We start from the raw sequence: 144179 nt of genomic DNA, 5'->3' as shown, positions 1-144179 counted from the left end.
GTAAGGAAATTGAAGCAGTCATCAAAAATCTCCCAAGAAACAAAAGCCCAGGAACAGATGGCTTCCCAGGGGAATTCTACCAAACATTTAAAGAGGAATTAATACCTGTTCTCCTGAAACTGTTCCAAAAAATAGAAATGGAAGGAAAACTTCCAAACTCATTTTATGAGGACACAATTACCTTGATCCGCAAACCAAAGACCCCATCAAAAAGGAGAATACAGACCAATATCCTTGATGAACATGGATACAAAAATTGTCACCAAAATACTAGCCAATAGGATCCAACAGCACATTAAAAGGGTTATTCACCATGACCAAGTGGGATTTATCCGTGGGCTGCAAGGTTGATTCAACATCTGCGAATCAATAAATGTGATACAATACATTAACAAAAGAAAGAACAAGAATCATATGATCCTCTGAATAGATGCAGAAAAAGCATTTGACAAAGTACAGCATCCTTTCTTGATCAAAATTCTTCAGAGTATAGGGATAGAGGGTACATACCTCAATATCATAAAAGCCATCTATGTAAAACCTACAGCGAATATCATTCTCAATGGGGAAAAGCTGAGAGCTTTTCCCCTAAGGTCAGGAATGCCGCAGGGATGTCCACTATCACCACTGCTATTCAACATAGTATTAGAAGTCCTAGCACAGCTATCAGACATCCAAATCGGCAGAGAGGAAGTCAAACTCTCACTCTTTGCAGATGATATGATACTGTATGTGGAAAACCCAAAAGACTCCACCCCAAAACTGTTACAACTCATACAGGAATTCAGTAAAGTGGCAGGATATAAAATCAGTACACAGAAATCAGTGGCATTCCTATACACCAATAATAAGAGAGAAGAGAGACAAATCAAGGAGTCGATCCCATTTCCAACTGCACCCAAAACCATAAGATACCTAGGAATAAATTTAACCAAAGAGGCAAAGGACCTGTACTCAGAAAACTATAAAATACTCATGAAAGAAATTGAAGAAGACACAAAGAAATGGAAAAACGTTCCTGCTCATGGATTGGAAGAATAAATATTGTGAAGATGTCAATGCTACCTAGAGCAATCTACACATTCAATGCAATCCCCATCAAAATACCATCCACTTTTTTCAAAGAAATGGAACAAATAATCCTAAAATTTGTATGGAACCAGAAGAGACCCTGAATAGCCACAGGAATATTGAAAAAGAAAAGCAAAGCTGGCGGCATCACAATTCCGGACTTCCAGCTCTATTACAAAGCTGTCATCATCAAGACGGTATGGTACTGGCACAAAAACAGACACATAGGTCAATGGAACAGAATAGAGAGCCCAGAAATGGACCCTCAGCTCCATGGTCAACTCATCTTTGACAAAGCAGGAAAGAATATCCAATGGAAAAAAGACAGTCTCTTCAACAAATGATGTAGGGAAAATTGGACAGCCACATGCAGAAGAATGAAACTGGACCATTTCCTTACACCACACACAAAAATAGACTCCAAATGGTTGAAAGACCTAAACGGGAGACAGGAGTCCATCCAAATCCTAAAGGAGAACACAGGTAGCAACCTCTTCGAACTCAGCCGCAGCAACTTCTTCCTAGAAACATCACCAAAAGCAAGGGAAGCAAGGGCAAAAATGAACTCTTGAGATTTCATCAAGATAAAAAGCTTTTGCACAGCCAAAGAAACAGTCCACAAAACCAAAAGACAACTGACAGAATGGGAGAAAATATTTGCAAATGACATATCAGATAAAGGGCTAGTATCCAAAATCTATAAAGAACTTATCAAACTCAACACCCAAAGAACAAATAATCCAATCAAGAAAATGGCAAAAGACATGAACATTTTTCCAAAGAAGACATCCAAATGGCCAACAGGCACATGAAAAAGTGCTCAACATCGCTCGGCATCAGGGAAATCCAAATCAAAACCTCAATTTGATACCACCTCACACCAGTCAGAATGGCTAAAATTAACAAGTCAGGAAACGACAGATGTTGGCGGGGATGTGGAGAAAGGGGAACCCTCCTACACTTTTGGTGGGAATGCAAGCTGGTGCGACCACTCTGGAAAACAGTATGGAGGTTCCTCAAACAGTTGAAAATAGAGGTACCGTAAGACCCAGCAATTGCACTATTGGGTATTTACCACAAAGTTACAAATGTAGGTATCCGAAAGGGTACGTGCACCCCAATGTTTATAGCAGCAATGTCCACAATAGCCAAACTGTGGAAAGAGCCAAGATGTCCATCGACAGATGAATGGATAAAGAGGTGGTATATATACACAATGGAATATTATGCAGCCATCAAAAGGAATGAGATCTTGCCATTTGGAATTACGTGGATGGAACTGGAGGGTGTTATGCTGAGTGAAATAAGTCAATCAGAGAAAGACATGTATCATATGACCTCACTGATATGAGAAATTCCTAATCTCAGGAATCAAACTGAGTGTTGCTGGAGTGGTGGGGGTTTGAGGGATGGGGTGGCTGGTTAATAGACACTGGGGAGGGTATGTGCTATGGTGAGCGCTGTGAATTGTGCAAGACTGGTGAATCACAGATCTGTGCTTCTGAGACAATTCAATACATGTTAAAAAAAAAAAAGAAGAAGAAGTTAGCAGGAGGGGAAGAATGAAGGGGAGTAAGTCGGAGGGGGAGACGAACCATGAGAGACGATGGACTCTGAAAAACAAACTGAGGGTTCTAGAGGGGAGGTGGGTGGGGGGTTGGGTTAGCCTGGTGATGGGTATTAAAGAGGGCACTTTCTGGCTGGAGCACTGGGTGTTACGCACAAACAATGAATCATGGAACACTATATCACAAACTAATGATGTAATGGATGGTGATTAACATAACAATAAAAAATTTTTTAAAAATACAGATAATATTTAAAACCATCATATTGGGTGTTATGGCCTTGGGAGTTAGTGTTGACAGAGAAGAAAAGAGAGGTAGGGACAGAACCCCAGTGATCTCCAGTGGAAAGTTGAGAAGATTCAGTGAAGGGAGCTGCTAGAAGCAGCAAAGGGGAGTAGGAGAACTGAGAGTGTAGTTTCCAGAAGTCAAGTGAAGAAAATATTTCTAGGAGAGATTCATTCATGGCATCATTGCTGCTGAGAGGTTAGTTAGGATAAAGACTGAGAGTTTATCATTGCATTTAACATCTACAGAAGTCATGGGTAATCTTGAGAAGAGCTGGTTTTAGAGTAGATTCAAGTGAGAACAGAAAAAGAGAAAGGGGACACAAGAGTGAATACAAGAAATCTCTTTCAAGAAATTTTGATCTATAGGGAAGCGGAGAAATCAGGTGATAGTTGGAGGTTATTTTACAGAAGGGGGTTATTTTTCAGAAGATATTACAGTATGCCTATGTGTTTATGGGAATGATCTGGTTGAGCTGAAAAAATGTGACTTAAGAAAGAAAGAGAGGCTAATTGCTGAAGTAGATTTTTAAGGAGGACAGAGAAAAAAATGATCTGGAAGTGTCAACTAGGAGAAAAGACCTCTTTACCTCTAGGTCCAGTGACAGAAGAGGTCTGGGAGACAAACCAGCAAACACGTGAGAGTATATATTCCCTAAATTTGTTATTCCTATTATTTTTTCAACAGATACTTATTAGAATGCCAACTATATTCAGATCACTAAATGAGGACTTTTTTTTTTTAAGATTTTATTTACTTATTTATTTTAGAGAGAGAGGGAACGTGAAAGCACAAAAGCGGGTGGAGGGGCAGAGGAAGAGGGAGAATCTCAAGCCGACTCTGTACCGGCTGCACACGGGGCTAGATCTCATAACGCTGAGATCACTATCTGAGCCAAAACCAGGAGTCTGCCACTTAACTGACTGAGCCACCCAGGCACCCCATAAATGAGGACTTCTTAAATAAAGACTCTAGCATTATTTGATCCTGCCATTTTCATAGGTTTCATTCCTATCTATTGGCACCCAGCATGTTTGAGAGGAAGATGGGCATTCATATCCCTGTGTTCTAGCCAATTTCCAGCTCATAAAACCATACTGTGCTTTCCTACAGATGTTCCTGCTATTTCAGTTGAAAAGCTATTCTCTGCTTCCTCTCTATGGTGTTTGGCAGAAAGAACAGTACCTGCATGTTTGCAGAGTGGGAGACTCTAATCAAGTGGTGTTTTATATTGTCTCCTAACAGTGACACAGTCTCTTCAAAGTATTTTCAGAGTCTGCAGAGGAAAAGTACCCAACAAATATCAGAGTTGCTAGGAACTTAATCATTTACCCTAAGCAGCAGATCACTCAAATATAATTGGCCAGAGATTTTATTTTAATATTTTTTCTTGTCACGTGTCACACCCCTGTACCCTATGTGTTCTCACTCCCAGGCTTACAAATTGTGTTTTCTTGAATTTGTTCTCATTTTCAATTCACACAATCAATGATTCTTCTTTGATGAGAGTCTTTCACTCTGATAGTTCAATTCATCCACATGCTTATAATGAGCAAGATCTCGGGTCCTAGGGGGAAAGGGAATGAAAAGATGAATGAATTCTGGTCCCTGCCAGCCATTAGCCTGCTGTGAAGAAGAAAGTTTGGTTCACACTGCCTCCCTAATCCTTTGGCCAGGAAAGAACAGAATATTGTTTTAAGCCTCATCACATTAGCAATCCCCTGGGGTGGTGCCTGGAAATAGGAATTATTAGTAGGAACCTCCAGTGCTTCTTGTGTACAGTAAGACATCCTAATAACACACATATATTTCTGATCTGGATCTTTCCTTTAGTAAGTGCTAAGGGATCCTACTTCCCCAAATTTCTTCCTGCCTCAATGTTTTCAGCTCATGTTACTACTTCGCAGAAGTTCTATTTCTCTTCTGTTTAAGGTAAAATCTACAGATTTTTAAGAATACAAAGTGTTCTAAAATCTGCCTGCAATCTATCTTCTGACTCTGTATTTTGGGGGTCAGCTTTTTCATGGAAACAAAAAAAAAAACAGAGCTTGTGGAGTTAGAGACCTCATTCCAAATCACAGTTAATAAATCTGGGTGAAAAAGTCTGGGTGGTATATAGTATGGTAGAGTAACATGAGTTCAAAGCAATGGTTGAGCAAACTTCAATATCCTCATCTTGAAGTGGGACAACTATAGGCTATCTCAGAAAATGTGAAGATAATTAAGATAATGTAAGTCTTTATTCCAGCCCCTGGCACTTAGTAAGTCTTAAAAAAATAATAATAGCTATCATTGCCATGTCATTCTACTAATTCTACTTCTCTCTGCTCCAGACAGATGGACTGCTAATGACCCAGAGGTTTTTGCTCATTCTCATCTTAACAAGTGTAAATGGGCTCTCTTCCCACCGTCTATCAAAATCAACTGCTCTTTGTAAGCAGAGCTCAAATGCCCTTCCTTGGAGGCCTTCCCAGACCATCCCATGGCCAAAGGTGATCACTGTTCCCTGTTCTTTATACACAGCTCTTTCTTTCCTACTTGTCAATTATCATATATTTGTATGCACTGAAATTGCTGTTATGAAAACATGGTATGCCTTCTTTTCCTTCAAATTATTTACATAACGTGCAATTGTTTTCTCTTTATGTATATTCTTTTTTTTTAAGGTTCATTTATTTATTTGAGAGAGAGAGAGCATGCATGTGAGCAGGGGGAGCGGCAAAGGGAGAGAGAGAATCCTCAAACGGACTTTCCACTGAGTGTGGAGCCTGATGCGGGGCTCAATGTGGGGCTCAATCCCAGGACCCCGAGATCATGACTTGAGCCAAAATCAAGAGTCAGATGCTCACCCTCAACTGACTGAGTCAGCCAGGCACCGCCTTTGTGTATATTCTTAAAGCTCCACACCATCACCGTCTTCCAGACTTTTACCCCATAGAAGTAGAGATCATCATTTCTAGTGTTCACCACTGTATGACCCTTGAGCTGACTGAGTGCTAGTTACATAATTATGTCAAGCACTCAATAAATATTTGATAAATAAATTTTGGATCTTAAGGCAGGAATCGTGTCTTACATTTTGTATCTCTTACAAAACTACCACAGAGTAAAGCATGTGACAGGCAAGGTTGCTTCCCCTGATGAATGCACATCCAGTGTGGAAAAAAATATCAAAGGAAAAAAATCTGCAGTTAATAAGATAATTGTTTTATAGAGGCACTGCATTCATTCCAGGGCTGCTACCACCAAATACCACAATTGAGTCACTTAAACAAGAGGAATTTATTATCTCACAGTTCTGAAGGCTAGAAGTCCAAGATCAAGGTGTTGGTAGGGTTGGTTCCTTCCAAGGGCAGCGGGAAAAAGATCTGTTTCATGGCCCTACTCTAACTTACACTGTTTGCTGGCAATCATTGGTGTTGCTTGGCACATAGAAGCATCATGTGAATCCCTGCCTTGTTTCCACAAAGCCTTCTCCCTCTATGAATGTTTACGTCCAAATTTTCCTTTTGCATAAGGACACTGATCATGTTGCAATATTGCATTAGGGCCTACTCTAATAGCCTCATTTTAAGATGATTTCCTCTGCAAAGGTCCAATCTCCAAATAAGATCATATTCTGAAGTATTGGGGGTTAGGACTTCAACATGTCAATTTTGGGGTAAATATTTAAGATATAACAGGCACATATAAACTTGACTGGAGCAGAGAAATAACTCATTTCTAGACTTAGTTCACAAAAAGCTCTTAGGTGGCTTACAAAAGATTTACAAGGTACAACAGAATAAAAAATAAACAAGGATATAGGAAAGATGTGTTAAATTAGCATGTTTCCCTAACATATTATGGCACATAAAATGGTTAACCAATAATAATTCTAAACTGTTTCAATCAAAGGAAGATAATAAATGTTGTTATGTATGAAGTGCTCAGCCATCCACATTTCTGTCCAATGAGAGGAAGTTTTTCCTTTGGGATATCCATGAATAGACTTTTCCTGTGAAGAGAACTACATTTTTAATGGTGCAGGCAGATCAATACACTGGGAGAAACAGAGATAGAGAGGAAAAATAAAGGTACGCTGCACGGTGAATGCTGAAATTTATGACTGTACATATGTATATGGTTAATTTCAGTACCAAGAAATATCCGAATTCAGAAGGATATGGTACAAGAACAGAATGTGAAGATATTTGGAAAGGAATTGGCAAAATTTAGGTCAAGCAACAAAGAATTCAACCAAACTAGAATAAAGATGATTCTCAAGCCAGTATAAGTTAAGGGCTTACTAAACTGGTATTAAATATTTATACCTGACCAGTGCCCCAGGGTAAACACTCCACATTGAGCACCATGTGTGTCCCAAAGGGAGCTATGCAGTACCTGGCTCTGATAGAACCCCGTCATTTATCATTGGTAATATATAGCCCATTATGAAAGTTAAATTAATGGTATAAAAAAGTACATAGCTTTTATTCTTTTATTTAGAAGAAACGAATTCTTAATTAGTCTTTTCAAAAATCTTTGTGTTGTCAAGTCCTGAGATAGAGAACTCCTCCATATTTGGGGCTGTGATAACTTCGCCTTACTCTTGCTGACAAAATCCACTACCCAGAATGTACAAACTCATAGTAATAATGATAATAATAATAATAAAGATATTCTACCTATTGAAATAGCACAATACCTATTGAGATAGCGCAAACATCTATGCCACTTGCTTACTAATCCAAATTATTTTCCTGTGTGCATTTTTTTTAAAGATTTATTTATTTATTTGAGAGGGAGAGAGCATAAGCATGAGTAGAGAGAGGGGCAGAGAGAGATAAACTTCAAGCAGACTCCTGGCTGGGTACAAATGCTGAGCACCGAGGCTAAAGCAAGACTAAATGGAGGGCTCAATCTCATGACCCTGAGATCACGACCTAAGCTGAAACCAAGAGCTGAATCCTCAACTGACTGAGCCACCCAGGCGCCCCTCCTGTGTGCAGTTTTAACTGAATAATAGAATTTATCTGGGATGACAAAGACCAAAAATGGGCTTTTCCATCTTTATAAAAATCAGTAGTGAAAATGGGAAAGGGAAAGGAATGTTTATTAATTCCCCAAAGGGAAATAAAAAAGAAACTTAAAAATGAAAAAGTTACTTTGCCCTTTTAAGACTCTTGGATTCACCCCGCTCAGGGAGTAGAGCAAGATGGCGGAGGGGTAGGAGACCTGGATTTCATCTGGTCTCAGGAATTCAGCTGAATAGGGATCAAACCATCCTGAACACCTACGAACTCAACAGGAGACCGAAGAAAAGAGTAGCAACAACTCTGAACAGAGAAGCGACCACTTACTGGAAGGTAGGACGTGCGGAGAAGTGAATCCGAGGCGGTATTCCGGAGGATAGACGGCGGGGGAGGGTGCTTCCGTCGGCCGCTTCTGGCAAGTGATAGAGCCGCAGAGCACAAAATCGGACCTTTTAGAACTCAGCTCCGCTGAGGGACGTTGCTAAGCGGGGGGTGGAATGCTTGTGGGACAGTGTGGTCTAAGGACCCTCGGGGTCACAGAAAGACCGGGGGTGCCTGAGTGCAGCAGAGCTCCCAGGTATTGGAGGAGGGAAGCCGGCTGCAGAGACAGAGCCAAGGCATGGGCTCTCAGCTTGGGGTCGCCATAAACTGTGATCCGCGGCCCAGTCGGGCCACTGCCCCTCCAACAGGGACCCAACAAGTGGCAGATCTGGGGAGACTCCCCAGTCTCCCCCGGAAGGAGCAGCGCGGGAGGGCACCACAGGGATCTGCTGGGTTTGGAGACACCACACGGGGTCAGGTGCCAGAGATAGAAACGCTGGGTCACAGGCCGGGTGAGCACGCAGTGCGGCCGGAGACCAGGGAGATGGGAGTGACTGCTTTTCTCTGGGGGCGCACTGAGGAGCGGGGGCTCGAGTTCTCAGCTCCTCCAAGTGGAGATTGGGAGGCCACCATTTTCACCCTGATCCTCCAAAGCTGTACCAGAGATTGCAGGGAAAAAAAGCTCCTGAGAGGAAACCCTAGCAGCTTGCTTAGCCCAGACTGACAAGGATGGGGCAATTCCACTTCCGGCAAAGACATTTGGGAACCACCGCAACAGGCCCCTCCCCCAGAAGATCAGCACAAACAGCCAGCAAGCCAAGACCAAGTTTACCAATCAAGGAGAACAGGAGAAATCCAGCACTAGGGGAATACTACACATAGAATTCATGGCTTTTTTTTACCATGATTCATTAGTTTTTCAAAGGTAATTTTTTTAACTGTTTTTTTTTTTTAATTTTTCTTTTTCCCTTTTTCAACCAACATCCTATCAATCCCTTTTTTAAAAAAAACATTTTTTATTTTTCATTTTTAGAGTCATATTTTATCCCTTCATAGTAGTTACCCTTATTTTTGGCATATATATATATATAAGTTGTTCTCTCTTTAAAATTTTGAGATACAGTTTCTTCTAAAAGATCAAAATATACCCTAAATCACTAGTGTATGGCTTTGTTCTAGTCTCCTGCCTGATCACATTCTCTCACTTTTTTTTCTTTTTCTTTCTTTCTTTCTTTTTCTTCCAATCTTTTCTTTTTTCAAACAACTTCTTATCATATCAATTCCTTTTATAAAATCTTTTATCATATTCATCTTTACAGTCATCTTCCATCCCTTCATTGTATCAACCCTTATTTTGTACATATATAAGTCTTTCTTCCTTTAAAATTGTAGGAGGCACTGTTTTCTAACAGACCAAAGTACGCCCAAAATCTAGTGTGTGGCACTGATCTATGCACTAGCCTGATCATATTTGATTATATTCAGTTTTTTTCGTATTGTTCTGTTTTTGTATTTATCTTTTTATTTTTCTTTTTTATTTTTCTTTTCTTTCCTTTCTCTCTTTTTTCTTTCTTTCCCTTTCTTTTCCCCTGGTTTCAGGTCTTTTCTGATTTGTATAGAGTATATTTCCTGGGGACGTTGTTAACCTGTTAGCATTTTGTTCTCTCATTCATTTATTCTCCGCTGGACAAAATGACAAGACGAAAAAATCACCTCAGCAAAAAGAACAAGAGGTAGTACCATCAGCCAGGGACTTACTCAATACAGACATTAGTACGATATCGGACCTAGAGTTCAGAATCATGACTTTAAAGATACTAGCTGGGCTTGAAAAAAGCGTGGATGTTATTAGAGACACCCTTTCTGGAGAAATAAAAGAACTAAAATCTAACCAAATTGAAATAAAAAAGGCTATTCATGAGGTGCAATAAAAAATGGGGGCACTAACTGTTAGGATATGAGGCAGAAGAGAGAATCAGCGATATAGAAGACCAAATGATGGAAAATAAAGAGGCTGAGAAAAAGAGAGAGAAAGAACTACAGGATCACGAGGGCCGAATTCGAGAGATAAGTGGTACAATAAGACGAAACAATATTAGAATAATTGGGATCCCAGAAGAAGAAAGAGAGAGAGGGGCAGAAGGTATAGTGGAGCAAATAATAGCAGAGAACTTCCCTATGTGAAGAAGGAAACAGGCATCAAAATCCAGGAGGCACAGAGAACCCCTCTCAAAATCAATAAAAATAGGTCAACAACCTGACATCTAATAGTAAAACTTACGAGTCTCAGAGACAAAGAGAAAATCCTGAAAGCAGCTCGGAAGAAGAGATATGTAACTACAATGGTAGAAACATTAGTTTGGCAACAGACCTATCCACAGAGACGTCGCAGTCCAGAAAGGACAGGCATGATACCTTCAGAGCACTAAACGAGAAAAATATGCAGCCAAGAATACTATATCCAGCTAGCTGTCATTGAAAATAGAAGCAGAGATAAAAAGCTTCCAGAACAAACAAAAACTATAGGAATTTGCAAACACGAAACCAGCCCTCCAAGAAATATTGAAAGGGGTCCTCTAAGCAAAGAGAGAGCCTAAAAGCAGCATAGATCAGAAAGGAATACAGACAATATACAATAACAGTCACCTTACAGGCAATACAATGGCACTAAATTCATACCATTCAATAATTACCCTGAATGTAAATGGGCTAAATGCCCCAATCAAAAGACACAGGCTATCAGATTGGATTAAAAAACAAGAGATGCTGTCTGCAAGAGACTCATTTTAGACCCAAAGACACTCCCAGATTGAAAGTGAGGGGGTGGAAAACCATTTACCATGCTAATGGACACCAAAAGAAAGCTGGGGTGTCAATTCTTATATCAGACAAATTAGATTTTATAACAAATACTGTAATAAGAGATGAGGAAGGACACTATACACTACTTAAAGGCACTATCCAAAAAGAAGATCTAACAATTGTAAATATCTATGCCCCTAACAAGGGAAGCAGCCAATTATATAAGGCAATTAATCACAAAAGCAAAGAAAGACATAGACAACAATACAATAATAGTGGGGGAATTTAACACCCCCCTGACTGAAATAGACAGATCGTCTATGAAAAAGATCAACAAGGAAATAAAGACTTTAAAGGAAACACTGGATCAAATGGACTTCACAGACATATTCAGAACATTCCATCCCAAAGCAACGGAATACACATTATTCTCTATTGTCCATGGAACATTCTCCAGAATTGAACACATCCTAGGTCACAAATCAGGTCTCAAAAGGTACCAAAAGATTGGGATTATTCCCTGCATATTTTCAGACCACAATGCTTTGAAACTAGAACTCAATCACGAGAGGAAAGTCGGAAAGATCTCAAATGCATGGAGGCTAAAGAGCATCCTACTAAAGAATGAATGGGTCAACCAGGAAATTAAAGAAGAATTAAAAAAATTCATGGAAACCAATGAAAATGAAAACACAAGTGTTCAAAATCTTTGGGATACAGCAAAGGCAGTCCTGAGAGGAAAGAATATAGCAATAGAAGCCTTTCTCAAGAAACAAGAAAGGTCTCAAATACACAACCTAACCCTACACCTAAAGGAGCTGGAGAAAGAACAGCAAATAAAGCCTAAACCCAGCAGAGGAAGTGAAATAAAAAAGATCAGAGCAGAAATCAATGAACTAGAAACCAAAAGAACAGTAGAACAGATCAATGAAACTAGGAGCTGGTTCTTTGAAAGAATTAACAAGATTGATGAACCCCTGGCCAGAATATCAAAAAGAAAAGAGAAATGACCCAAATCAACAAAATCATGAATGAAAGAGGAGAGATCACAACCAACACCAAAGAAATACAAACAATTATAAGAACATATTATGAGCAAATCTATGCCAGCAAATTTGATAACCTGGAAGAAATGGGTGCATTCCTAGAGATGTATCAACTACCAAAACTGAAACAAGAAGAAATAGAAAACCTGAACATTCCTACAACCACTAAGGAAATTGAAGGAGTCATCAAAAATCTCCCAGCAAACAAAAGCCCAGGGCCAGATGGCTTCCCAGGGGAATTCTATGAGACATTTAAAGAATTAATACCTAGTCTCCTGAAACTGTTCCAAAAAATAGAAATGGAAGGAAAACTTCCAAACTCATTTTATGAGGCCACCATTACCTTGATCCCCAAACCAGACAAAGATCCCATCACAAAGGAGAATTACAGACCAATATCCTTGATGAACATGCATGCAAAAATTCTCACCAAAACACTAGCCAATAGGATCCCACAGTACATTAAAAGGGTTATTCACCATGACCAAGTGGGATTTATCCCTGGGATGCAAGGTTGGTTCAACATCCGCAAATCAATCAATGTGATACAATACATTAACAAAAGAAAGAAGAAGAATCATATGATCCTCTCAATAGATGCACAAAAAGCATTTGATAAAGTACAGCATCCTTTCTTGATCAAAACTCTTCAGAGTATAAGGATAGAGGGTACATACCTCAATATCATTAAAGCCATCTATGAAAAACCTACAGTGAATATTATTCTCAATGGGGAAAACCTGAGAGCTTTTTCCCCTAAGGTCAGGAACGCGGCAGGGATGTCCACTATCAAAACTGCTATTCAACCTATTATTAGAAGTCCTAGCCACAGCAATCAAACAAAAAGAAATCAAAGGCATCCAAATCGGCAAAGAGGAAGTCAAACTCTCACTCTTTGCAGATGATATGATACTGTATGTGGAAAACCCAAAAGACTCCACCCCAAAAGTGCTAGAACTCATACAGGAATTCCTTAAAATGACAGGATACAAAATCAATGGACAGAAATCAGTGGCATTCCTATACACCAACAACAAGACAGAAGAGAGACACATCAAGGAGTCAATCCCGTTTACAGTTGCACCCAAAACCATAAGATACCTAGGAATAAATTTAACCACAGAGGCAAAAGATCTGTACTCAGAAAAGTATAAAATACTCATGAAAGAAATTGAAGAAGACACAAAGAAATGGAAAAACTTTCCATACTCATGGATTGGAAGAATAAATATTGTGAAGATGTCAATGCTACCTAGAGCAATCTACACATTCAATGCAATCCCCATCAAAATACCCTCCACTTTTTTCAAAGAAATGGAACAAATAATCCTAAAATTTGTATGGAACCAGAAGAGACACTGAATAGCCAGAGGAATATTGAAAAAGAAAAGCAAAGCTGGCGGCATCACAATTCCGGACTTCTAGCTCTATTACAAAGCTGTCATCATCAAGACAGTACGGTACTGGCACAAAAACAGACACATAGGTCAATGGAACAGAATAGAGAGCCCAGAAATGGACCCTCAGCTCCATGGTCAACTCATCTTTGACAAAGCAGGAAAGAATATCCAATGGAAAAAAGACAGTCTCTTCAACAAATGATGTAGGGAAAATTGGACAGCCACATGCAGAAGAATGAAACTGGACCATTTCCTTACACCACACACAAAAATAGACTCCAAATGGTTGAAAGACCTAAATGGGAGACAGGAGTCCATCAAAATCCTAAAGGAGAACACAGGTAGCAACCTCTTGGAACTCAGCCACAGCAACTTCTTCCTACAAACATCGCCAAAGGCAAGGGAAGCAAGGACAAAAATGAACTCTTGGGATTTCATCAAGATAAAAAGCTTTTGCACAGCCAAAGAAACAGTCCACAAAACCAAAAGACAATGGACAGAATGGGAGAAAATATTTGCAAATGACATATCAGATAAAGGCCTGGTATCCAAAATCTATAAAGAACTTATCAAACTCAACACCCAAAGAACAAATAATCCAATCAAGGAATGGCCAGAAGACATGAACAGACATTTTTCCAAAGAAGACATCCAAATGGCCAACAGACACATGAAAAAGTGCTCAACATCGCTTGGCATCAGGGAAATCCAAATCAAAACCTCAATGAGATACCAACTCACACCAGTCAGAATGGCTAAAATTAACAAGTCACGAAACGACAGATGTTGGCGGGGATGTGGAGAAAGGGGAACCCTCCTACACTGTTGGTGGGAATGCAAGCTGGTACAACCACTCTGGAAAACATATGGAGGTTCCTCAAGCAGTTGAAAATAGAGCTACCATACAATCCAGCAATTGCACTACTGGGTATTTACCACAAAGATACAAATGTAGGTATCCGAATGGGTACGTGCACCCCAAAGTTTATAGCAGCAATGTCCACAATAGCCAAACTGTGGAAAGAGCCAAGATGTCCATTGACAGATGAATGGATAAAATGATGTTGTATATATACACAATGGAATATTATGCAGCCATCAAAAGGAATGAGATCTTGCCATTTGGAATGACGTGGATGGAACTGGAGGGTGTTATGCTGAGTGAAATAAGTCAATCAGAGAAAGACATGTATCATATGACATCACTGATATGAGAAATTCTTAATCTCAGGAAACAAACTGAGTGTTGATGGAGTGGTGGGGTGTGGGAGGGATGGGGTGGCTTGGTGATAGATATTGGGGAGGATATGTGGTATGGTGAGCGCTGTGAATTGTGCAAGACTGTTGAATCACAGATCTGTACTTCTGAAACAAATAATGCAACATATGTTATGAAAAAAGAAAAAGAAAAGATAGCGGGAGGGGAAGAATGAAGGGGAGTATGTCGCAGGGGGAGATGAACCATGAGAGACGATGGACTCTGAAAAACAAACTGAGGGTTCTAGAGGGGAGGAGGGTGAGCGGATGGGTTAGCCTGGTGATGGGTATTAAAGAGGGCACATTCTGTGTGGAGCACTGGGTGTTATGCATAAACAATGAATCATGGAACACTACATCAAAAACTAATGATGTAATGTATGGTGATTAACATAACAATAAAAAATTAAAAAAAAGACTCTTGGATTCACCCTTGGGCGGTGGGGAAGAATCTTGGATTCACATCCTAATAAAGTTATGTTTACCCTCCTCTCTACTTCCCATTTTACCCTCTTATTATGCATATGTTGCCCTGAAGCTTCAGAATGAATGGTCTAACTCAGGTCTATTTCATATCTATAATAGTAAATATTCTGTTCTTGCAATGCCCAGGCTGTGAGTACGGCCTTATTTTTATTTATTTATTTATTTATTTATTTATTTATTTATTTATTTATTTATTTATTTATTCATTTTGGTGGGCTCCATGCCCAGTGTGGAGCCAATATGGGGCTTGAACTGACTACTCTGAGTTCGAGAACTGAGCTGAGATCAAGACCCGGATGCTTAATTGACTGACCGGCCCAGTTACCCCTCTGGATATGTCTTTTTAGTGCAGACATCCAGCTTCTTAGCCTTGACAAAAAATAATAATAAAATAATAAATGCAGACTTCTCTTCTATTGAGCTACTTGGCTTGGCTATAAAAATTGCAACATCTGTTTAAAATACTCTCTACTTATACCTAAGCACAAAGCACATTTATGATTGCATGTACACCATGGATATTTTATTTGTATTTTATTCTGTAACCAAACTAAATTGTGTCATATTATTTCCATGTAAACATTTATCACAATCTCAGACATATAGCAAATAAGAAATACCAGTTATCACATTGTTAAATCTTTTAAATGTATAAAATCACGATTCTTGATTTCTGACTTAGAGTTCTTTCCATTAAACAGCAAAATCCACTGGAATAATATATGAATAATTTATGCTCATGAGAAGAAAATAAATTCCAAATATCCAGGTAGAAACACAAATGGAATTAGGCAGCTTTCCCAAGAAACAGGAAGGAGAGTAGGTACGAGAGATGAGAATGAGCATTCTAAACAGAAGCTAAACTACAAAAGGATATCTTGGCAATCCAGGGCAGGAATGCCTTTTCTTCTGGAATCTGAAACCACATTACAAATCTCTCTTTGTCCTTGTCTGAGGATAAAAGTTTATTTTGCAGGGCAACTCCCAGTTTCCACTTCATATCAAATTTCTTCTTACTGGACTTTCCAAAGAGGATCCTCCCCCACTATGTTGCCTCCTTAGGAATAAGCTGTTCCTCTATGTATTTAGGTCTGAGATCTGGAAACATTCCTTGTCCTGTCTGTTCAGCTAGGATAGAGCTGGAGTTCTTCTATCTAATTTGTATAAAAGAGAAAAATTTTAAAAACTAGAACAAAAAGACATATAGAAAGAAATTCTATTCCAAATGTGTTTTGACTGGTTGACATAATTCTTCAGTCTTTCTGGAAAATAACACCTTGAAACCCTCACTCTCAGGTCTCGGTCACCCTTCTCCCATAATTCTCTGCTCTCCTTTGACTTACCTGCTATGGGGGGAGGAGCTGAAACAGAAGAACAGATCAAACTCCTCACCCGAAAGGGCAAGAAACAATGAAATGAATTGTCAAACGTACATCAGTGTACATCATCGTATGATCATGTCAGAATCACAGGAGAAGAAGCAGATCTTGAGGAACAGCATATTTTCCTTCCACTTCTGAAGGGTAAAGAGGTCTTTCCCACAAGGCTGGCCTAGCTAGCAACCTTATACCACACAAAGAACTTATTTGCGTATTATTGGCCAGTAGCTCAAAAAAAAAAAAAATATTTAAGTTCAGCTCTTGGCAGAAGAAAAGGTGGACACTCAATGGAAGTTTCTTAACCAAGTTAGAGTACTTATTAGAAAAGTACACAATCATAAAATAGACATTTCTGAAGACAATAACACAATATTCTAATGTAAGAGGGCATCGAGGATCCCAATATAAAAAGTGTGAAATAGCTCACAACCTTCTCTAAGCCCTCAAATGGTTGGTTAACAAATTCCTACTCCAACAACAAGTCTTTATAAACTTAAATAAATGACTTGCACTAGAACATATCTTTGGCAAGAGCCCCTTTCTTTATACCCACTGAACTTGGAGGAATCCAAAATCCCAAACTGATAAATGAGTAGTGTTAAGTTAATTAAACCAGGAGGCCATTAGACTGATGTGGTTCTAATGTCATAGCAGCTTTTGTAAGCAAACCCAAATCCAAGCCTCAAGGTTAAGAAATCAAAATCCTAAGGACAGGGGCACCTGGGTGGCTCAGTCTGTTAAGCATCTGCCTTCTGCTCAGATCATGATCTTAGGGTCCTGGCATCGAGCCTTGGGATCAAGTCCAGTGTGTCCTGAGTGCCCCATGGAGGGCTCCCTGCTCAGCAGGGAGTCTGCTTCTTCTTCTGTCCCTCCCAGCCACTCGTGCAAATGCGTTCTCTCTCTCTCTCTCTCAAATGAATAAATAAAATCTTTTAAAAAAATGCTAAGGACAACAAATCACAATTAGCCAACTGGTCTTCAAGCTATAGTCAATCAGTAATTACCTCACTTTCCTTCTGCTTTTTCTCTGTAAAAAGCCTCTCACCATGCTCCTCTCAGTGGAACATTCCTAACCACTTCCAGTTTGATGCTGCCTGATTTGAATTGATTTTTCTTAAGCAAACTCATAAAATTTTAATCTGCCTCAGTTTATCTTTTAATAGTTGTGGTGTCATAAGAGGAAACCAAAGGAAACATTCCCTCGCACCCCCGAGTGGCCCTCAGGAGCAAATGAGCAACAAAGGACCCTGCTGAGCCTCTTTTTCTTTTATTATGTTATGTTAATCACCATACCTTACATCATTAGTTTTTGATGTAGTGTTCCATGATTCATTGTTTGCATATAACACCCAGGGCTCCATGCAAAATGTGCCCTTTTTAATACCCATCACCAGGCTATCCCATCCCCCCATCTCCCTCCCCTTTAGAACCCTCAGTTTCTTTTTCAGAGTCCATAGTCTCTCATGGTTAGTCTTCCTGTCTGATTTCCGCCCTTCATTCCTCCCCTCTTGCTATCTTCTTTTTCTTTTTTTTTTTTTAACATAGAATGTATTACTAGCTTCAGAGGTACAGATCTGTGATTCACAATCTTGCACACATCACAGCGCTCACCATACCACATACCCTCCCCAATGTCTATTACCCAGCCACCCCATCCCTCCCAACTCCCACCACTCCAGGAACTCCACTTTGTTTCCTGAGATTAAGAATTCCTCATATCAGTGAGGTCATATGATATATGTCTTTCTCTGATTGACTTATTTCGCTCAGCAAAATACCCTCCAGTTCCATCCACGTCATTGCAAATGGCAAGATCTCATTCCTTTTGATGGCTGCATTATATTCCATTGTATATATATATATCACCTCTTCTTTATCCATTCATCTGTCGATGGACATCTTGGCTCTTTCCACAGTTTGGCTATTGTGGACATTGCTGCTATAAACATTGGGGTGCACGTACCCCTTCGGATCCCTACCTTTATATCTTTGGGGTAAATACCCAGTAGTGCAATTGCTGGGTCATATGGTAGCTCTATTTTATACATCTTGAAGAACCTCCATACTGTTTTCCAGAGTGGCTGCACCAGCTTGCATTCCCACCAACAGTGTTGGACGGTTCCCCTTTCTCCGAATCCCCGCCAACATCTGTCATTTCCTGACTTGTTAATTTTAGCCATTCTGACTGGTGTGAGGTGGTATCAAATTGAGGTTTTGATTTGGATTTCCCTGATGCCGAGCGATGTTGAGCACTTTTTCATGTGTCTGTTGGCCATTTGGATGTCTTATTTGGAAAAATGTCTGTTTGTGTCTTTTGCCCATTTCTTGATTGGATCATTTGTTCTTTGGGTGTTGAGTTTCAGGAGTTCTTTACAGATTTTGGATACTAGCCCTTTATCTGATATGTCATTTGCAAATATCTCCCATTCTGTCTGTTGTCTTTGGGTTTTGTTGACTCTTTCCTTTGGTGTGCAAAAGCTTTTTATCTTGATGAGGTCCCAATAGTTCATTTTTGCCCTTGCTTCCCTTGCCTTTGGTGATGTTTCTAGGAAGAAGTTGCTGCGGCTAAGGTCGAAGAGGTTGCTGCCTGTGTTCTCCTTTAGGATTTTGATGGACTCCTGTCTCCCATTTAGGTCTTTCAACCATTTGGAGTCTATTTTTGTGTGTGGTGTAAGGAAATGGTCCAGTTTTATTCTTCTGCATGTGGCTGTCCAATTTTCCCTACATCATTTGTTGAAGAGACTGTCTTTTTTCTATTGGACATTCTTTCCTGCTTTGTCAAAGATGAGTTGACCATAAAGTTGAGGGTCCATTTCTGGGCTCTCAATTCTGTTGCATTGATCTATGTGTCTATTTTTGTGCCAGTACCATACTGTCTTGATGATGACAGCTTTGTAATAGAGCTGGAAGTCTGGAATTGTGATGCCACCAGCTTTGCTTTTCTGTTTCAACATTCCTCTGGCTATTCGGGGTCTTTTCTGGTTCCATACAAATTTTAGGATTGTTTGTTCCATTTCTTTGAAAAAAAAGGATGGTATTTTGATGGGGATTGCATTGAATGTGTAGACTGCTCTAGGTAGCATTGACATCTTCACAATATTTGTTCCTCCAATCCATGAGCATGGAACATTTTTCCATTTCTTTGTGTCTTCTTCAGTTTCTTTCATGAGTATTTTATAGTTTTCTGAGTACAGATTCTTTGCCTCTTTGGTTAGATTTATTCCTAGGTATCTTATGGTTTCGGTGCAGCTGTAAATGGGATCGACTCCTTAATTTCTCTTTCTTCTGTCTTGTTGTTGGTGTATAGGAATGCCACTGATTTCTGTGCATTGATTTTATATCCTGCCACTTTACTGAATTCCTGTATGAATTCTGGCAGTATTGGGGTGGAGCCTTTGGGGTTTTCCACATAAAGTATCATATCATTTGCAACAAGTGAGAGTTTGACTTCTTCTTTTCCAATTTGGATGCCTTTTATTTCTTTTTCTTCTCTGATTGCTGTGGCTAGGACTTCTAATACTATGTTGAATAGCAGTGTTGATAGTGGACATCCCTGCCGTGTTCCTGACCTTAGGGGGAGAGCTCTCAGTTTTTCCCCATTGAGAATGATATTAGCTGAGGGTTTTTCATAGATGGCTTTTATGATATTGAGGTATGTACCCTCTATGTCTATACTCTGAACAGTTTTGATCAAGAAAGGATGCTGTACTTTGTCAAATGCTTTTTCTGCATCTATTGAGAGGATTGTATGATTTTTTTTCTTTCTTTTATTAATGTATTGTATCACATTGATTGATTTGCAGATGTTGAACCAAACTTGCAGCCCAGGGATAAATCCCACTTGGTCGTGGTGAATAATCCTTTTAATGTACTGTTGGATCCTAATTGGCTAGTATTTTGGTGAGAATTTTTGTATCTATGTTCATCAAGGATATTGGTCTGTAATTCTCCTTTTGATGGGGTTTTTGTCTGGTTTGGGGATCAAGGTAATGGTGGCCTCATAAAACGAGTTTGGAAGTTTTCCTTCCATTTCTGTTTTTTGGAACAGTTTCAGGAGACTAGGTATTAATTCTTCTTTAAATGTTTGGTAGAATTCCCCTGGGAAGCCATCTGGCCCTGGGCTTTTGTCTGTTGGGTGATTTTTGATGACTCCTTCATTTCCTTAGTGGTTATAGGTCTGTTCAGGTTTTCTATTTCTTCCTGTTTCAGTTTTGGTAGTTGATACATCTCTAGGAATGCATCTATTTTTCAGTCTCTGCAATCGGCTTCCCTGCTCTGATACCTGGGAGCTCTGCCTCACTCAGGCACCCCCAGTTTTTCCGTGACCCTGAGGGTCCTGAGACCACACTCTCCCGTGAGGGTTCCACCCCCTGTTTAGCCACTGGAGCAACTCCCTCAGCGGAGCAGACTTCTAAAAGTTCCGATTTTGTGCTCTGCTGCTCTATCACTTGCCAGTGGGGGCTGATGGAGTCCCCTTCCCCCGCCATCTCTCCTCCCAAATATCGCCTCCGATTCACTTCTCTGCACGTCCTACCTTCCAGAAAGTGGTCGCTTTTCTGTTCAGAGAGTTGTTGCTATTCTTTTCTTCTATCTCCTGTTGAGTTTGTAGGTATTCAGAATGGTTTGATCCCTATCCAGCTGAATTCCTGGGACCAGACAAAATCCAGGTGTCCTATACCTCCACCATCTTGCTCCGCCCCCAACTCCATTTCTGTTACTATCTCTGCTCCTCTCTGTACACTTGCTTCCTTCTACTTTCTAGTTAATCCCACCTTCTCTGTATTGTATCTGTGTGGTAGGCAGAAGCTTATTTGCCACCTAGGTAACACTTCCAGCCACTTCAAACTGCAATTCAACACCTCAGCAAAAAAAAGACTTTCTTCAAAGCTGAATCAAGTGTCTATTCTTCATTTAATTAAATGTGCCCAGGGGCACGAGGTTTTCAAAGTCGATGTCCACTACAAGAATGGATTTGTGTAAGGATTTGGAAAAATGTTCAGATCTCGATGAAGAATTTAAACTTTATTTTGTAAGGGGAAAAATAAAGGCGAAGATTTTCAAACAGAAGATTGAGATGATGGTATTTATTTTTTAGGAGACACTGGTGGTTGGTAGTTGGGTAGGAGTAGAAGAGATAACAGGAACCAGGTCTACTTATTTTATGACTGTGTCTGCTCCACCTGGCAGAGTTCCTAGCACATAGGAGACACTAAATAAATATTTCATAAATGAATAGATAAAGAATGACTTAAGATTTCATCTTGAACAGCAATGGAGAATGACGTCATTTACTCAGGGCAGACGTGGAAGTCTAGCAGGAGTTGGGAGTGGTGTTAGGACGTGGTATTATCGTTAAATTTATGTCAACATGACTGTGCTAATGGACACCCAGATAGCCGGTAAACATTATTTCTTCTTTTTTTAAAAAGATTTTATTTATTTATTTGGGAGAGAGAGAATGAAAGATAGCACAAGAGGGAAGAGGGTCAGAGGGAGAAGCAGACTCCCTGCTGAGCAGGGAGCCCAATGCAGGACTCGATCCTGGGACTCCAGGATCATGATGTGAGCCGAAGGCAGTTACTTAACCAACTGAGCCACCCAGGCGCCCAGTAAATATTATTTCTGAGTGTGTCTGTGAGGGTGTCTCTGGAAGAGATTAGCGTTTCATTCAGTAGGCTGAGTAAAAACGATCTTCCCTCACCAATGTGATTGGGGCCCTAAGAGAACAAAAAGATCTGAAAAAGGTAAATTCTTTTTCTTTCTTCTTGAACAGGGAGTACACCTTTTCCTGCCCTCTGACTTCAGGGCAACTGATTCTTGGGGCTTCAGGCTTAGGGACTTAACCCAGAGCTATCCCTCCCCACTCAACACCCCTTCTCAGGACTTTGGACTTGGACTGAATCATACCACTGGCTTTCCTGGGTCTCTAGCTTGCAGACAGCAGATTAAGGGACTTTCTCAGCCTCCATAAGTTTCTGAGCCAATTCCTATAATAAATCTTCTCTTATATATAGTTATGTGTATCCTATTCGTTCTGCTTCTCTGTTGAACCTCAACTAATACAGCTGGGTAGTAGACCAACTTCTCTTTGATCATGTGAACTTTGAGTGGCCTAATAGACTTCTAGGTAGAGATCTCAATTCAGCAATTAGATATTTAATTCTGGATCTCAGGGATGTGAAACCTAGGCTGGCAATAAACATGAAAAAAATGGAGGATTCCATCAAGATCAGTAATATTTAGTGATACTAGCTATTGTAACAATGAAATCCATTGGGTTAAAAAATAGAAGTTTATTTTTCACTTCTTTGAAGTCCAATTAGACATTCTTGATTACTGGTCACTCCTCCAAGAAATGATTTAGGAATGGATGTTCTTTCCATGTTGAGGCTATACCATCCCCTAGGGTCTTGATTCCTCTCTTAAGATTGTGTGCATTCAGCCAAATGGTTGATGTGGAAGATTGTATAGGAGGTTTTTAAGGGCCAGGCTTGGCAGTGCCAGACAATACTTTCTCCTGTATTTTAGTAGCCCTTACACAGGAAAGTGGCCTACCCAGTTTTAAAGAATATGGAGACTGGTAGTCTAGCTGTGTGCCTAGGAAACAGGACACTGTTTGGTGAACCTCTAGCAAGTTTCTCCCAGAGTATAGATGGTATTTGGAATCACCTCAAGGGATACTATAGAAAGAAGAGAACACAGGGCCAAAGGCAGACCTTTGAGACACTCCCACATTTAAAGGATTAGCAAAGGAGGACCTGGCAAAGGAAACTAAGGATTGCCAGTGTGTTTGAGAGTGTCATCTAGTCTAGAAGAGAAAATATTAATTGGGGAACTAGTAATTAATTTTGCTAGACACTGTGACACTTTTTTTTTTAATGTTCTTGAGGGCAGGTTTTATATGGAAAAAAATATTCAGAGTTTCCCTTTGATTTTTATAACCAGTATTTGGTTGATTGAAGTTAGAAATTTTTAAAAACATTGTTCTTCCTTACCAACTTTAATTTCAGTGTATCTCATTCTATTTATAAATCTAATAAATTTTAACAATAACTATTTTTTCATTTTAGTCTTATTTTACACACTTGATTAAATACTGTTAAAGATTTTAAATAGCATTTAGTCATTTAATGGATTCTATTAATTTTTAGGTACTTCAATCATTTAACAAAACTTTTCAAGTTCTTAAAAATAATTCTTATAAGTTTAAAAAATTTAATTTATAATTATGGGGAATCTTAATTTCTTTTATATATTCCAGTAAAACTGCATATAAATATACTAATTTCAACTTAAAACCCAAAAGATTAACTCAATTACTTGATTATACAGCTTAAATTTAGAATTAATTCTAATTGAATAGTCCAAATTCTCTCAAATATCACATATTACATTTTTGAAATAGTAAATATGCCTAAATTTTTTATAATTACCCATACATTTCTGTGTTTAAATATAAATATTTTGGAGGTAAAAATAAGCTTTTTCACCAAGGAAACATTGGTGTCATCACAGTCTTCAAGGATACTCCCTTAGATATTTGGGATTTGCATAGTTATCTGAGATACTGAACAGAGAAACTCACATCTGTGCCTGTGATGCCCTATTGTAGTCCCTACATCAGCCTACTAAATGGTCATGTAGATTTCAAAATCCATGTAGATTACATGCTTGGATCTGGATTTAACCTAATTCTTCTTCTGGTAAGACTCTGCAACCCCTTTCAGGTGGTTATATCATTAGAACTAATTTTCTTTGTTCTTATGTTATTTAAAATGTCCTCTTATGTAAGTCTAGATATCTGTGATCTTGATGGAAACCTACACTTTCATCATGTTTTTCCTATTTGGTTGGAACAGATGCCTGTATGGGTCTAGATAACTCTCATAGCTCTACAGTGACCCAAGATTCAGTCATTCCACTGCCAGAGAGAGGGCAGAGTGGGAGGAGGGAGAGACAAAAGATGAGATAGGCTGGGATTGGGGTAGACAGAGAAAGAGAATTGACTACTGCCTTGGTAATTCTGAGAAGACTGAATAATTTACCTATAATTGTGTATGTGAGTAATGGAGATAGATTTAAAATCAAGTATGTATGATTTTATTTATTTTTTTTAAATTTTATTTATTTGACAGAGAGACAGTGAGAGAGGGAACAGAAGCAGGAGGAGTAGAAGAGGGAGAAGCAGGCTTCCTGCTGAGCAGGGAGCCCAATGTGGGGCTCGATCCTAGGACCCTGAGATCATGACCTGAGCCGAAGGCAGACACTTAACGACTGAGCCACCCAGGCGGCCCTAGTATGTATGATTTTAAAGCTGTGACTTTGAGGAGATGTACTTGGCATATTTGTATGTGGGAATGTTTGTGTCTTTTCAATAATATTTATTATTGTTTATTTTTTTTATTAGGTGAATACCCTAAATAAATCTAAGATTCAGCATCTTGGAAGCCAAATCTTTATTAATTTGTTGTTTGGGTTATAATTTGGGCCTTTTGGTATCCTTTAGTTTTTAGCATTGTCATCTAGTTTGTTTCTTAAATTGAGGTGAGAACATTTAATATGAGACCTACCCCTTTGACAGATTACTTATTTATTTATTTTGCTTTTTGTTTTTGTTTTCATTTTATTTTTAATTCCAGTATAATTAACATACAGTGTTACATTAACTTCTAGTCTACAATATCTGATGCAACAACTCCATACATCACCCAATACTCTTAATCTCCTTCACCTACTTCACCCATGCTCCCTACCCCTCTCCCCTCTGGTAACCACCAGTTTGTTCTCTACAGTTAAGAGTCTGTTTTTTTTTTTCTGTTTGTTTCTTTTTTTCTTTGTTCTTTTGTTTTTTTTTTTCTTAAATTCCCCATGTGAGTGTGAGCATTCTTGGACTTATTTCACTTAGCATTATACCCTGTAGATCCATCCATGTTGTTGCAAATGGCAGATTTCATTCTTTTTATGGTTGAGTAGTATTCATTGTATATCTATACCACTACTTCTTTATCCAGTCATCTCTCGATGGACACTTATATTGTTTCCATATCTTGGCCCTCTTTAAACAGATTTCTAAGTGTGTGAAACAGTATTGGTATCTATACTGCCCAACGTTATCTATAGGTACAATGTTGTGCACCATGTATGTATATCTTTTTCATCTTGCACAACTGAAATTTTATAGCCCTTGATTAGCAACTCCCTGGCAACCACTTTTCTGTTCTTTGCTTCTTTGAGTTTGATTATTTTAGATATATAAGTGGAAGCATGCAATATTTTCCCTTTTGTGACTGGCTATTTCACTTAGCAGAATGGCCTCAAGGTTCATTGATGTTGTTGCACATTGCAGGATTTCCTTCTTTTTCAAGGCTGAATAATATCCCACTCTATGTATATACCACATTTTTTTAAACCCATTCATTGATTGGTGGACATTTAGGTTGTTTCCACATCCTGGCTATTGTGAATAGGGCTGCGATAAACAGGGCAGTGCTAATATCTCTTCATGATCCTGCTTTCAATTCTTCTGGATGAATACCCAGAACTGGGATTGCTGGTAGCTCTTTTTAAAATTTTTGAGGTATCTCCATACTGTTTTTCATAGTGGCTGCACCATTCTGCATTCCCACCAACAATGTTCAAGAGTTCCAATTATTTAAAACAAAACAAAATAAAACAAAAACAGAGATTCTAGCTTTTAGTTTCTAGTTTGATATAAACAATGTAGTATCCCTTCATTCAGTGTTCCTCCCATTTCCCAATAAAATTGCATTTTAATTGAATTTCAGTTTCCTCTCACCCATATTCTTTTTTTTTCAGATTTTATTTATCTATTTGAGGGAGAGAGAGAGAACGAGTGGGAGGGAGGGGTAGAGGGAGAGGGAGAAGCAGACTCTCCGCTCAGGACCTGAACCGAAGGCAGATGCTTAACGGACTGAGCCACCCAGGCACCCCATCTTTCCCCCCGTATTCTGTCAAGAGCTTTGAAGGAGATCTTTCTTCAGCCACATGCTAACTCAATTCCCTTCGGTTTTGGTCTTAATATATTTTTCTCAGAATTTCCATTATAGACCTTCAAAACTGTGACCTTTAGGGGTGCCTGGGTGGCTCAGTTGGTTTTGTCTGACTCTTGATTTTGGCTCAGATCATGATCTTCTGGGTCATGAGATCTAGCCCCTCGTCAGGCTCTGCCCTCAACTGGAGTAAGCTTGAGGATTCTCTCTCTCCTCTCCCTCTGTCTCCCGCCCCCAACTCCCCACCCCTGCAGCCCTGCTCACACATACTTTCTCTCTAGAATAAGTAAATAAATCTTAAAACAAAAACAAAAACAACTGTGACCTTTGCCAATATTTATTCCCAATCAGCTTCTGGCTGCATTCTTACTTTTATATTCCAACAAATCTCAATAAGTTTTCACTTTGCTCTGTACAAATCACACTCACCTTGCTTCTTATCACACTGAAATCACTAACGTTCTCTGATTATTCTGCTGTGTGTGGAGTATGTCTACTTCATCTGTCTGGAGAATGCCTTCTCATATCTCAAGTTCTTTAAGGGCCACTCCTTCTTTTTAAATGTTTATTCATGACAAAATCTGTGGTGTAATTTTTCAGAACAGCTTTTAGCTTTAATTCAAAATATTAAATTCTTATATGAATCAGCTACCCATAGAAATTTTTGTTATGCTTAGAATAAAAATTGCATTCACATCTATTCTTGAAAATATTATAAAGTTACTAAAAACAATATAGGAGATAATTTATATATTGATATGAAAATCTTCATTATTGAGTAAAAGAAATAAATTTAAAATTATAGGCATATATATAAGTTCTTACAAAACAAAAAGGAAAAAGCAGAATACTCAATAGAAAATAGCTTCTTACTTTTGAAGAAAAAACACATTTGTCATATTTAAGTAAAATGCAGTAATTTTCTGTTAATTTTTATTACTAAGTAAAACTTGCTTATTATTTTAAGAAATATATATAGAAGTGTAGGAAGTAAGAAGCTCAAGTAATCTTTTACACCCCTCTCTCCCTGCCCTCACCATACCACCCTCCAGAGGTAAATACTGTAAACATTTCGGCTACTCAGACATTTTTATATGCACACACACAAAATACTTTCAAGAAATACAAAATGAGGTCATGCTATGCCTTTATTTTTTAAGACACGTTTTAATTGCTGTACACTGACATACATAAAAGCACACAAGTCACAATCGTACAGATTCAGGATGCTGAATTACGAGCCTTTGCACTTTGTAAGAACTCCCGAAGCTGATTGGTTCAGAGTGAGCTAGAACTACTTTAGGGCGGAGAACCTGGAGTCCGGGGCAGGGAGCGCCTTCTAGCCCGCAGTAGCTGAAAAGCTCAGCGCCGGTGGGAGGAAGCGTCGGTCCTGTTGCCACGCTGCAGCGGGGCCACAGCAGAGGCGCAGGTCCCAGGAGGCCCCGCCGGCCGCGCCGAAATGTGGAATCCCCTGCACGAAGCCGACTCGACCTTTGTCGCTTGGCGCCGCCCGCGCTGGCTGTGCGTTGGGGCGCTGGTGCTGGTGGCAGGCCTCTTGATCGTCGGCTTCCTCTTCGGTAGGGGCGCGCTGGACTCGCGCACCCCGGAGCCTACCCCGCGGCCCTGCGGTTCCGGGGACTCGCGGGTCGCTGCCGAGTGCGGTCCTGTTGCGTGTTTCCCCGGGGACCGTGGTTTGGGTTGCGGGAAGGTGGGGAACGGCCCCCGCGGGTTAGCTGCGGGTCGCTGGGGACGGGGCACAGTGGGGCTCTGGATAGACTATGGTAGGACAGTCACCCAGGGTAAGGAGTGGAACGCAGAGACCCTGAAACTGGACTTCAGCAGGTGCCACATGCTCGAGCCCTTTGAGAAACTGGTACGTTTTAGGACGAGCGGGGTAGTTGAACCAGGTCTTCCAGGGAGCTTTGCAGAAAAGGACTCTAACCTGTTCGGTGTCTTTAGTCGTCTTGCGCCTGGGCTGCTTCATGTATGCAGTAGGTAGATGTCAAGACATTGTTGCACGGGGCCCCTTTTCTCTCCTCATTCTTTCGTCCTTAGGAGTTAAATAATTAGAGGAACATTTGGAAACTGGCTATTATTGTCAGCTCTCAACAGATCTTTACCCGTAGGTCTTTTGCGTTGCTCTGTGTACTGATTCACACACTTAACCCAACTTCTTAAAGAACCAGGGACACAGACAAGCTCAGACTAAATTTTAATTTTGACTCTGCTACTTCTTTGTGGCTTTGAACAATTTACTGAGACTCTCCTGGCCTCCGTTTTTCAATCTTTGTGATGAGAATTTCTGTAATTTATTCGGAATGGTAAATGAAATAGCGCCTAAAGCTCCTAGCATAGTGTTGGGGTGTTGGCACTTTTCTTTATTCCTTCTTGATGAGGAGATGCTTCTAATTGGATGTTGGTGCACAGGACTAGTTTAAGGTAGTTCACCCCTGCTCTGAATTCACCGCCCAGTGGATGACACAGAATAAGTTCTTTATTAATTGTTAATTTTTTCCTAGGATTCTCTGCTCTCCTCTCCCCCACAGGCCTCCCACCTCTTCATTTTGTTAATTTTTTAGCTCTCAATTCAGTGTGTCCTTCCCTGATCCCAGTCGAATCCAAGTCCTTTTGTTTTATGTACCAATGGAATTATATTTCCATTTGCTGCCACCCATTTATTTCAGTATGCATGTATATATGCGTGTGTGTATGCATGTATATGATTAATAACTGGAAAGTTCCGTGAAAGCTGGATGGGCAATTTTGGTAACTATTTTATGCCCAGATTGTATCATTTCTCTAAATAAAGCCTGTAAAGATGCTTCATTTCCCACAGACTAAAAGCCAGCTACAAGAGCTAACTGCTCCACATGATCTGGCTACCCATTCCCTCTGGCCTCTGTGTGCACTGGGCGTCTTGCAGAACCACTGGGTAGATTGTACTTTTCTTGTAGCTTTCTAAAGTTCAGAGTCTCAAGCCTGCTTCAACTGGAAACACAGAATCTCAGCACATTTTGTTTTAGTTTCTGAAACAGAACAAATTATAAGTCTGAGTTTCCTTCAGTTCTGAAATAATTTATGTACTTGAAGTAGATTCATCATTAATTCATTATAAACATTTACTAAATGCTTATTCCGAGTCAGCAGAGGCGAAGTCGCTGTGGATAGAAGCTTTCAGGAGAAAATAGGTGTATCTCCTTTTTGCTTAACCTTTAAGAGATATTGTTCATCCCTATTAGTTGAAGCATTTTTATTTTTAGTGGTCCTTTTCTTATAAAACATTTTGCTTTTTAGAATCACAGCAACACCTGTCATTGAAATTGAATTAAAAAAATATGTTGTGACTGATCTGTATTTGAAAAGTGTTCCATGATTTTTTTTTTCCAGTGGAAGTGGGCAAGAGAAATTAAATGGAAGAGAATCTCAGTTAATACTGGAGGTCACTGATACTTTGTGTTTCATGCATGAATAAATACAATAAGGAAAAATAGGTCCTGTTTGTAAGCTCATGTCTCATTCTTATCTTTGTATATATTTTACAGGATGGTTTATAAAATCCTCCAATGAACCTACTAACATTGTTCCACAGCATAATGTGAAGAAGGCATTTTTGGATGAATTGAAAGCTGAGAACATCAAGAGGTTCTTATAGTAAGCATATACTGATGGCTTATATGGGTAATTTGTTATTCTGTTCAGAAAGTTTTGATTCAATATTTTGTATACAGGAACTGACTTTTTAAAAAAGTTTTATTTATTGAAAACTTTGTATCATATTTCATCTAGACAGTATTATACTTTAAGCTAAACTGTATCACTAGAGACAATTTTGGGGAGGAGTCAGCAAACTCTGTCTGTAGAGGACCAACCCCCTTTGGGCCAGCTGATCTCTGTCACAACTACTCAGCTCTGCTATTGTAGCACAGAAGAGGCCAGAGACAATACATAAACATACGAGAGTGGCAGTTTCAGTAAAACTTTATTTATGGGCACTGAAATTTGAATGTCATATTATTTTTTTTAAGCTATTTAAAATGTAATAACTATTTTCAGCTTGTGGACCATACAAAAACAAGGAAGTGGGCTGGACTCCTATTTTAGAAGACGACATTGTATTTTAGCCAAAAGAATGAACTTGGACTTTGGACTCAGATATACTTGAATTTAAATTCCATCTTTGCCCATTGACAGTAAAATCACTTGGAGTGAATACTTAACCTTCCTGAGCTCTCATTTCCACATCTATAAAATGGTGACCATGGTATCATTGTGACAAGGATGAATTAGAGTGTGTATATGTGACATGGTGTGAAAACTAGCTACCTGTTTCCTGAAATAGCTATCTGTAGTGTAGAGCAAAAGATGTAAATGAGTAAATTTAAAGAGTATTTGCAAAGCAGCTAAAAGTAAAACACTTGTGTAGAATGATTGTATGTAACTGATTAGAATACTAGCTTTTTCATTTTTTTTTAAAGATTTTATTTAGTTATTTGACAGAGAGAGACAAGCAAGAGAGGGAACACCAGCAGGGGGAGTGGGAGAGGGAGAAGCAGGGAGCCCGACGCGGGGCTCAATCCCAGGACCCTGGGATCATGACCTGAGCCGAAGGCAGACGCTTAATGATTAAGCCACCCAGGCACTCCTAGAATACTAGCTTTTTCAAAGCAAAATACTTGGAGTTCCTGGTAGTAATTGAAGGATTTCTTTGTGAATACAAATTATAATTTCATATAAAAGACAGTTTTATATATATATACACACACACGCACACATATGCATAGATGTACACACACGTGATCATACAAACACATATGTCTTATTTATTTATTTATTTTAAAGATTTTATTTATTTATTTGTCAGAGAGAGAGAGAGCACAAGCAGGGGGAGCGGCAGGCAGAGGGAGAGGGAGAAGCAGGCTCCCCGGTAAGCAGGGAGCCCGATGTGGGGCTCGATCCCAGGATCATGACCTGAGCCAAAGGCAGACACTTAACCGACTGAGCCACCCAGGTGCTTCCTATTTAAATTACAATACAATTAAAACTATGAATAAAAATTTGCTAGGCATCTTCCAGGTCTTTGGAAGGGCCATTTCCCAAGTGAGAGACCCGGAAGCTTAAATTTTGTGGAAACCCCTCCTCTGCCTCTTGGACTTCTTTCGCTTTAATTATGTATAATAGATAAAATAATAGTGGAGTTCTGGCAAATATAATGTTCATTCCTAGACAGAGCTGCTGTTCCTGCTTCCTTTCCTAACCTGTGACATGGACTGACCGACTGGCAAAGAAGTAAAATGAATGCCTTCATTTCTCTTTCTAGACCCTGAATAAAATGGAAGCAGTTTCTTGCTTATTCTCCATGACCCTGACCAAGCTCCTCTAACTGTTTAGAACTCAAGGATTTTCACCATTAGCACAAAAGAAAGAAATTGTGAGAACCCAACTCATCCCTCTAAGGACCACAGAATCACCAGAAACCTCCTGGACTCTCCAGATTTCCCATTTGCCATTCGGTCATCAAAGAGCTTTCAATCTAATTCTACCCATAGGCCAGGTGTCGGTAAAGCCTCAGATCTTCCATTTTACCCTCCTTCGATCTGCTACGAAAAGTCCTCTCTACTTCCAAGTTGTCTGCCTCTCCGTAGTGGCTGGCCGGAAGGATCAAAATAGGGTCTGTTTTTTTTGCCTCCCTTGGGATACAGGGTTGTCCTGTTTCCCTTCTGTTTTGTCAACACCTGGTTCAATTCTCAGCTCTGTTCACTACTTTGTATCTCTTTAGGGAAACTTTCCTTCTCTTCCTGGTTCGGAAAGACAAGATTATTTTAGAAAACTCTTTTGGACCTCTGGGCTCAGAATTTCCCTGATACGCCTTTGAGTACCACTTCTGCTTTGACTAGCTGCCTTCCAGGCATCTAGGTCCTGGAAGAACTGTTCCATCATTTGTAAATCAGATGCAATGTATTAAAACAGGAGTACTAACAGCTCTCTTTATTAATTGAGACGATGTAATGATATGTGGAACTTTTCTAGCCAGACAGAGATATGTGAGCCCATTTTTAAATACAAGTTGTTGGCTATTGGGGATGATATGTAAATTATTACTTTTTTAAGAAAACTTGATATTTTAGTAGGATTGACAAATTACTTGCAACACACTTCGTAATTGATTAAAACAAGAAAAATTAAGAGCTGCAGTTTGAGTTACCGAATTGAGCTACAGATCTTTGGAAAGTAGTGAGGTAGCAATATTCTCTGTGGGTACAGATGAGAAACTGAAGATTTAGCCAGGGTTATACAGGTTAGTGGCAAAACTTCTACTATATCACTTATAGAATTTTATCCAGTTAATTTATTTATCATTGGAAATGGGTTTTTTTCCTACTCTTCATTAGGATCAGCTTTGCTCCAAATGAGTGGGTTCCAGCCCTGATTGTAGCACAGTGTTATATCCTCATTGGTAATGACAACACTGTTACAAGGAATTTCACTTATAATAGCCAGGTCTGATAATAATCAATTTCCTCCTTCCTTCCTTCCTTCCTTCCTTCCTTCCTTCCTTCCTTCCTTCCTTCCTCCCTCCCTCCCTCCCTCCTTCCCTTCCTTCCTTCCTTCCTTCCTTCCTTCCTTCCTTCCTTCCTTCCTTCCTTCCTTTTGTGGTGGGGAGAGCAGGTTCAGGACTCCCTGTTGGCAACTGTTCTTTCTCTTTTTAATTTTTTTCTTTAATTTTTCAAAAATTTTTAAACTTTTTAATTTTAAATCTTTAATTTTTTTTTCTTTAAGATACTCTACCCCATAACATGGGGCTCCAACTCATGACCCCAAGATCAAGAAGTACATGCTCTACCAACTGAGCCAGCCAGGTGCCCTATTTCTTACATGTAGGGACAGAGTTATCACTGTGACTTAAGGAAATATGTATAATCTGCATCCACTTTAGTTATGTTACAGTTTGTGATCTGTGTAATATAGAAAAAAAATAGCACCATGTTGGCTCTTTTTCTGTTATCTCTGCAGGTAATATAGACACCTCAGCTGCCTCTTAAAATTGTGTTATTTTGTTACTATGTTTTGCAAATACACATTGGAAATTTTGTGTAAGTTGTTGTAAGGGAGCAAGAATGTCCTATCCCCTTCAAGGTACTTCTAGCACCCTGACACAAGACAGATTCATAAGAGAAAATCAAACTTAATAGTGTATGTGTGGGGAATCCATATAGACATAGAAATTCCAAAGATAGGCAAAATGAGGTATATGAAAGGAACACACTTCACAAGGTGATAAGAAAAGCAGCTGTTTGATAAGTAGATATTTGCCCTGCTATACAGCTGGATCAGTCAGATAAAATTTATCTCTGCTAATAACCCTTATTTTGAGAACAACCATCAATTTAGATTCTATGTTGTTAAGGGAGCAGCAAAAGTTTCTTTTGAGCCTGTAGGGTTTCGATTGCCTTCAGCTCAGAATAACGTTCATGCCAATGTGGCCCATCTTGGGGTAGCCCACATTCAGCCCCTATAGTGTTTAGCCCTTAAACATTTTTTGAATAATGATTTTGATACTATCTTTGTAAATACAATTTAAATTATTTTAATAGAATTATAAAAAATAATCACAAGAACTCCAATTTTTAAAAATTGAGAGTTATTCTTCTTGGCAGTTGATTTGCCAAGTCAAATATTAAGATAAATTTACAGTAAAAGTAAACATTTGAAAATGGAATCATCATAGCCATGTTGCCTATTTATTAGTTTTTTTTTTTTAAACCCTATAAGGATGAACATGTGTTGGTTTTAGAAAAACCTACATATTCAGAAGCAGAAGTTTGTGAAGATCTAGAAATAAATGTCTTTTTATGATACATAATGCTTTGGCATGTGGATTTTTTTCTTTAAGTGGGTTAAGATGAAAATACCTATGAGCTAAATCTTCAGGGAAACAAAACATTTCCAGGAGAGAGAGAGAAATTTAAACAAACAAAAGCACCAGTATCCAGACATATTAATGAGAAAGTAGTAAACTTGTGAAAGTATTTTTGGTAGCTGAAATTCTGCCCACATAGCTTATTCATTAGAGATATTACTAGTCAGGCTAATTATCATCATTGATTTTTAAGTGTATTACTATGCATGATGAAGGGAGTACAAGAGATTTAGTCTGAGCTTCTCAAAATATGTTTAGATTATTCCTTAATGAAGATACTTCATAAAGGCTGCTAATCAAAAAGTTTCTTGATTGACCATAACTTGAAGTATTTAAAAATAAATGTAATTAACAGTTATTCTTGGCACGTCACAGCTTGGTATTTTGTATGAAAATATTTTCACCTACTAAATCTATTTCACACAGTGAAATAAATAATTCCGTGAAAGTTCTAAGATGCATGAGTCTTAAGGAAAGAAGAGGACACTTCCTCATCTACTATATAGGGAAACACCCAGCGGATTGCATATAACAATTTTCTACAAAGATCAGTTTCTCCAATTTTTCTCTTGAATGAGTACAAATTAGAGCATGAAAACTTCAAAACATGCTTTGAAAATCTATTTGATGCGATAATAGTACCACTTTGCTTTTTTAATGTATCACATTTCAAAGCACCTTTTAAATGTCAATCTGCCTTCATTGGTTGTTCATTTAGGATAAAGGCTGACTAAATATTAATTTCTAACTACTTTCAATTTTTGTTCACCAGTAATTTTACACGGCTGCCACATTTAGCAGGAACAGAACAAAACTTTCAGCTTGCAAAGCAAATTCAATCCCAGTGGAAAGAATTTGGCCTGGATTCTGTTGAGTTAGTCCATTATGATGTCCTGTTGTCCTATCCAAATAAGACTCATCCCAACTACGTCTCAATAATTGATGAAGACGGAAATGAGGTAAAACAAAGAGATAAGAAACTACCCTCATCTCTATTCTTTTCAAACACCTTTTATGAAAGAATGCCCTATACCATCTCTAATTATTGATGGAAATCAATATTATTGAAACTTGTCAATGATGTCTTTAATATCTCATTACTGGTGTCAACTCCTTTCCTATGACGTTTGAATTTAATGTGATGTTGAAAAAATCTGAGAAATTAATGCTTGATCACAGTTGTATTTTCTGTTTTTTAGTATTGTGTGCTAGTATAAAATATGATATATTAGTACTTCCAGGCAAGTAAAATAGACACATTTTTGATAGATTCAGACTATAAAAGATACTGTATAAGTTTGGGGGTGTGAGGAAACCCAAGACACATTGTGTGTAGTTTGAGTCCGCAGCTTTTTATTGGTGCTTAATGATATGAGTCATATGATCATGTATTCAGCTCTGTGCCCAGAATTTGGATGTGGACATTTGAAGGGGGAAGAGAATTGGGAAAGAATGTCTATAGAATGATTATCTAAAGAATTTGTAATCTTGTTTGCAAGTTAGGGTACATACTTGAGGAAGAAAAGATAATACAAGTGATGAGGTATTTCTTGTCATGATATGCATTCAATATGAAAACTCGTAAAGTAAAACTCATTCACTTAACCCTATTTAGCATACCTTAGTTTTAGAGGTACTATATCTTAACTGAAATAGCCCCTTTCAATCCAGATAGTCTCCTTCAGTCTTTTTGTCAGTTGGGCCTTTTCAGTTGGTATATAGCTTCAAATATGTCCAGGTTGATCAGTGAACTGAAAATGTCATGTGATTTAAATACATATAAATTTAAAAAATTTTTCCTAATATGTCAATCACCTTCTATCGACTAATGAATCAGTCTTTTAATGGCAAATATGTTGTTATGTCTTGCTGTCAGTGATGTAATCCCATGCTAAATTTCCTAATATGATTTGAAACTTTCTATATTAACTACTATTTTAAATTATTGTAGTTAGTTGTTTCTTTTTAAAATATTAAACTGTCTCAAAATTTAAAAAGTATTTTTAAAAAAAACTTATGTGGAATATCAATATACCACATATGGTCCCATAACATTTGTTAAATAGGTCGGGGCATATCTATATAATTAAGTACTAAGCAGTCTATAAAAGTATGATTAGGAAAGTTATTTAATGATGAAATAAGATATAGATTATGTTAAATATATATATATTTATACATATAAAACCTCTGTCTTGATCTGTCAGATTTGGGGATGATCTATATACAATGAGGAAAATAGCAAACTTGCACTTCTTTTTTCCTTCTTCTTTCACCTCCTAATTTTGACTGTGACTTTGCTTTTATTATTCCATTTCATTGTTTGTTTTGCCATTGTAAGCATTTATTAAATTCTTCAAGCCTGTCACATAATATAAAGGTATCATGTAGAAACGTCATTCTGGAGATTTTCTGGAATGGTGTTAGCTGTCTCTTTTGGCTTCCTAGACCAATTTCTGTTGGGATGGGGAGTGTTTTCCCCACACATCTAACAAGCAATTCTCAGACACCAGTTGGGTGTCCTATAATTCAGTGCAGTTCTGACACTATTTACCTGGAGATAGCATCAGATTCCATAGGTAAGAGTTCAGTCTCATAAGACTGCCCCCTCCCCCACCCACTCAGATGCCAGGTGCAAGTCCAGGTTGTTAACCTGTGTTTCTGACCTACCAGCTGTAGACTGGAGGTTCCAATAACCCCCTTCAACTCAGGACGCCAGTTGAAAGCCCAGGTTGTTAACTGTATTTCTGACAGACGGGCAGAAATCAGAGGTTCCTATGATCCCCTCCTCAGGTTTTTTTAATGTGCTAGAGCAAATTAACATTTGCAAAAAACATTTTACATTCCAGATTACTGATTTATTAAAAGGATGATAAATGATATGGATCAGTAGCCAGATGAAGGATACATAGGGCAAAGTATGTGGGAAAGAGCAGAGAGTTTCCACGCCCTCTCTAGGAGCCCCAAGCCCCTCCCATTTCCATGAGTTCGCCAACCCAGAAGCTCTCTGAACCCTGTCCTTTGGGTTTTTATGGAGGCTTCATTACATAGGTGTGATGATTAAATCTTGGCTATTGGTGATTGATTCAACTTCCAGCTCCTCTTTCCTGGTTGAGAGGTTGGCAGTGGGACTGAAAGTTCCAACCCTCTAATCACTAAGTTGGTTCTCCAGAAACCTGCGCCAATCCTTAAGTGGGGTCCAAAAATTACCTTGTTAACATAACAATAGACACATTTGTTGCTCTCATCAGGAAATTCCTTTTAGGAGGTTTTAGGAGCTCAGTGCCAGAAACGGGATGAAGATCAAATATATATTTATTATAAATCACAATATCACACTGCCTAAATCTTCCTGATTTTTTTAAAAGCTATATCATTAATTCATTTTCCTTTTTTATTTTCATCGAAAGTACATCTGAACATAGTCACATACTTCTCCAAAGTGCCTTGCTTCCTCCCTATTTCTCCCTCTCCTGAAGCAAGCAATATTCAACTTTTGACACAAAATGAACAAAACTTTTAGGTTTTATTTTTTTTTTAAGATTTTATTTATTTGATAGAGAGCGAGCACAGATAGGGGGAGCAGGCAGAGGGAGAGGGAGAAGCAGGCTCCTCGCTGAGCGGGGAGCCCGAAGCGGGCCTCGATCCCGGGACCCTGGGATCATGACCTGAGCCGAAGGCAGACGCTTAACGACTAAGACACCCAGGTGCCCCAAACCTTATAAATTTTAAAGGAAAAGGAAAAGAGTTTTATTTGAATCCAAGTTAAGGCAGCTGCCCAGGATACACAATTTTCACAAAAGAAAAATGGAGCATTAGGGAGGAAAAGGAAGAGTAAACATCACATAATAGGAAAATAAAAGTGACTTAAATGCTGTGTATCAGTAATTAGAAAAAATTTAAAGGAAAAAACTGATTAAAAACATAGCATATCAGACTAAGTAAAATCAGCTGTGTACTCTTTTATAAGGAGTGACTTGAACACATTACAAGTCTGAAAGTAACAAACCTGAAAAAGAAATACCAAGTAAATATTGACTTAAAAAATGGTTTTATCTTATAAAGTAAATTTTAAAGCAAAGTCAAAAACCTTATTAAGAGATAAAGAGCGTCACTACCTAAGTGTTTCAATTCACCAACAATTCTAAAGTTGTTTTTATCTGTTAAAGGAAAAGTTACAACAGGCCCAAAATTGAATTACTTGTACTGAGACCCACTCAGAAAACCAAGATTTAATACCTAACCTAACGCAGTTGATTCAGCCTCTCCGAGGAATGTGACCTTTAACTAATCAATCTGGAATTACCTGGTCAGCATTGATGAGGTAATCCACCCAAATGACCTCCTTTGTCCCCTAAAGGACAAAGATCAATAAGGAAAAAATACAAAGAAAGCAAAAATAAATAAAGAGTTAAGAAAAAAAAAAGAGGCATATCTGTAGATGCTGCACAGATAACAAAGATAAGAAAATACTAGGAAGAAGTATGCCAGTAATCCACAGCTCAGATGAAACGGAAAAAACTTGAAATTTGACAAAAGAATGCAAAATCCAAATAGTTCTATAACATTGAAGAAATTAAATCAGTACTTCAAAAACTCCCACAACACAGAGCATCAAGACCAACTGGTTTTCCTTTAAGTTTGAAAGTTTAAAGTAAAAGATCATTTAAATATAACACAAGCTATTTCAAAGAATATTAAAAACTCAACTCATTTTTTAAGGCAAGTATAATCTAGAAACGATAACCCAACAAGCGAATTGCAAAAAGACAGGTCAAATGTGTAATGTATGTATATGGATAATATAATTATCATTATGAAAAAGAAAAAGTGCATACTCATCTCAAAAAATATCCCCCCCCCAAAAAAAAAACATTGAACAAATGAAACATAAATTCATGATAAAAACTCTTAGTAAACTTGGAAAGGAAGTTAATTAACATCACCTGATAAAGGTCACAGCAACTATCAAAATTAATGGTGAGACATTAAAAACATTCCCTTGGAATGTGGATATCTATCACTACTTTGCAACATTGTACATGGCCCTGGTCCTGGGCAAGGGTACAAACAGTGATGGGAGATCGGGAGTGAACCTAACGTTATGGTATCCCAACTAGAGCACCAAATATCTACCTTTTCTTTCTTTCTTTTTTTTTTTAAGATTTTATTTATTTGACAGAGAGAGACAGCGAGAGAGGGAACACAAGAAGGGGGATTGGGAGAGGGAGAATGAAGGCTTCCCGCTGAGCAGGGAGCCCGATGCGAGGCTTGATCCCAGGACCCTGGGACCACAACCCGAGCCAAAGGCAGCGTCTAACCAACTGAGCCACCCAGGCATCCCCAAATATCTACCTTTTCTGAGGCACACAGAACCTACCGTGAAACCGTATCAATTACTACCCCTCAAAAATCCCCACATCCTCCATTTAGCCCATAATTTTTCTGTGACACACATAGGGTAGGAAACTCATCTGAATCATTGGGAAAGATTATAAAAGAAACTGTAGTAAAGTGCAATACCAATCCATCTAGAAACAGTCCTTGCATCAGCACATCTTTCAGCCAAGCGAGTATTCAAGTTGATCTCACTCAATTTGCCTATATGGTAATCTTCAATTTTACAGCCTCTCTGAACAAGTGGATTTTAGAGCAAGTTTATGAGTTATTCTAACATGTGGGAGAAATTTGTAAGGTCAGGGAAACCACTATTTTGGGTGACTTTATCAAAGGTAGACTATATACCAGAGAGCATTGCTCATTTTCCAGAATTCGCTAATATAGCCTCAAATTACATATTCTCAGTATAACCAAAACAGTTTAGTTTACAAATTTCTATTTACCTTTTGTGACATAATAAAAGGCAGTATATAATTCAATCTATATCATATGTTATCTCTATGTGAACAAAGATAAGATAATGTGTCTATATATATTTAAAGTATTTCTGGTTGAATCTATAGAACACTAGTCATATTGGTTGCCTGTGGAAGGAGGAACTTGTGTGTGTTGTGCAGTAGAGTAAAAGTTTACAGTTTACCACAGAATGTAGGTCTGAAGAGTCATAATAATTAAATTACACTTGGAGATGGTGATGGTACAAAACCATTAATAGGTGTGACAGAGGGATGAAAAAAAAAACAGTTGAACTGTCACAATGTTCATAGATAATGCCTAAATCTGAAACACTACATGTTATTTAAAGAAATAGAGGTAAATATCCCCCAAATCAACTCCTGGTTGTGATAAAAGAAAGGGAATTTTAGGGGCACCTGGGTGGCTCAGTCATTAAGTGCCTGCCTTTGGCTCAGGTCATGATCCCAGGATCCTGGGATCAAGCCCTACATCGGGCTCTCTGCTCAGCGGGGAGCCTGCTTCTCCCTCTCCCCCTGCTTGTGTTCCCTCTCTCGCTGACTCTCTTTCTGTCAAATAAATAAAAAATCTAAAAAAAAAAAGGGAATTTTCAACTTTTCGGGTTTGTGGGCCCTGTTTCTGGGCTCCCAGAGAAGCTATACTTGAACCTTTACCAAGGTCAAAATGACTCGGCAAAACCTTAAAGTATATATGGGCTCAATTAATATCTCTACAAGGCAAACATCTTAGAATACTTTCACTTTGGTCATACCCTACCACTTTATGCCCATAATTCTAATTTAATCTTGTTCTTGTCAACTTGAATAATACTTGCTTTTATTATTACATACAGTACATATTTATTCATTTTTTCCACATATTCAGGATACCTTGCTTACCAGTCTTTCTTGAATCATCTTAGAGCTTCTTTTAGAGGCTTTATTTGTTTTGTTGAATGATATCCTTTAGAGATTTTCTTTAAGTGAATATCTGTTGGCTCCAAACTATTAATTTTTGGTAGAAAATGTGTCTTTCATTTCATTTCCTTTTTTAAATTTTTTTGGAGTAGGAGGCGGGGGTGCATGAGGATCCACACCCAGCTCGCAGCCCAACTCAGAGCTCAGTCACACCACCCTGAGATCATGACCCGAGTTGAAATCAAGCCGGATGCTTAATCGACTGAGCCACCCACGCACCCCCATTTCATTTTCAAAAGGAAGGATGTTTTTGTGGGACCTAGATTTGTAGTTTGGCAGTTACTGTAATCAAAGCCTGGTGCTTTATAGATCCTCTCTGCGTCTGTGGCTTATTCTTCTAGCACAGTGCTGAATATTTGATATGTATTTTCAAAATACAAAATACAAAACCCTCTACTGACAAAAACGATAATGTACATTTTTCCTTGTGTGCTTGTAGTAATCAAACTTTACCTAACTTAGTTTTGACTTATATTTTGCTTTTCCAGATTTTCAACTCATCGTTATTTGAACCACCTCCTCCAGGATATGAAAATGTTTCAGATGTTGTGCCACCTTTTAATGCCTTCTCTCCCCAGGGGATGCCAGAGGTAAATATGCAATGTAATAATATACAAATAACAAACAGAACCCCCTCATACATGCAGGCAACAATTGAACAGTTATAAGGAGATTTTTATATAATCCAAATTTACCCTCTTTTCACAATTAGGACAGTAGAATTTCTTAATAAGGAAAAGCACTATTTATTGTTTTGTTGACAGTTTTTAAAGATAAAATTTACTGCAGTGAGATGCAGAAATCCAAAATGTACATTTATTGACTTTTGAAAAATGTATATACCTGTGTAATCCAAACCCCTTAACACACAAAATATTACCATCATTTCAGAAAGTAACTCTATGCCTTTTCTCAATCAGTACCATACCCCTTGCCCCCTGCCAGTCAATCATTCTAATTGTTTTTGCTACCATTGATTAGTTTTGCCTATTTTAAAAATTCATATTGATGGAATTGTACAGCATGTAATCATTTGTGTCCAGTTTCTTTCACAAAGTGTTGAGTCTATGAGATTCACGTGTTTTAGCTTTTAATTAGTTCTTTTTTATTGCTAAGTAATTTCCATTGTATGAAAATACTGCATTAATTATTACTGTTGCATAGCACTGATTAGTTTTCAAAGAATTTGAGTAAGAGTATTGTTGCCATTTTCAAATGAAGAGCATGAAGGTCCATTCTAGAAAATTCAAAGAATTTGAGTAAGAGTATTGTTGCCATTTTCAAATGAAGAGCATGAAGGTCCATTCTAGAAAATTTTGTGTGGTCTACTCAATAAAGTAGTGTGCATAACTATCATCTGAAATTCTATAGTCAATCCCCAGATTCATGTGGGTACTTTGTTTTTTATAAGAAAGCTAAATTTGAAAGAGTTGAATATAATTATTAACATCTTTTTAAAAGTTGTCTCTACTATTACAATACTTGACAGTAAGTAAATTCAATTTTGGATGTATTGGGTTGAAGTGCCTGGGATATATTCACAAGAAGTTGCTAATTGACAGTTGGGTATATTGGATTATCAGTCAGCAGAAGGCTCTTATTAGAAACATCCTAGGTAAAAAAATTTGCTTAATCAATTAGGATATATTGCAAGAACATAAGGATGATTTAATATCAGGAAGTGCCATATCTTTTAATAAGTAAGAGAGAAAATACTATTTTTATTTTCAAATGTATTGGATTTATTAACTTATAATTTAAAAACTCTTGCAAACTTAGAATAAAAGAGTATTTTTCATTGGTTGTATGAAGTTCACTTCAAATGAATAGTTTACATCTTAATGGTATAATATTAGAAAAATTCTGTCTAATATTTAGCACATAAATAGAATGCTGGCAATCATAATTATTTCATAATTGACATGAGATAGGAATGAGGCATATAGCAATTGGAAGTGAAGAGATAGTATATTTTAGATCTTAGGTGTACTGAGGTCACTTAGACTTAATCCAAGGTTAAGGTACCTCCCATCGTTGTTCTCAGTCTCATTCTTCTCCCCCCAGCCCAATGTATTTATGTCCTTTGCAATGCGTATATTCTTTTTGTTTGTTTGTTTTTCTTTAGAGAGGGAGAGAGCGGGGGAGGGGTAGAGGGAGAGGGAGAGAGAGAATCTTAGGCAAGCTCCATGCCCAGTGGGGCTCAATCTCACAGCCCTGAGATCATGACTTGAGCTGAAACCAAAAGTCGGACCCTTAACCGATGGAGCCACCCTGACGCCCCAGCAATGTACATATTCTTGAAAACATATGGCTTTATTTTGTGTTTGATGTATTTTAAATTTATGTAAATAGCATTAAACTTTAGGTCTTACTTGTTCTCTTATTCTTTCCAATCAATGGCCTTTAAAAACTCTATCCATGTTGCTTTATGTCAGGGTAGTTCGTTCCTTTTTACTTGTTGCCTATCCCACGCTATGTGCACACAACATGTAACTTACCCATTCTCTGAGCCTCGAGTGCTGCTTTACTCCTAAATTCTCATCACCACAGTGTTGCCGTGAATGTCCTCATATGTGTCCCATCTGGGCTTGCAAGGGTTTCTCTGTTTACAGTAAACCAAGTGTGGGATTGCTGTTTTGTAGGAATAGTTAATTTCACAATGCCCAGACTGTAGCAGTTGGTTGCTTCCGCTGACACTAAATGAGTGTTTCTTTTTCCTCATATATTTTCATCAACACTTGAAATTATATAACTTTATGATTTTTGCTTTTTGTTTATATAACTTTATTATTTTATTTTAATTCACATTTCTCTGATTACAACTAAGGTTGCTCATTTGTAAACATATTTATTTATTAGCTGTTCTGGTTTTTATTCTGTGCAATAACTAAGGCTAGCCTTCTCCCTGTTGAATTTCCAGTCTTTTCTTACTGATTTTAAGGGTTTCTTAAATATTTTAATTATTTATTCCATATTGGTTTAAATATTACAAACCTTTTTCTAATTTTTCACCCATTTGTTCATGTTATCTAAGTTTCCCTTTTCTTATTTTTTTAAGGATTTTTTTTTAAATTTGAGAGAGAACAAGAGAGAGCACGAACAAGGGGAAGGGCAGGGGGATAGGGAGAGGCAGACTCCTGGCTGAGCAGGGAGCCCAGACCCAGGACCCTGGGATCATGACCTGAGCCAAAGGCAGACGCTTACCTGACTGAGCCACCCAGGTGCCCCAAGTGCCCTTTTATGAAAAGATATCTTTAATATTAATATTGCTCAATTGTTCTCTTTATGTTTTTATACTTTGGGTCTTCTTTATTAATTCTTTTCATTATTTACAGTGATATATCTGTATAATCAGAATATACAAAAAATACTAATATATCATTATTTAAAAATAATATCAGATTGAAGTATTTATGGACATAGTGTATAATAACAGGAAATATAAGAAAAATTTTAATTTAAAATAACCATAAAATATAAAATACAAGTCTTCAATGAGCATGAAGTAGTTGAAGAGCACTGTGAAATTTATTGAGCAGTGAAAATATTATGTATAAAGAAACTTTATGTTTCTAGGTAAGAAGACAGAATACTATAGGGAGAAAATTATTCCCACATTAGTTTGTGGGTTTAATGTATAATCAATTGACATCCCCAAGTAATTTTTGGACTTTGACAGAATTATTCTACTCATAAGAGTCATAGAGATTATTAACTCATTTCTTTCAAGTAGACCTAAACTCTTCTTGATTAATGGGAAGATAGAGTCTGTGATTCTGCATGAGATTCTTGTTTGTGTTCAAATATTAGATGAGTTTGCTGGCTGATGTGCTTCACTGAATCACCTATAACTCAGCCAGTGCAATGCTAATTCTTTTTAAAGTTATGTATGTCTGTGCTTAAGATATTTCACTGTAGGGGCGCCTGGGTGGCTCCGTCAGTGAAGCGTCTGCCTTTGGCTCAGGTCATGATCCCAGGGTCCTGGGATCGAGTCCTGCATCGGGCTTCTTGCTCAGCAGAAATCCTGCTTCTCCCTCTACCTGCTATTCCCCCTACTTGTGCTCTCTCTCTCTGATAAATAAATAAATAAAATCTTTAAAAAAATTAAAATAAAATAAAAATATAATCTAGCGGTTCTCAAACGGTGGTCAACATATACCGTGATAATCCAGAAGGCTTGTAAAACACCAGTTCTAGCTCCCACCCCCTTGAGTTTGGGTAGGTCTTCATAGCTCATTTCCAACAAGACCCTAGGTGACACTGATTCTGAGGATTTAAGAACCATGCTTTGGGAGCCACTGGCCTTGTCTCCCGGTTCTGTTTCAATTAACAAGAGTGGGAAGATGGAAGCTTGCAAGAAATGGAAAATTCTAGGCTAACAGTGCCAGATTGTATTTATTCCCAGTCATAGAACAATGGTACAGTGTAAACTTTACAAGAAGGTCATTGTCTGAAAACAAAGCTTTTTTCTAACTGATGGTGACAGCTTGCATTTGTGAAGTGCCCAGAGGACATATCTATCACACTTGTTTTCATTTTCAAAGTGTACTGTCATTTTTTAACTTTTTTTATTATTATGTTATGTTAATCACCATACATTACATCATTAGTTTTTGATGTAGTGTTCCATGATTCATTGTTTGTGTATAACACCCAGTGCTCCATGCAGAACGTGCCCTCTTTAATAAAAGTGTACTGTCATTTTTAAACTAATGTCTCCTTTGATCCCTCATTTGTTTTGTGCGGATTGCAGATTTATCAAAAGATAGCCACAATTTACAGACATTTAAGGTTGTAGTCTCTCCAAAGTTAGTGATATTAAATAGGGATAAATTTCAAGTAGGACACCGACACTAAGACAAAATTCACTGAAATTAAATTGATTAATAACTCTATATTCACAGAATAAGAGCAAGCTCCAGGGAGGGCTAACAATTATAAATGAGACATACAGTATGGTTATTAATAGTGCATTAATATTGCATTGTCTGAGGAAGAAATATAAGAGTTAAAAGTAATCCCTTTACTGAAGCAAAGATTCAAATATCACTTCTCAGTCGACTTTTTTCATTTAAATTGCATGCACCTAAGTACTAGTTTACTATTTGCCTATTTTATTTAAACTTTGAAACAATTTGCTACAGCACTTATCACTTTTTAATATACTATGTAATTTACTTATTAGTTATTATTTTTATTATTATCTTTCTGCATTTCACATGAATGTAAGTTCCTCCAAGGACAGGGATGTGCTGTATCCCTAGTTCGTAGAACACTGCTGGGTTCATAATGATACATTTTCAACAAGTTTGTCAGATGAATCCTGGAATTAGTTTGGAAACAATTTTATTTTAGTATCTGTTGTACATTTGTTGTGCACATGCTAGGAGAAATGTAGCCAAAGAGGGAAACAGTAAAAATAAAACTATAGGATATGAGAAGTTGTCCAGCCCAGGGACTTCAAACTAGGATGTGTGAAGACTTCCAAAGGCAGACATGAGATTGTTTTAAAGAAATCCATTTCCACCACCAATTTCTCAGGGTGCAGTTACGTTGGACTGAGAACTAGCCCATGGTCAGGTCCTGCTGGTACTTTGTCCCCACTTCCTTATTTATAATCATTTTTCTCTTATTTTTACAAATGAAAGACATCTCTCACCCATCCTAAAACAATATGAAGCATATCTCTGAGTTGTAACTATCTCTGAAGTTCTGGACAAAGAGACAATAGTGGAAGATTCTCATAACTGGGTAATAAGAGATTTGGCAAGTCAGATGGTTTGCAACTGAACAAAATTAGATGAGCCTAGTTGAGCGTCTAGCTGACATCAGGAGAATTAACTCAGATAATAGATCAGTGTCTGTGATTTGGGCGTTCTAACTTGGAAAGAGTTTAAATAACTTAGTGAAAATTCTGCAACAAAACTTCTTTCACTCCCATCTCAAGGTTTCTCAGAAATTAGGTCTAAAAACAAAATGTGAATAGAACTAATGTGGAGTCCTGTCTCATTCTAGCAACAATTTATTCATCCAGTGACCTGATGTTTTAACATCTAATAGCATTAAGAAATATATTTCAAGTAAAATTTTGTGCTTGGGTATCATTTACACAAATTTGTAATATTGTTAGACACAATCTACTACTAATAATTAGCTTACTCCTAAAGAATTTTCTTAGCGCATACGTCCTTGTGACAAGACATTTTAAAAACTTCAATACACACACACACACACACACATACACACATATATATGCACATACACACACATATATATATAATCTTAATCAAAGGAAGTTTGGCAGTGATCAAGAAAAGACTTCCAAGCATTCCCAAATCCTAGGTGACAGACACTGAAATGGAATGTAGCATGCTAATTAATTAAGAAGTGTTCTCTTGGGATCAATAGTTGTGTCAGGGGAGGGAAGGGAAGCTGGATTGAGCAGAGGGAGCAGTGACCCTCAATGGCAGCTCAGGGACAGGCTTGGCTGACCTGAAGGGCGTTTCTGGAGTCAGCAGAGCTCTTCAGAACTGTCCTGGGTTGGACTAAAATGTCCAGGGCTTTATACTCCCCACTGATCAGTCATGCACTGTGTGACATCCCAGGAAGGGGCATGACTTTGAGCAGAGTGGTTGTCTGTAGCTGAGGCAATTCCTGAAGAGGCTTGAGAACTGAAGGCTGTCTGCAGAGAACCTTCCCTTGCAGCTGGAACGAGAATGTCTTCAGCGAAGGAGAATCTGGACAGCACATCCCAATGTCCAGCACAAATATATTTTACTTTAGAGTAAAATTCTTTGGGGAAAGGGGGACAAGATAGAAGTTCGAGGAGAAAATGGGTGATAAAATTCTGACTGAAGAGTGTCTTCCTGTATTTTTTAAATGAATGATGTGGAATAGTAAATCAGTATAGTGTGTATATTCCTTTGGATGCATATAAAAAGTGATGCAAAATTGCTTCTCAAAATATTAATAGTTATAATATGCTGGAAATTGCATTTTTGTAGCTACTTAAGGTATGATAAGCAATTTTAGATGTCAAGTAAATATATGAGGGGCTGATGTTGGAGTTCCAAAATTAATTTGGGGAGAAGGTGAGAAAAAAATGAAGAAACCTGGTCTCATCTAACAGGTCATTTTGCAGATGAGAATACTGAGACTCAGAGATGTTTTTAAGATTTGCACATGGTCATACTAATAATATGAAACCAGACCCATAAAGCAGTTATACTACCTGACCTTTCTTCCTTACCTGGTGGTAGTGGAGACCCATTAGGCTTCTAGTTGTGAAGGAACTTCTAAGAATGAAGCTGTCCTCAAGGGTTTCTTAACCTAGGGTGCCTGGACCCCTTCAAACTGCATGTGGCAATATATATATTCCTGTACATTTTGGGGGGAACACTTCTATAGCATTATAGCCACTCTAGAGGAGACATATATAAACAAAGCTTACTGTTAAATTCATACATCTCTAACTCAGCCAATTGTCTTAATTCAAGTTCATTTCTCCCTTGAACCTCTTATGGGAGGCTTGTGCTTTTCTGACTCTCTTGCATGCTCTTGCCTCTTCCCTCATTCAAAGATGTGAAACCGCCCTCATGCAGAGAAACCTCCTTGTATTAAATCGTGCTTGTCCTAAATCATTCCTGGTCTCAACAGGGTGATCTCGTGTATGTTAACTATGCACAGACTGAAGACTTCCTTAAACTAGAGAGGGACATGAAAATCAATTGCTCTGGGAAGATTGTGATTGCCAGATACGGGAAAATTTTCAGAGGAAATAAGGTAAAAATCATTTCTTTTTTCCCTTCCCCCAATATAAAAAAAATCTTACATGTGTAGAAACATATCCCTAAAATTTTCTGAGGACCATGATCCTTTCATATTCTGTAACACGGCCACCTTATGGGGAGGACACGTTTACTAGCTTATACACAGGGGTTTTAAATAGGGTCATTGGAGTTTGAACCAGTGTAGAAGTTCAAGCAGAACAAAGCATATTTTTTCATACCTGCAAATATGCCTGTGGTCTACATAGAAGCATTCATTGGATTTGTTGTTGCCATCAGTATCTTCATTTTTTAATATTATCTTTGAAAATACTAAATTCAATTTTAATGTGAATTGTTAATATAGGTAATCAGAGAAACTAAATTCTACATAGCAGTTTTAAAAAATTACTGTCACTTGATCTATTCATTTTTTTCCTCTTTTGTGAGAAATTAAATTTCAAAAATATTCCCCCCCCCAGTCATAAAAGATATAGAAATCTGGCCTGTGGAGTCTGCTTACTTCTTGTGCTCCTAGACCAGTGGAAGAAACAGCAAGTACTTGCTATCACTATTGTGGACATTTCCTAAAGCTACAGCTCTGAGGGATGATCCATCCCTAGAAACCCATTTTTATTTTATCATTTTATTTTTTTCTTAGAAGCCCATTTTTAGAACCCGAAGTAAGAAAAAGCAAAGCCAGTTCTCTGTGAGATGTCCTTTGTTGTAGGTCTAATGATAAAAGATTGAAAATAAAGTTTGGCTATTCATTTAAGTGTAATTTCAAAAAAAAATGATATTATCAAATCTGGAACAACCAACCTGAAATAAGAGAGACATTGTTCTTTCCAGGTTAAAAACGCCCAGGTGGCAGGGGCCAAAGGAGTCATTCTGTACTCAGATCCTGCTGATTACTTTGCTCCTGGGGTAGAGTCCTATCCAGATGGTTGGAATCTTCCTGGACATGGTGTCCAGCGTGGAAATATCTTAAATCTTAATGGTGCAGGGGACCCTCTCACACCTGGTTACCCAGCAAATGGTGAGTGATAGGACCTTAATCATCATGGGAAACTAAAAAAAAAAAAAAAAAAAAAAAAAAAAAAAAACCTTTTTAAGTGATTTTATTAAAGGATTTTGAGATCAACTATGTCTTTTCAAAATTCTCTTTGCATCTAAGAAGTAAGTTCAAGAGTTTCAAACTCTGGAAATTATTGGTTTATGTCCCTTATCTCTTATTTGGAACACTTGGGCCTGATGGGTTTTAGAACTATTATATTTTCAGATATCTAAAAGTAATATGGGGCATATCCTATATATTGCCTAACACTCAGGAGGCTGGGATAGGATACAGGAAGCAGGCATATAAATATTTTTGCAACAAAATGTATGAATAATCATACTAAGCAGAGGTAAATAATAAATGATAATATGAATAACCACATGTCTGCTCAAACTAGATTTTGCTGTCAAATGAGTTTGCATCAAATCAGGTTTTGATGCTAAGCAAATTCCCTCCAAATTTATGGTTTTAAGTTTTTGGATTTCCTAGTTGTGGATAAGGGACAGCAGAAAAGAAGTTCTATAAACCTCCAAAATGGCACATTTAAAATATAGAGTCCTGGGGCACCTGGATGGCTCAGTCAGTTAAGCCTCTGACTCTTGATTTCAGCTTAGGTCATGATTTTGTGGTCGTGAGATCAAGTCCCACATCTGGCTCCATGCTCAGCGTGGAGTCTACTTGAGGATTCTCTGTCTCCCTCTCCCTTGGCCCCTCTCCCTGCCCACACACACTCTCTCTCAATAAATAAAATCTTTTTAAAAAACAAAAAAAATATAAAGTCCAGAAAATGCTTATTGCATCTTTGCTATATAAATACCATAGTGATAACTTTCTAGGACTGTTTCCTGAATGACAGCTGTTACACGTATTAACAGACCTATTAGCCTCGTAGTATTACTGCCTCTGCTTGACAGGAGGAAAGGGAGACAAGCGGGCTGTCTGCCCAGATCACCACCCAGGTAAGTGAGGGCTTCCAGCCGCCTGGCTCCGGATGCACATGCTTGTGTAAGGCTGAAATGCTTCCCTGTAAAAGTGGAGATCATTAACAAAGGGAGCCACTTTATTTTTAATGTCCTCAGCTATTTGATAAGGTTTACAAAAATCTGTGATCATTGAGTTTCTGTGGTTTATTTTTTTTAGAGATTTTATTTATTTGAAAGAGAGAGATAGCAAGAGAGAGCATGAGCAGGGGCAGAGGGAGAAGCAAGCTCCCCACTGAGCAGGGAGCCCAAAGTGGGGCTGCATCCCAGGACCCTGGGATTACGACCAGAGCTGAAAGCAGACACTTAACCCACTGAGCCACGCAGGTGCCCCTGAATTTGTGTGGTTAAAACTAGCTAAGTCTATATCTTGGATAAAATAGGTTGCCAAATCAGGGAAATACAAATCAAAACCACAATGAGATACCACCTCACACCAGTCAATGGCTAAAATTAACAAGTCAGGAAATGACAGATGTTGGCGAGGATGCAGCGAAAGGGGAACCCTCCTACACTGTTGGTGGGAATGCAAGCTGGTGCAGCCACTCTGGAAAACAGTATGGAGGTTCCTCAAAAAGTTGAAAATAGAGCTACCCTATGACCCAGTAATTGCAGTACTGGGTATTTACCCCAAAGATACAAATGTAGAGATCCAAAGGGGCACCTGCACCTCAATGTTTATCGCAGCAATGTCCACAATAGCCAAACTGTAGAAAGATCCCAGATGTCCATCGACAGATGAATGGATAAAGACAAAAAGGTACACACACACACACACACACACACACACACACACACACACACACACTGGAATATTATTCAGCCATCAAAAAGAATGAAATCTTGCCATTTGCAATGACGTGGATGAAACTAGAGGGTATTATGCTAAGTAAAATAAGTAAATCAGAGAAAGACAATTATATGATCTCACTGATATGTGGAATTTAAGAAACATAGCAGAGGATCATAGGGGAAGAAAGGAGAAAATGAAACAAGATGAAACCAGAGAGGGAGACAAACCATAAGAGACCCTTAATCTTAGGAAACAAACTGAGGGTGGCTAGAGGGAAGGGGGGTGGGGGAATGGGGTAACTGGGTGATTGAGAGTAGGGGAGGTATGTGTTGTGGTGAGCGCTGGGTTAACACAATGTAAGACTAATGAATCACAAACCTATACCCCTGAATACCTATACCCCTGAAACAAATAATACATTATATGTTAATAATAGAATAAAATAAAATCTGTTATACCACACAGTAAAAAATAAAAAATTAAAAAAAATAGGTCACCAAATTATCTGTGGCATTTTCATATTTATTCTTCATCTGGTTTTTCTGTCAAATTGTAAACTCCTTTAAAGCTTATGTATTTTGGCTTTGTAAATCTTGGAACTGTCATGATATTTTTTTAAACAATACATATTCTTCTATAATAAAATCACATAAATATACCTGAATTTCACTTACTTTTTATTCCCAAATTAAAAAATTCTATATAATTTCTCTTAATCTGTTTTACAAAACTAAGATTATGAACATAAAATGAACTTAACTGGAATATTTCTGTTGATTATCCTTAAATTTAAATGATAGTATTAGGAGGAGGAAAATGGTATCCCTGGTATCCCTATGGGACTTATATTTATTGAATTCCCTTTTGTGCCTTTTTTTTTTCTTTTCTTTTCCTTTTAGTTTTACTTTTTATTATGGAACAGTTCTTACATACACAAAAATAGTGGTAATTATCAACATATTTTATCAATTTTGTTTCATCTCTTATCCTCCCTTTTTTGTTGTTACTTAGGAAAAATTTTAAATAAAGCCCACATCGCATATCATTATGTCATTTTACCCATAAAAAGGATATACTTTTGCAATCACCTAAAGTTCTTATTAATTTAAAATTTGAAGAAAAAGTAGAAAAATAACTCATATTTTTATTTATTTTTTTCTTTTTTTTACTCATTTAATGTTGTGTTAATCACCATACATTACATCATTAGTTTTTAATGTAGTGTTCCATGATTCATTGCTTGTGTATAATACCCAGTGGCTCCACGCAGAATGTGCCCTCTTTAATACCCATCACCAGGCTAACCATCCCCCTACCACCCTCCCCTCTAGAACCCTCAGTTTGTTTTTCAGAGTCCATCATCTCTCATGGTTCATCCCCTCTGATATCCCCCCCTTCATTCTTACCCTCCTGCTATCTTCTTCTTTTTTTTTCCTTAACATATATTGCATTATTTGTTTCAGAGGTACAGATCTGTGATTCAACAGTCTTGCACAATTCACAGCGCTCACCATAGCACATACACTCCCCAACGTCTATCACCCAGGCACCCCCTCCCTCCCACCCCTCACCACTCCAGGAATTCCACTTTGTTTCCTGAGATTAAGAATTCCTCATATCAGTGAGGTCATATGATACATGTCTTTCTCTGATTGACTTATTTCACTCAGCATAACACCCTCCAGTTCCATCCACATCATTGCAAATGGCAAGATCTCATTCCTTTTGATGGCTGCAAATACTCCATTGTGTATATATACCACCTCTTCTTTATCCATTCATCTGTCGATGGACATCTTGGCTCTTTCCACAGTTTGGCTATTGTGGACATTGCTGCTATAAACATTGGGGTGCACGTACCCCTTCAGATCCCTACATTTGTATCTTTGTGGTAAATACCCAGTAGTGCAATTGCTGGGTCATAGGGTAGTTCTATTTTCAACTTTTTGAGGAACCTCCATACTGTTTTCCAGAGTGGTTGCACCAGATTGCATTCCCACCAACAGTGTAGGAGGGTTCCCCTTTCTCCACATCCCCGCCAACATCTGTTGTTTCCTAACTTGTTAATTTTAGCCATTCTGACTGGTGTGAGAGGGTATCTCATTGAGGTTTTGATTTGGATTTCCCTGATGCCGAGCGATGTTGAGCACTTTGTCATCTCTCTGTTGGCCATTTGGATGTCTTCTTTGGAAAAAATGTCTGCCCATGTCTTCTGCCCAATTCTTGATTGGGTTATTTGTTCTTTGGGTGTTGAGTTTGATAAGTTCTTTATAGATTTTGGATACTAGGCCTTTATCTGATGTCATTTGCAAATATTTTCTTCCATTCTGTCGGTTGTCTGTTGGTTTTTTGACTGTTTCTTTTGCTGTGCAAAAGCTTTTTTTTTTTAATGATTTTATTTATTTATTCATGAGCGACAGAGGTGGGGAGAGAGAGAGAGAGAGAGAAGCAGAGGGAGAAGCAGGCTCCCAAGGAGCAGGGAGCCCGATGCGGGACTCGATCCCAGGACCCTGGGATCATGACCTGAGCCGAAGGCAAATGCTTAACCATCTGAGCCACCCAGGCGCCCTGTGCAAAAGCTTTTTATCTTGATGAAATCCCAATAGTTCATTTTTACCCTTGTTTCCCTTGCCTTTGGTGATGTTTCTAGGAATAAGTTGCTGCGGCTGAGGTCGAAGAGGTTGCTGCCTGTGTTCTCCTTTAGGATTTTGATGGACTCCTGTCTCACATCTAGGTCTTTCAACCATTTGGAGTCTATTTTTGTGTGTGTTGTAAGGAAATGGTCCAGTTTCATTCTTCTGCATGTGGCTGTCCAATTTTCCCAACACCATTTGTTGAAGAGACTGTCTTTTTTCCATTGGACATTCTTTCCTGCTTTGTCGAAGATGAGTTGACCATAGAGTTGAGGGTCCATTTCTGGGCTCTTGATTCTGTTCCATTGATCTATATGTCTGTTTTTGTACCAGTACCATTCTGTCTTGATGATGACAGCTTTGTAATAGAGCTTGAAGTCTGGAATTGGGATGCCGCCAGCTTTGCTTTTCTTTGTCAACATTCCTCTGGCTATTCGGGGTCTTTTCTGGTTCCATACAAATTTTAGGATTATTTGTTCCATTTCTTTGAAAAAAGTGGATGGTACTTTGATGGGGATTGTATTGAATGTATAGATTGCTCTAGGTAGAATTGACATCTTCACAATCTTTGTTCTTCCAATCCATGAGCATGGAACGTTTTTCCAATTCTTTGTGTCTTCCTCAATTTCTTTCATAAGATTTTATAGTTTTCTGAGTACAGATTCTTTGCCTTTTGGTTAGATTTATTCCTAGGTATCTTATGGTTTGGGTGCAACTGTAAATGGGATCGACTCCTTAATTTCTCTTTCTTCTGTCTTGTTGTTGGTGTATAGGAATGCTACTGATTTCTGTGCATTGATTTTATATCCTGCCACTTTACTGAATTCCTGTATGAGTTCTAGCAGTTTTGCGGTGCAGTCTATGGGGTTTTCCACATAAAGTATCATATCATTTGCAACGAGAGAGAGTTTGACTTCTTTGCTGATTTCGATGCCTTTGATTTATTTTTGTTGTCTGATTGCTGTGGCTAGGACTTCTAATACCATGTTGAATAGCAGTGTTGATAGTGGACATCCCTGCCGTGTTCCTGACCTTAAGGGGAAAGCTCTCAGTTTTTTCCCCATTGAGAATGATATTCGCTGTGGGTTTTACATAGATGGCTTTTATGATATTGAGGTATGTATGCTCTATCCCTATCCTCTGAACAGTTTTGATCAAGAAAGGGTGCTGTACTTTGTCAAATGCTTTTCCTGAATCTATTGAAAGCATCGTATGGTGCTTATTCTTTCTTTTATTAATGTATTGTGTCACACTGATTGATTTGTGGATGTTGAACCAACCTTGCAGCCCAGAGATAAATCGCACTTGATCGTGGTGAAGAATCCTTTTAATGTACTGTTGGATCCTATTGGCTAGTATTTTGGTGAGAATTTTTGCATCCATGTTCATCAAGGATATTGGTCTGTAATTCTTTTTGATGGGGTCTTTGTCTGGTTTGGGGATCAAGGTAATGGTGGCCTCATAAAACGAGTTTGGAAGTTTTCCTTCCATTTCTATTTTTTGGAACAGTTTCAGGAGAATAGGTATTAATTCTTCTTTAAATGTTTGGTAGAATTCCCCTGGGAAGCCATCCGGCCCTGGGCTTTTGTCTGTTGGGAGATTTTTGATGACTACTTCAATTTCCTTAGTGGGTATAGGTCTGTTGAGGTTTTCTATTTCTTCCTGGTTCAGTTTTGGTAGTTGATACATCTCTAGGAATGCATCCATTTCTTCCAGATTGTCTAATTTGCTGGCAAAGAGTTGCTCATAAGATGTTCTTATAATTGTTTGTATTTCTTTGGTGTTGGTTGTGATCTCTCCTCTTTCTTTCATGATTTTTTGATTTGGGTCATTTCTCTTTTCTTTTTGATCAGTCTGGCCAGGGGTTTATCAATCTTATTAATTCTTTCAAAGAACCAGCTCCCCATTTTGTTGATCTGTTCTACTGTTCTTTTGGTTTCTATTTCATTGATTTCTGCTCTGATCTTTATTATTTCTCTTCTTCTGCTGGGTCTAAGCTTTATTTGCTGTTCTTGCTCCAGCTCCTTTAGGTGTAGGGTTAGGTTGTGTATTTGAGACCTTTCTTATTTCTTGAGAAAGACTTGTATTGCTATATACTTTCCTCTTAGGACTGCCTTTGCTGTATCCTAAAGATTTTGAAGAATTTTGTTTTCATTTTCATTTGTTTCCATGAATTTTTTAATTCTTCTTTAATTTCCTGGTTGACCCATTCATTCTTTAGTAGGATGCTCTTTAGCCTCCATGTATTTGAGTTCTTTCTGACTTTCGTCTTGTGATTGAGTTCTAGTTTCAAAGCATTGTGGTCTGAAAATATACAGGGAATGATCCCAATATTTTGGTACCGGTTGAGACCTGATTTGTGACCTAGGATGTGATCTATTCTGGAAAATATTCCATGGGCACTAGAGAAGAAGGTGTATTCTGTTGCTTTGTGATGGAATATTCTGAATATATCTGTGAAGTTCATTTGGTCCAGTGTGTCATTTAAAATCTTTATTTCCTTGTTGATCTTTTGCTTAGATGATCTGTCCATTTCAGTGATGGGTGTGTTAAAGTCCCCCACTATTATTGTATTGTTGTCAATGTGTTTCTTTGCTTTTGTTATTAATTGCCTTATATAATTGGCTGCTCCCATGTTAGGAGCATAGATATTTACAATTGTTAGATCTTCTTTTTGGATAAACCCTTTAAGTAGTGTATAGTGTCCTTCCTCATCTCTTATTACAGTCTTTGGTTTAAAATCTAATTTGTCTGATAGAAGGATTGCCACCCCAGCTTTCTCTTGGTGTCCATTAACATGGTAAATTGTTTTCTACCCCCTCACTTTCAATCTGGAGGTGTCTTTGGGTCTAAAATGAATCTCTTGCAGACAGCATATTGATGGGTCTTGTTTTTTTATCCTATCTGATAGCCTCTGTCTTTTATTTGGGGCATTTAGCCCATTTTCATTCAGGGTAGCTATTGAAAGATATGAAATTAGTGCCATTTAATTGCCTGTAAGGTGACTGTTACTGTATATTGTCTGTGTTCCTTTCTGGTCTATGTTGCTTTTAGACTCTCTCTTTACTTAGAGGACCCCTTTCAATATTTCCTGTAGGGCTGGTTTTGTGTTTGCAATTCCTTTAGTTTTTGTTGTACTGGAATCTTTTTATGTCTCCTTCTATTTTCAATGACAGCCTAGTTGGATATAGTGTTTTTGGCTGCATATTTTTCTCATTTAGTGCTCTGAAGATATCATGCCAGTCCTTTCTGTCCTGCCAGGTCTCTGTGGATAGGTCTGTTGCCATTCTAATGTTTCTAGCATTGTGGGTTACAGATTTCTTCTTCTGAGCTGCCTTCAGGATTTTCCTTTGTCTGTGAGACTCATAAGTCTTACTATTAGATGTCAGGTTGTTGACCTATTTTTATTGATTTTGAGAGGTGTTTTCTGTGCCTCATGAATTTTGTTGCCTATTTTCTTTTCCAAATTAGGGAAGTTCTCTGCTATAATTTGCTTCAATATACCTTCTGCACCTCTCTCTCTCTCTTTCATCTTCTTCTGGGATCCCAATAATTCTAATGTTGCTTCATGGTACAGTATCGCTTATCTCTCGAATTCTGCCCTCATGATCCAGTAGTTGTTTATCTCTCTTTTTCTCAGCTTCTTTATTTTCCATCATTTGGTCTTCTATATCACTAATTCTCTCTTCTGCCTCATTTATCCTAGCAGTTAGAGCCTCCCTTTTTGAATGCACCTCAAAAATACCCTTTTTGATTTAGACTTGGTTAGATTTTTGTTCTTTTATTTCTCCAGAAAGGGTTTCTCTAATAACTTCCATGCTTTTTCCAAGCCCAGCTAGTATCTTTAAAATCATCATTCTGAACTCTAGTTCTGACAATACTAATGTCCGTATTGATTAGGTCCCTGGCAGTCGGTACTGCCTCTTGTTCTTTTTGTTGAGGTGATTTTTTTTCCATCTTGTTATTTTGTCCAGCGGTGAAGAGATGAATGAGAGAACAAAATGCTAACAGTGTCACAACGTCCCCAGAAAATATACAGTAAACAAATCAGGAAAGACCTGAAACTGGGGGGAAAGAAAGGGAAAGAAAGAAAAAAGAAAAAGATAAAAAGAAACAAAAACAAAACAGAACAAAAAAACAGAATATGATCAAATATGATCAGGCGGGTGCATAGATCAGTGCCACATTCTAGATTTTGGGCGTATTTTGGTCTGTTAGAAGAAAGTGCCTCCCAAAGTTTTAAAGAAAGGAGAACTTATATATGTACAAAAATAAGGGTTAATATGATGAAGGGATGGAATATGACTGTAAAGATGAAAATTATAAAAGATTTTATAAAAGGAATTGATAAGATAACAAGTTGGTTGAAAAAAGAAAGAAGAGGATAAAAAAAGAGATTATGTGATCAGGCAGGAGACTAGAACAAAGTCATACACTAGAGATTTAGGGTATATTTTGATCTGTTATGAGAAACTGTATCTCAAAATTTTAAAGAGAGAACAACTTATATATATATATATACACCAAAAATAAGGGTAACTACTATGAAGGGATAGAATATGATTCTAAAAATGAAAAATAAAAAATATGTTTTAAAAAACTGATCGATACGATATTGGTTGAAAAAGGGAGAAAAAAACTCAAAAAAAAGAAAAAAGAAAAGACAGTTAAAAAAATTAACTTTGAAAGACTAAAGAATCATGGGGAAAAAGCCATGAATTCTTTTTTTTTTTTTTTTTTTTTTTTTTAATTTTTTATTGTTATGTTAATCACCATATATTACATCATTAGTTTTTGGTGCAGTGTTCCATGATTCATTGTTTGTTCATAACACCAGTGCTCCATGCAGAACGTGCCCTCCTCAATACCCATCACCAGGCTAACCCATCCCCCTACCTCCCTCCCCTCTAGAACCCTCAGTTTGTTTTTCAGAGTCCATCATCTCTCATGGTTCGTCTCCCCCTCTGACATACTCCCCTTTTCTTCCTCTCCTGTTATCTTCTTCTTTTTCTTTTTTCTTAAAATATGTTGCATTATTTGTTTCAGAAGTACAGATCTGTGATTCAACAGTCTTGCACAATTCACAGCGCTCACCGTAGCACATACCCTCCCCAATATCTATCATCCAGCCACCCCATCCCTCCCACCCCCTACCACTCCAGTAACACTCAGTTTCTTTCCTGAGATTAAGAATTCCTCATATCAGTGAGGTCATGTGATACATGTCTTTCTCTGATTGACTTATTTCACTCAGCATAACACCCTCCAGTTCCATCCACGTCGTTGCAAATGGCAAGATCTCATTCCTTTTGATGGCTGCATAATATTCCATTGTGTATATATACCACATCTTCTTTATCCATTCATCTGTCGATGGGCATCTTGGCTCTTTCCACAGTTTGGCTATGGTGGACATTGCTGCTATAAACATTGGGGTACATGTACCCCTTCGGGTCCCTACATTTGTATCTTTGTGGTAAATACCCAGTAGTGCAATTGCTGGATCGAACAAAGCCATGAATTCTATGTGCAGTATTCCCCTAGCGCTGGAACTCTGCCGTTCTCATTGATCTGTAAACTTGGTCTTGGCCGGCTTTCTTGCGGATCTTCTGTGGAAGGGGCCTGTTGCCATGGTTCCCAAATGTCTTTGCTGGAGGCGGAATTGCCCCACCCTTGCTGGTCCAGGCTAAGTAATCAGCTTGGGTTTGCTCTCAGGAGCTTTTGTTCCCTGCAAGCTTTCTGTACAGCTTTGGAGGACGAGAGTGAAAATGGCGGCCTCCCAATATCCGCCCCGGAGGAGCCAAGAACTCGGGGGCCCACTCCTCAGTAAGCCTGCAGAGAAAAGCAGTCAGTCACTCCCATCTCCCTGGTCTCCGGTCGCACTACATGCTCCCCTGGCCTGTGACCGAGCATTTCTATCTCTGGCACCCGACCCCGTGTTGAGTCTCCAAACCCAGCAGATCCCTGCCGTGCGCTCCCATGCCGCTCCTCCCGGGGGAGGAAGGGGAGTATCCCCAGCTCTGCCGCTTGTTGCGTTCCTGCTGGAGGAGAAGTGGCCCGACTGCAGCGCGGATCACAGTTTATGGCAACCCTGAGCTGAAAGCCCGCGCCTTGGCTCCATCTCTGCAGCCAGCTTCCCCGCTCGGATACCTGGGAGCTCTGCTGCACCTAGGAACCCCTGGTCTTTCTGTGACCCCGAGGGTCCTGAGACCACACTGTCCCAAGAGGGTTCCACCCCCCGCTTAGCCACTGGAGCGACGTCCCTCAGCGGAGCCGACTTCTGAAAGTTCTGATTTTGTGATCTGCTGATCTTTCTGTTGCAAGAAGCAGCCGATGGAAGACCCCTCCCCTGCCGTCTATCCTCCTGAATATCACCTCGGATTCACTTCCCTGACATCCTATCTTCCAGAAAGTGGTCGCTTTTCTGTTCAGAGCGTTGTTGCTATTCTTTTCTTCGATCTCCTGTTGAGTTTGTAGATGTTCAGAATGGTTTGATCCCTATCAAGCTGAATTCCTGGGACCAGACAAAATCCAGATCTCTTACTCCTCTGCCATCTTGCCAATATTTTCTAATTTTCCTTCCTCTCTCTCTTTTTTAAGATATTATTTTTTTGAGAGAGAGAGCACAAGGTGGGAGAAGGGTAGAGGGGAAAGGGAGAAGCAGACTCCCCACTGAGCAGGGAGCCCTAATTGGGGCTCGATCCCAGGTCCCTGAGAACATGACCTGAGCTGAAGGCAGACGCTTAAAGACTGAGCCACCCAGGCACCCCCAGTGTCTATTCTTTTGTACCTTGCTGCTTTTGTTCAGTATAACGATTTAAGATTTATCCGTGTTATTGTGTGTACTAATCGTTTGTTCCTTTTAATTGCTGAGTAGAATTCTACTGTGTGATTATACTACAGATTGTTTTTATTTTTTTTAATGGATCACCTCACGAATTTACATGTCATCCTTGCACAGGGGACTTGCTAATCTCTGTATTGTTCCAAGTTTAGTATATGTGCTGCACCAGATTGTTTATTCCTGTTCCTGTTGACAGACATCTGTACCGTGTTCCATGTTTGGCTGCCCGAATGCAACTGCTATGAAAAATTTTGTACAATTTTGTCTTTTTGTGTACATGTATTTTCTTCTTCATTGGGGAAATACCTAGGAAAGTAATTGCCATGTCCTCCTGCACAATTCTGTATAACCTTACTTTTCAAAAGAGTTATCCAAAATGACTGTATATTTTTACATTCTTGCAAGGTAGGTGGGAGAGTTTCAGTTGTTCCACATACTGACATTCAAAATTGTCTTTTTATTATGACAGTTCTAGTAGATGCAATATAAAAATGTGTTTAAGGTGATTTACAGACAAACTTTTGAAAGAGACTGAATTTTTACTAACATGTGTTCCACTTTTTTCAGAATATGCTTATAGACGTGAAATTACAGAGGCTGTTGGTCTTCCAAACATTCCTGTTCATCCAATTGGATACTATGATGCACAAAAGCTCCTGGAGTAAGTTTGTTAGCAACAAACAGATGGCTGTTTGGATATTTCTCTTTATTGGCAGTCTTCAACTACCGGCAATATTCAACATCTGAATATTTCTTCAACATTCAGGAATGCTGAAATTCTCTTAGATGGTAGAACCTATAATTTTGTCACCATTTTAAAGAATAGTGGTTCTATTCTGGAATTTATGTTACGTAGTGGTATCCAGTGTGTGACAGTCATGAAAATGAGACTTTCAGTTCACCACCTATAGGGGTGTGATTGATCAGTGGCTCTAGCTACTGCACTTTGAAATCTCTCACCCTGTTTGTATCAAGGCCTTGCTTCCCACAGGCGTTCCCAGTCAGTGACTGGTTGCAGCAGGGACAACTAAAACAGGCCCATCACTGGGAAGCACAGGGCTCCTCTCATGGGAGACCTTGGCTCAGGATTCCACGGCAGGCTTGCCCAACTAGATGCCACCATCCACCACTATTTCCTTCCTTCTCTTTCTCCTGCACACCACGTGAGACCTACATTGCAGTCTGTTGGCTTTTTCAGCCTTGCCCCCCACCCCTTGCTATTTCTCTCACAGGCTTTTCCTCTAAGAAATCTCTTACTCATCTCATCCTTGTATTATCCATGACTTGGGTGACCTGGAATAACATAGTATAAGAGCAATTCCATTTTATTTTCCTCTCTATTCCTCTTCCCCCTCTGCTTTCCTGACATTGCAACCGTTTCCTTCTTTCCTGCCCTGCTTTCTCCCATCTGCATGTCCCTTCTTGTCCAGTGTCCTTTAGGAGGGAGAGAACATGACTTCTCTATAAGTAGAATTGTGAGAGAAGCATCGGGCCAGATAGTACCTTTTCTCAAATAAGAAGGCATTCTTAATCATTTTATTCCAGTCTCCATAAGAAGACTTTTTATGACCTAATGCAAGGCCCTCCTTTGAGGAGGCTGACATTCAGAGAAGTGGAGAGATTCGGAGAAGTGGATTCAGGAATAGCACCTTGGTCTCTTTTGCTTTTGGGCTCTTAGCTTTGCCACATGGGTTAGAATTCAGGATTCAGGCACAAATTTTGAGGGCACCATGGCTATGTATTTATCTAAACATATTTATAAAGTCTAAATATTTGTGATATTTAAAAGATGAAAGTGATCATAACATAACTTATAATAGTGGAAAACTGTAAATAACACATCTTTAATAATTGGTAAGTAGATACATCACTGGCTATGATGTGCATGGATCCATTAAAATATATGTTGTACGAGAATATTTAATGATATGGAAACACACTTATGCTATACTACTAAGTGGAAATGGCAGATTTATCTAGATATCTAGATATATATAGATATATCTATACATAGATATGCAGAGACATATAGAGAGAATAATCTCATTTATGTAAAAGTTTTTTTTAAATAAGCCTGTATTATCTTTGTAATTAGAAAAAGAGTGCATGAAAAGAAAGAAGGAAAGATCATATAGAATTGATTTGAGGTGTACTTAACTATGTCTAGCATTTGATGTTCCTTAGATTAAGTAGGTCAATGTCAGCTATATCCTAAATGTGGACTTAGAATTACTTGATCGGAAAAAATCACAAATGTAGTTTGTCTCTAATATACTAGCTTCTTTAAGCCATCTTGTAAATGCAATCACCATTAATAAGATAACTTCCATGGAAAAGTGCATTTTGCTTTGAAAACACCATAATTAAAAATGAACTTTGGAAGCACAATCCACTTGGAAATAGGAGATGATCTTTATATATTAAAAGCAGGAAGATAGCTCCTATATTTTTTCTTTTCCTTTTTTTAAGATTTTATTTTTAAGCAATTCCTACAGCCAGTGTGGGGCTCGAACTCACAACCCTGAGATCAAGAGTCACATGCTCCACCGACTGAGCCAGTTAGGCCCCTCTCCTATTTTATTTTCCATACTTTCCAAGATAAAATGAAACATTCTACATGATTGGAATTTAGTCTTATAATTTTTTTTCAAAGAACATATAATTTGTTTATGAATTTTACTGTGTAAATTTACTCCCTCTGCACACTTAGAAGTATGCTCATTGTCCCTGATAGTCAATTCTCAGATGCCCACAAACAGTTAGTCATTTAACATTATGTATTATTTGGAAAAGATGTTTTACAAGTTGGATACATCATAAAATGAGAATTTCTTAATAAATGTGTGAGAAGACGAGGAGAGATATAAAATCATATAATGGCCCAAGAGTGCTGAGAATTTCAATAAAAGTTGATGAGATGTGAGTTAAAAGAAAGCAAAACCACATTTACTTGGGTGGGAGGGATTCCCATCTATACTGAAGGGAATGTGATTATATGGCTTTCATTTGCCTCCCCAAGTAACTACTAGTATTATGATAGCAACACCAACAATAATGACAGTGATAATAATAGCATCTATCATGCTTTTATTTGTCAATTTTGTTCATCTTTTCTCAAAGAATCAACTTTTGGTGTCATGGGTTTTCTCTATTTCCTTCCTCTATTCTCTAATTATTTTTGTTACAATCTTTATTATTTCCTTTCTCATGCTTGATACAAGCTTAGTTTGCTCTTTATTGTCCAGTTTTTTAAGGTGGAAGACTAGTTTATTGATTTGATGTCTTTCTACTTCTTAAATATAGATGTTTACGACTATACATTTTTCTCCAAGCACTGTTTTAGCTAAATCCCATAAGTTTTGATATGTTGTATCTTCATTTCCATTCATCACCAAGTATTTTCTAATTACTCTTGTGATTTTTCCTTTCAGCCATTGGATATTTAGGAGGCAGCTGTTTGATTTCCATATATTTTCATATTTCCCAAATTCCCACCTGTTATTGATTGCTAAATTATTTCTTTTGTAGTTGGATTAATAAACAGATTATATAATTAATAAAAGGGTTGCATGATCTCAGTCATTTAAATTTATTTAGACTCATTTCACAGCCTAATATATAGTCTATCCTGGTAATATATTCCATATGGACTTGAGAAGAACGTGTATTCAGCTGTCGTCAGATAGAGTGTTCCAGATGTGCCACCGGATATTTCTGGCTTGCCAGCTTTTTCAGCTCTAAGTCTGGGGTAGATACCAAAAAGTAAACTGAAGGAACTCACCACTGTGTCTTTTCTTGTACTCTGAAGTCCCAAGCTAGTGTGTTTTCTTCTCTCCACCCTTCAGAGCCTAATGTTTGTTTTCTATACACTTATGGTCCAGAGAATTTAGTTGTACTTAGCAGGAAGAATAGGGTAAAGCACATCTCCATTTTTCCAGAAGCAAAGTTTTACTCCTTTTCAAGCTTCTGTCATGGTACCCTAGTCATCTTATAGCACAGCCAAAACAGTCACCATGCCTTACACTTTGCTCTATACTTCTCTGCGCCTGTACCTTTTTATACCATACTTTGTACCTGGAATGCTCTCCACGTCATCTTCCCATGCCGAGATCTTAAATCATCCTTTAAAACTCAAACAAGTAAAACCTCTAGAAAGTTGCTCATGATCCCATAAGCTAAATCAAGCTTTCTTTTGTCTATATTCTTTACAACTTTCTCTATCATTTGTGTTGTTTTGTTTTATATTATAGTTGGCTTTATATGTATCTTCTTCTGATTAACTTCTGACTACACTCTTGGGTAGAACCACCGTGTCATGTACATATCTGTGTTCCTTAGTAGAACACATTATCTTGAACATTGAAGACAATCTTTGCCAAATGGACAAATAAAAATTAATTTGCTACAGGATATAGATTTTAAATGCAATGCTGTTTATACATATATGTTGAGCATCTCCTAGCCAATCAAATCTTTTCAGAGACATTTTCAACATTATATTTCCTGAATTTTTATGGTTTGAAAGTTTAATATTCAACTTTTTAATCTTCTTGGAATTTATGTTTTATTTATAGAGTGAAGTAAGTACCTAAAGAAGCTTATATCCTTAATTGTATCAGTTACATTTATGGACTAAAACTTCTATTCTCCACAGATGTATGATATTTCCTAAATCGATACATCAAATTCTTATATACAACTATTATATTCTGTTCCAGTCATCTGTTTGCTTGTCCTTGTGGGGCACTACAACTGTAGTTTTATATTTTATTATTTTGTGGGAATATGGACTATTCATTACCTTCCTTATGTTATAATACACAATTTACTGTTATTCTTCCTGATGATTTACCTTCTTTTGTTTTTCATATTTTTATTTTGAAAAAGAAATAACATTTACACAGTTCAAAATTCAAAGGGGTATACGTAAAAGGTTTCCATCTTACCCATTTACATCCCAAAAGCAATTAGTATTGTTAACTTAAAATATATCATTATAGTAATATTTTATGTATAATCCAGTATAGGTATATATTTCTTCACTTATGTTCCACAACATTTTTGCATACTTAATACTCTGCTGTTTTGACTGATTATGCTTTCTATTATGTAAAATGCCTCTCTTCATGTTACTTGATGCTCTTTATGTGAAATTTTATTATAAATAGATAAATTGTATAGTATATTACTTGAAATTATGTTTATTAGCCAAACTCCTTAGTGAGATAGGAAAAAAAGTAAGCATTTACTCTCTGATAGAACATTTTAAAACAGAAATATTACTTATAATTAGTTTTCTATGAGAAGATAATCTAATCGATTGTTTTAGTATTGTGTGTGCAGCAGAGTCTAGGTCAAGTTGAACTGTCCACATTTCCTCGGATAGGCAGGCAGGGAACAGCAGCTGTGTGTAGGCACAGAACAAAGGAGGGAGCTGCAGAACCTGCTCCATGGCAAAGCCTGGGGTGCATGGGGGTCTTTGAGGACAGATAAATTCATAAAAGATAGATTGATCTTTTCCATGTTCTTAATTTTCCCTTGAACCACATTCTTCTTTTTGCTGCAGTTTAGCAAGGGCACATTTGGTTTCCATGCTGAAATCAAGAATAAGTCAATCAGTGCTCTTAAAAGAGTAAAGGCAGATATGTTGAAGTAAAACCACAAGAACCCCTTCATTCCATAAACATTATCATGTTATCTTTCTCAGTCACCCACTGAGAATTAACCAGGGCTAGTGGCATGTACTGGCTGGTCTGCCTGAATCTTTCTACCTTTTTATATTTTTTTAAAGATTTTTATTTTATTTTATTTTTTTTATTTGACAGAGAGAGAGAGCACAAGCAGGGGGAGCGGCAATCAGAGGGAGAAGGAGTCTCCCTGCTGAGCAGGGAGCCAGATGTGGGGCTTCATCCCGGGACCCTGGGACCATGACCTGAGCCACTCAGGTGCCCCTCTACCTTTTTAAATTAAAAAAAAAAAAAATGAAGCTTTTAGGGCCTGTTGATTGAAGTGAAATCCTTTCCTTTGCTCTTCTTCACTCCCTAATAGATGTGTGTGAAAGGACTTTGTAAAAGATGACCATACACATATTTGGGGATATATTTATCAGTGGGAGAAGTAACAAAATAGAAAATCCCAGAGTTTGACGTCAGAGCTCTTTCCCCAGTGTGTGTCCTGGAAAGCACTTTGTAAACTGGCTTTCTTTTAGAAACTGGGAACGCAGAGTCTGGATTCTGACCAGATGTTTGACCCTCAACTATACCACTTACCAGCTGCATGACTTCAAGCAGGTTACCAGTCTCTCTCAGCCTCACACCTCTCATCTTTGAAGTGGGAGTAACAGTAGATCCCACCTCATAAGAGCCATAGGAAGGGGGAAATGGCATATCCCTGACTCATAGAGACCGTTATGAGCAGGCACTCAAGAAAGTGAGCTCACTGACATTTTAACTGTTAGCTGCAAAATATTCCTTCAGCTGATAATACTTTTTGCGTTCAACAGGAAAATGGGTGGGGCAGCGCCGCCAGATAGCAACTGGAAAGGAAATCTCCACGTGCCCTACAATGTTGGACCTGGCTTTATTGGCAACTTTTCTACAAGGTTAAGAGACTATTTCTATCATAACTCTCTTTTGGGGAAGGAAATCTTTTTTTTTTTTCAAAAAAACAATTACAGAGGATGACTGAAAAAGTAAAATATATCTAGTACTGGCAGGAAACAAAACCACAGGTTGTAGACAGGAGTACACTTACCTCATTGGTATCAGACAACGGAACAATGGAATTCTTGCATGTGTACATTTAGAAATCTTTAAAATGATGTAAGAATTAAAAAAAACCTGGGGGGGGCAAAGCGTTAACCAGTGTTTTCAGAATGTGTCCTTTATTTTTGTTTAGAAAAGTCAAGATGCACATCCATTCTAACAACAAAGTGACAAGAATATACAATGTGATTGGAACTCTCAGAGGAGCAGTAGAACCAGGTAAATTAATCATTTGCTCAGCAAATATCAATTGAGCAATTCTTCTGGGCCAGGTACTCCTCTGAGCTCTGGGAATGTATGGTGAATAGAGCACAGCAACTCTTTGCCGTAATGGAACTTACACAAACACAGAATACATAAATATGAGGTAATTTTGTATTGTGATACATGTTGTGAAGAAAAGGAAATGTGGGGCTAGGCTGGTTAGATGCCCAAGGTTAGTTAATGTTAAGCTGTGCATGCTTCAGTTAAATGATCAAGGGAGCAAGGGCAGGAAGAGGTCATTCTGAGGTATTTTCTTAGGGTTTTCTGGATTAGTTTGCCACATATTTTGCTTGGGGAAATATCTTCATGATAGCTACAAGCATCTATATAAAAGATAACGCTCTTAGAAAATTCAGGTAACCTTGTGGTGCTTAGGTGGCTCAGTCGGTTAAGCATCCAACTCTTGATTTCGGCTCAGGTCCTGATGTCAGGGTCATGAGACTGAGCCCCGTGTCAGGCTCCACGGTCAGCATAAGATTCTCTGTACAACCTGGCTCATGTGCGCTCACTCTCTAAAAACAGAAAGAAAATTAAGGTAACCTTGAATTAATGAATCCTTTACATAGTTTTATTTTCCCTTGAAGTTAATAAGATATATAGACACGATTTCCACAGAATTTCAGATGACCTACAGATTAATACCTTTTATAAATAGTCTTGATTATGTTTGAATTCCTTAGGAATTATGGATATGTATTTGTTACCCACAAGCATTACACATATTTTTCTTAGAAGCAGCCAAAGCTTGCTTTCAGTGATAAAGAATATTGGTATTGGTATGCTTTTAGTGAGTACTAAACAATATATAATGGGCAATTCATTGAATCTTCCTGAGTACCTATTTTGTGCTGGCTCTGTATTAGGCATGAAGGATGAAGGGATAAAATGAGAACAAGGAACCATAAATTCAAGTGTGGTAACTGTTGGTCAGATATGATAGGATTGCTCTGAAGGCTGGATCATGGGAGCAGTTCCCTCCCGTTTGGAAGCTAGGAAAGAGTCATAGAGGAAGAAAATCGCTGAGCTGTACCTTGAAAATTGACCAGAAGGATTAGGAAGCAGAGAACCTACTATGTGGCCACTGCATTCTCTTACTCTGAAAATACTGGAAGCAAAGTGACAAGTAGGTAAGAGAGGAGTAACAGAATTATAAAGAGAGGTGGATGGAATAATTTCTATCCTTCTATACTTATCATTACCTCTATACTTATGATTATTATCATACATTGAAGTATACCTTTGCTTATCACATTCATATTTTCTTCATACATCAAAATCAGAACAAAATAGGTATATTTACACAAGTCTTCAGGAACCTTGATATCTTTCTTGGAGTTGTGAATGCTCTCTGTTTGGATGTTCTTGAGTCATTTGCAGTTTGCCCCGTTGTTGACCTGGAATGACAAGTAATTCTGCAATGATGCTTTCTAGACAGATATGTCATTCTTGGAGGTCACCGTGACTCATGGGTGTTTGGTGGCATTGACCCTCAGAGCGGAGCAGCTGTTGTTCATGAAATTGTGAGGAGTTTTGGAACACTGAAAAAAGAAGGTAATATAAACAGAAAGTAAAAAGATCAGCCTCCCTGAATCTCAGTGTAGTCCTCTGTAAAGTGTGTAAAATTACCACTTTCTCATATGATTGTGTGAAGGGTCACCTGGGAGGATGTGTGCAAAGTATACCACCCTAGTAGCATTGAGTACTTAGTAATACCTACTAGCATAGAACAGCTTTCAATAACTTGTGGCTATATTACTCATGTGGGTTAGTTAATTATATTGTTTATTTATTTTTGCTTATTTATAGAATAATGTTTACATTATTGATATTCATAAAATTATAATCTGAAATAAAGGAATTCTGCTGTTAGGGGTTTGCTCTTGACAACAAAGAAGGTGGAAATGGGTTACTTCACAGGAGAGGACAAACCAAAATAGGTCATAGGCCAAAGTGTCCTGATCAGAGAACTGTGAGCATAAGTTTCTTGGGCCCTTCTAGCCTCACACGTCAGGTCAAGTGTCCCAAGTAAGGAGATGGAAGCTTTCTCAGAAAAGTACTGGTCTCGCTGCCTAATAGGATGTCTCAAAAGTTTGATGTTTGCATTCCCACACCCCCAGCCTTGGTTTGTTCTCGGGAGATTTAGGTTTCTCCTCCTAGCACAATTGCTTCAATCATTTTAGAATCTTCTTATGAAAAAAGATAAGATTGAGTTCAAATGGCTGCTTTTTAAAATAAATTACGCCTTGAGAGCAGAAAATCCACGCTGTGTACTGACCCTGCAAATTAGGGTTTGGGGCTGGAAATGTGATCCAGGTTTTTTTTTTTAGCAACAATAAAAACAATGGCAAAAATATATTAAGTTTGCATGGTGCTCATTTCCTCAGAGAACCAGTGTTTTCGCATGTTCTCTATTTTGAACTCTTAGCAACCAGGGAGAAGTCTAGTTATTTCTGTTCTCGTTTCACCAATAAGCTAATCAAGGTTTATAGAATCCAGTTATATAGCTAGTGTGTGGTGTACCTAGTATGTGGCAGAGTCAGAGAACCAGGGTTTCAACTCAAATTTCTGGCTACCTATCCACAAAACCATGTTTCTCTTTAAAACAAAATGGTAAAGGGCTCTATTCTTTTTTTCTGCACAGTTCTCTTGTATTTTAAGAACACAGAATTATGAGGGCTTGAATCTACATAGCTCATGAATTAGCTAGTCTTTAACAGTAGTACAAAAAAATGCCATGATCTTGCAATAAGACTCCCTACGATGAATACAAAACATCACAGTGACAATAAAAGCATGCCAAAAGAATGCAGTGATGAGGAATGACAATTCATAGGAAATTTGAATAATATCATGAACAAACTTGACAAAAATAAAACACTGGACTCAGCTGTAGGGATACATATTCTTAATAAGCACAACTGAACTATTTACTAAAATAATGACAAGTTTTTGGAGCACGTATGAAGTGCTGTATTTGTAAACATGACTCCATTCAGTCTTCCCCCAAATCAAGTAATATCTTCATCTTTACCTTGCTACTTCTGGGGTACAGATGAAGAAAGGAAAACTGAGGAAGCTTGCATAACTTCCCCTCAGTCCTAATGCTAGTAAGTGAAAGAACTGGTAATCGAAATAAGATCTTTCTTGAACTCCAAGGTCAGTGTTTCTAACTCCCAGCCATATCACCTCCTTTTTGAGCAGCGCTAAGTTATTGTAACCCCCACAGACATCGGTACTGCTAACAGAGCTTCTGTTGACAAATTCTGGCAGAGAATGGAGTGAAATCACACAACCAGCTGACACTGAACAATTGTTTGTGCAATGCCAGAACATGGAAGGGTTGTAAGGAATTTTCTCTCAGTTTTATCTGCTCTCGGAACATAGACCACATCTAGCACTTTCTTCTTTTTCTCCGGGCAGCTGCAGAACCAGATGGCTGCCTGTGTGTATCCAATCATATACACCGATTAGAATATTATGACCTCACAGAATTTTTGCTGTGTCTACATTTTCCCCCTTTTCAGTGCAAATGTGCTCTTTTGTATTGACAAATCAGCTTTAAAAATCTCACAAAAGGAATTTATATAAGTAAAAATTCTCACCAGAGTTCACCTTTCCTAAACAACCAGTGAAGTTTTAGTGTTGTTTTTCTGTGGAGTTTTACAATGTCTTGGATATATTATGCATTTTCCCAGCATTTATGTGTCTATACATATATTTTAGGATGGAGACCTAGAAGAACAATTTTGTTTGCAAGCTGGGATGCAGAAGAATTTGGTCTTCTTGGTTCTACTGAGTGGGCAGAGGTTAGTTGATAATTTGCTACAATATAAATTTTCATTATAGCAAAGCATTTAGGACTTAATTCTCAAGGATGTAAAAATAACAAGTGATTTCAATGAGAACATATTCAGACTTTTTTCCAAAGTCTGAAATAACACATCCTTGTTTAAAAATAACAATCTCTCTGTATTAAGGAACTGTTTGGTTTGAACTTTTGAAGCCACTTAATGTCACTTGTCAAAATGATTAATCTTCATTTTCTGGGAGTGTGACAGTAAATAAGTAAATTCCCTAGAAACCAAACATCAAAATAAGATATCATTTTTTCTATCGTCCTTTCCAAATTAGCTCCTAAAGCTAACCACATTTAAATCCCTTCTTGAGCCTGAACAGTAAGGTATACTTTTCACATTTATGTTCCTTATATGACTGACTCTAAATTAAATCATGGTAAAAATGAGGCAGGAAGTCTAACTGCAGAATATTTGATAGGCCCCTTTGGAAGTAATTTTACCTTTACACAGAAGATGTTATACACAAACCAAATAGTAACCACAGATCAGAAATCAGTAATGGATATGCAAAAAATAAAGAGACAGGAATCCAAGTCTATCGCTAGAGAAAGCCAACTAATCGTGAGAGAAGAGAGCCAAAGAAGAAAGGAACAGAGAGGAACTATAAAAACAACCATAATACAAGTGACAAAATGGCAATAAGTACATCCCTATCAAGAATTACTTTGAATGTAAATGGACTAAACATTCCAATCAAAAGACAAAAAGCAGAATGGACAAAAAAGCAAGACCCATCTACATGCTGCCTACAAGAGATTCATTTTAGACTTAGAGACACATGCCAACTGAAATTGAAGGGATGGAGAAATATTTATGCAAGTGGATGTGAAAAGAAATCTGGGGCAGCAATACTTATATTGGACAAAATAGACTTTAAAATAGACTGTAACGAGACAAAGAAGGACACTGTATAATCATAAAAGAAACAATCCAACAAGGAGATAAAACAATTGTAAGTATTTAGGCACACAACATGGGAGCACCCAAATATATAAAGCAGTTAACAACAAACATAAAGGAACTAATTGATAGTAATACAGTAATAGTAGAAGAATTTGACACCCCATTTATATCAATAGATAGATTATCCAAACAGAAAATCAATCAGGAAATAGCAGTTTTGAATGACACTTTGGGCCAGATGGATCTAACAGATACATTCAGAATGTTCCATCCTAAAACAGCAGGATACACATTCTTTTCAAGTCTACATGGAACGTTCTCCAGAATATATCATATATTAGGTCACAAAATAAGCCTCAACAAATTCACAAAGATTGAAGTCATTCCATGCATCTTTTCTGACCAGAACACTATGAAACTATGTCAACCACAAAAAAAAAATCTGGAAAGAGCTCAAATACATGGAGGTTAAATAACATGCTACTAAACAATGAATGGGTCAACCAAGATATGAAAGAGGAAATCAAAAAATACGTGGAAGCAAATGAAAATGAAAACACAATGGTCCAAAATCTTTGGGTTGCAGCAAAAGCTGTTCTAAGAAGGAAGTTTATAGCAATACAGGTCTACCTTAAGAAGCAAGAAAAATCTCAGATAAAAAACCTAACCTTACATCTAAAAAAACTATAAAAAGAAGAACAAACAAAACCCAAAATCAGTAGAAGGAAGGGAACTAAAGATTAGAGGAGAAATGAACGAAATAGAAACTAAAAAAAAAAAAAAAAGTACAACAGATCAATGAAACCAGGAGCTGCTTCTTTGAAAAGATCAATAAAATTGATAAACCTTTAGCTAAACTCATCAAAAAAAAGAGAGGACTCACACAAAATCAGGAATGAAAGAGGAGAAATACCAACCAACACTACAGATATACAAAGGATTATAAGAGAATATTACGAAAAATATTATGAAAAATTATATGTGCCAACAAACTGGACAACCGAGAAGAAATGGATAAATTCTTAGAAACATCATTTGGGGCGCCTGGGTGGCTCAGTCATTAAGTGTCTGCCTTCAGCTCAGGTCATGATCCCAGGGTCCCGGGATCAAACCCTGCCACCGGGCTCCCTACTCAGTGGGAGGCCTGCTTCTCCCTCTCCCGCTTCCCCTGCGTGTGTTCCCTCTCTCACTGTCTCATTCTCTGTCAGATAAATAAAATCTTTTAAAAATACATAATTTATATAATTTATCAAAATTGAATCAGGAAGAAAGAGAAAATTTGAAGAGCCCAATTACCAGCAATGAAATTGAATCAGTAATCAAAAAATTCCCAACAAACAAAAGTCCAGGACCAGACAGCTTTACAGGTGAATTCTACCAAAAATTTTAAAGAGTTAATACCTATTCTTTTCAAACTAATCCATAAAATAGAAGAGGAAAGAAAGCTTTCAAATTCATTCTTTGAGACAAGATTACCCTGATACTAAGACCCGATAAGGACACTACACAAAAAGAACTACAAGCCAATATGCAAAAATCCTCAACAAAATATTAGCTAACTGAATCCAATGATACATTTAAAAAACGATTCACCACAATTAAGTGGGATTTAATCCTGGGTGGTTCAATATTTGCAAATCACCCAATGTGATACATCACATTAGCAAGAGAAAGGGTAAAAACCATATAATCATTTCAGTAGATTCAGAAAAAGCTTTTGACAAAGCACTACATCCATTTATGATGAAAACCCTCAATAAAGTAGGTTTAGAGGGAACATACCTCAACATAATAAAGACCATATATGAAAACCCACAGCTGACATCATGTTCAATAATGCCTTCCCTAAGGCAAGGGAGACAAAAACAAAAATAAACTATTGAGATTATATCAAAATAAAAACCTTCTGAACAGCAAAGGAAACAATAAATAATACTGAAAGACAGCCTACTGAATAGAAGATACTTGCAAACGACTTACCTGATAAAGGGTTAGTATCCAAAATATATAAAGAACTGAACAACTCAACACACAAAAACCAATCTGATTAAAAAATGAGCAGAAATCATGAACAGACATTTCCCTAAGAAGATATATAGATGACCAATGGGCACATGAAAAAATGCTCAACATCACTCATCATCAGGGAAATGGGAATCAGAACCACAATGAGGTATCACCTCAGACCTGTCAGAATGTCTAAAATCAAAAACAAAAGTGTTGGCAAGAATGTGGAGAAAAAGGAACCCTCATGCACTGTTGGTGGGAATGCAAACTGGTGCACACTGTGGAAACCAGTATGGAGGTTCCTTAAAAAATTAAAAATAGAATTACTATATGATCCAATAATTCTACCACTCAAATAATATGAAAAACACTAATGCAAAAAGATATATGCACCCCTATGTTTATAGCAGCATTATTTACAATACCCAAATTATGGAAGCAGCCCAAGTGTCCATCAATAGATGAATGAATAAAGAAGATATGAGATATATATATATCTCATTATATATACACACACATATGTATATATATATATATATATATAATGGAATATTATTCAGCCATAAAAAAGAACGAAATCTTCCTATTTGCAATAACATGGATGGATCTAGAGAGTATAATGCTGAGCGAAGTAAGTCAGAGAAAGATGAATACTATATGTGGAATTTAAGAAACAACCAAAGGTGGGGGGAGAGAAACCTCTTGGTTTGTCTGTTTCAGATTCACCACCTAAAGTTGCATATTTTTTCTACTTCCTTTCTTACTGTCGGGATGCTTAGGAAATTACATGTTTTGGAGATTCAAAATCCACTTGATAGCTCAAAACAAAACAAAACAAAACAAAAAAACCCTGCTACACGTTTTGTCAGCATTTTACTATTGTGCAATGATCAGTCTTCACCAATAGGTGGTGTCATCCTACAGAAGAACTTCATGCTTCCGCCTATAGTATGGAAACCACATGTTTTTAAACATAAATTTGAAATTTGAAATTATTGACTCAGGCGAGATTCTCTTAAATAAAGAGATGTTCATGGGGGGGGGTCGCCTGGGTGGGTCAGTTGGTTAAGCGTCCCACTTTTGAGCTCAGATCAAGTCTTGATCTCAGGGTCATAAATTCAAGCCCAGTTGGGCTCCACGCTGGTCTTGAAGCTTACTTAAAAAAGAGAGAGAGAGATTGAGAGGAGATGTTCATGGGAAGATTTCCACGAAGGGGTTTCTATCTTATGTCATTCATGTTTGCTAAGAGAATTTCTTAAACGGTAAACCATGGCATGGTTAAAGGAATCAACTCCTTTTCTATTTACCATTTTAAGAATATGGGCAGGTTCATCTTAAATTTTAGTCTTAAAAATGTTTTGCTTGTTATTTCTTAGAATAATCTTTATCGGAATTATTTCAAACAAACTCTGTTTTCACAATCTTATATATCAATTTTGTGGTCAGCTTGTTTCAAATATCTCCACACAGCACATGTAGATGTACATTGTTTTAGGGGGAGGTTATGGTATATGTTTATGGTTTTATTCTTTTTTATTATAGGAGAATTCCAGACTCCTTCAAGAGCGTGGTGTGGCCTATGTTAATGCTGATTCTTCTATAGAAGGTGAGTAACGTTGGTCTCATAGGAAAAGATGTGATCTAGTACACGAACTAGTAGCAGCCACTTAGTTCGTAAATGATGCTCCAGTAAAGAAAGCAAATCCAGTACATGTGGTTAGGGACTCTGCTGCTGGTGGGTCTGGCTGTGCGCTTGCCTCATAGCAGCTGTGAGCCCAAGAGTGCTAATTTGGGAAAGCAGCCCTCTCTGATTTGCTTCATCTGGCAGATTTTCTTGTCTGTGCTAGGGATCATAAATACCTGTTAAATGGATAAATAAAATAATAGAACTAAAGATTTCTCTGGTTTTAGAATGGTGTGGCAAAAAAGTGTAAATATAATCCTAGTTTTATCATATCATGCATATAGATTTTGGAAAAAAATACTGATGTCCAAGTATTTTTTTCTTAATTTTTTTTCCAATTCAATGAATCGTTATTGAGCACTTCTCTCCGTAATGTACTTTACAGTATTTCAAAGGAATCAGAGGTTAGTAAAGAACAGTCTTGCACTCAGGAGTTTGTGGCTCAGTACAAACAATAAATTAGTCTAGGATTCTAATATATGCAGGTACCATGAAAAGGCCATATGGGCACCTGGGTGGCTCAGTTGGTTAAACTCCTGCTTCGGCCCAGTGTCTGACTTCGGCTCAGGTCTCTCTCTCTCTCTCTCTCTCTCTCTCAAATAAATAAATAAAATCTTTAAAAAATCATATTACTATTTTTAAAAAAGGCTATAATCAGACTGGTCTAGGAGTTCAGAGGAGAGAATAGTAGCAAGTTCAGGAAAAGCCTGAGAAATGACACTTGAGACTGGCCTTCAAGAACATATTTGCTTTTGATAAGCAGAGATTTGAATGGAAGGACATCGTCAGGTCTATTTCCAAGATCAAGCAGTCCACTGCCACTACCCTGCACACCCACTCATCTTTCTGTTCTTGACTATATGCTCCTTCCTGGACAGTGCACCTGCTGTTCTCAGTACCAGATGGTTGTTCAACACACTCTACCTGTTTAATTCTTATCCTTACAGCCTCCTCTGAACTGTTACTTTTTCAGGGAAGCCCTGTCTTTAGCACTCATCACTGCCATGGATAAACAACTATTTGCTTTACAAACTACTTCTGTTACTAGGCTGTCTTCTTCAGCCAGGAACAGACAGGATCTTGATAACTCGTGGTTTCCTAATGTCTTGTTAAAGAAAGACGTGTTGCACAGGTGCAGCAAATGAATGAGTCAATGAACGCAGGGTGGGCTTTTAGAATCTTCCCTGTAGTGTAGGAGTAAACTTTCCGTATCAGCAGTAATTGAGACATTGCATTTTGCTGGAGACATGCTGCAATGTACATATCTTCGTCCACCTGTCTGAGTTAAATCGTCCTAGGAGGTAGCTCACGCAGTGCATTTCAGCCATCCTGCCCTCCTCTTATGTTGGTGGTAAAGGGCCTGGCCTTCCTCCTGGCACTGCCACTTTCTCATTGTGTGGCCTCAGGTTGTGACTTACTTTCCATGTCTGTTTTCTCACCTCTAAATAGAGTTACTGGGCTGCCTGGGTGGCTCAGTCAGTTAAGCGTCTGCCTTTGGCTTGGGTCATGATCCCAGGGTCCTGGGTTCGAGTCCTGCATCGGGCTCCCTGCTCAGCAGGAAGTCTGCTTCTCCCTCTCCCTCTGCCTACCGCTCACCTGCTCGTGCTCTCTCTCTCTCTCTCTCAAACAAATAAAGTCTTTCAAAAAAAGGAAAAAGAAAGAAGAAAAACACTTAAAAAATAAAAAAATAGAGTTACCAAGAGTACGTATGTCCAAGGATCTTATCAGGGCAAAAGCGGTTATATTTGCAAAACTCCCAGACTTGTGCCTCTCACAGAGCAAAAGTTCAAAAATATTAGCTTGGAACTATTACCCTTATTTAGAAACACATAATCAGATGAAACACCTTTGCTACAGAGAATAAGACCTTAAATGTGTATTTTTCAAAAGTAGAATAATGTTGTCTTTATTGCTAGGTTTGTTTGTAAGATTTGATTGTTAATGGTTTTGATCATTGGAATTTTTTTATTGTTATGTTAATCACCATACATTACATCATTAGTTTTTGATGTAGTGTTCCATGATTCATTGTTTGCATATAACACCCAGTGCTCCACGCAGAACGTGCCCTCTTTAATACCCATCACCAGGCTAACCCATACACCCACCCCCCTCCCCTCTAGAAACCTCAGTTTGTTTTTCAGAGTCCATCATCTCTCATGGTTCGTCTCCCCTTCCAACTTACTCCCCTTCATTCTTCCTGTCCTGCTATCTTCTTCTTCTTTTTTTTTTTCTGAACATATATTGCATTATTTGTTTCAGAGGTACAGATCTGTGATTCACAGTCTTCCACAATTCACAGCGCTCACCATAGCACATAACCTCCCCAATGTCTATCACCCAGCCACCCCCTCCCTCCCACCCCCCACCACTCCAGCAACCCTCAGTTTGTTTCCTGATTTTAAGAATTCCTCATATCAGTGAGGTCATATGATACATGTCTTTCTCTGATTGACTTTTTCACTCAGCATAACACCCTCCAGGTCCATCCACGTCGTTGCAAATGGCAAGATCTCATTCCTTTTCGTGGCTGCATAATATTCCATTGTGTATGTATACCACCTCTTCTTTATCCATTCATCTGTCGATGGACATCTTGGCTCTTTCCACAGTTTGGCTATTGTGGACATTGCTGCTATAAACATTGGGGTGCACGTACCCCTTCAGATCCCTACATTTGTATCTTTGTGGTAAATACCCAGTATTGCAATTGCTGGATCGTAAGGTATCTCTATTTTCAACTGTTTGAGGAACCTCCATACTGTTTTCCAGAGTGGTTGCACCAGCTTGCATTCCCACCAAGAGGGTAGGACGGTTCCCGTTTCTCCTCATCCACACCAACATCTCTCATTTCCTGACTTGTTAATTTTAGCCATTCTGACTGGTGTGAGGTGGTATCTCATTGAGGTTTTGATTTGGATTTCCCTGATGCCGAAGGATATTGAGCACTTTTTCATGTGTCTATTTGCTATTTGGATGTCTTCTTTGGAAAAATGTCTGTTCATGTCGTCTGCACATTCCTTGATTGGATTATTTGTTCTTTGGGTGCTGAGGTTCAGAAGTTCTTCATAGATTTTGGATACTAGCCCTTTATCTGATATGTCATTTGCAAATATTTTCTCCCATTTTGTTGGTTGTCTTTTGGTTTTGTTGACTGTTTCTTTTGCGGTGCAAAAGCTTTTTATTTTGATGAAATCCCAATAGTTCATTTTTACTCTTGCTTCCCTTGCCTTTGGTGATGTTTCTAGGAAGAAGTTGCTGTGGCTGAGGTCAAAGAGGTTGCTGCCTGTGTTCTCCTTTAGGATTTTGATGGACTCCTGTCTCCCGTTTGGGTCTTTCAACCATTTGGAGTCTATTTTTGTGTGTGGTGTAAGGAAATGTTCCACTTTCATTCTTCTGAATGTGGCTGTTCAATTTTCCCAACACTGTTTGTTGAAGAGACTGTCTTTTTTCCATTGGACATTCTTTCCTGCTTTGTCAAAGATGAGTTGACCATAGAGTTGAGGGTCCATTTCTGGGCGCTCTATACTGTTCCATTGATCTATGTGTATGTTTTTGTGCCAGTACCATACTGTCTTGATGACAGCTTTGTAATAGAGCTGGAAGTCCAGATTGTGATGCCACCAGCTTTGCTTTTCTTTTTCAACATTCCTCTGGCTATTCGGGGTCTCTTCTGGTTCCATAAAAATTTTAGGATTATTTGTTCAATTTCTTTGAAAAAAGTGGTTGGTATTTTGATGGGGATTGCATTGAATGTGTAGATTGCTCTAGGTAGCATTGACATCTTCACAATCTTTGTTCTTCCAATCCATGAGCATGGAACGTTTTTCCATTTCTTTGTGTCTTCTTCAATTTCTTTCCTGAGTATTTTATAGTTTTCTGAGTACAGATCCTTTGCCTCTTTGGTTAAATTTATTCCTAGGTATCTTATGGTTTTGGGTGCAATTGGAAATGGGATCGACTCCTTAATTTGTGTCTCTTCTGTCTTGTTGTTTCTGTATAGGAATGCCACTGATTTCTGTGATTTTATATCCTGCCACTTTACTGAATTCCTGTATGAGTTCTAGCAGTTTTGGGGTGGAGTCTTTTGGGTTTTCCACATAAAGTATCATATCATCTGCAAAGAGTGAGAGTTAGACTTCCTCTTTGTTGATTTGGATGCCTTTGATTTCTTTTTGTTGTCTGATAGCTATGGCTAGGACTTCTAATACTATGTTGAATAGCAGTGGTGAGAGTGGACATCCCTGCCACGTTGAGAATGATATTTGCTGTAGGTTTTTCATAGATGGATTTTATGATATTGAGGTATATATCCTCTATCCCTATACTCTGAAGAGTTTTAATCAAGAAAGGATGCTGTACTTTGTCAAATGCTTTCTCTGCAACTACTGAGAGGATCATATGATTCTTGTTCTTTCTTTCATTAATATATTGTATCACATTGATTGATTTGCGGATGTTGAACCAACCTTGCAGCCCAGGGATAAATCCCATTTGGTCATGGTGAATAATCCTTTTAATGTACTGTGGGATCCTATTGGCTAGTATTTTGGTGAGAATTTTTGCATCCATGTTCATCAAGGATGTTGGTCTGTAATTCTCCTTTTTGATGGGGTCTTTGTCTGGTTTTGGGAACAAGGTAATGGTGGCCTCATAAAATGAGTTTGGAAGTTTTCCTTCCATTTCTATTTTTTGGAACAGTTTCAGGAGAGTAGGTATTAATTCTTTTTAAATGTTTGGTAGAATTCCCCTGGGAAGACATCTGGCCCTGGGCTTTTGTTTCTTGGGAGATTTTTGATGACTGCTTCAATTTCCTTAGTGGTTATAGGTCTGTTCAGGTTTTCTATTTCTTCCTGGTTCAATTTTGGTAGTTGATACATCTCTAGGAATGCATCCATTTCTTCCAGATTATCTAATTTGCTGGCATAGAGTTGCTCTTAATATGTTCTTATAATTGTTTGTATGTCTTTGGTGTTGGTTGTGATCTCTCCTCTTTCATTCATGATTTTGTTGATTTGGGTCATTTCTCTTTTCTTTTTGATAAGTCTGGCCAGGGGTTTATCAATCTTGTTAATTCTTTCAAAGAATCAGCTCCTAGTTTCGTTGATCTGTTCTACTGTTCTTTTGGTTTCTATTTCATTGATTTCTGCTCTGATCTTTATGATTTCTCTTCTCCTGCTGGGTTTAGACTTTATTGGCTGTTTTTTCTCTAGCTCCTTTAAGTGTAGGGTTAGGTTGTGTATTTGAGACCTCTCTTGTTTCTTGAGAAAGGCTTGTATTGCTATATACTTTCCTCTCAGGACTGCCTTTGCTGTATCCCAAAGATTTTGAACACTTGTGTTTTCATTTTCATTGGTTTCCATGAAATTTTTTAATTCTTCTTTAATTTCCTGGTTGACCCATTCATTCTTTAGTAGGATGCTTTTTAGCCTCCATGTATTTGAGTTCTTTCCGTCTTTCCTCTTGTGATTGAGTTCTAGTTTCAAAGCATTGTGGTCTGAAAATATGCAGGGAATAATCCTAGTCTTTTAGTACTGGTTGAGACCTGATTTGTGACCTAGGATGTGATCTATTCTGGAGAATGTTCCATGGCACTAGAGAAGAATGTGTATTCCGTTGCTTTGGGATGGAATGTTCTCAATATGTCTGTGAAGTCTATTTGGTCCAGGGTGTCATTTAAAGTCTTTATTTCCTTGTTGATCTTTTGCTTAGATGATCTGTCCATTTCAGTCAGGGGGGTGTTAAAGTCCCCCACTGTTATTGTATTGTTGTCAATGTGTTTCTTTGCTATTGTTATTAATTGCCTTATGTAATTGGCTGCTCCCATGTTAGGGGCATAGATATTTACAATTGTTAGATCTTCTTGTTGGATAGACCCTTTAAGTAGGATATAGTGTCCTTCCTCATCTCTTATTACAGTCTTTGTTTTAAAATCTAGTTTGTCTGATATAAGGATTGCCACCCCAGCTTTCTTTTGGTGTCCATTAGCATGGTAAATGGTTTTCCACCCCTTCACTTTCAATGTCGGGGTGTCTTTGGGTCTAAAATGAGTCTCTTGCAGACAGCATATTGATGGGTCTTGTTTTTTAATCCAATCTGATAGCCTGTGTCTTTTGATTGGGGCATTTAGCCCATTTACATTCAGGGTAACTAGTGAAAGATATGAATTTAGTGCCATTGTATTGCCTGTTAGGTGACTGTTACTGTATATTGTCCGTGTTCCTTTCTGGTCTATGCTGCTTTTAGGCTCTTTGTTTGCTTAGAGGACCCCTTTCAATATTTTTGGAGGGCTGGTTTTGTGTTTGCAAATTCCTTTAGATTTTGTTTGTCCTGGAAGCTTTTCATCTCTCCTTCTATTTTCAATGACAGCCTAGCTGGATATAGTATTCTTGGCTGCATATTTTTCTCATTTAGTGCTCTGAAGATATCATGCCAGTCCTTTCTGGCCTGCCAGGTCTCTGTGGATAGGTCTGTTGCCAATCTAATGTTTCTACCTTTATAGGTTACATATCTCTTCTCCGAGCTGCTTTCAGGATTTTCTCTTTGTCTCTGAGACTCGTTTTAGTATTTGATGTCGGGGTGTTGACCTATTTTTATTGATTTTGAGAGGGGTTCTCTGTGCCTCCGGGATTTTGATGCCTGTTTCCTTCCCCACATTAGGGAAGTTCTCTGCCATTATTTGCTCCAGTATACCTTCTGCCCCTCTCTCTCTTTCTTCTTCTTCTGGGATCCCAATTATTCTAATGTTGTTTCGTCTTATGGTATCGCTTATCTCTCAGATTCTGCCCTCATGATCCGGTAGTTGTTTATCTCTATTTTTCTCAGCTTTTTTATTTTCCATCATTTGGTCTTCTATATCGCTGATTCTCTCTTCTGCCTCATTTATCCTAGCAGTTAGTGCCCCCATTTTTTGTTGTACCTCATGAATAGCCTTTTTTATTTCAATTTGGTTAGATTTTAGTTCTTTTATTTCTCCAGGAAGGGTGTCTCTAATAACTTCCATCCTTTTTTAAGCCCAGCTAGCATCTTTAAAACCATGATTCTGAACTCTAGGTCCAACATTTTACTAATGTCCGTATTGAGTAGGTCCCTGGCAGACGGTACTACCTCTTGTTCTTTTTGCTGAGGTGATTTCTTTCGTCTTGTCATTTTGTCCAGAGGAGAATAGATCAATGAGAGAGAAAATGCTAACAGGTTAAGAACGTCCCCAGAAAATATGCTCTAAACAAATCAGAAAAGACCTGAAATCAGGGGAAAAGAAAGGGAAAGAAAGAAAAAAGAAAGAGAAAGAAAAAGAAAAAGAAAAAATTAAAAACAAACAAAAACAGAACAACAACAACAACAACAAAACAGAATATGATCACATATGATCAGGCTAGTGCATAGATCAGTGCCACACACTAGATTTTGGGTGTATTTTGGTCTGTTAGAAGATAGTGCCTTCTAAAATTGTAAAGAAAGAAAGACTTATATATGTACAAAAGAAGGGTTGATACAATGAAGGGATGGACGATGACTTAAAGATGAAAATTATAAAAGAATTTATAAAAGAATTGATAAGTTGTTTGTAAAAAGAAGGAAGAAGATTTAGAAAAAAAAAAGGGAGAGAATGTGATCAGGCAGGAGACTAGAACAAAGCCATACACTAGAGATTTAGGGTATATTTTGATCTGTTAGAAGAAACTGTATCTCAAAATTTTAAAGAAAGAACAACTTATATATATATATTCCAAAAATAACGGTAACTACTATGAAGGGATAAATTTTCTAAAAGTGAAAAATAAAAAATATTTTCTAAAAAAGGGATTGATAAGATGTTGGTTGAAAAAGGGAAAAAGAAAAATTCAAAAAACCAAAAAACAAAGTTAAAAAAATTAACTTTGAAAAACTAATGAATCATGGTAAAAAAGCGATGAATCCTATGTGCAGTATTCCCCTAGCACTGGAGTTCTCCCGTTCTCCTTGATTGGTAAACTTGGTCTTGGCTGGCTGTTCGTGCTGATCTTCTGGGGGAGGGATCTGTTGCTGTGGTTCCCAAATATCTTTGCTGGAGTCGGAATTGCCCAGCCCTTGTGAGTCCGGGCTAAGCAATCTGCTCAGGTTTGCTCTCAGGAGCTTTTGTTCCCTCCAAGCTCTCGGTACAGCTTTGGAGGATGAGAGTGAAAATGGTGGCCTCCCAATCTCCACCCGGAGGAGCCGAGAACTCAGGGCCCCGCTCCTCAGTGCGCCCCCAGAGAAAGGCAGTCGGTCACTCCCGTCTCCCCGGTCTCCGGCTGCACTCCGTGCTCCCCCGGCCTGTGACAGAGCATTTCTATCTCTGGCACCCAACACCATGTGGAGTCTCCAAACCCAGCAGATCCCTGCAGTGCACTCCTGCACTGCTCCTCCCAGGCGAGGAAGGGGAGTCTCCCCGGATCTGCCACTTGTTGGGTCCCTGCTGGAAGAGCAGTGGCCCGAGTGGGCCATGGATCATAGTTTATGGCAACCCTGAGCTGAGAGCCCGCGCCTTGGCTCCGTCTCTGCAGCTGGCTTCCCTAATCCGATACCTGGGAGCTCTGCCACACTCAGGCACCCCCGGTCTTTCTGTGACCCCGAAGGTCCTGAGACCACACTGTCCCACGAGGGTTTCACCCCCAGTTTAGCCACTGGAGCAACGTCCCTCAGCAGAGCCGGCTTCTAAAAGTTCTCATTTTGTGCTCCGTGGCTCTATCACTTGCCAGAAGTGGCCGACGGAGGCCCCCTCCCCTGCCGTCTATCCTCCCGAATATCGCCTCGGATTCACTTCTCCACACGTCCTACCTTCCAGTAAGTGGTCGCTTCTCTGTTCAGAGAGTTGTTGCTACTCTCTTCTTCGATCTCCTGTTGAGTTCGTAGGTTTTCAGAATGGTTTGATCCCCATTCAGCTGAATTCCTGAGACCAGACGAAATCCAGGTCTCCTACTCCTCCACCTTCTTGCTCTGCCTCTAATCATTGGAATTTGTTGATGACGTCACTCCCTGCCTTAAAACGCAGCATTGTCTTCCTATCATTCTCAGCATCAACAGCACATGACACCATGTTACTCGATGACTGGGATTCCACTTATCTTACTTTGTTTTATATTTAAAATTTTGTTAAATATTCATTTTTAAGATAACACAATAAGTAATACATTGACTTTCTCATGGTAAAATGCAAAATTTATAATCAAAGCAAGAACCTTTACTTATATCACTCTCAAACTCAGCCCTCTCTCCGAAGGTGCTACTGTCCTCAATTTGAGATGTTTCCATCACACTGACATTCATCTCTAGATGGTTAGCTCACTCAAACCATCAGTGATGTTGAAGGTGCTGTCTTAAGTGCTTTACATGTAAATATTTATTTAATCCAATAATCCTGTAAGGTAGGTACTTTATTATTTTCCTTGTATAGAAGAGGAAACCTCCAATTCAGAGAGATTAAGTAACTTTCCCGAGTCACACAGCTAGTAAAAGATTGAGCTGAGACTCAAATCTAGGTGATCATCTTTATCCTTCTAACGACTACATTGTGTTGCCCCTCACGATCTTATACAGATTTTCATTACATATTACATATTACATACTACATGGTTCTGCGTCTTCTCCTTTTCTATTCAACAGCATATTATGGAACATTTTCCATGTCATTATATATAAATCTATCACTTGAAAAGAAAAACTTCTACAGTGTTTTCGACAGAGCAATTTACGTCTCAATTCTCCAGCTGATGGTCAGATTGCTTCAATTTGTTGCAGTAAATATCTTGTTTATTTGCCCACCTTGCCTTTTTCTATACAAGTGGAGAGTGGAGAGCTACAATATCATGCCTTGGTCGTGGTACACGTGCATTACGTGGTAATTTATGCTGCCAGACTACCTCTCTGACTCTCTGGTTTGCACTCCTACTAGCTCTTTATCACTTTTAAAAATGGCAGTGGCTAAAATTTGTGCATATTTATTCTTCTAGTCGAAATTTGGAACCAGCCTTTCAAGTTCCATGAACAGTTCTGCTGGAGTGTCTACTTATTTTTAAAGCCTCAAATTTGCTATCCCCAGACGTGGACCTGAAGCTTTGAGATTAGAGTTGCTGGCCATTCTTTGAGTACATCATGTACTTTTATATTTCTGGGCATTTGTACAGGCTAATCCTTGATGAAGTTGTCTTAACTTTCCCTTCCCCAGGCCTCCATCATGCTTTAGCCTTCTGTCCCTGTGCTCCCACAACTTCTTGAGGTCACCTCTCCTGGCTGGTTCTCATGACTCTCAAACTCATCAGACAGAATTCCTGAGGAATGGGAACACCATCTCTGTTCTCTATTCAGAACTAGCTGGAGAGCATCTGCCTTATAAATGCATTTTTTAAAAGATTTTATTTCTTTTATTTGAGAGAGAGAGAATGTGTGCACATGCACACATACAAGTGGGGGGAGGGGAAGCAGAAGGAGAGGGAGAGAGAGAGAATCTCAAGCAGACTCCAAGCTGAGCATGGAGCCCGATGCAGGGCTCGATCCCAGGAAACTGAGACCATGACCTGAGCCAAAATCAAGAGTTGGACGCTTAACTGACTGAGCCACCTAGGTGCCCCCACAAATGCATTTTTACAACAAATGTTTATTGGGTAAATGCTAAAGGCCAGGACTGTGCTAACCCCTGGCAACAAATAAAAGTGAACACCTGCTCCCATGGAATTTCTAGTCTGGTGGGAGGATGGAAAATAAAAAGGCAAATATTTAACATGTTTGAGAGATAACCAATGAGAAAAATAAGCAAGGTCAAAAGAGAAAGAGTGGCTAGGATAAAAGGAAGAGAAGGTGCTCCTCTAGGTAGATGTTCAGGGGAAAACTCTCAGAAAACATGATATTAGACTAGAGGAGGAGTTTTAAGTCATGCAGATATAATGCATAACACTGTTCCAGGCTGAGGGAACTGTATATGCAAAGCCCCTGAGCAGGAGTCTGCTTGGGCAGAGTGGGAGGTGAAGATTTGGAGCGGTGATGGGGGTTGTTTCATGCCTGGAACTGAGGACTGTGGTGAGCAATGATGCTTTTATTGAATAGTAAGTTGGAGAGCTTTATTGGACTTAGGTTTTTTTTTTAATTTAATTTTATTATGTTATGTTAGTCACCATACATTACAACATTAGTTTGTTTTTTTAAATTTTTTTATTATTATGTTATGTTAAGGATCCTTCTGGCTAAAGAGCTAGGATTCATCTTTGAATGAAAGAATAAAGTAAATGAAATAAAAAAACACTCTCTCTTTATCTTTAAGGAAACTATACTCTGAGAGTTGATTGCACCCCACTAATGTACAGCTTGGTATACAACCTAACAAAGGAGGTAAAAATAATTATGTATAATTTTAGAAAGTTTGAGTTCTACAAATGATGTTTTCTTGAGGAACCATTATTATGTTAAGCAGCTGCATTGTTTTATAATTTGTCTTTCTCTCATATAGCAAATATTACCTCTAATAAGCTCCAGAGAACATTACATCTAATAAACTGTTTACATATGCTACCCCATTTCTCCCAACTACTGAAGCAGCCCTGGGGTTGCATTGTGTCTACCATCCCCATTTGAAATCGAGAAAACTGAGATCAAAAAGCATTAGCCCCCCACTGTCATACAACTCATGCTGTAGCTGAACCAGCACTTGGTCCTGTGATTTCACTCCTTAATTTTAAAACTGATTTATACTCCTTCAAGTAATGATATCAATTAGCCCAGGACACAGGAAGAGTTGAAGTTTCTAAGTGATCAAGAAGGAGTATGTTGCAAAAACAGCAAGCGCTGATTCCAGGGTCCAATTGGTTTGGGGCAGAGGCTAGGGGAGACCATGTACCCCCCTCCCTGACTTCTGGCCTTGAGCTGCACTCCACTGAGCCCCACTGAACTAGGCTGACAGCTGAAGTTCTCTTAATTCTGACAGCAGCACAGGATCCCGAACCTACTGGAGAGATTGTGCCTGAGTTCCTCCAGGACTGACAGGCAACTCTTCACTTTCCTTGTCCTGATCCTCAGTCTACTGGGCCTAGCATTCGTTATCATGAAGAACTTGTTGCTTGGCAGATTTTTGTTGTTACTGCTACTTATCTGATTTGAACTGGAAAGGAAAAAAAAAAAGACTTGCCTATTTAATAGAATTACCAATTGATGTATAATTACCAAGGAAAACACAATTATTCCCCTTCAGATAGGGGTTTTCAGTAAGACTTAAATGTCACTAACCTTTGGTTTCAAAAGCATGGAATGTAATCTTATGACTTAGCTTCTCCTCTAGGATTAGAAAAAAAAAATTCATGTCATTACTCAAGAGCTGCATCATTTGCCTGCAGTTTTATCAATTTCCATGAAGTATGTAAAAATTTAAATATCTGCAACAGGGTGTTTCTGAGAATGTTCACTCTTCATGTAATTTAAGTCAAATGCTAAGGAAGCTTGCCAGTTCTTTGTTTTCTGGCTGGCTTGGTGGCATCCGGAGACAATTGAAAAAACTCTACTCTTTAGGTCAGATTTGAAATTATGTGTTGCTTGACAGTTTGGGGGTTTGTTTTATTCTGTTTTATTTGGGGAGAGTGATTTATAGCATTTTACATTTGAGTGATCAACTGAGAATTTAGTACTGTATTTCTACACTGTGTTAAATGTGCATTTCTTAGAATAAATGGAGCAGTGCTGTTCCTTATATCAAAATTTTGTGTCAATTTATAAGCTTGAGTGAAATTCTTTTGTTGCCTATTTATTCATATTTTACAAATTAAGATGTTAATAACATAATTTCTGTTAACCTAAGTTCTGACTCTCTCCTCATGCTTATGCAAATTTGTGTTCCCATAGACCTTTGCACCTAGCACATTGCATTCCACATTTTTACCTGTAGTTCTCACTCGTAGAGAGTATGTAATGTGTCTTATTGAGCTTCGTTTCCCTGGCATTCACAAAAAGTCTTAAACAACATAGGTACTCTATAAACTTTTAAAAATCACTTTGTTGAAAAGCGCCTGGGTGGCTCAGTTGGTTAAGCGACTGCCTTGGGCTCAGGTCATGATCCCGGAGTCCTGGGGTTGAGTCCCACGTCAGGCTCCCAGCTCAGTGGGGAGCCTACTTCTCCCTCTGACCCTCTCCCCTCTCATGCTGTTTCTTTCTCGCTTGCTCTCTAATAAATAAATAAATAAATAAAATCTTTAAAAAAATAGAACATAGGACTTTTATTAAATATAATATAAAAACATTGTATACCATATAATGTATAATAAATAACCCATGAATAGTGATGGAACATGTATAATTAAAGTTTAGTTTGTGAAATGTTTCCAGCATAACATCTAATGCACTAGATTTCAAGAATAGGTCTAGAACTCAATAATAGGTCATATTTTTTTCCTTAGTTTTCTCATCTGTAAAACCAGAAAATGTATTTAAAGCCCAATATTTAACACAATTATAGTAAATAATTGATTAAATAAAATATTAATGCATTTATTTTTATTGTGTATTATTTAATGACTTTAGCAACCTTACTGACAAGAAGCAATATTAAAAGAAATACCTTCTCTTAATCACCTTGCTTCCTTTCATTTTCTTTTTTATAAGAGGAGAGAAATGTGTGTTTTTGAGAGCAGCCTCCCTCAACTCAGAAAAAATAGACCAAAAAATCTTACAATATGACCATTCGTTTGCCTACAGTAGCTTGGTAATAATTTGGCCTTCTTTTCCATACACATCATGTATTCTTTATAATAGTCACACTTATATATAATAGCATGAACATTTTCCCCTATTGTCAGAAACTCATTGTAATTCTTAATGACTGCTAATATATGAATTGTATCATGTGTCTTGCTGAATATAGTTTAGTTATTCATTCCCTGGTTAATGGACATTTAAATTTTAAAATATCTGATTTATAGGTATTTTCTTTTTTTCCCTTTTAATCTGTGTAGCTCCAAAGCCCCGATGAAGGCTTTGAAGGCAAATCTCTTTATGAGAGCTGGAATGGAAAAAGTCCTTCACTGGAGTTCAGTGGCATGCCCAGGTAAACAAACAAGACTTTCTACTAGATAGATTATAGGATTGGATTGAAAATGAAAGTGTATTTTCTTTCAATGATAAAGGGAAGGTGATGCTTTGTTTCTCAAATAGAATATTACTATGTGTTTTGAAGTTAAATCTATAGGCCATCTAAAAATGGTTCTTTTTTGAGCAGGCAATATATAAGTCAAAAGTTATAATGGTGGAAAATAGTTCCCCTCACATTTCTGTCCCTTAGTTATTTGATACATTTTCTTTTTTCTGAATATCATACTGTTAAAAAACATTTTAGTTACTCTAAGAAAAATATAGGCATCATTTCAATATGGTTGTGTCATCACAAGCAAGGTTTGAGGAATAAATATCTCAGAGATATAGATTAATTATAGATAAGATTATACCTATCAAGAGTATGAATAACTAAAAATTTTTAAGGTAGGATTTACATCTGAATTATCTAAAAAAATCTGCTTCTTTTAACTTTATTATGAACAACAAATACAGACGATAAAATAAGTTGAGGGAAAATATTTTCCAACTTAATGAATCTTTAAAAAAAAAGTAACTTAGGCAATTGTGATACTATGATTTATAATAGGAAGTATATATTAGATCTTTGGCCCCTTTCGTGGCACAGAGAGCTCCCAAAATCTTTAGAATGTTCTAAGTGATGAAAGAGACAAGGGTGTCTCTTGTTGCATTAGCAGGGTGACCTTTGGACCCCACCTAAGGATGGGGGCTGATGGCCAGAACCAACTATGTAATTAGAGAATTGGAACTTTAGTCCCACCCCATGAGCAGAGGTTGAATCACTCTGCAATGGCCAATGATTTAATCAATTGTGCCTTTATAATGAAGATACACACCCAAGAAGATAGGGTTCAGAGAGCTCCCATGTTGGTGGATACATGGAACTTACAGCAGAGTGGCATACCTGGGGAGGGCGTGGACAGCTCAGCACCCTTTCCCCACACCTTGCCCTCTGCACCCCCTCCATCTGGCTGTTCTGAGTTACATCCTTTTATAATAAACCATTGATCTAGTAAATAAAATGGTTCTCTGGGTTCTGGGAACAGCTCTAGCAAATTAATCGAAAGCAAGGAAGAGAACTTGGGAATATCCAATCTGTAGCCCATTGGTCAGAAACACAGATAACAATCTGGGTTTGTAGTTGGCTTCTGAAATCAGTGGAGGGGCAGTCTTGTGGGACTGAGCCATTCACCTGTGGAATCTGGTGCTACCTTCAGTGTCAGAACTGAGTTGAGTTGGAGGACACCCAAGCATTGCTTGTCGCTGATATGGGAAACACCACACATCCCCCTCCACATGTTGGAATTGGGTTCAGGAACCCAAAAGAACAATGGTCCCTACTACCCAAAACAGTCTTATGGAAGTAGATACTTTGTGATCAGGACTGATATTCCTTTCAATTACTTTTTGTTGTTGTTGCTTGTCTGATGTGATTTTTATAAAGAAAAATGATATTTATAAGAGCAAGAATAGAGTTTAATTAATCTTTAATTTGTACTCACTGAAGAAACTACTCAAATAATCTCCTGTTTTATCCCTAAAAGGATTAGTAAGTTGGGATCTGGTAATGACTTTGAGGTGTTCTTCCAAAGACTTGGAATTGCTTCAAGCAGAGCACGGTACACTAAAAATTGGGTAAGTCTGTCAGTATGTTTTTCAAGATTACTTATGAATATATTTTAGCTACACAAATAATTCTGGAATAAAAAAAGGGTGACATAAACCCTAGAGAAATAGAGGAATTTAAAGCAGAAGTGGTTGAGATCATGCTACTGTCACATGGGATAATGCCTGAATTGGGTATCCTAAGCCTTAGAACTTGAACTTGCATGTTCTCCCTTAAATATATTTTGTTTCATTAGGTGGCATTGCTTTCACCCAGTTACTTACACTAGAAATGTAGAAATTGTCTTTGACTCCTCCCTATCTGTTATCATTCCAAAGATGAATTAGTATCCAGACCAGCAGATGTTTGGATTTTTATCCCATTCTATCTCTAGTCAGTAAACATGAAAATTATGCTCTATGGCACAAGAAGCAACGAACACATATCAGGTCATGATTTTTTTCCTACCATTGTTGCTGATGGTAATGACAATTTTATAGTTTTTATGTTTACCAAAGTAACATAGGACATAGTTCACGAACTGTCATACGGTTCTGTAAGGGTGTATGATGAAAAACACTGGTCCCTTATTCCACTTGCAGGCTCGTCCCATCTCTGATTCTGTTCAACAGATTCACATTTTTTCAACTTTTTCATTGGTTTCTTCTGACATCTATCTGCATGCTTATACATGCTATGCTCCTGCTGCTATTTATTTGTTTTTCAGTCTGATGTATCATCCATTTACTTCTCATGAGGAAAGATAGGCATTTAGCGTTTCTATATCACTTTTTCTCCTAACTCCCAAATACTTTCCCTCATTGCATTTTCTCAGTATATCGTTGTACCATACTTGTGGATTAGAATATCTTTTTTTTTCCTCTCCATGTATCCATAACTAATTCACCACAAAGTTTCAGGGTATTCAAACCTATTGGGTGATCTGGCAGATTTCTTTTTCCCCCTTGGGTTCTTCTTCTCCTGCTCCAGTGGATTCTCTGGTGGTTTTCTTTGCCTGTGACACAGCTCTTGCCTGTGCAATTTTCTTTCATTGAGAAGTCTGAGAGACCGTCACTTCTCTCCTGTTTTGCATCTTCTCTTTCCTGGATTTTGTCTCTTCTTTTTTCTTGTTTACTCTTTAGTATGTTTGAAGCACATCCTTCAGGAACTTCTTAAAAAGGGTGTATCAAAGCGAAAGCCCTTCCCTGTCTGAAATACATTTATACCACACACAATTCTTGGATAGTTTGTGTGGGCACAAAGCTTTTGGTTGAAAATCCTATGTCCTCAGAATTCTGAACTCATCCCTCAGCATCTTCCAAGCTTCAGGATTGCTGTTGAGAAATGTGGTGCTATTTGACCCCTGATCCCTTGGCTCTGATTTTTTCCTTTTATTGAAGTATAATTGGCATTCAATATCTTATTAGTTTCAGGTGTGTATCATAGTGATTTAGGATTTTTAAGCATTACAAAATGATCCCCACAATATCTAGTTACCCTCTATCGATATACAATTTACTACAATATTACTGACTGTATTCCCTGTGCTGTACATTAACATCTCTAGGACTTGGTTATTTTATCACTGAAAGTTTGTGCCCCTTAAAGCCCTTTACCTATTTTCCCTGCCCTCTAACCCTTCCCCTCTCTGGTAACCAACAGCACTTTGTTTTTTGTATCTGTGAGTCTGTTTCTGTTTTGTGTGTTCATTTTTTTGTTTTTTAGATTCCACATATAAGGAATCGTGTGGTGTTCTGTCTTTCTCTGACTTATTTCACTTAGCATAATAGCCTCTAGGTCCATCCATATTGCAAATGGCAAGATTTCATTCTTTTTTATGGCTGAGTAATATTCCTGTGTGTGTGTGTGTGTGTGTGTGTGTGTGTGTGTGTGTGTGTGTGTGTGTGTGTGATGGACACTTAGGCTACTTCCATATCTTGGCTGTTGTAAATAATCCAGTGAACATAGGGAGTGCATGTATCTCTGAATTAATGTTTTCATTGTCTTCTGATAAATACCCAGCAGTGGAACTTCTGGATTGTATGGTAGATCTATTTTTAAATTTTTAAGGAATCTCCTTATTATTTTCCATGGTGACTGCACCAGTTTGCATTCCCACCAACAGTGCGTGAAGGTTCATTTTCTCTACAACCTCGCCAACACTTGTTATATTTTGCCTTTTAGATAATAGCCAATCTGACAAGTATGAGGTGATACTGTGATTTTGATTTGCATTTCTTTGAAAATTAGTGATGTTGAACATTTTTTATGTACCTGTTGGACATCTGTGTGTCTTCTTTGTAAAAATGTCTATTCAAGTCATCTGCCCAGTTTTTTTTCTCCTTTGCCCAGTTTTTAATCATGTTTGTGTTTTTGATACTGAGTTGTCCAAGTTCTTTAAATATTTTGGAAAGTAAATCCTTAATGGATGTATGATTTTCAAATATCTTCTCCTGCTCAGTAGGCTGCCCTTTCCTTTGGTTGACTGTTTCCTTTGCTGTGCAGAAGCTTTTTATTTTGATATAGTCCCATGTGTATATTTTAGCTTTGCTGCCCTTGCTGGAGGAGACTGGTCCAAGGGAATATTGTTAGGGCTGTGTCAAAGAGCCTACTGCTCATGTATTCTTCTAAGAGTTTTAATGTTACAGGTCTTCAAGTCCTTCATCCATTTTGAATTTATTTTTGTATATGGGGTAAGAAAGTGGTCCAGTTTCATTCTTCTTCATGTAGCGGTCCAGTTTTCGCAGCACTATTTATTCAAGAGACTGTCCTTTCCCCACTGTGTCATCCTTGCCAACTTTGTCATTGATTAAATGACCACATATGTATGGATTTATTTCTGGGCTCTTTATTCTTTTTCATTCATTGATCTATGTGTCTGTTTCCACACTGGTACCATGATTTTTTTTTAAAGGAAGGTTTTAGTATCTTCCATGTTGTCCTTGGTGTGCATGTGTGCCTTGGTTATGCCATTTTTTCTTACACTGGGCTGGACACAGAGTGGGCCCTTTGGTCTGGAAACCCATGTCTTGCAGTTGGAGGGAATGCATTTCCCTTTGATCACTTCTTCCCTCTTTTGTCTTTTTTGAACTATTACTAGTTGTTTAACATCTGGGGATTATTTTCTGATGTGTTCATTTTTTATCTTTTGCTTTTATCTGTGTCTTTTTTTTTACTATCAGGAATATTTTTCTCAACTCTGTCATTCATTTTTTTATTGAAATCTTTATTACTATTGTTATTATTAAGTTTGCCTCCATTCCATGCAGTACCTCCTTACTCTCGAGTTGATTTTTTTTAACTTTTTTTTAAAGATTTTATTTATTTTTTTATTTATTTGAGAGAGAGAGAGAGAGAGAGAAACAGCATGAGAGGGGAGAGTGTCAGAAGGAGAAGCAGGCTCCCCGCTCGATCCCAGGATTCCGGGATCATGACCTGAGCCGAAGGCGGTCGCTTAACCAACTGAGCCACCCAGGCACCCCAGTTGATTTTATTTTAGTATGTGTGTTTGGTCTGTATCTTTCAAGTCAAAGGCTGTTTTCAAATACCTGGGCATCTTTGGCAACCTGTCTTATTTAGGAGTGAGTCTATAAAAAGCTGACCAAAGCCCTGTATGCAAGGGTGGCAATTGTCAAATGGGAAGCTTCAGAGAAGAGTGATCAAGAATGCCTGTTCTAGATACTTTAGGGGAGGCAACAACTATAGGTCTACAGAATCTATAGATCTTTTCTCTTGGACTAGTTATTCTCCCCAGACAGGAAATCTTTAATCTTACCATTGGGGTAGGAAGTTAGGCAGGGCTAGATGGGGGTGGGGTGAGGGTAGATGTTAATATTATCTCCATTTTACTCATGAGACTACTACAGTAAAGAAAAGCTAATAATCTTTGGGTTAGTAACCACCCAAAGTTATTTGGTAATAAATCCTAAAGCCTGGATTCAAACTCCAGCTGTCTAATTTTAGAATCCTAGCCTGCTATATAAAGTGTTCTTCTATATTAGTAAAAACATAAACAGCTAAATAAGGCAGGCAAAAGGCATAAATCAGCAATTCAAAGTTTGGAAAGTCCTTGCCGCTTGCCTTTTTTGTATGTTCTTGGTGTCTTATATGTGTCTGAGCATTCCTTCTCTCTCCTTTGTGAGACTTTGGATCCACTCCTGAACCCCTCACTCTGCGGATTCTTCATGCTTCTGCACGCTGCTTGTCAGAGAATCATCCATTCGTGGAATTTCAGTCATTAACAACTTGCAGCATTATCCTATATAATATTGTATAATGCTCATTTACAATCACCTCCAACAATTCCCTGTTTTCTTAAATTATTTGTACTTAAATGTAACATTATCTTGTCTTTGTTTCAGGAACATTTTCACATCTCCTGTATCCTTGAAGGCAAGACTGTTAGGCCCTTTCAGATGATTTTTATACTATCATTTATGTTGTATACACATATTTTTTAATTACACATCTGGGGTATATTTTAACATTATAATATTAACCCTTTAGTAAGTGGCTTATTGAGGTTCTTAAATACATTCCTTTATTCATTACTGACCAAAACAGTTTTACTAGTATTAATAGTAAATATGTTACTATGCATTTTATTATAAGCTATTTTATAAGAGATATATTTTGTGTGTGTGCGTTTTTGTGTTGTTGTTGTTTTCTTTCTGTAGGCAACAAGCAAATCCAGGAGCTATCCTTTGTATCACAGTGTCTCTGAAACATATGAATTGGTGGAAAAATTTTATGATCCAACTTTTAAGTATCACCTCGCTGTGGCCCAGGTTCGAGGAGGGATGGTATTTGAACTAGCCAATTCCATAGTGCTCCCATTTGACTGTCGAGATTATGCTATAGTTTTGAGAAAGTATGCCGACAAAATCTACAATATTTCAATGAGACATCCACAAGAAATGAAAACATACAGTGTGTCATTTGGTATGCTACACCTCCTCTTTCAAAATTCATTATCTCTGTGCTTCAATTAATCTCTAAAATGTTATGATCTACCTTAGTCCATTTATTATTTATTGCTAGTCCCTGTAATCAGGGACTGATTGTTTACATCTGTAAATGTATTTGTCATTTCATTGATGCTCCTCTTGTAATATATAAAATATAAATACCTTGTAAAATGCAGAAGAGAACAAACAGCTTCCTATACTGTTCCCTTTGCATAAGCCATAAGACAACGCCATTAGGCCCCGATTTCTATTTCAGATTCACTTTTCTCTGCTGTGAAGAACTTTACAGAAATTGCTTCTACGTTCAGTGAGAGGCTTCAAGACTTGGACAAAAACAAGTATGTTCTACATTTTTAAGTTGTGTGTATAATAGATACAATGAAAAAGAGATACTAATTGATGTCTTTGTTGCTGAATTGTCTTTGGAAAGTGTTTTGCTCCTATCTCTCCACCTTAAAGCATCCTGTACAGGGCTGCCCTATCTCTGCGAGACCCACCTCTAACTTTCTGAGTGGCAGCCCTGTGCTGAGAAAAGCCAGCACTTCCTTAACTACCAGCTGATTAGTGACAAAATTCCCACCTTAGCACTGAGGGGCCTCCACTGCATGACCCCAGCTTTTTCTAGCTTTGTCTCTTGTTCTTTCAGTGTCTGTCCATCATACTTCAACCAACTTCTCCTATTTCCAGAACACACTTCTTAATGTCATTACCTCCAGAGTTTCTCATTTCTACTTCCACCTGATAAAATTCTTTCTCCAGAACAAGTACCGAGAAGCCAGTTTTCTTCTAATATTAAGCATTTAGGATTCATTCTGTGTGAAATCACCAAAGTAAACATAATTGGAATAGAACTTTAAGATGGGAGAAAAATAAAGAGAGGATATTAAGGAAATTTTTTTGAAGTAGAATTTTGAGAGTGAACTTCTACTGTTTATTAAGCCTATTATGATGATACGGATATCAAATCCTTAGGTACTGATGCAAAAATACATTGAAAGATAAGAGCAGGCAGTCCAAAAATAGATGAGTGACATATAGGAATATATTTGGGTAAAAAAAATGTGTTTGTAATGAAGGACACATCAACAATAAATGGAGGAAGAAAGACATATTTAACAATAATGTTGTTTAAGCTCTTTTAGCAACTGATAAGAAAGTGAGTTCAGAATCTCACTTCACATCACATGCAAACATAAGCAATGGTTGTAGAAAAATTCTTTATTAAAAGTTGATATTTCTTGGAAGTGAAATTCCAAGTTTAGAAGCAACAGGGAAATGACAAAGCAATCAGGTTTGAGAACACTGAAATGGTTCATAATATGAAAGCCAATTATCAAAAGCAAAGATAGAAAATTGGGAAAGCTCTTTTCCAGCAAATATGGAAAGGGAGTAATATAAACATTATAAAAATATTTTTTTGAAAATTGGTAAGAAAATCCAAAAGAACAAAGCTGAAAATGTTGGCAATGGGCAAGACAATTCAAAAAGAAGATACTACCTGTACAGAAACAGATAAAAAAACATTCAAATTAACTACTGATTAAAAAATATAGATGAAAATAACATACTACTTTTGAAATAACGTTATACTGTTTTTGTAGCAACTTAGTAATGATTTAAAACTTGGTTGTACACATTACACTAGATGGTGCCCTGGAACAGATGCTCTCTCACTTTTCTGATAACATTGTGAATTGTTTTAAAAACGTTTTGGAAAAAATAAATAAATAAAAATAAAAAATAGAAACCTGAAAAGCATAAATACATACTGTTAAAGTTTAAAGAGCCATTTACAGAGTTCTTAGACTTTGCCATAGTATGTCCATTTCTTGGACCTTTTCTTCAGGAAAGAATTTCAAGTTTGGAAAGAAAAAAGGGCTTCTCAGAGAAAGATATGAATTGTAATACCAAACAATTCAAGGGGCTCCCGGGTGGCTCAGTTGGTTAAACATCCGACTCTTGATTTCAGCTCAGGTCATGATCTCAGGGTCGTGAGACAGAGCTCCATATCAGGCTCCATGCTGGGCGTGGAGCCTGCTTAAGATTCTCTCTCTCCCTCTCTCCCTACCCATCCCTTCCCCCACTCATGCTCTTTCAATAAATAAATAAATAATAATAAAAAATATTATTTTTTATAATATAATAAAATAATTTTATCATATAATAAAACCGACTGGGTGGCTCAGTCGATTGAACATCTGCCTTTGGCTCAGGTCATGATCTTGGGGTCCTGGGATTGAGCCCCAGTGGGGCTCCCTGCTCAGTGGGGAGCCTATTTCTCCCTCTCCCTCTGCCTCTCCCCCTGCTTGTGTGCTTTCTCTGTGTCAAATAAAAAAAATAAAATATTTTTAAAATAATAATAAAATAGAAATAGTTTATAAATATATCAAATCATTCAAAACAATCAATACCTAAGAGGTATTGATCTATCTAAAAGTTAGGTGTCCTCCAATTTGAACATTTCATAAACATTGAAATAGTTGATTATAAAGGAAATATAAGATATTTACAATAAAATGTGAAGCAAACCAAAAATATTTAAAATTGTAAACAGTTTGATTACTTTTTATTGAACAAATATAGAGAAAAATTCAAAGTAAACCTACTAGTATAATAACTGTGTCATCCTGGGGTGAGTATGGGATTTTTTTTTCCTTATACTTTACAGATCCTTCCAAATTTGTGTGTGGGTAAAAAAAAAAAAAAATCAACAATGAGAAATAAATCTTGAGATTCCAAACACCATATATTCTATGAAGTTGATTTTCTGTCTTTAAAAACTATGATCTTTCCTCCCTCTGGCAAAGTGCCTTATAGAAATGGATTATGATTTTCTAGGACATTTGGCTTTAATAATAATAAAATAATAATAAAACATTGGCTATCGTTTGGTAAATATGCATAATTTTCCAGGAACCCTACTAACTATTAATCGACTATCCCATTCAATATCGAAATGACTTCTTTGAGTAGGTTATTAGGATACCTAAGATGAAAAACATCTTGCCTGTATTTAAATACCTAGGTTTGCCGATTAATTATTATTTTAAAATAAATACAAATTACTGTTGTCTTTTTCAACGGGCACATATAACTTTATGTGGTTTTAAAAGCCTCAGCAGAATAGTATTTTATAGGATTTTAAAAATGTAACCATGGAGTGGTGGGGGGTGGGAGGGATGGGGTGGCTGGGTGATAGACATTGGGGAGGTTATGTGCTATGGTGAGTGCTGTGAATTGTGTAAGACTGTTGAATCACAGACCTGTACCTCTGAAACAAATAATACATTATATGTTTTAAAAAAAAGAAGAAGATAGCAGGAGGGGAAGAATGAAGGGGGGAGAATCAGAGGAGGAGATGAACCATGAGAGACTATGGACTCTGAAAAACAAACTGAAGGTTCTAGAGGGGAGAGGGGTGGGGGAATGGGTTAGCCTGGTGATGGGTATTAAGGAGGGCACGTTCTGCATGGAGCACTGGATGCTATACACAAACAATAAATCATGGAACACTACATCAAAAACTAATGATGTAATGTATGGTGATTAACATAACAATAAAAATGTAACCACGTATACTATTGTTCTTAATTTACATATCATAGAGTTTTAAGATATATTAGTTATATTTAATTTTATTGTGAATTTTTAGTTTGCTGTGCAGTGCATGCTTTCTCATGAAGTGACAACTGTATTTGTTTTGTTGTTTAGCCCAATATTATTGAGAATTATGAATGATCAACTGATGTTTTTGGAACGAGCATTTATTGATCCTTTAGGATTACCAGACAGGCCTTTCTATAGGTAAGGATACAAATATGACTCCTGATTATATCTTTATTTTTTTCTTTTTTGAGCTGTGGAAAAAATATAGTTGATTTCTTATAAGCAAATAGAAATTTCAAAATATGTGTGGCAAATATATTATTTCTTCATATAATGTAATGTGATTGCTGCATTTTTTCTTTTTAATATCTTTTTTACCTCTGATTATAAAAGAATATATGTTCATTGTAGGAAATTTAAAAGATCAACAAAGTCACAACTAAAAATTAAAATCACCCCAATTCTGTCAGTTAGTTATAAAATCATGCTTACATTTGGTTTATATAATTTTAGCCCCTCTCTCGCTTAACATATATTTTTCTTTATGTATGTATACACATAAGACATAATAAATATATGTAAAATATATAAAATATGTATTTATATACTCTTTCTCCTAATGTTCACTTTTTTCTAATGTTTAACAATTGTAAATATTTCTGATAAACATCAGTGATGAACATTAGATTGATCTTACTAGGAATTGCAGAACAAATTAGATCAGTGACTAGTGAGAAATGACCCTGTCTTTCTGTTTATGGATTATCAGAGGATCAGAATTAGGAGTAAGGGCATCATCCAGACATGTGACTGGTTTCCCAATGGCAGCACGATTGTTTCTTTCCTTCTTTACCTCTTGGCTTGGGAACTTATCCTTCCCTTCATGGGTTATGACATGAACTGACATAGGTCTTTCAATAAAATATCACCTTCTACCTAGGTCATGTTACGCTTTCAAAATTGTTTTTAATAATTATTCATGCTTTAAGCTGGGCATTCTAACATGTTAGTATATCTCCTTTTTTAAAGAGAAAAAACACAATAGTAGGTTGGCAGGTCACAAATAGGACTTTAATAATCACAACTGTGCTACATTTCCGGAGGTAAAGTGGGATAGTGAAAAGTCAGTACTTTTTTGCAATGTAGCTTGAGACTAATCACTTAATCTCTCAGATCTCAATTTCCTCCTTTTTGAAATGCTAGTATCAATTTTGTAGAGTTTTTTTTTAAGATTTATTTTCAAGAGAGAGGATGCACATGCATGTGCAAGCAGGAGGAGGGGGAGAGAGAGGCAGAGAAGCAGACTTCCCACTGAGCGTAGAGCCCAATAAGGGACTGTATCCCAAGACCCTGAGATCATGACCTGAGCTGAAACCAAGAGACAGAAGCTTAACCAACTCAGCCACCTAGGCGCCCCTGTAGTGTTTATTTTTAAGGAATAGAAAAATTATAGGCAAATCATTTAATCGCAAGCACGATCCATAGTAGGTGACAAGCTACTGGGGCTATTATTGTTATTTTTGTTGCTCTGAACCATGTTAAGTCCTCTGTTTAAAGTCAAAACATATACTTCATAGACTGGACTTTGGAGATGATTAAACTTGGAAGTTTAGCTGACAAGGAGCTTGTTCAAATCATAAGATTAGAATTCTGCCGTCCAGGACTTGTAGAGTGCTCCTGTTTTTCTCTTGTATGTATCATTTGGACAACTGATAGACCGCAAACTGTTTTTATCAACAGGCACATCATCTATGCTCCCAGCAGCCACAACAAGTATGCAGGGGAGTCATTCCCAGGAATTTATGATGCTCTGTTTGATATTGAAAGCAAAGTGGATCCTTCCAAAGCCTGGGGAGAAGTGAAGAGACAGATCTCCATTGCAGCCTTTACCGTGCAGGCTGCAGCCGGGACTCTGAGAGAAGTAGCCTGAGGTGGTTCTTCAGAGAACCCGTATTGAATAGGTATGGTCTATCACTCAGAAAGAATCGTGAAAGGCATATTCTAAAAAATATAGTTAATACACACACACACACACACACACACACACACACACATACACACACACACACATCTTAGCATTCTTCTCCCTATGAATCAAAGAAGAAAGATGGACAATTTTTATTCTATAATTATAGAAGGTTATTCTGAATTTGAACTAAGGGTTAAAATTAAGGCAAACACCTACTATATTAAAACTCCTATGTGGCATTATAGGGAATCGAGTCTAATTTAGCAGTGGCATCAGCCCTATTGTCGACCCAGGGCTGAGAGATCACTATCTTAGCAAACTAGTTGAGCTACTCTGATCTAATCATGCTGCTGGTAAATAGAGTCACTCTATACCATAAAGGATAATTACTTTTATTAAATTAGCAAATATCCCATTTATATCAAAGGGTATATGTAACATTATGTACAGTAAAAAATAAGAAATAAATTAACATTTGTAGAACTGCCCCCCACAAATAACCAGTTTGAGAAAGAAATGTTACCAATATCTTTGAATCCCCCATCTATCACTGACCAGTGTGCCTTCGTCTTCTGCCAGAGATCCTCCCTTTCTTGAATCTTATGTGAATCTTTTCTGTTATCGTTATTCCACACATAGCTATATTCATTATATGTTTTGGGGTTTGTGTATTTTTTTAACTGTTTATAAATAAAATCATACTGTGTATCTATTTTCTAAGACTTGATTTTTTTCACTCACCTTTGAAGGTGCATCCATGTGTCATTGGGCTGGAGTTCACTGACGTGGAGCAATTCACTTGCATGAATATAACAGTTATAAGTCAGGGTCCAGTTAAGACAGAGAAATCACACAGCAACATATGCAGGGAAAGTTAATATAAAGAATGATTATTTATAGTACCATTGCCGTAATGAGATACTATCTAGTTAAAGGTAAGGAGAACTCTAAAGAATGTAAGTACGTCAGGTACAAGGAGCGGTCACTATCCCTAGGGCTGAGATGGAGCAGCTAGGGAAGAATTCCCCCCACGCCAAGGGCCTTACTAAACAGCAGGAAGGCACTGTGGTGCTGTGCTAGCAGAACTTGCAAATCTCCCCAGAAACCTGTACTCTGGGCCACTGTGGGAAGCTGATTTGGGGAAATTGCCTTGCCAGAGGCTCTCTACCACCAAGCCAACCAAGGGCCATGTTAGAAGATGCTCCTGACTACTGAGTTCTGGCCACCATGAACTGCAAGAAGCAAGTGCTACAGCAGCAGCCTATACCAGAAGACAGGAGCACTGCAGGACGGGGGCGCTGCAGGACGGGGGAGCACTGCAGGATGGGGGAAGCACGGCAGGACGGGGGCACTGCAGGATGGGGGAGCACTGCAGGATGAGGGAGCACTACAGGATGGGGGGGCGCTGCAGGACGGGGGAGCACTACAGGATGGGGGGCACTGCATGATGGGGGAACACTGCAGGACGGGGGGCGCTGCAGGATGGGGGGCACTGCAGGATGGGCACTGAGGGACGGGGACACTGCAGGATGGGGCACAGTAGGATGGGGGCACTGCAGGATGGGGGTACCCCAGGATGGGGGCACTGTAGGACAGGGACACTGCAGGATGGGAGTGATGGTGAAGTCATGTATGCATATGAGCCAGATGCTGAAATCATTTGCATGCGGAGGCCTGCCAGGTGAGCACATGGGAACCAGGAAGGAAAAGCCCTTCCTGCAATGTGGCTACAATGCCTTCTACTCACAAAGTTTAACATCATGCCTCGTGGCAAAGAAGTTTTTAAAGGGCCCAGATATACTTACAAAGAGTAGGCAATAAGAGTAAGTCTGGAGCAGAGAAGCAATAAATTGGATAGCTGACACATAACAGAATGCATTCATTCATTTTTCTGCTGTTGGGAGTTTGGAATGTTTTCTCTTTTGCTCCTAACAACATATCTCCCAATACAAATATTCAAGTTATTCTCTTTCCTGACAGCATCTACCCATAAATGAAATGTCTGGGTTGTAAAACGTGTACATCTTTAATTTTACTGGGCAATGAGAAACTGTTACAAAGTGATTTTATTCACTTATATTCCCAATGCAAAGTAATCATTTTATACAAAAGAATAGAAATAAGAAAAAATTGGCCCATTAGAGAAATACGAATAATTTACTGTTCCTAGAATTCAAGGAGAATGTGGGAAAACAATCTATATGTTTAGCATCAGATCGCGTAAGGCTTGGGAAGATACACTAAGGAGGGTGATTCTTTTCCTATATAAAAAGCCATGTAGTAACAGTTAAACAGGGTAGACAAATGTTGAGATTTACCTTGTAGGAAGCACTCTGGCCTAGGCATAGATGGCTTGGAAAGGCATTAACCCAGCAAGAGATCACAACCCGAATTTTTTTCTCATAAACTCTGTGTCACACAGACCTTCACCCTCAGAAAAGATAGGACTTCCCTCTCCTTCACATTTCAGCTCTTCTGTAAAGACCTCCGGGACATTTGCCCATTCCCTGTATCTTAACCCGTACCAATCCTTAGGGAGAAGTCTGGATCATAATTGTGTCTCCAGTGTCTACCAGGACGCAGAGTTCGCGTCAGAGTTTGTGAAGAGCTGGTAGTGTGCGTATGGAACTGTGTTTGGCAAATGGTATGTCTGGGAAGTGATGTGCTTAGCACTAGGATTTCAGCAATGCCTTGTAATGGGATTTGATTGAGCATGCTAATAGGCTTTTATTGATGTTGGTGGTAGACATTTGGACAGTACTGTAGGTGATGCATGGGACTGGGGAAAGGTGAACATTACCATTCTAAAAAGTACATAGGAGAAGCTGTCGCCATGTTGTCGGTGGCCGCCCGTTCAGGCCCGTTCGCGCCCGTCCTATCAGCCACGCCCCGCGGAGTGGCGGGTGCGCTGCGGCCCCTGGGTGCAGGCCTCAGTGCCCGCCACCCCAGAACCTCCAGTGCTGGACGTGAAATGGCCCTTCTTGTGCCGGGAGTCGCTGATTGACCAGGCCGCGAGCGGCCTTTGGCCGCCTCCGTGGGCCTCAATGTCCCAGCTTCCATTCGTTATTCCCACACAGACGTCAGAGTGCCTGACTTCTCTGACTATCGATGCACCGAGGTGTTAGATGGTACGAAGTCTTCAAAACAGAGCAGTGAGGCTAGAAAAAGTTTCTCCTATTTGATAACTGCAACGACTAGTATAGGTGTTGCATATGCTGCCAAGAATGTCGTCTCCCAGTTTGTTTCCAGCATGAGTGCTTCTGCTGATGTGTTGGCCATGTCGAAAATCAAAATCAAGCTATCCGATATTCCAGAAGGCAAGAACATGGCTTTCAAATGGAGAGGAAAACCACTGTTTGTGCGCCATAGAACCAAGAAGGAAATTGAGCAGGAGGTTGCAGTTGAAGTGTCCCAGTTGAGGGACCCACAGCATGATTTAGATCAAGTAAAGAAACCTGAATGGGTTATCCTGATAGGTGTTTGCACTCATCTTGGTTGTGTACCCATTGCAAATGCAGGAGATTTTGGTGGTTATTACTGCCCTTGCCATGGGTCACACTATGATGCTTCTGGCAGGATCAGGAAGGGGCCTGCACCTCTCAACCTTGAAGTTCCCTCATATGAGTTCACCGGTGAGGACATAGTGATTGTTGGTTAGAGACCTGGACTCAAGTTCTAGGCTTCTTTTGGTCTTCTTGTCACCTCAGAAGACTTATAAGCAAGACTTCTATACTTAAGTTGATTTGCAATATTTAAGAATTGCTAATATTGTATTTGCAAACATTAATGTGAAGTAAATTGAATTTAATGTTGAATGCTTTCAAGCATTCACCTAATAAAGCCACTGTTAAACATTGTTAAAAAAAATAAAAATAAATTAAAGAAAATTAAAAATGCATAAAAACGCACGCGATACTGGAAAGTTTTGTGAACTTTCAGTCAAATTGTAAACATGCAATAAGCATTGCCCCCAAAACATTTTGTATAATTGCATGGCTTAATAACATATTTTGGCAATACATTTATTGTAACTGTTATTCACAAGAGATTGTACGGCAGCAGGGCACCTGGGTGGCTCACTTGGTTAAGCGTCTGCCTTCAGCTCAGGTCATGATCCCAGGGTCCTGGGATTGAGTCCCCCCATCGGGCTCCCTGCTCAGTGGGGAGTCTGCTTCTCCCTTTCCCTCTGCTTCTCCCCCCCCCCCCACTAGTGCAAGTGCACGCTCTCTCTCAAATAAATAAAGCATTAAAACAAACAAAAGTGTACAAGAGATTGTACAGTGACGGTCAGAACCACAGCTTTGGGAAATAGACTGCCAGTTCAAACCCTGCTCCTTTCACTTGGAATATGACTATGGGCAAATTATTAAGGCTCTCTTAAGTTTTTCGATCTATAAAAATGGGTGTTAAACAGTATTTCACAGGGTTTCTGTAAGGATTAAAAGAGCTAGTACATGCAAAGCACTTAGAACAGTGCCCAGCATATAAATACTAATTAATACATGTTTGATATTGTCATTTGAGTGGTAGGGTATTTCTTAATATGATAGTAAGTATCATTTTTTTCTCTTCTCTTCTTCATGATGATATAGTTGAATTAGATACCTACTATAGCTTCCAGCCCTACAATTCTGAATTATTGTTTATTCTTTTATATGCATCTTTTAATTGCTTATTGTTTTTTTTCTATCTCATGTAGTTGCAAGATGTGTTTCAACAAATTGCAGTTACATATTTGTTGTTGAGTGTGGCTTAAAAACGAGGTTCATTAACTAATTTTGTGCACAGGAAATATACCAAGTAAATTTTACATTGATCTGGGTATTTAATAATGATTAAGTAAAATCACTTACCAAACTGTAATGACAAGAAAATGATAAAGATGCTGCATATATTTTGGACAGCAATTTTGTCCAAGTTTAACTGGTTTATGAAATTGGAAAGACAATGCATGAACTTTAAAGATGAACCACATTCTATGGACTTCCTGTAGATTTTTGTTTCTCATTAATCTCTTGGGACAATCTCGGAACCATAATGTGTTCCATATTGCTGAAGGCTGAACTTTATAGGCTGTCTGTTGTGCAGTTAGAGGAGAAAGTTGTATGGGTAAGTAGGCATAGAGTGGTTTTATAGCTCAAAAATAGGATATCAAATTGGAATAGTAAATAGAAAAATAAGTCAACATGTATACCAACAATACTTTTCTAGTCTCAGGGACTGTACTATATATCTCTATCTTATTCTATGGGCTACACTGATCCACAGGTTTAATGCCTTATATGTTCATCTGATATGAAAGTTTATAAAACACATTGCTTTGGAAAACTGAAACGATTATAAAGTCCAATAGAGATGGAATTTCATCTGATTATTAGGGTCTATTATTATGATTTCTCATATTTCAATTCATACATTCTCCACTGCATTTACTTGAGTAAATCAAATCCTTCAGTGAGGGGCACCTGGGTGGCTCAGTCGTTAAGCGTCTGCCTTCGGCTCAGGTCATGATCCCAGGGTCCTGGGATCGAGCCCTGCATCGGGCTCCCTGCTCAGCAGGAAGCCTGCTTCTCCCTCTACCTCTCCCCCTGCTTGTGTTCCCTCTCTCGCTGTGTCTCTCTCTGTCAAATAAATAAAATCTTTAAAAAAAAAATCCTTCAGTGAATCATTTGGGCTATTAATAAAGAAATCAAATTCAATGCCAAATAGTGAAATTTTCAAATAATTTAAATTCAACTTGTATTCCATCAAAAAATTATATTTTAATCAAATAATTTAAATTCAGTTCAATTTATATTTAATCCAAAATATATTCAAATACCAAAATAAATTCAGATGAAATAAGCAATTAAATTTGGAGAATACAACCATAAAATCAGAATGAAATGAAACATCAGGTTTAATGTCTGGATGGATAGGATCTACTAAACCTAAAACTTGGGGGGAAATAAAGCAAATGTTCTATAAACAAAATGAAAACGCCATATTGGGAAAAATATTTGCAATAAATATAACAAAGTGTTAGCATAACTAACTTACAGGCTCTTTTAAATCAGTAAGTTTAATATTAATAGTTAATCTCCACTTTTCTCCCCGAGGACTGTGTGTGTGTGTGTGTGTGTGTGTGTGTGTGTGTGTGTGTGTGCACGTGCTCAGGTTAAGAGAAAAAGAAAATAAAAGACTAAGGAAAAGGACATAAAACCAAGACACAAAGTAGTATGAATATGCATACCTAAACAGCGGGGTTCTTAAACTCTACCATTCTTGAAGGTCAGCCACAACCTTAACTCAGGAGAAGCAAACAAGGAGGGCAATAAAATGGCAAGCTGAAATGCAGAGTTAAGGGGATTATTGAACAAGAATAAATTAAGAGAACGTGAGGAGGTCACAGAAAAAATTAATCTGTATAATGTACTGAGCCAAAGTTGAAAGGACCCCTAAACCAGTAGACATAGCTCTCAATGGACCTATTTCATCAAAAATGTTTTGAGTCTCTCTTGTTTTTCGTAGTAATAGGAGTTGTAGATAATGCTTCAGAGAAGTTTGTTAGCCCACTACAAACTTTTGATCTATAAATTCATTTTGCTCAGTGATTTGGGAATTTATCTAAGACACTACAACTAATTTCTTCAGAATACTAATCCAGTAATCTACAGCCTTTTTTACAGTTTCATACTTATAACTCAGTCCCCATAGGTGGTTCTGCTGTTGAGTAGCGAATTTCTCTTCAAAGTCATTCAAACTGTTCTTTGGTTTGTAAAATATTTTTAACTTTAAAAAAGCTCACAAACAGAAAAAAATTCATTCTTTATAATAAAATATACATACCAAATGCTTATAAACCTCTCCAATCTAAAGGACACATTTCCTTTTTTTTTTAAAAGATTTTATTTTTTTGACAGAGAGAGAGTCAGAGAGCACAAGCAGGGAGAGGGGCAGAAGGAGAGGGAGAAGCAGGCTCCCCACTGAGCAGGGAGTCGGAAGGGATCCAGGGCTCCATCCCAGGACCCTGGGATCATGACCTGAACAGAAGGCCTAACTGACTGAGCCACCCAGGAACCCCTAAATGACACATTTCAGATAAAACTCACAGCGTTTTTTTGTATCAGAGAATATTTATTTTTTTAATTGTCTTTTCAGGAAAACATCCTCCATTTAAAAAAAATCATGATCAGCATAGAGGATTCTGGTGGAGCACAGAGGATGTTTAAGGCAAGGAGACGACTCTGTGTGATACTATAATGAAGAATACATTTTATTATAAATGATCCAAACCCATAGAACATACAATACCAAGAGTGAGTAAAGTATGGACTCTGGATGACAAAAATATATCATTGGTTCATCAGTTGTAACAAATGCACCACTCTGGTGAGGGATGTTGATAATGGGGGAGTTTATACATATGTTGGGGCAAAGAATATATGGAAAATCTCTGTGCCTTCCCCTCAATTTTGCTGTGAACTTAAAATCGCTCTAAAAAGTAGTTTGTTTTAATAAGATTCTTGCAAGAGTCCTATTGTTGTTAATATATTTTAGGTTTAGAAAGGTCACTGAAAAGCATATGTGAAGTCATCTTATGTGGGCTTGAAAATGTAAAATCAAATAATGACATCAGACACACTGATGTAATTATCTACCACCAGCAGGTGGATTATCTACCACCAGCAGGTAGATCTGTTGATGTTTCAGAATGACTTGAACTTATGTTTACAGCTACAATAATCTAATCTTCTATTAAGAATGTAATACATTTATTGAAAGAGAGAGAGAGACTGTGGGGTGGGGGGTGTGTGCCAGGAGGGGCAGAAGAAGAGGGAGAGAAACTTAAGCAGGCTCCATGCTCAGATCATGACCTGAGCTGAAACCAAGAGTTGGTTGTTCAACTGATTGAGCCACCCACGTGCCCCAAAACTGATTTATTTTAAATCAGTTAGCAGTACTAGTTAGCAGTCCTTGCATCCCTGATGTATTAGGAAATGCATTATAATACACTGTGTTCTGAAGGTAGCTATGCTATAAAATACTTTCAAATGTTCATTTTGAGGTCCAGTTCTAATGGTGCTTATAGCTGCTGCATTTGGGTTCTTGCTATGCAGCATTAATGATCATGCTGGGCCGAGACCTGGCTTTACAGTCTGGGTTTGTCCCAAATTTTCCAGCCAAAAGTTGTTCATATTGGTTGAAAAGCAGATGACCAGGTTAACCTAATTTGGGCTGTTTTTCCTATTGAAGTGTTCCCATCTATTTCTAATTGCCCAAAGAATACTGACAACAGTTTTATAACTTCTTGATCACCGTCTGGTAAAAAGACTCACCAACTCTTCCCACCAACCACACTGATGTCAATGTTGGCATTCATGAGTGTTTGCTAGTAGCAAAGTTGGGCGGCATCTCCCAGGATTTTCAGGTGTCAAAATTTGTTGGGAGTCTGGCACCAGTCATGTTATAATCCATGTTGCAGTCCAGATGGATGTGTTATTGTAAGGGCCCTGGGTTCTCACAGTATCTGCCTCCTGTCCCGGCCCTGCCATGTAAGATGAATGAATTAAAGTCCTTTTTAACCTTCCCAGTGCAAACTATTTTTCATGGGAATCTCTAAGAATCATAAATTTTTAATGTTTTTTTGAAATTATTATTTGGTCTGTCTTCTATTTCCCCAGGGCTTGATATTTGTGATATTAGCATTCCCTTAGCCTAATAAAAGATACCTTTTTTCAACTATTCATTTTTAGATTTATGTCCATGTTAGGTTTTTATCAAGCTAAGCCCATAAACCTTGGTGAATCCACATCTGGCAAATGTTCAAGAATTAGTCAATGTCAAGGAGTAGATGTTTTCTACATTTCGGCAGGCTCAGTGTTGGCCACAGTGGGGAACTCAAGGCTTTTTAATCAATGTTTTTCAGGCAGCTCTTCCTACAGAAAGATGAGGGGAAAAGAGTGTCACGTTCAGTCAGCGGTTCTTTGTTTTCTTTTCCAGTTGTACACAGCAGATTTCTCTTTCTTATTTGAGATGTTACGGATTTCTTATTTCTCTACGTACACATTCACATGCCCTACTAATTTATAGTCTCCAGATTCCAGGAATTTTGTCTAATTTACCTTTGAAAACGGGGTTTGGCAGGAGGGAATTAAGAAGATGCTATGGTGCTCAGTAAAACTTAGTAAGGATATCAACTAATTACTATATTTATTATCTGAGGTTGGGATGAAATCACAGAGCATGGTTTATAGGACTTTTATATGAAGAAATCACAAATCCAGGAAATAATGGTGCAAGCAAATGTTGGACAAATCTCTGTAAATTGAACAGCACTATAGGGGGGTATCCTGCACACATAACCAGTTAATTTTTTAATAGATATTATTTATTTATTTGACAGAGAGAGAGAGAAAGAAAGAGAGAAAACAGTAGGCAGAGTGGAAGGCAGAGGGAGAGGGAGAAGCAGGCTCCCCACTGAGCAGAGAGCCCAATGCGGGGGCTCATTCCTAGGACCCCGGGGTCATGACCTGAGCCAAAGGCAGACCCTTAATCGACTGAGCCATCCAGGTGCCCCATAACCATTTATTTTTTACTGAAAAATGAGAATACTAAAATCTTCCTCTATATGCTTATGTAGATGATATGCAACCTGTTAAGAAATGTTTGAGGCATTTTCCCAGAATTAAAATTTTTGGAAAAGTCCTTATATACACTATATATACCTTACTAATATATACCCTAATAGGATATACAAAGTATATACTTAATCTCCTTGAATACATTTTGAAGCATAATCGCTAGTCACATGATGCTTCTGAAGCTTATATTAATTTACAGTCCAATGCATTCGGTAAGAGGACAACTACTTTACCTTTTTCTAGGATATACTAACTTTTATGGCTTTTATCTTTCTTTTTTCAATTTGATAATTTTTAAAAGGTAACTTTTTTAGATTTTTACTTTTTAAATTTCTAGCAAGATTAGATTATTTTTATAGGTTAATAAAAAAAGAACCAAAATTCCCAAGCATTAAATAATTTAGCGAGACAACCTATATGTAAGCAGTGGTGACTTGTTGAATTGTGATAGGAATCAACAAAACACAGGTAGTATTGCACTTCTGCTAAAGATAATTTTCTACAGCATTCACAGCATGGTGACTATAGTTAATAATACTGTATTGTGTAGTTGAAATAAGTCAAGCAGAGAATGACAATTATCATATGATTTCACTCATACGTGGAATATAAGGAATAATGCAGAGGACCACAGGGGAAGGGAGGGAAAACTGAGTTGGAAGAAATCAGAGAGGGAGACGAACCATGAGAAACTCTCGACTGCGGGGAAACAAACTGAGGGTTACAGAAGGGAGGTGGGTGGGAGTATGGGGTAACGGGGTGATGGGTATTAAGGAGGGCACATGATGTGATGTCACTTGGTGTTATATGCAACTAATGAATCATTGAACACTACATCAAAAACTAATGAAGTACTATATGTTGGCTAACTGAACATAATAAAAAAAAGAAAGAAAAAAGTTGGTAAGAGAGATCTTAAAAGTAATCATCATGAAATGGATAAAGAAGACGTGCTATAAATATACAATGGGACACTACTCAGCCATTAAAAAGAATGAAAGCTTTCCATTTGCAGTGACATGGATGGAGCTAGAGGGTATTATGCTAAGATAAATAAGTCAGTCAGAGAAAGACAAATACCATATGATTTTACTCATAGGTGGAATTAAAGAAACAAAACAGATGAACATATGGGAAGGAGAAAAGAGACAGGGAAGCAAACCATAAGAGATTCATAACTATAGAGAATAAACTGAAGGATGCTGGAGGGAGGTGGGTGGGAGATGGGCTAGACGGTGATGAGTATTAAGGAGAGCACTTGTGATGAGCACTGGGTATTATATGTAAGTGATGAATCACTAAATTCTACTCCTGAAACCAATATTACAGTATGTGTTAACCACCTAGAATTTAAATAATTTTGTGACTATGTATGGTGATGGATGTTAGCTAGACATATGGTGGCATTCATTTTGTAATATATATAAATATCAAATCATGCTGTAACACTTGAAACTAATATAGTGTTATATGTCAATTATACCTCAATTAAAAATATTTTTCTGTATGCATTTTATTAAAGATAATTGTGCACATAATTTTTGAATAAATAAGTATTGTCACATTATATACTATTTTAATACAAGTACATACATTGAGATATATCATATATATGTATGTGTGTATATGTATATATATGTGTGTGTAAAGTATTTGGTTTAAAATTATTGGCCAAACCAAATGGACTTCACAAACATATTCAGAACATTCCATCCCAAAGCAATGGAATACACATTCTTCTCTAGTGCCATGGAACATTCTCCAGAATTGATCACATCCTAGGTCACAAATCAGGTCTCAGCTGGTACCAAAAGATTGGGATGAATCCCTGCATATTTTCAGACCAAAATGCTTTGAAACTAGAACTCAATCACAAGAGGAAAGTCGGAAAGAACCCAAATACATGGAGGCTAAAAAGCATCCTACTAAAGAATGAATGGGTCCACCAGGAAATTAAAGAAGAATTAAAAAAATTCATGGAAACCAATGAAAATGAAAACACAACTGTACAAAATCTTTGGGATACAGCAAAGGCAGTCCTGAGAGGAAAGTATATAGCAATACAAGACTTTCTGAAGAAACAAGAAAGGTCTCAATACACAACCTAACCCTACACCTAAAGGAGCTAGAGAAAAAACAGCCAATAAAGTCTAAACCCAGCAGGAGAAGAGAAATCATAAAGATCAGAGCAGAAATCAATGAAATAGAAACCAAAAGAACAGTAGAACAGATCAATGAAACTAGGAGCTGGTTCTTTGAAAGAATTAACAAGATTGATAAACCCCTGGCCAGACTTATCAAAAAGAAAAGAGAAATGACCCAAATCAACAAAATCATGAATGAAAGAGGAGAGATCACAACCAACACCAAAGAAATACAAACAATTATAAGAACATATTATGAACAACTCTATGCCAGCAAATTAGATAATCTGGAAGAAATGGATGCATTCCTAGAGGTATCAACTACCAAAATTGAACCAGGAAGAAATAGAAAACCTAAACAGACCTATAACCACTAAGAAAATTGAAGCAGTCATCAAAAATCTCCCAACAAACAAAAGCCCAGGGCCAGATGGCTTCGCAGGGGAATTCTACCAAACATTTAAAGAAGAATTAATACCTATTCTCCTGAAACTGTACCAAAAAATAGAAATGGAAGGAGAACTTCCAAACTCATTTTATGAGGCAACCATTACCTTGATCCCAAAACCAGACAAAGACCCCATCACAAAGGAGAATTATAGACCAATATCCTTGATGAACATGGATGCAAAAATTCTCACCAAAATACTAGCCAATAGGATCCAACAGCACATTAAAAGGGTTATTCACCATGACCAAGTGGGATTTATCCCTGGGCTGCAAGGTTGGTTCAACATCCACAAATCAATCAACGTGATACAATACATTAACAAAAGAAAGAACAAGAATCATATGATCCTCTCAATAGATGCAGAAAAAGCATTTGACAAAGTACAGCATCCTTTCTTGATCAAAACTCTTCAGAGTATAGGGATAGAGGGTACATACCTCAATATCATAAAAGCCATCTATGAAAAACCTACAGCGAATATCATTTTCAATGGGGAAAAGCTGAGAGCTTTTCCCCTAAGGTCAGGAACGCGGCAGGGATGTCCACTATCACCACTGCTATTCAACATAGTATTAGAAGTCCTACCCACAGCAATCAGACAACAAAAAGAAATTAAAGGCATCCAAATCGGCAAAGAGGAAGTCAAACTCTCACTCTTTGCAGATAATATGATACTGTATGTGGAAAACCCAAAAGACTCCACCCCAAGACTGCTAGAACTCATACAGGAATTCAGTAAAGTGGCAGGATATAAAATCAGTGCACAGAAATCAGTGGCATTCCTATACAGCAACAACAAGACAGAAGAGACACAAATTAAGGAGTCGATCCCATTTAGAATTGCACCCAAAACCATAAGATACCTAGGAATAAATTTAACCAAAGAGGCAAAGGACCTGTACTCAGAAAACTATAAAATACTCAGGAAAGAAATTGAAGAAGACACAAAGAAATGGAAAAACGTTCCATGCTCATGGATTGGAAGAACCAACATTGTGAAGATGTCAATGCTACCTAGAGCAATCTACACATTCAATGCAATCCCCATCAAAATACCATCCAGTTTTTTCAAAGAAATGGAACAAATAATCCTAAAATTTGTATGGAACCAGAAAAAGAAAAGCAAAGCCGGTGGCATCATAATTCCGGACTTCCAGCTCTATTACAAAGCTGTCATCATCAAGACAGTATGGTACTGGCAGTAAAACAGACACATAGATCAATGGAACAGAATAGAGAGCCCAGAAATGGACCCTCAACTCTATGGTCAACTCATCTTCGACAAAGCAGGAAAGAATGTCCAATGGAAAAAAGACAGTCTCTTCAACAAATAGTGTTGGGAAAATTGGACAGCCACATGCAGAAGAATGAAACTGGACCATTTCCTTACACCACACACAAAAATAGACTCCAAATGGTTGAAAGACCTAAACGGGAGACAGGAGTCCATCAAAATCCTAAAGGAGAACACAGGCAGCAACCTCTTCGACCTCAGCCACAGCAACTTCTTCCTAGAAACATCGCCAAAGGCAAGGGAAGCAAGGGCAAAAATGAACTATTGGGATTTCATCAAGATAAAAAGCTTTTGCACAGCAAAAGAAACAGTCCACAAAACCAAAAGACAACCAACAAAATGGGAGAAAATATTTGCAAATGACATATCCGATAAAGGGCTAGTATCCAAAATCTATAAGGAAATTATCAAACTCAACACCCAAAGAACAAATAATCCAATCAAGAAATGGGCAGAAGACATGAACAGACCTTTTTCCAAAGAAGACATCCAAATGGCCAACAGAGAGATGACAAAGTGCTCAACATCGCTCGGCATCAGGGAAATCCAAATCAAAACCTCAATGAGATACCACCTCACACCCATCAGAATGGCTAAAATTAACAAGTCAGGAAACGACAGATGTTGGCGGGGATGTGGAGAAAGGGGAACCCTCCTACACTCTTGGTGGGAATGCAAGCTGGTGCAACCACTCTGGAAAACATTATGGAGGTTCCTCAAAAAGTTGAAAATAGAGCTACCATACGATCCAGCAATTGCACTACTGGGTATTTACCACAAAGATACAAATGTAGGGATCTGAAGGGTTACGTGCACCCCAATGTTTATAGCAGCAATGTCCACAATAGCCAAACTTTGGAAAGAGTCAAGATGTCCATCAACAGATGAATGGATAAAGAAGAAGTGGTATATATACACAATGGATTATTATGCAGCCATCAAAAGGAATGAGATCTTGCCATTTGCAACGACGTGGATGGAAGTGGAGGGTGTTATGCTGAGTGAAATAAATCAATCAGAGAAAGACATCTATCATATGACCTCACTGATATGAGGATCTCTTAATCTCAGGAAACAAACTGAGGGTTGCTGGAGTGGTGGGGGGTGGGAGGGAGGGGGTGGCTGGGTGATAGACATTAGGGAGGGTATGTGCTATGGTGAGCGCTGTGAATTGTGCAAGACTGTTGAATCACAGATCTGTACCTCTGAAACAAATAATGCAATATATGTTAAGAAAAAAAGAAGAAGATAGCAGGAGGGGAAGAATGAAGGGGAGTAAGTTGGAGGGGGAGACGAACCATGAGAGATGATGGACTCTGAAAAACAAACTGAGGGTTCTAGAGGGGAGGGGGGTGGGGGGATGGGTTAGTCTGGTGATGGGTATTAAAGAGGGCACATTCTGTGTGGAGGACTGGGTGTTATGCACAAACAATGAATCATGGAACACTACATCAAAAGCTAATGATGTAATGTATGGTGATTAACATAACAATAAAATATTAAAAAAATAAACTAAAATTATTTGCCAAGGTACAAGAGTCTACTAAAGAGATTTTATTTTTATATGAACCAGTCATTACAAAATAGTCATCAAATATTGAAGGTAAGAAAAAAACTAGCAAATTTATATATACAATTATATAAAACTAACGGAGTTATACATACAATTATTTAAAACCCAATTGAGTGCCTAGGTGCACTTTTTATTTTTATTTATTTTATTTTTTTAAAGATTTTATTTATTTATTTTAGAGGGGGGGTGCGTGTGAGTGGGGGGAGGAGCGGAGGGAGAGGGAGAGAGAGAATCCCAAGCAGACTCAGTGCTGAGTGTGGAGCCCTGAGGGGCCTGATCCCATGACCCTGAGATCATGACTGGAGCTGAAATCAAGAGTCAGACACTTAACTCACTGAGCCACCCATGCATCCCACACTTTTTAATTTTTTATGAGAAATTTGCACAGTGCAGATTTGTTGGTTTTTCCATTTAATGTGTTATTGTTTTGACATAATCAGATAAACAATAGCTAGAGCTTAATAAGCAATTTAAAAAGTAGAGTAAGGGCACCGGGGTGGCTCAGTGGGTTAAGTGTCTGCCTTTGGCTCAGGTCATGATCCCAGTGTCCTTGGGATTGAGTCCTGCATTAGGCTCCCTGCTCAGTGTGGAGCATTCTTCTCTCTCTCCCCACTCTCTCACTCAAGCTCTCTCGCTGTCTCTTTCACTCTCTCAAATAAGTAAATAAAATCTTTTTTAAAAAATAAAATAAATAAAATAAAAAGTAGTGTAAGAAAACAAATTTTAAAAATTGTGAAGTCAAAGCTTGTAAAATAAAAAGTCATTTAATGAAGTAATTGCTTCAGTTAAAATGTCTTTTTGAGCAACTTGTATGAGTTCAACTTCTTCCATCATACCCCAAAACAAATCCAGGTTATTAGAGCATTAGCCCTCAAATGTTTTTCTCTATATGCTATAAACTCTTAAGTAGCCATTTTTAAACCTTTTTATACAACCTAATCAGCCATTTCCACTTCTTTTTGAAGACAACAGCCAATCTCAAGAAGTAGGTGTGACCTTAGGTGAACTTAATCATATAAAAAGCACATTTGTCCAGAGAGGACTTTTTCTCTGGGGTAGATTGGCTGAATTTGCAGCTGCCAGGCTTTGGAGAGTGAAGAGTCCCTGCTGACCCTGCTATCAACAACCCTTCCAGACCTTCCAGAGCTTTCACAGGTGAGGCTACTCAGTAAACTCTGTGAGTATGGAATTTACAATAAATATCTTCATGCCTACTTTTTCTTATACAAATACTTTCAATTTAGCTGTTGTCCTGCTTGGGTCTTGTCCAAGCAAAAAAATAGCTTTCCTAGTTATTTAAAATGCATCAATATTTAAAATATCTGTAACTAGAGCATTTTTAATATACTAATATTTGTTACATTAAATTGATTATTTTTTATTCTATTACCTTATGTGTTACTAAATTTTTTTAGGTCCTTTTTAAGATTTTATTTATTTACTTATTTGAAAGGAAAGAGAGAGGGAGCAGGGAGAGAAGCAGGAGAAAGGAACAAGCAGGCCCCGTGCTGAGCTTGGAGCCTAACTGCAGAGCTTGATCCCACAACCCTGAGATCATGACCTGAGCCAAAATCAGGAGTCGGAGGCTTAACTGACTAAGCCAACCAGGTGCCCTGAGATTTCTGCAGTTTTTATGCAATTACGGAACCCATAAAGCACCTGAAATATTCAACATAATGTATGCATGTAATAGTCTTTATACCCAACAACCTAAAAATTTAGTGTGGTGAATTAATTAGAAAACCTTGTTGTAAAAGTCCTATTTGCTGTCCCTCTAAAACCTTCAGTTTGCAGACTAGATTTGAAAAGTGTTCAATATAGATCCAACCAACTGGTAAGGACTCCCCAGAAGTGGCATTAGTCACCATGAGGAAATACCAAAAATAAAGATGAATCGATCATGCTTCCTTTAACTGTAGCTCCCTATTTTCTAGTGCAGAAAGGGAATCCCAGTGCTTATTCTCTGTTTGCTAAAAAAAAATGATTAATTGTTGCTGATTAGCACTGTAGCTTGAACATTCTCCAGTTCAAGATGTGAAGGTGTTCAGATGATCTCAACTGACTCTGGGAAAAACTCTTTTCTGAACTAGAAACAAAAGATAATTTTTATACTTTATTTCCTGAAAGGTAGCATTTTGTTATTAAAGTTAGAAACACAAATTCAACTAATTGTAGTTTCAGGAGTCAAAGGTGAAGTCAACACTGATTAAATTAAACAAGTTTAAATTAAACCTAATCAATTTTATATGTCTTTAGAAAAATACACCTGTCAGTTTGGAGACAGGATGCAAGGAGGCTATTAGCATAGAGATGAAGTGCGTGTGTGTGTATTACAGTTGTGGAGTCATGGAGAGAGAGACACACAGAGAGAGAGAATGGGAGAGATTGAGATTCTATATGTGCTTCTGGACCAATCAGCTAAGAAATGTTACTATGGAATCATCCTAACTTTTACTCCCTGCCCCAATCTTTAAGCTTGTCCACGTAGTCTAATTCTGATTGGGAACACTATTTGAAACAAAAAGGATGGAGAGAACTCTCTTGTCCCATTTTCTTGTTCCATAGCATAAACCCAACCTGTTTATACTTATCATGCCTACGTTTGTACTGGGACTAAATTAATAGGTAAATTAGATAGAGTTCAAGCACACAAGCTTTTGTCTAAAGGCTCCTTTTTTTTTTTTCCTTATCATCACAGAAAAGTGACTTTTCTTTCTCTTTTTTCTTTTTTAAAAGCTTATAGAAACATGAATGTGGACACCTTGCAAGCCTTTCAGAATGTACTCATCTGCTCCATCTGTATGAACCACTACTTAGACCTTGTCACCACTGACTGTGGGCACAGCTTTTGCAATCTCTGCCTATGCCTCTGCTAGGAAGAAGCCCAAACCCCAATGTGCTGCCCTGAATGCAGGGGAGTTTCAGAGAAGTCAGACCTCAAAACATATATTACACTCAAGAAGCTGGCTTCCCTTGCCAGACAGGCCCAAGCTTACCATGTCAGCAGCTCCGAGGAGCAGATCTGTGTGCTGCACAAAGAAGCAAAGGGGCTCTTCTGTGAGGTTGACAAGAACCTGCTCTGCACACCCTGTTCTGAATTAGCAGAGCACGTGGCTCATAGCCACAGTCCGGTACAGTGGGTTGCTGAGGAATACAGGGTAAGTGACGCCTCTAAAGCCATTTGGAATCTTACAGTCTTCTAAATCGGAGAGCAAGATCAGGAAAATGATAAGGAAGTTGACTTGAGTGGAGATAGCAGAGGTGGTGATTTTTCAATAGAAATACCAAGATGTACATGCATCTTTTCAATGCTGCTGACCAATGTTGACACTATAATCATAGCTATGTTGAGCCTCTAAGAAGGGAAATGTCCTTAGAAACATTGTCCAAATATGTGCAGTTGATGCCACTGTGGGGCAGGTGGCTAGTACTGGGATCCCTGGCTTCTGATGCAAGCTTGATGTCTTCACAGTCAAATTACATAAAAATCTGAATGTTAATTTCTCAGAAAATAGATTATATTATCTACAGAGTACCCTCAAATCTCTATTATGTTTGTCACCTCTGATATCCCAAATATTAGAATCAAATTAGATTCATGGGGAGAAATCTGATCTCTCCATGCTAACTCAAGATTGCAGTTTTCTCAGCCACTGACTTTTCCCATAGATAAGGGGATAAAATCTATAATATCATCTTCTGTCTTGCTAAAGCTCATGGTTATTTTGCAGGAGAAATTTCTGAAGAGAATGGGCTCTTTATGGAACATGACTCAAGAAACACAAAACGATCTGAATCAAGAAGCGAGCAAAATCCAGTCATTTGAGGTAAGAATGAAAATATTCTGTTTTTATGCAGATTGACATAATGCTGGTTGAGACTAGTAGCTAAATTTAAGTTACCAACTAAAGGATAATTTTTTTCCAAGAAAAAGTAGTTGTTTCAAATGATGTATCAGTAATCACAAATATACAGGCCAACAAAAGCTAGTGCAAAAATGCTAGATATACTAGCATCCCATATAGGGATAACTAAGGCATGAAAGGTATTCCTAATCCAACCTTGAAGGTTTGGATAAAACTTCTCAAACACTGAGTTTAAGAAAACATTGCAATAAATTTGAGGTGAATAGAGGAGAGCAATAGTGTAGCTCCTGGAGGAAAACTAGAGAATTTATTTAAAAATCTATAAAATATGATGTATACATAAATATTTTTAAATATTTAGGAAAATCGGTCAAAAGAACAAGAGAAAAAAAGAGCTTCCAGTAAGAAAGGAAATAATTGATGGAGTATCACAGCTAGAGAGCCTGTGTAGTGGGGAACCCCCACTAAGTTTAGTTAATTAGATGAAGAAGATAGAATTTGTGGTGTTTTCCTAGAAGACTGGAGTCGTGTCCATGTGGACTCGGGAAAGGGCAGTCTACCCCTTCTCCCAAATGCTGGGCCTGTGCCAAAGGTCCTCAAAACTCCCACACAGTGCCCCCTCTGTCCCTGCACTGGCCTCTCAGCAGCCCCCTCATCCTGGAAACCCTTCTCCCATGGGAAGAGTGGTCTGGGGTAGGAGCCAGGTGAGAAGCCACCTGGCCTGACTTGACCTGACTTTTGTCACACTGTACTCATTTTGACTGAATAAAAGTTGTGTTTGATTCAAACAAGGGAGGAGTCTTAAGAACCTAGAGAAAGGGTGAACGGAAAGGACCAGCAAATATTCAAGACATGTGGAGATGTAGGGCACAAAGTTTGTCAAGTACTTTCTTGATGACACTAAGGAAATAGAACTCTCTGTTGAGAGGGAGGATATGTAACCCTTTGCATCTACTATCTCTTCAGGACTATGTGGCCTTAAGGCAGGTGATGATCAAATCACAGTATCAGAAGATGCATCTATTTCTCCATGAAGAGGAGCAACTCCATCTGGAGACACTGGAGAAAGAAGAAAAGGAGATTGTCTAATAACTCAAGGAAAGTGAACTCAGAATGACCCAACAGAAAGAAAGCCTGAAAGAAATGTATAGAGAGCTGACTGAGGTGTGCCGCAAGCCTGACATGGAGCTATTCCAGGTGAGAAGGGAGGGTCCATCCTCACAGGCAAGAATCCTTTTTTGGGCAATGTTGCCTTGACATGGAAATGTTACCCACATATACCATTACTCTCAGCTAAGTGATACTGTTCATTGACTTCCATCATTATGTCTGTCCAACTATTTATTTCCTCATATCCTGGTAATTCTTGGGAGATTTTTGCCCTCTTAGTAGCTCACCTAGGACAAAATTATCACTGTGTAATCAGGAGTACTAACCACACAGATAAATTATCCAAAATCAGAAAAAACCTGTAACCAGAAAAAGATTAACTTTGTTGAGGTAATTCTCAATTTATGTTGCCTTAATCCATTGTCACTCTCTGTCTCCAACCACCACCACCCCCCACCCCAACCAGCCCCAGAAGTAACTTGCTGAAGATACTGTTTTGCCCTTTGCTTAGGCAAGAATTGTAGAATTTGATAATCAATTTCAATGCACTCCATAATTTTTTTTATATCTAAGTTCACTGTTTTGCTTTCATTGTTATTGTAAATGGTCAGATCTCTTCTTGGGAATAAGACTGGGTGCTGAGTGACAGTGGAAACCTAAATCATAATGCATCACTACACAGCCCCTTCCTGACTTCCTGACTTCCTGACTTCCTTCCTTCTTTAATACACCCCAAAGAAGCCTATCATGCTTTAGTGTAGGTTCTATTATGAAGGTAGTTTCTGATTGTTCCTTAGAGGGCAATAAGAGAAAAAATACATTATTTAAACAAACAAGAATACTAGAGAAGATGCAAAAGAACAAAACTCTCATGATTAACATTACTTTTTTTCCTTGCAGGACTTGGGAAATGTATTGCAAAGGTGAGTTTGAACTAATGATTTCTGATTACTGAGTAAGTCTCTTGTTCTTGTACATGTTTTGAGCTCTTAACGTAATCCTCTGTGGCTACTTTCTATTTTTTTAATAAAATTTATTTAATTATTTTAGAGAGAGTGGGGGAGAGTGTCAGAGGGAGAGAGAGAGAATCTTAAGCAGACTCCCTGCTGAGCATGAGTCTGACGTGGGGCTGGATCCAATGAGATCATGACCTGAGCCAAAATCAAGAGTCGAACACTTAACCAACTGTGGCACCCAGGCACCCCTACTTTCTATTTGTTTTAAAAGAAGCCTGAAGTCTTTCTGCTCCTTGGTCTCAGGAGGTTTCTTATTATGTGGCTGAATTCAAATATACTTAAAAACCATGTGACCTTCCACCCACTCCCCACCCAACTGCTCCAGCCTCACCACAATAAACCTTACTAAAGGAATTTTTCTAAGGTGTCACAGAAGAGGTCCCTACTCTAGAGCCTTGGATGTGAAAAGACAGGAAAGAGGAAGATTTCCTAAGAATGGAAGGGGGGTATATTTTGTTCCCAGCAGTAAGAATAGCACATCCTGTTGTAGGCAAGGCCTCAGAGGGAATGGCTTCCTGGTGCCCACAGGGGGTCAGACCCTCAGGACCAGGGCTGCTAGGCTACAATTAGATTCTCTTGCTGGACAGAAAAGAGCAAGGCTTTCTGGTTCAGTGGGCTTTCCTCTTGTAGACACTGAATGTATCATTAGTGACTACTTGCAGACTGGACTCCCAAAGGCTTTGCCTGAACTTTCTGTTCTCTGTAAGACCCCCAGGATCTTTGCTTTACCTGAGGTGGAGCAGAGGGAAAGAATGATCCTCAGTAATTTTAGAAATGGAATAATATCTGAGAAGAATGGGGAAGTTAGAATTTGATATAATTTAAATTTAGAAAAAAGGTAAGGCAACATAGACTATAACATATACCAAATTAACCAAAGTGGGAAAATTCTAATGAAAACTCTTTTATTAAAAGCTGCTACTTTTATAACAGTTGTGTGATTGACCTTTGGCCCAGAAGTATAACTGACATCATTCTTTACAGGACTGAATTGGCGCAGATGCACAAGCCTCAGCCAGTAAACGCAGAGCTCACTTCAGAGAACATCATGGGAATCCTAGATATACTGAACAACTTCAGAGGTAAGAGCCAGCCCTTTGCCAATCAGTCCTTGATCTCTTGAGTGGTTCTTCGGAATGAGCCTTCTTCCCTTTTAATTTTATTTATTTTTTGACATGAAAGTAGTATATGACTTTCCAAAGTTATTATCCCTTTTCTCTTTGAATAGTCATATTACAATGATCAAGACTAAATTTTCCAACTTACATTTTACTGCAAATGCAAAGCAAGATACATATTTTTAGTTACATCTGACACACAAACAGAGCAAGAGAAGAGCAATCATCAGGCTGGTCATGTGGTTAGGAAGAGCGAGACTATTTAGTTCTCAGAATAGCAAAAAATATTGTATGTTTATTCAATTTACTCCACTCCTAAAAGTTTAAATATGGCAGTGGTAGTTTTTAATTTGTTCTATATTCGAGTGCATTTATCATGCATTGTACAAAGAATATTTATTATTTATAAACTCAGAAAGTTTTGACAGAGAAAAAAACAAAATTGTCATTGGCAGGATAATTGTAATGTTATTAGATCAATCTCAAAACCCTGAAAGGTGAGGGATGTGTATATGAACAGGGCTCAACCATAGCAGGCCCACAGTAGAGAGCCTGTCTAGACAGCAGAGGGCTGAAACTGGGATTTGACTGAATTTGGGGTCTGAACAGATAATGTAAAACCAGAACATTCTTTTCAGAAGTTTCTAAGCTATGCATATGTAGATTTCTATCAAATTTTTGACATTTGAAAAATGTAACAAGTACCAGTTATATCCCAGTAAACGCCCATATAATAGCTAAGTGCTATCTATTTACTAAATAGTAATAAAGACAAACAACACAAGAAAAGTTTTCTAAAGTAAGAAAAAAAAATAGCTGTGTCCTGAAATAACTTATCCATATTGACATTAAATGACTGCTTCCCAGTTCATGATATGTCTGGATGTTTTTCTTTTTTCTGTATGATTGAAGGATTTCTGTGTGCTACAGAAACAGTGACAACTCTTGGTCTTCATAGGTAAGCCAATCTGAACTCTCTTTACTCTGTTTTTCATTGCTTCTGAGGGGAAATGAAGAAAGTAGTTGGTGGGTAGAGAGCCATGTCCCTTAGGACATGGAAATCCCATTTGCTGACCTCTTTTTTGCCTCTCTTTATAGTAGATAATGTTCTGAGTCAGGAAGCCACTGGTAGCTACAGGTGCCTTTCTAAGGATGCTGGAAGTGTGATGCTTAGAGTCACCCATCAAGGCATATCCAGAGAGTCCCATGGTGCCAAGAGCTTTGCAGGTCTGAGACCTCAGGTCTTTACCTACAGTCAGCATTACTGGGAGGTGGATGTCACGTGCTCCCCAAATTGGATTCTGGGAGTCTGTAAAGATTCCTTGACCAGTGATAATGATGGCATTATTCATCCTGTGGAAGCATTTCTTCTGTTTTCTTTGAAGATAAACAATTGTTATGGTCTCTCCACCAACTGCCCACCCCTAATTCAGTATGTGAAAAGGCCTCTGGGTCAGATTGGAGTGTTTCTGGGTTATGACAATGGAACTGTGAGCTTCTATGATGATTACAAATGTTCCCTCATATATAGTTTCCCTCATCTCTCCTTCTCTTTCCCTCTGAAGCCTTTCCTTTGCTTTGGTGCCCCCTGAAAAATCAAGTTTCATGAGCATTTATTTGACAAATTCCCTTGTCTGAGGGAATTCCTGTCCCAAAACCTTTTCATGTGAGGCCACAGGATAATAGTGGTCTTTGAGAACACTGTGACTTAAGACAACAGAACTATTGTATGTTTATAAAATGGTATAACCATGTTGAATTATAAATTTGTTTATTAAGTTTTCTTTTAACAAAAATTGTTTATTTTGGAGCATTTTCTGGAATATAATCAATGCCTTTTCCTATTTTTAAATAACAGTTTAGTGAGATAATATTTGCATACCATTAAATTCATTCCTTTAAAGTACATAATTCAGTGGTTTTGGTAATATCCAAAGAGTTGTTCAACCATCATAAATATTTAATCCCAGGACATTTCCATCCCCCCCCACAAAAAATCAAAAACCCATTAATATTTACTCCCTGACCACGTTCCCCTCCCTCCTCAACTGTAACACTAACTTGAGTCTTTATGGATTTTTGTCTACTATGTACACTTCATTCAAACTGAGTCACATAATATGTGGGTTTTTTGTATTTCGTTTCTCTCACTTAGTACAGTGTTTCCAAGGCTCCTCTGCATTCTGAGCAATGTGTTTTACTTGCAGATTTGAACCAAGCTGGGGTAGAAGAAATGCAGTGGTATATGTCTCAGTTTAATAAGTCAAAGGAGAGGTGCTTAGTCTTCTCTTCAAGTCTGACCTAGTTGGCTAGATGCAAGTATCTGACAGGCATTATCATTTCTCTAAACTCTAGTCACTCATCACATCTTGGCTGAAACAAGAGCTTGTTAATATCATTCTCTGCTCAAAGTGCAGTATCTGAAACACTCAGACCCTTGTTCTTCCTCATAAACTACAACGAGGGCCAAATTTCAGTGTCATGGCAATGTTTCAAGAAAACTTTTTCAGAAATAGCATAGAAAATGAATAGTTAACTCACAGGGACGCATATAAAGAGGCAAATGTTCATTTAGCATGTTGTACTGCTTCCTGTAAGTTCTGTCTATAAGGGATCCCACATTTGAACTTGTGATGAGAACATGAGGAACTATTTGCATATTTCTCATGTCAATGGAATGCAGCCTGGTATTTTTTTCTCCTCAGTAAAGTTAGTCTTGAACATGGGACTATAAATCTATAACCCTGTTACCAAAATTCCTTCCTTCTCAGGAATCATTTTTATGGACACTTCTAAAATTTGCAATTTTCTGTATGTTTTGTAAAATACAAGCCTTCATGAACAAAGCAAAATGTTTACCAAAGTAGTGGACAAATAACAGTAGGTAGAATATAATATAATGCAAATCAATAGATAAATACTAATTACCTATTAGAAAGAAACAGGCAAATATGATGAACAAATTCACAAATGAAGTATCCCGTGTAAATCCATACCACACAAGTAATGGGGAAATGCATTATTAGGTACTTATGGCATTTCCATGTTCCCCTGTTAGTTTGGAAAATAAAATGTTTAGGTATTAAATTTAAAAATAAAAAATTTTGATAATATTTAGGGTTAACTACAGTGTAAAATAAAGAGCATTTCCACAAACTAGTATGGTATTTTAGCACACAATTTAGTACCTGTCCTGTGAAGCAACTCTCAATTCCTTTTCAACTACTTTTGATAAGCACCAAACAACACAAGGAAATGTAAGAGATATTCACTAAAGCATTATAATTCCAATTATTGGAAAGTCTATAAAAGTCTGCTCTGGATTTGGTGACTTAATTATAAAGAACAAAATAGGAAAGGAGAGTATTAGTAACTTTACAGGAAGGAATCTGGCAAACAGTACCTTAACTAAATGATCGAATTTAATATCATTACTGATGTCATGTGGATACCATGACTTGATGTGATGAGTCTGGCACTTTATCTCCATGGTCTTCCTAGCTAACAATGGATCCATAATCTACAAGAAAAAGACCAATGCCCAAAGAAATAGTTTTCCCCAAGAAGTAGAGGTAGTGACAGAAGGAAAATATACTCTAGGGAATATAAGACAGACTTTGTACCAAAGAATTTCCATCAAAATGACTAAGTCAGAAAGTATTTCCAAGATGATGAAATACTTATTTCTTCCAAGGGGAAAAGATGGTGGAGGAGTAGGGGACCCTATACCAACTGGTCCCCAGAATTGAGCTGGATATCTGCCAGACCACTCTGAACACCCATGAAATCAACCTGAGATGTGAGAAGATATATCTGGATCTCTACAAACAGAGTATCACAGGTAGTTGGTTCCAAGGTATGAAGCTGGGAGCCTTGATTCAACAGGCAGATATCCGAAGATAAACGGAAATGAGAGGGAGCTGTGGGGATCCTGCACCACCGGTGAGCAAAAGCCTCCTGAGCTGGGGATAGGGCACAGACTCACAAATCGGTAGCAGCAGGGAAAGGACTTTAGGGCAGCCCCCCAGACTGAAACCTGGAGCAGTGGGGCTGCATGTGGGAACTGGGGGTGGCTGGTGGTTTTAGAAGCACAAAGGGCAGAGACGTGCCCACGTGCCCCCATGCCCATACCTGGAGGCAAGGACTGGGAGCCCTGCTGAGGGGTGCACAACCCAGGACGCTGCAGTTTATAGCAGCACAGATACAGCACAGAGATAGTGTGGTCTGGAGAGCTCAATGAAGATCAGACTGTGATCTCTCTGTTCTGAGGCAGAGAGTTGGAAACAACTTCTTCCGCTCTGACTCTTGGAAGAAATGCGGAAAGCTGCCAGGGAAAGCCGCCAGAGAACAAAAGCCCCCCAAAAACGGTCTTCACTGAACCCATCACCCCCCCCACAGGGGGCAGGGCAATTCTGCCCAAACAGGTTTGCCTGAGTAACAGCATGGCAGGCCCCGCCCCCAGAAGACAGGCTGGGAGAACAAGATACTGACAACCCTAAGGTCCCTATAAAACAGGTGCATCTTGTTTGGGTTGTGGTCAATAATTTGGACTCTGTACATTCCTTCAACCCCTCAACAGAATGACTAGGAGGAGGAACCCCCAAAATAGGAAAGACTCAGAGACCGTGACTTCTGCCACAGATTTACAAATGGATACAGATATAACCAAGATGTTAGAAATGGACTTCAGGGTAACAGCTATGAAGACAATACCTAGAATGGAGAAATCAATTAATGGCAATATAGAGTCTCTAAGAGCAGAAATGAAAGCTGAATTGGCAGAACTTAAAAATGCTATCAATGAGATCCAATATAATCTAGATACTCTAACAGCTAGGGTAAACAAAGCAGAAGAACGAATTAGTGATCTAAAAGACCAATTGATAGAAAAGAAGGAAAAAGAGGAGACTTGGGAGAACCAGCTCAAAATCCATGAAAACAGAATTAGACAAATAGTGACACCATTAAATGTTCCAATGTCAGAATTATTGGAATCCTTGAGGGGGTGGAAAGAGAGAGAGGACTAGAAGATATATTTGAGCAAATTGTAGCTGAGAACTTCCCTAATCTGGGGAATGAAACAAACATTCCTGTCCTAGAGGCAGAGAGGACCCCTCCCAAGATCAAGGAGAACAGACCAATGCCCCAGCATGTAATAGTAAAACTCGCATATCTTAGAACCAAGGAAACGATCTTAAGGGCAGTTACGGGGAAGAGATTCCTTATGTATGGAGGCAGGAACATCAGAATAACGTCAGACTTATCCACAGAGACCTGGCAAAAGGGCTAGCAAAACATATTCAGGGTATTAAATGAGAAGAACATGCAGCCAAGAATACTTTATCCAGCAAGGCTGTCATTTAGAATGGATGGAGAGATGCAGAGCTTCCAAGACTGACACTGAAAGAATATGTGACCACCAAGCCAGCCCTGCAAGAAATATTAAGGGGGTTCTATAAAAGGAGAAAGACCCCAAGAGTAATATAGAACAGAAATTTACAGGGACAATCTATAGAAACAAGGACTTCGCAGGCAACATGATGACAATAAATTCATATCTTTCAATAATCACTCTCAATGTGAATGGCCTAAATGCTCCCATAAAATGGCACAGCACTGCAGACTGGATAAAAAGATAGGACCCATCCATATGCTGTCTACAAGAGACCCATTTTGAACCTAAAGATACATCCAGAATGAAAGTGAAGGGATGGAGATTCATCTTCCATGCCAACGGACTTCAAAAGAAAGCTGGGGTAGCAATTCTTATATCAGAAAAATTAGATTTTAAGCTAAAGATTGTAGTTAGAGACACAGAAGGACACTATATCATTCTTAAAGGGTCTATCCAACAAGAAGATCTAACAATTGTAACTATCTATGCCCCCAACATGGGAGCAGCCATCTACATAAGCCAACTGTTAACCAAAGTAAAGAATCATATTGATAATATATTAATTGTAGGAGACCTCAATACTCCACTCTCAGCAATAGACAGATCATCTAAGCAGAAAATCAACAAAGAAACGAGAGCTTTGAATGACACACTGGACCAGATGGACCTCATAGATATATATAGAACATTCCACCCTACAACAACAGAATACTCATTCTTCTCGAGCACACATGGGACTTTCTCCAGAATAGACCACATACTGGGTCACAAATCAGGTCTCATCTGATACCAAAAGATTGAGATTATTCCCTGCATATTCTCAGACCATATTGCTTTAAAGCTGGAACTCAATCACAAGAAAAAATTTGGAAGAAATTCAAACACTTGGAAGCTAAAGACTACTCTGCTCAAGAATGTTTGGGTAAACCAGGAAATCAAAGAATAACTTAAACAATTCATGGAAACCAATGAGAATGAAAACACATTGGTCCAAAACCTATGGGATACTGCAAAGGCGGTCCTAAAGGGAAAATACATAGCCATCCAAGCCTCACTCAAAAAAATAGAAAAATCCCGAGTTCAACAACTAACTTTACACCTTAAAGAACTAGAGAAAAGCAACAAACGATGCCTAAGCCACACATTAGAAGAGAAATAATTAAGATTAGAGCAGAGATCAATGAATTAGAAACCAGAAACACAGTAGATCAGATCAACGAAACTAGAAGCTGGTTCTTTGAAAGAATTAATAAGATCAATAAACCACTGGCCATACTTATCCAAAAGAAAAGAGAAAGACCTTAATTAATAAAATTATGAATGAAAGGGGAGAGATCATGACTAACACCAAGGAAATAGAAACTATTATTAGAAATTATTATCAACAACTATATGCCAATAAATTGAGCAGCCTGGAAGAAATGGATGCCTTCCTGGAAACCTATAAACTACCAAGACCAAAACAGGAAGAAATTGACAACTTGAATAGGCCAACCAGCAACAAGATTGAAGCAGTGATCAAAAACCTCCCAAGAAACAAGAGTCCAGGGCCTGATGGATTCCCTGGGGAATTCTACCAAACATTCAAAGAAGAAATAATACTTATTCTCCTGAAGCTATTTTGAAAAATAGAAACAGAAGTAAAGCTTCCAGACTCATTCTATGAGGCCAGCATTACCTTAATCCCTAAACCAGGCAAAGACCCCATCATAAAGAAGAATTTCGGACTGATAACCCTGATGATCATGGATTCCAAAATTTTCAACAAAATCCTAGCTAATAGGATCCAACAACACATTAAAAGGATCATCCACCACGACCAAGTGGGATCTATCCCTGGGATGCAAGGGTGGTTCAACATTTGCAAATCAATCAATGTGATAGATCACATTAATAAAAGGAGAGAGAACCATATGGTCCTCTCAATTGATGCAGAAAAACATTTGACAAAATACAGCATTCTTTCTTGATTAAAACTCTTCAGAATATAGGGATAGAGGGAATATTCCTCAATTTCATAAAAACTATCTATGAAAAGAACACAGAGAATATCATCCTCAATGGGGAAAAGCTGAGAGCCTTCCCCTTAAGATCAGGAACATGACAAGGATACCCACTCTAGCTACTATTGTTCAACATAGTACTAGAAGTCCTAGCAAGAGCAATCAGACCACAAAAAGGAATAAAAGTATTTAAATTGGCAAAGAAGAAGTCAAACTCTCTCTCTTTGCAGATGACATGATACTTTATGTGGAAAATCCAAAAGACTCCAACCCCAAATTACTAGAACTCATACAGCAATTCAGTAATGTGGCAGGATACAAAATCAATGCACAGAAATCAGTTACTTTCTTATACACTAACAATGCAACTGTAAAAGAGAAATTAGAGAAACGATTCTATTTACAGTAGCACCAAAATCTATAAGATACCTCGGAATAAACCTAACAAAGGGGTAAAGGATCCTTCCTCTAGGAACTATAGAACACTCATGAAAAAAATTGAAGAAGCCACAAAAAGATGGAAAAACATTCCATGCTCATGGATCAGAAGAATAAACATTGTTAAAATATCTATGCTGCCCAGAGCAATCTATACTTTCAATGCCATCCTGATCAAAGTTCCAATGACATTTTTCAAAGTGCTGGAACAAACAATCCTAAAATTTGTATGGAATCAGACAAGACCCCGAATTGCCAAGGAAGTGTTAAAAAACAAAAACAAAGCTGGGGACATCACGCTGCCTGATTTCAAGCTATATTTCAAAGCCATGATCACCAGGACAGCATGGTACTGGCACAAAAACAGACACATAGAGCAATGGAACAACTTAACGGTCTAGTGTAGGAACACAGAATTTGCTCATCACAGACAGACTCGGCAATCTACAATGCCCATGTTAAAGTGAAACCTTCTTCTCCCACCTCTTCATCTAGTGTATCCTACATATCAATTCACCCTCAGAAGAAAAAAATATCTGTTTTTCAGGGAAATCTCCACTGACTCTCAGGACCAAGATAGGCCTTTTTTTATATGAACTCTAAATATTCGGCCATTTCTTTTACAGTAGTATAAATTGCTAGAAAGAAAGGGTTCACTGACATATCACCAGCAGGTAACACAGTGTCTAAGAGAGAACATGCACCTAAATATTTGATGGGTGAATCAATTAATAAATGAGTGAGATGGATGCCTTATTGGCAGTAGGGTTTGATTACAGGATGCTACTCAATAATCTTTGCTATAGTTTACATAATATATATTCTGTTTGCCATATTCCATTTCTGAAAGGGAGATAGTTTTGAAATACATGTGATTCCGCACATTTGTGTTCAATAATGGAGAATAACCATTAGAAGAAATGTTATCAACCACTGAAAATGACACAGATGAACCAATGGGGATAGGAAATTTTGAGGATAATAGAGGATGAAGAAGGGACTTATTCCATGCTTTTCAAAGTTTCATTCAGTTTCCCCAGTGTCATAATCACCTAAGCTTTGTGTGAAGTGCCAATTCTTGGCCCACACCCAAGACCTACGGAATCAAAAATGTTGCATGTCAGGTGCCTGAGCGGCTCAGTAGGTTGAGCATCTGCCTTCAGCTCAGATCATTGTCCTGGAGTCCAGGGATCAAATCCTGTGTCAGGCCCCCTGCTCAGTGGGGAGTCTGCTTCTCTGTCCCTCCCCTGGCTCATGTGTTCTCTCTCAAATAAATAAAATCTTAAAAAATATTGCATGTGGGGGGCTGAAATCTGTGGTTTATCAGTCATTCCAGGTAATTCAGATGAATGCTCAGGTTTGAGAAACACTGAATGAGGCTGGTTTACAGATACAAAGCCTGAGTAAATTTCTTACACCTGAGAGTTAGGATATCACTAGACACAATTTGATTCAGTAGCGTTGACTAAACATTCTTCAATGAAAAAAGTGTAATAGAGGAGATTAAGATTATAAAGAGAATGTTCATGATTTCAAAAATAAAATGGATAATAGATTATTTTCATGGAAGATACACAGTCATATTTCTTGAATTGTGGACTACTTAAACAGAGGGAAAAAATTCCCTTCTTTATCTTGAAAAATACAGGAAACAGTACTAAAAAAAAACCCACTCCATTTATAGGTATGTGAAAAAGTAACGAGTTTAATTTACTTTCTTGAAGATTATTCAGAAAAGGCATTGTAATCAGATTTTTAGGTGTTATTTTGGGGTGTATTTCAAATTCTGGAAATATGATGAGGAAATTTCGACTTGTTACATGCAAATGTGTGCTAGATATTTAGCCATATAAATTTTGCATACATACAAATCTTGTACTAGATATGAATGTTAGTAATATTCGAGGATATCCTTTTACGGCTTAAAACATCATTAGGCATTCTGAGATATCAGTGGCAGATGTTATGGTCTCATGACCCTAGCAATTAAAAAGTGGGACATTGGTACAGGGAAAGACAAAAAATCCACAGAAACCAAATAGAAAGCCTAAGACTCATTTAATATATGGATACTTGTTGTTGACTGAATGGGCAGGCATTGCCAATGGATTAAAAAAGGGAAGCTCTCCAGTGAATATGCTGTGATAGTTCACAAAAATTAATTCCAGGTATGTTCAAGATGAAAAAGCAAATTCATCATTTTAAAAGAAGCAAATATAAGAAAATCTTTTTGATTGTGTGTTAGAGATGGATTTTCTCATGAAGAAACTACAAGCACAATTCAAATAGGGTAAATACTGATCAATTTAACTGCAAAAATTTTAAGGATTTCTATTCTCAAAAGACACTCTACTGGAAGTGAAATACTGAGAAAAAAATACTGTAAGGGATAAAGCTAGTAAAGGATGAGTATCTAATATATGTAAAGAATGTTTCCAATCTGGAAGAAAAATAGAGCCAGGGCTTTCCCCCTAAGAAAAACATCTGAAAACATTACTTCACAGAAAGAGAAGTAAGCAATAAATATGAAGATATTCTCAACCTCATTCATAGTTAGAGACATAAAATTAAAATGAAAATCACTGCCATCAGATGAACATTTAAAATATTAATATATTAAGTTTTGGTAATGAGGTGGAGCAACTCTCCTGGCTGAGCAGAGAGAAATTTGCAGGAGGAGGGGGAGAATGGTATGAGAGGCTCTATGTGAGTTGGGGGCAAGGCAGTGTCTAGGCAGGTTTGGGTGTGCTGGCTCCAATCTTCCCCCAAGTTCACCTGGAGGCTGAGGGTGAGCAGGAGGCCAGAAGGTGGCAGTGCCAGAGCCTGGAGACCAGGGATGCCTGTTGTGCCAGCGCTTGCGTCACAGGGAGCCAGGCGTCCCCCACAGGGATCAAGGGCGTTGCAGTTAAGCGGGTCATGCACGGAGGCTCTTGGCAGCTCTACTGTGGCTCTCCAACAGTTCTGGAAGCTACAGCTGGGAGACTGGAAGAAATCTCTTGCAGCTCCCACCACACCTTGCTACTGCGTATTTTAAAAGTTCAAAGTTCCTTCATGGAACACTACATCAAAAACTAATGATGTAATGTATGGTGATTAACATAATAATAAATTTTTTTTAAAAAAGTTCAAAGTTCCTTTTTCCTCCTGTTCTGGCCTCAGCGGCTCTAAATCCTGCATCTTCTAGACACACGCGGCACCATGGAGAGCACATTTCTGGAGCCCAGGCTGCCCGCCTTAGCCAAGCGCTGGGCCAAAACCGGGGTCCCTACTCTGCCATATGCCTGGTAGTGACAGTGGAAAGAGAAGGTGGCTGGCGCTTTGACAGTTTTGGAGACAGGTCACATTTGTTTCCAGAATGAATTCTCCTTAGGGTATCTGGTCCCAGGCACTTGGTGTGCAGTGTGGGATGCTCCCACCATGGACAGCATCCTGGAATCCCTAGCACTCAAAGGAATCAGAGATCTCTTATCCAAAATTACCCAGCAGTACCTGCCTGAAAGGTCTGATTTGGAAGTTCCTCATGCACTGGACAAGTGAGAGGGAGGCTGACTTTGCACCAGGGTTCAGCATCCCCTTCATGGGAGGATCTTACACCTGGGGGACACTAGATGAGACAGGGTAGTGATGGACCTTTGTGGCCAAGATCTTGGAGCTTCCTGACCTCCTCTTCTTGAAATGCCTGACATTTGACCCTTTTATCCTCAAAAGGCCACAACTCCCTGCTTCCTCCTCCCCCATGTAAAATCTGGTGTTTGGTGATGACTCAGAAGGGGCTTCTCTTCCTACCAGGTATTTCCTGATAAAGGGATCTATGGGGGGTACTCATCACACACACACACACACACACACACACACACACACACACACACACACACACACACACCCCTTGTAGTGGGACCCACTGCTCACTACACTACAAGTGCCTAGAACCTGGTCTCCAGAAACTCAGGCAAGACCCCAGCCCTATTCCACCACCACTGCCAATACCTTGGCTTGCATAATTCACTCAGGAAAATAAATACACAGTAAAAATCAAAAGGAGTTATTGTTTCTCAAGCCTAGCTGCTCTGAGTGCACACAAACATACACACACAGAGGGAGAGAGAGGGGGAGAAGAGAGAGGACACTACATAGCTACATCAAAAGAGGGAGACTTCAACAGATATTTTAATGAAAATAAGATAATATTAGAAGCACATTTGTGCCAACTAACTCAATAGTTTAGATGAAATGGACAAATCTATGAAAGAGACATAATACTAAAGCTCACTGAAGATAAAAATTGATGCATTTTCATAAATCTCTTATAGAAATAAATCTTTTATAAAAATAAAACTTCCATATCCATTAAAGAAATTGAAGTTTTAGTATATAAGCCTTTCCACAGATTTCTTTTTGAGCAAAAGGGAGTAGTGGGAACCTACTTTACTCTATTTTATACCAATTAGTAACCAAAAAAATATATTAGAATGGTATAGATAAAAAAAGATACAGCTTTCAGACCTTAGACAATAGGCAACCCAGGACAGTGAATCCTGAGAGAGAAGAAACAAATGAGGGGAACCCAATGTAGACTGGCTGAAGATTGCTGGCCTCAACACTGGGATAGGAAATCCTGAGTGGAGTTGTGAGTTCAGGGAGTTCAAGGAGGTTGGATTTCCAAGGACTAAGGATTGGTGGTGGGTCGAGCTACACAAAGACACACACACACAGAGAGAGAGAGAGAGAGAGAGAGAGAAAGACATCTGAGGAGGGCCCCACAGCTGGAGGCTATAGCTGAATACAGAGCAGTTAAGGCATATGAGGAAAATACCTGATCAAGAAAAGATGACAAAACCCACAAAGCAATATTTGCAGCTCACACAGGGCTAGATGTAGTTGATATTCCCCTCAGCCACAGTGGATAGAAGGTCCTTACACCTCACAGAATATGGGATAGAGTAGTCAGAAGGGTACTGTCTCTCTGCAGGAGTTGGGGCAGTGGGGGACATCCAGCCCAGATTAAAAACTTCTCTGGTCCCTCTTTATGCTGTTTAAAAGCAAGCCTTGAAAGCAGAATTTCTCCCAGAGTCAACCCCCCTCCACACTCCCAGGCTGTGAAACTGTGGCAACAGAGATTTGTTGTGGACCTGGTGATATGTTGGCCAATATCATTGCAAAGGTTGATCATTCATGATCTTTTCCTCAAGAAACTTACATCTAAGTAAAAAATGTTCCTTATACTGCTGGATGTGCAGGAGTAGACAAGAGAAAGGAAGGGTGTTGAGGGTAAACTTGTTGGTTTTTTTCAATCCATAATTTCCAAGAGAAGATAATATTAAAGACAAAAATTTTGGAATCTGAAGAATGTAGTTCATTTTTTTAGCCATGGTTTTACATTAGAAGAGCAGATTGATGATGACCAATCATTTGATATAGTGGAAACAGAGTGTTTTAAGTTTTTCTTTCTAGGATCCTTCCTTGGGTGAAGCACCATGATCCATTGACTGAATATGAAAATGTGTTTAAGAGACAGAGTAGGATGCAAGCCTCACCAAGATGAAGAATGCTTTAAGAGATAGTTGCCCTACACTTAACAGAAAATATAATACTTATTTTACAGAAATGTTTATGATGCCTTCTAGGAGTTAGTCATATAGTTTACATCTATCATGTGATCATTAAATCCACAAAATATCACAAATCTTTCAATTATGTGTATGTATTGAATAATAAAAGGAGAGGGAGTGAGAGAATATATGGGGTCATAAGAAAAGGGGCAGAGCCTTAGGGAAAGACCAGCAAGCTATTGTGTGTGCAGCTTTAGACCAAAAGAGAAAAGTGGTAGTATATTTTCAAAAACTAAAGAAGAGAAAAAGTAAAAGGGAAGAATTTTGTGGAAGACTCACTGAAAAATATAACATTTCAGGGAATTTTAGTTCAGTTAAGATTGACAAGATCCATAAAACAGTAGAAGGATAGCTCTGCCAGAGGAGTAGGAGGCATTTTCGGGCAGGGGCTTGATTATACTGGGCTGATAAACAAAACGTGGGTAACTTTCAGTCTGAAGAAATATCAAGAAAGGAATGCATGCAGAAGCGCCTGGGTGGCTCAGTCACTTAAGCCTCCAATTCTTGATTTCAGCTCAGGTCATGATCTCAGTGTCATGAAATTAAGCCCCACAATGGGCTTCTTGGTCAGGAGGGAGTACTCTCTCTCCATCTGCCCCACCCCCCAGCTCACGCACGGGTGCTTTCTCTCGTCCTCTAAAATAAATAAATCTTAAAAAAAAAAAAAAAAAAGGAATGAATGCGGATCCAGACAGATAACCAAATATAGTATGTAGTAATGGGTTGATGGAATTAGGGTTGTAATTTAGTTAATTAAAAGTAGATAAAAAGTTTATATTTGGGGGGTTCATTTTATTTATTTATTTATTTATTTATTTATTTATTTATTTGAGGGGGTCATTTATTTTAAAAACAACAGGTCTGTGGACCACATAGGTTAGCTCAAGTCATGGCTTCTCACTAGAGCTTGGATGTGGCAGTTTGATTAAGTAGGTTTAAGAAGGTTTCCAATCAGTCTTCTGCATCAGGGTGTGTCTTCCACTCTGCAAAAATCTAATCATGTACCCAACACCTTTCTCAAGGTTTGATAACTTAATCACTTTGGGGAAAATGGGTGTGGTCTTCAGGGAATATAAAACATAAGGCAAAGAGCCAACTTCATTCCTCTCCACATTCCTTGTGTTTGGAGTTGACTGGGCTGGGAAGACTAGAAATTTACTGTTATTGAAAGGTGAACATCCACTCCTTGAACTGACTTTAACAGAATCACTTTACTGATAAAGAATGGAAAACTCCATTAACAGCATCCACAGGTGAGTACTCCATATTCATGAAAGCAACTCCTGCTATTTTCTCTTAAAAATAGGAAATTTAATCCATATGTATTTAAGTTGCTCCCAAAGAATTTAATAGTAGAAATGATTTCATTACTTTAAATTTACTCCACCATATAGATGCAATCTCTTTCCTTTGTATTTATTTTATGAATTAATATGATTATTTTTTTCTGTTATTTTTGTGTACTTTGATTGCTCATATGTAACTGTGAGTTACAGAAAACAATTGTCACCAGATAGCTTGCAGTTCTGTAGGTAATGCAATAAATAGATGCTAATTGTATTAGTTTTCCATAGACAGTAATTCATCTACCCATGCCTATCAAGCTACTCATGTTATGCTCTCTGTATGTACATATTTAAGTACATGTTTGTATAACAAATCTATATAGAATGCCAGTCTATCCACTATGCTCAATTATTCCAGAAATTCTCATTGTTAGGTTGAGTATTTAAATGTCTCCTCAGTTTTCAGTTTCAGACTTAGATTTCAGTTTTCAGAGATTGTCAAGTGTTTAGAAAGACCTATAGAAAACTGATATTTTTCCATATGAGGAACTTTAGATAGGGGAAGGCTTTCTGCATCCATGGAACATGAAAATAAGGACCCTTTTCAGTGCAGTGAAATAAATTTATGGATAGTCCCCAACTTAAGGTGGTGGGACTTAATGATTTTTTGACTTTACAATGATGAGAAAGCAATTCACATCCAGTAGAAACTAAACTTTGAATTTTGTGTTTTGTTTTTTTCCATGGGCTGCCAATATGCCCTAAGACACTCTGGTGATGCTGGGCAGCAGCAGAAGTAGCCACAGCTTACAGTCAGCCAGCAACCATGACAGTCCCACTGATGCACTTACAACCATCTGCACCCATGCAACCATTCTGTTTTTCACCTTCACTACAATATTCAATACATTACATGAGATATTCAACACTTTATTTTTATTTGATTTATTTGAGAGAGAGAGAGAACGTGAGAGAGAGAGAGAGATCACAAGCAGGGGGGAGGAATAGAGGCGGAAGCAGACTTCCTGCTGAGCTGGGAGCCTGATGTGGGACTCAATCCCAGGACCCTGGGATCATGACCTGAGCCGAAGGCAGACGCTTAACAGATTGATCCACCCAGGTGGCCCTATTCAACACTTCATTATACAATAGACTTTGTGTTAGATGATTTGGCCCCGTTGTAGATGTAAGTATTCTGAGGACTTTTAAGGCAGGTGAGGTTAAGCTGTGATGTTCAGTAGGTTAGTTGTATTAAATGTGTTTTTCAACTTATGATATTTTCAAATTATAATGGATTTATTCAGATGTAGCCACATCGCAAGTCAAGGAAAAAATATGTATTTTAAAACAAAATCATCATTTACTGCTGACAACCATTTTGACTTGAGGTATATATCATCTCTATCATTTCATAGAGAACTGGAATTCTAGATAATGAGTCTGATTGAATGATGAGTATATTACTAGTCTCTTTTTTATCATTAATTTCTTGAATGCATCAGGGTTGATAGAAGAAATGAATTGCTTTAAATTTTTCAAAATGAAGGTAGTAGATAAGATCTGAAAAACTATGCAACATTTAGTTTAAAGTAGGTCAACTTTTATTTAAAAAAAAAAGGTAGAGTGTGAGGAGGGGATCTTCTTAAAGTAATATGCTAGGCATTAAGATAAGTAAATTTGGCTGTGTGCATTGAGTGTGTATACATGTAGCATGGTTGTGTAACCAAAGGTAAACTGTCAAATGGTTCTCTCACTGGGGCACCTGGGTGGCTCAGTTGGTTAACTGTCTGCCTTAGGCTCAGGTAATGACCCTGGAGTCCCAGGATCCAGCTCCTAATTGGGCTCCTTATTCAGCAGGGAGTCTGCTTCTCCCTCTCCCTCTGTCCCTCCCCTCCCCTGCTCCTGCTCTCTCTCTCTCCAATAAATAAAATCATTTAAAAAACAAACAAATTTACAAAAAAATGGTTCTCTCTTCTCTTTCACATTACACATTGTCACATCACACATTTTTCATTATAACAATTTCCTTTTTAAGAAAAATTTGTTTTATATCACCCTTCAAACTCTGATCGACTGAGTACCAAAATATGATCTTGTTTTATACCATGAAATCTTATAATGCTTATTCTCAATACAGCTCAGAGATCCTTCAATGTTGCTTCATTTAATGTTAATCTTGGACACTAAAATTTAGTTTTTCTTTCTTTTTTTTTCTCTTTCATTTTCTGTCAGTAAGATCTATATTTGAACATACGGGATCAATTGTTTTATTCAATATGTGACTTTTAGTTAGATGAGTACCTTATTTTACTCACTATGTCAAGCTTCCTTGTTCTAAAGTATTGGTAAAAGAGAAAAAAATTTTACTACCATTGTTGAGAAGACTAAAACAGATAATCCAGATAAAAAGTGTCAGTCCATGCTTAGAGTTAGAAAAGAGTATTAGCTTCTACTATTATCATTTAATTGTATTATTCTCATTAATGTTATCACCCTAGAAATTATTATATTCATGCTGAATTTTTGACCAGGTTCTAGCCCATTCAGGGCTAATCTAAACTTTCTCCCTATTGCTCAAACCACCTCCTCATGATGGGCAGGTTTGAGTAGAAGGCTTTATGTTCCATGTCACTGAAGATGGTGTGTTCATCACACAGAAGGCCATAATTCCCCTCTCACAAACTGTTATTCATAAATCTATCTGGAGGTATCATCACCTCCTTGTTACCCATTTTTCAACGAGTTATCTTAAAGCTTGATTTTATAACCATTCAGTAAAGCAATTTTTACTTCATAGCTATTTTGAACCTAAGTTTTAAGCCTTGCCAATATACAGCCTCTCCGATTCAATTTCTAGAAGATGGGAAAGATAACAGCAACCATCTAATTAAAAAATATTTAGTCACAATTTGGGGAGGAACTAGATGGTGGAGAAGTAGGAGACCTAAATTTCGTCTGGTCCCAGGAATTCAGCTAGATAGGGATCAAACCATTCTGAACACCTACAAATTCAACAGGAGATTGAGAAAACAATAGCAGCAACTCTCTAAACAGAAAAGCAACCACTTTATGGAAGGTAGGATGTGCAGAGAAATGAATCTGAGGTGATATTCAGGAAGATAGACTGTGGGGGAGGGGGCCTCTGTCATCTGCTACCGGCAAGTGATAGAGCAGTGGAGCCCCAAATCGGAAATTTTAGAAGTCGGCTCCACTGAGGGATGTAGCTCCAGTGGCTAAGCAGGGGGTGGAACTCTCGCTGGGACAGTTTGGTCTCAGGACCCTCGGGGTCACAGAAAGACCAGAGGTGCCTGAGTGTGGCAGAGCTCACAGGTATCGGAGTGGGGAAGCCGGCTGCTGAGATGGAACTGAGGAGTGGGCTCTCAGCTTGGGGATGCCATAAACTGTGATCCATGGCACAGTTGGGCCACTGCTCTTCCAGGAGGGACCCAACAAGCGACAGATTCGGGGAGACTCCTCTTTCCCCGGGGAGGAGCAGCACAGGGTGCACCGCAGGGATCTGCTGGGTTTAGAGACTCCACACAGGGTCATGTGCCAGAGATAGAAATGCACGGTCACAGGCCAGGTGAGCACAGAGTGTGGCCATAGACTGGGAAGACGGGAGTGATTCAATGCTTTTCTCTGGGGACTCATTGAGGAGTGGGGCCCCAAGTTCTCATCTCCTCCAGGGTGGAGTTTGGGAGGCTGCCATTTCACTCTCATCCTCCAAAGCTGTATGGAGAGCTAACAGGGAAAAAAAGCTCCCAAGAGCAGACCCAAGCAGATTACTTAGCCCACCCGGGCAAGGGCAGGGCAATTCCACCTCTGGCAAAGACATTTGAGAACCACAGGAACAGGCCCCTCCTGCAGAAGATCAGCAAGAACAGCCAGCTAAGACCAAGTTTACCAATCAATGAGAAAGGCAGAATGCCAGCACTAGGGGAATATTGCACGTAGGTTTCATGGCTTTTTCCCCATGATTCTTTAGTCTTTCAAAGTTAATTTTTTTAACTTTTACTTTTTTGTTTTTGAATTTTTCTTTTTCCCCTTTTCACTAACATCTTATCAATCCTTTTATTAAAAATATTTTTTAATTTT

General features: G+C 38.2%; 2 protein-coding genes and 2 pseudogenes across 2 annotated transcripts; 3 read left to right on the top strand and 1 right to left on the bottom strand.

Moving 5' to 3' along the window:
• The first annotated feature begins 27964 nt into the window (after positions 1–27964).
• FOLH1B (folate hydrolase 1B) lies at positions 27965–103866 on the top strand. The gene is made up of 19 exons (XM_035723064.1): positions 27965–28217; positions 30183–30291; positions 35331–35517; positions 41877–41978; positions 49045–49170; positions 50007–50193; positions 62032–62125; positions 67967–68065; positions 68362–68447; positions 69924–70043; positions 72216–72298; positions 76802–76865; positions 88219–88286; positions 90893–90984; positions 92555–92645; positions 97293–97557; positions 97840–97921; positions 101295–101387; positions 102930–103866. Exons 1-19 carry the CDS (start codon positions 28100–28102, stop codon positions 103117–103119), a joined length of 2256 nt encoding a protein of 751 aa, XP_035578957.1. The 5' UTR covers positions 27965–28099; the 3' UTR covers positions 103120–103866.
• On the bottom strand, positions 61537–61630 carry LOC113915572 (annotated as a pseudogene).
• Positions 103867–105991: 2125 nt separating the features above from the next.
• LOC113914728 (cytochrome b-c1 complex subunit Rieske, mitochondrial-like) lies at positions 105992–106831 on the top strand. Its single transcript, XM_035722962.1, is given in 3 exon segments — positions 105992–106078; positions 106080–106167; positions 106170–106831. Coding segments are annotated over 3 exon segments (822 nt in total). The 3' UTR covers positions 106817–106831.
• A 14159-nt stretch (positions 106832–120990) lies between these two features.
• Positions 120991–126945, top strand: LOC113915320 (annotated as a pseudogene).
• The last annotated feature ends 17234 nt before the right edge of the window (positions 126946–144179 follow it).

This window comes from Zalophus californianus, chromosome 11 (genome assembly GCF_009762305.2).
Source record: "Zalophus californianus isolate mZalCal1 chromosome 11, mZalCal1.pri.v2, whole genome shotgun sequence".
Classification (NCBI taxonomy): domain Eukaryota; kingdom Metazoa; phylum Chordata; class Mammalia; order Carnivora; family Otariidae; genus Zalophus; species Zalophus californianus.
The sequence above is the reverse complement of the archived record's forward strand: the minus strand, read 5'-3'. Positions and strand labels throughout refer to the sequence as shown.

Bases quoted from the DNA above. Each gene is read 5' to 3' on its own strand.
- FOLH1B (XM_035723064.1), top strand. From the start codon at position 28,100: ATGTGGAATCCCCTGCACGAAGCCGACTCGACCTTTGTCGCTTGGCGC. The intron at 41,979-49,044 runs GTAAATATGCAA...TGGTCTCAACAG, and splicing joins CTCCCCAGGGGATGCCAGAG to GGTGATCTCGTGTATGTTAA. The intron at 101,388-102,929 runs GTAAGGATACAA...TTTTATCAACAG, and splicing joins CCAGACAGGCCTTTCTATAG to GCACATCATCTATGCTCCCA.